Genomic DNA, 144,179 nt, shown 5'->3' on the forward strand with positions numbered 1-144,179 from the left:
GTTGTGTATTATTCACACGTTTAGCATAGTCAAGTACAAGAAAGTCAAATGGGTAGCAAAATTCCTCCACCTGAACCATTACATTAGTCACCATGCCCCGAGGGAGTGTATGAGTTTGATGCGCCAACACCAAGGTGGTGTTTACCCTTTTCTAAGGGGCCATATGCAATCGTGTATTATTCACACGTTTGGCATATTCAAGTACAAGAAAGTCAAATGGGTAGAAAAATTCCTCTACCTGATCGAACCATTACATTAGTCACCATGCCCCGAGGGAGTGTATGATTTTGATCCGCCAACACCACGGTGGTGTTTACCCTTTTCTAACAGGCCAAATTCATGCTGATCGTATAAATTGTTGGGCATGATACTAACACATGCTCCAAGATCCAGAAGTGCCCGATCAGTTTTAAATCCCCCAATTTGAATTGATAAAAGTAGCACTCCCGGGTCTTGGAGCTTATTTGAGGTGGTGTTATTCTCCACCACATCAAATTTTATGTTGGTCAATTTACCCATTAAAATTTATCACATGAACAATTTTCACAAAAAGATGTTTCATTTGATTTTAATTTTGAATAGCCGTATCGACTGAGTAGCCCCATTACCGTATCGAAAGTTCGGTTGATTCCTAAGACCGGGATGATAAGTGTTTAAATTAAATCCTTGGTCCTTGGAATCCTTGTAAGCATAATTAACTTCCTCGGGATCATCCTCATCAACGTCATCAAACTTGGTACAATTTTTTGCCTTGTACCCGAGCTCACCACATTCTTCACACACCGGAAATTTAACCCCGACTTTACGAACCTCTTTCTTTTTCCCTTTTCTATACCCAGCCGGTTCACGTTCCAACTCGGCTATCCGTTCAGACTCACTCATGACTGACTTTACTGACCTGGAAGTAGTCTGGTGTCTTCGTCTTTCTGCTGCTGCTTCCAACTTAGAGTCTTCACACATAAACTCCAGAAAATCCTAGTCATCTTCCACGGGTTGATTTTACAGTTGACCATTACATGAAGCTTTTTAAATGTTTTCTTCTTATTGCCAGTCCAACGCTTGAATAACATGCTTAGGCTCAATTCTCCACTTTGATTAGCTTCCATTTACTCCCCGATCATCCCAAGACTTCATCACATGCTCGTAGAAATCCCAATTTAGCATATTTAACGTTCAAAGACATGCAACATATAAACACGTATGAAGTATCATTGTTCATGTACTAAACTAACTAAAACTAATAAAATAATACAAATAATTACATGATTTACATCTGACCATCAATACCACTTGTAAGTCATCTTTGGGATGGATCTAACAACTTTACTCGGAAAAATCTGTGCTGTTAGCTAGCAGAAATCACTAACAACACTCGGATCTCGGATCTTAGTTTGTAAGTAACCAAAGAAATAAAGGTAGAAAAGTGAGAGTGTTTGGTGAGAGAAAACTATCTACATTTCCAAGTAGGTAATAGAGTTGTTAAGGGTTGTGGAGAGATGAGGTAAAGTGACCTTTTTTATGGCCCCCCATTTCTCCAAGTTTACATAACATGGATACAAAATAAACGTACTGAGGTACGTAATACACCGAATATAAGCAAAGATAGAGACATACACAATCTTAACACTAATATAGAATATTAGCCCTACAAAAACCACTCGTAAGCATGATTCTATTTGGTTTATAATCGATTGTCTCTCAAAATCTGCTCATTTCATTCCCGTTAGTGAAGCTTACAAGATGGAGAGGTTGTCTCAAATTTACATCAACAAAATCGTGACACGTCATGGTTTTCCATTATCCATAATCTCCGACCGGGACATCCATTTTACCTCCAACTTTTGACAATTCATTTGTTGGTGCATGATGCCAGTAGTTCATATGTCTTGTGTCTATTTGTGTCTGTAATCGTTACATTGTTTCTTATGTTTTGATGAACATGTTAGTTTGGCTATTTGGTTTAGCGAACTTGTAGTTTGGCGAAGTTAGGGATAACTTCGCCTAGGATGTTAGGCGAAGTTGTCGTAGTATATTTACATAACTTACGCCGTTCGCAACATAAGTTTTTGGGAGATTCGTTTGTAAGCAATAGCAAGGCTGTTAGTGTTTTGGTGTTTACATCTTATATCAAGTACCCTTAGTCAGTACGTGTTACGTGTTCTTTACATGTCTCTTGACTAACCACTCGTATCGTATACGTAGGGGATTCCGCACCCTCGTGTTACGAGATACTCCTGTGTAGATCTGGTTGAATAACCTACAATTGGTATCAGAGCATTTGCTCATGATTGTGTGGTTCGGGATTATCACACGAGTGTTAAAATTATTCCGCATGACTTTTGCGGAATCGTTTCACATAAAAACATCGTTCTTTTGTCCGTCGCTCTAAAATACCCCCCAAATCACACAACCTATTACTCTCAAACCCTTCGAAATCAAAGATTCAGCCTAACAATCATTGTAGATTATCCAACGAAGTTGCCGTCAGTTGTAACTAGGGTTTTGGCGAACATATAACGTCAGGCAAAGTTAAGGGACTGCGAAGTTATTTCATAGCGAAGTTAATTAGCGAACTTAAATCACATCGAAGTTAGCTAATACAATCTAACTTCGCCCTAAGTGAAGTTGTTTTGATAGCGAAGTTATCCTAACTTCGCTCTCTACTGTTCATAGAGTAAAGTTGGTATAGTTTCAGCTCTCTTTTCGGTTTAATATGACGTCAATAAACATCACTGAACTGGTAAAGATGGAGGTTGAAGCTGGGTCAGCGACTAAAGCTCCAAAGTTACTTAAAGGAACTGATTTTGTTGCGTGGAAAGACATATTTGAGTAGTAAGTGAAATATCAAGACGCAAAGATGTGGGTATGTATTCAGGACGGATATATTCCTCCAACAACTGAGTTCGAAGGTCATGAGCAACTAAAGAAGTATAATAAGATGGAGGATGATGAAAAGAAAATGTACGAGGTAGAAAGTAAAGCACTAGCTGCAATCACCATGGTACTACCTCAGAAAATTCTTCATACTTTTAGAAAGTACAAGTCTGCTAGAGAATTGTGGGATGCATTAGAGAACCGCTATGAAGGAAATGTCGGGATTCGTAACTCCAAGACAAAGTTGCTAAAAAATCAATTCTCAGTATTCAAGTACTTTAAAAATGAATCACTTGATGACATCATCACACGATACTATCTCTTAATGACTGAGTTGAATAACTACTCCATAGAGTACACTGAGCGTGAGATTGTGGAAAATCTTCTTGATGCTCTTCCACCATAATGGGAGATGTACAAAATTCTGATGAGATAAGATAAAGAATTTGATAGCTTTGAATTAGGGAAGGTGGTTAACAAGCTACGTAATTATGAGCTTAATATGTTACAAAAAGAGACACCTGCTGATCAGGTTCAGGATCCGGGAATGTATGGTGCAAAAGGTTCTCCAAACTCAAGTTCTAAAACAGAATCGACCGCCTATTACTCAGGCAGGGAACCAAATTCTACTCAAGATGGTCATGTGGTGATGAATATGGATGGAGACGTATGCTTTGTAGCAGGTGGAAGTATTTCTTCAAAACCTCAATCCTCAGTCGGTAACTCTTCCACTAGCTCTTCAAGTGTGAACTACTCAAAGATGCCTATGAGTGTAAAATCTGCTGAACAACAATTTGCTCTTTATGCCTCTTTTATTGTCTCTTATGAGAACTACATCAAAGGAAAGATAATTGACCCTGCAACAATGGATGAGGACTATGATCAGATAGATGATGATGACATGGAAGAAATGGATCTTCAGTGGCTGCTTTATTAGATGCTGATGACATGAAAAGCTTGATAAGGATATTATGAACGAATGCTTGTATGCCTGCTTTATTAGTTAGATTGAACCAAAGAACTATCAGATGGCACTGAAGGATAGCTCGAGAGTAGAAGCCATGCAGGAAGAATTGGCTCAATTTAACAAAATGGAAGTATGGCAGTTGGTTGAAAAGCCACGAGATGTGAATGCAATTGGTACGAAATGGGTATTCAAATGCAAGAGATATGAGAAAGGGGTAATCGTCCGTAACAAGGCAAGATTAGTAGTCAAAGGATTTAACCAACAAGAAGGGATCGACTACAATGAAGTGTTTTCTCCTGTGGCAAGACTGGAGGCAATTCGACTTTTCTTGACCTTTGCTGCACACAAAGATATGAAAATGTTTCAGCTTGATGTCAAGAGTGTCTTTCTAAATGGCAAGGTTGATGAAGTGGTTTATGTCGAGCAACCTCCGAGCTTTCCTGATCCAGACCTTCCAGATCATGTGTACAAGCTCAGCAAAGTATTATATAGCCTTCATCAGGCTCCACGAGCTTTGTACGCAACTTTATCTGATTATTTGCTGGAAAATGGGTTTGTGAGAGGAAAGATCGATAGTACGTTTTTTGTAAAGTGGAATGGGAAAGATTCTCTTCTTGTTCAGGTCTATGTGGACTATATCATCTTCGGAGCCTCAAAGATTTCTACGTGTCAGGAATTTGAAGCAGTCATGAAGAAAAGGTTTGAGATGAGCGCCATGGGTGAATTAACTTTCTTTTTGGGTTTACAGGTAGATCAGAAGAAGGATGACATGTTCATTTATCAAACTAAATATGTTCACGATGTGCTTAAACGTTTTAAGATGGATGAAAGCACCCCGTTTGACACTTCGATTTGTGTCAACCACAAACTAGGTGCTGAATCCGACAGTGCTGAAGATGTGGATCCCACTCAGTATCGGGCTATAATAGGTTCTTTGATGTATTTAACTGCTTCCAGACCTGACATTATGTTTGCAGTTTGTCTTTGTGCTCGTTATCAGGCTAACCCAAAGGAGTCGCACATGAAGGGAGTGAAGAGAATTTTGCGGTATCTTAAAAGAAAGACTAAATTGGGTCTCTGGTATCCAAAAGGAGGAGAACTAGATCTGGTTGCATACACAGATTCAGACTATGGAGGATGCAATCAGAACAGGAAGTCAACAACGGGTGGCTGTCAATTTCTAGGAGGAAGATTGGTGTCGTGGCAATGCAAGAAGCAGACCTCAGTGGCCATATCCACCTGTGAAGCAGAATACATGGCAGCATCAAACTCCTGCTCCCAGGTTTTATGGATACAACAACAAATGCGAGATTATGGTCTAAATTTCAATCAAACTCTGTTGGTGCATGATGCCAGTAGTTAATCTGTCCCGTGTCTATTTATGCCTGTAACCGTTACATTGTTTCTTATGTTTTGATGAACGTGTTAGTTTGGTTATTTGGTTTAGCGAACTTGTAGTGTGGCGAAGTTAGGGACAACTTCGCCCAGGATGTTAGGTGAAGTTGTCGTAGTATATTAACCTATCTTACGCTGTTCGCAACATAAGTTTTTGGGAGATTCGTTTGTAAGCAATAGCAAGGCTGTTAGTGTTTTGGTGTTTACATCTTATATCAAGTAACCTTAGTCAGTACGTGTTACGTGTTCTTTACGTGTCTCTCGACTAACCACTAGTATCGTATACGTAGGGGATTCCGCACCCTCGTGTTACGAGATACTCCTGTGTAGATCCGGCTGGGAACCTACACCATTTAAAAGGCTTTGGGGACTCGTTTGAATCTTAGTACAACCTATCATCCCTAAACGGATGGTCAAGTAGAATACAAAATCAAACTACCTTAGGAATTGCACGGTGTTCATGACAGTTTCCATGTTTCCAACCTCAAGAAAAGTTTAGCCAATGACACTCATCCTATTCCCCTTGAAGATATATTCCGCATTGACCATAAACTTCACTTTCTTGAGGAACCTATCGAAATCGTGGATCGTGATGTTAAGAAACTCTAGCGAAGTCGAATTCGTATAGTGAAAGTGAAGTGGAACTATAAGCAAAGACCCGAGTTTACATGGGAACTTGAAGATCAAATGAAACATAAATACCCTCATCTTCTTCAATCCAAAGTAGTCTCCAATGTTTAATTTCGGAACGAAATTCCCTTAAGTTGGGGAGACTGTAACATCTATGGATTTTTCTTGCAAAAACGTTAGTCTTTTGTTCTCATATTTAATAAAGTTCTCATATTCATTTGATCGTTTACATTTATTAGTGTTGAATTATGTGTTATTTATTTAGGGCATTAACTTTGTATTTGTAATTATATTATTCTATACTCATTTCATCATAAACATGTTTAATCGTTAATATGACACGTTGAACCGGAATGCCTAAATTAATATTTTATAACATGTAACAAAATATTTTTTATTATTATTTTATTCTAAGTATTTAATTTGATTATGTGGTTTAAAAATGGAACATTCTAGAACCTTCTACCTTAACCTTGTTCTACAAATAAGTTTATCAAGATAATATAATTTGAAAAAAAAAATATATAAAAAAATTATAAAGTGTCGTGCACTTGTATTGTCACACATATATTATTATATTTGTTTTATTATTATTATTATTATTATTATTATTATTATAACTAAGTTTTAAGTTGTCTCTTGATCCTTTATCTTTATCTCAATATTATTCAAACCTCCTACTTTTCACTATAAATAGAGGCTCTTATTCTTATTATTTTTCACACAAAATTTCATTATCTCTAGAATAAATAAGTCTTTATAATTGCTTTGCTTTTCATAGTTGTTCTTTATACATTCTTGCTTTCTATTATGAATTTCTTTGTTTGTTCTTATGTTTTTGAGTTTTCTTTTTGAATCTTCATAGCTGTTCATATACTACCACCATGATCATCATAAATTGCTAATGAACCCTTACCTTTTGCTTTAAAAGATTATGATGATCATGTTATTCCAAGAAATCACAATTATTTTCGCAAGATCTTGGATCAAAGTATAATTTTTCAATGAACAATTACGAATATTCTTATGATCTTCAAAAACTCATAAGATTATCATAACTAAAAATTATAATATTTACACTTTAGACCCTATATTTTCATGAATGTCAATAAACATCCTAAACTATAATAAACTATAATATTTACACTTTGAACCCTATACTTTCCTAAATGATAATAAACACCCAAACTATATGATATTACGCTTTTAGCCTCGTACTTTCTTATTTATCAAAACCATTCTCAAACATTTTGAGTTAGTATACAAATAGAGTATAAACCGGGTATGTATCAGACATGAAAACGCTTTTGTGTGTATCTAACTCACTAATCGTGTCAGAGGTTTGGTTGTAATCACAAAAGTATGCAAGTAACTTAACACGTATGGAATATTTTCAACATAAAACGTAATTTTCTATTATTATTTAAAGCAGATGTTCTCACAAACTATTTTTAGTTGACACCCTCGCATGTTTTTCAGGTAATGAAAACTAAGGAAGATTCTTGAAGTTTCATATAGGGGATGAGTCATACTTAGAAGTTTAATGAATAAATTGCTATGCCATGTTTTCTATTTTGGATTATGTTTGGTTTGAACAATGTGTTGGTTTGTTTCAATAAGAGTATTTATATTTAATACCATGTTCATGATTTCAATCTACGCACGCCCTAACCACCTTCGGCCGGGGGGGTTTGAATTTCATGATACTTACTGCACAACTTACATTGTATCTCTGTGAAATAAGGATATTGTTAGTGGGGCGTGTGTTTGTCTGATTTTGAATATATAGCGATGTAAGAGAAGGTACCAACCGTGTTCCATTCGCCGATTATTTGAATTGCAACAACAATTGGTAGTCGAGTGTCTTCAGGCGGTGGTTGCTGTAAGAGAAGATTTCCGCGTGTATCAGTATTAAGTTCGTTGAACCTGTCATAGAAACTTAAAATTTTGTTAGAAGTGTCTATCGTTTTTTTTATGTAAGAGCGGTAAACTTGTTAAGCAGTTGCAGGAGTTCGGTAACTGTTCAAGCTTCATTAAGCTCTGGTTTCGACCCCAAAAAAAAATCTTAATTTTTTCCAATGCCTCTTCATGCTTGCCACTCCTAAACATTTTGGAGCCTACACAAAAATATATTATTCCCTTATACGTAACGTGAGTTGTGCTTCAATGTAAAGAGTGAAAAATGGATACCTTAATATTGCTATATATTTTCATCTATTTACGTGTAGTTAATTGCCCGAATAGAGAGCACAAATGATACCATGGTATTGTTACCTCCATCATGATAAATCTGTATGCATACCCTGAGTCGCGAACATAAAAGTTCACTAATTATTTTGGAATTTATGAATACGAGATGAACCTGCAAAGTGTCTAAGCAAATACCTGCAAAATTAAAATTAAAACCTGCGCATGAAATTTAAATTCTGAAAAAAAATTTAAGCCTTGTGCATAAATGATCTCTATGACCTTATATGACCGAACAAGGGAAATAGTACCAAGTATCTGTATAACATATATAATATATGTCAAATTATATGAATAGCAAGTACATAAAGAAAACCACGCTTAAAACTTAGACCATACTTTAGGCATTGAATTTTTCTTAGATTTCTGGCTCCCATAGTCTCTACATTCACCTGCAATAAAATGTGGGTTTAGTAGGAACAACTATATTGATCGTCATTATGCAGCATGTGAAACAAAGGACTGCATAATCCATGAAAAAAAAGCCAACAAAACCTGAAAGGCATTCGTGACACGAGCACAGAACTTTAATAAAAAGGTAGAAGGATACCTTATATTGATTTTAGCTAGAAAAGGTGGATTAAAAGTGTTTCGGGATTGCTGATGGGATGTTATGATGCAGCCCGTTATCCTGAAGTAACATTTTAAAAAGGTAAAATTGTCATTTAAAAAGAGTTAACAGCCATGGGTTAAGTGTAACAGAGTTGAAACTGGGGATTGAAAGTTTGGATAGTTTGTAACGCGAGGACACTCCTAATGCTAAAAGGTTTTGGGACTCTGTTTGTTACTTAGACCTAGGCCTACAAACAAACCTAACGAACCCGAACGGAGACATGTTCGTGTTCGTTCATATAACTTTAACTCACGAACATGAACATGAACATACAATCAAACAACATTTTTGCTTCATGTTCGCTCATTTAAAACATAAACGAATAGTAACCAAGTGTGTGTGTTTGTGACATATATTTAAATATAACTACTTATGTTTTTATTAAAATTAAAAAGAAAAACATAAATGGACAAATATTAACGAAAGCACATAAACGAACGTTAATGATCATAAATGAACAAACAAAACATGCTCATGTTTTTTCATTTAACTAAATGAACAAAAAAAAACTTTGTTCATGTTCTTTTGTTTATTAAACAACCAAACATAAATGAACTTCTTGCCGAACAGTTCATGTGACAAATGACTCGGAATGTTATTTTTACTGTTGGAAATAGCATAGTTTTCTAATTAAAAGAATGATGTAGAAGGCTTTAAACAATTTGAAACAACTTGGGTAACTTTCGAGTTTTGACTGATTCGAACCGTTTTCATTTCATCTGACTTCTTAAATTTTTACACATTTGACCAATTTGATGATATAGTAGTGATAGAAGTATATCACCAAAATAACTGAAATCATTGCCTTATCATTGACCTTATCTCATATATATATATATATATATATATATATATATATATATATATATATATAAAAATCTCCTAAGAGATGGAATTCTAACTGTTAATACTAAAGGCAAATATATATGCCAAATAAAATACTCTATTACTCCCTAGTAGTCTTAGCCGGAGAGGAACGAAGACTAGGACTGGAGCGAAAATTTCAAACAGGATTCGCGGAAGACCTTTTGTGAAGATGTCGGCTATCTGATATGAAGAGGGACCGTGAAGAATCCGCACTTGATCCTGTTGGACCTGTTCACGAACGAAGTGAATGTCGAGTTCAACATGTTTTGTCCGCTGATGTTGTATTGGGTTGCCGGATATATAAATGGCACTGACGTTGTCACAATAAACAATAGTGGCCCGTGTGAGTGGTCGATGTAGCTCTAAAAGGAGATTGCGTAGCCAACAAATTTCAGCAACAACATTCGCAACTCCGCTATATTCTACCTCGGAACTAGAACGAGAAATGGTTGGTTGGCGTTTAGATGACCACGGAATTAAGTTCGACCCATAATACATACAATATCCTGACATGCTTCGACGGGTATCTGGACAACCAGCCTAGTTAGTGTCGGTGTAAGCGAGTAATGCTGGGTTCGCATGACTACCCAACATGAGATCAAGGCATATGGTCCCTTTAATATATCGAATGATTCGCTTAACAGCATCCCAATGATCCATCACAGAAGCATGCATGTACATACACACCTGTTGGACTGTATAACTTATGTTGGGCCTGGTTAATGTCAAGTATTGCAAGGCACCTGCCATGCTACAATAAAGAGTGGGAATCGCAAACGGGTGCCAAAACAACTACCGAGTTTCCCATTCGTGTCGACGAGGGTTGCCTTTGGTATACAAGAGTCCATACCAGCTATAAGGGAGGGCTGGGTGGTCGACGGACCCCGGCCCCGATTCCCCGATAGGCCCGAATTTCTTTCTTTTTTTAATATATATATATTTTTTTGAAAAGAATATGTATATATAATGGTTAAACTTAAATACACAACCACTAGTTTGATTTAGTGGTTTATAAAAAAAAATGTTTTTTTGCACAACCAAATCATAAGGCCCAAAAAATTAAGGCTCAATTATAAATTTAATTGTTTAAACCCAACAAAGATACCCCTTTTTATTAAGACCCAAAACCAAATTTTCTTCTGGCCCAAATTTTTTAACCGTTCTCGGTGCCGGGCCTATACTATCCCGATGAATTATATCCTGAGCATAGTTTTGTTGGGAAAGAAATAGACTATTACCGGTCTGAGTTACTGAAATACCAAGAAAATAACTTCGTGGTCCCAAATCTTTCATGGCGAATTCAGATGCTAAAAAAGATATGAGATGTTGGCGAAGAGCTTTAGATGATGTAGTGAGAAGAATGTCATCAACAAATATAAGTAAGTATGTGGAGTCTCGACCGTGATTTAAGATGAAGAGGGAGTTATCACACTGACTTCACTTGAACCCCAATTGTAAGACATAATCCGTGAATCGTTGGTACCAAGCACGAGGTGCTTGTTTGAGCCCATACAATGACTTTTTCAGTAAGCAAACATGATCCGGATAATCTTTGTTTCGAAGCCCCATGGGTTGGTACATATAGACGGTTTCATTTAACTTGCCATGCAAAAAAGCATTTGTTACATCCAATTGATGGACCGGCCAAGAGTGTGATAATGCTATAGATAAAACCATACGGATCGTTGCCGGTTTAACAACCGGGCTAAATGTTTCCCCACAATCATTACCAACTTATTGAGAACGTCCATCACAGACAAGGCGTACTTTATACCGCTCGAGAGAACCATATTTAGACAACCACATGCCACGAGTATGTTCAGGTGAGGGTGGCATGGGACAAGTTCCCAAGTCCCATTACTAATAAGGGCATTATATTCATCGGTCATGGCTTTGTGCCATTCCGGTATAGACAAGGCAAAAACGGGATTTTTGGGAATAGGTACAATGGTGTTGGCCGAGACATTGAATATTTTTTTGGGTTTTAAAATACCGTCCATACCCCTAGTTCGCATTCTACGAATTTGATGGTTGTATAGTTGGTTGTGGAGGTTGTTGAGGTGATAGAGTAGACATAGAGGCTGTTGGGGTTGTATCATTGGGAGATAATGGGAGCATGTTGTGGTGAGTGTTTGTTGGAGGGGAAAAATGGGTCAGAGGGGATGTGGAAGTTTGTGGGTGGGTCAGTGTGTTTCTTTGGGTCGTAGGTAGAAAGTTATGGTCATATTGTTGTGAATGTTCTATGGGAGATGTGTTCTGTTGTGGTTGGTCCGTGGGGGATTTGGAAGGAATGTGAGAATAAACAGTGGAGCAAAGGGTGGGGGTGTCTAGGAAGGTGTAGGGGTTGGAGAATTAGTGAAGGGAAAAACAGTTTTGTCAAAGATGACATGGCGAGAGATTGTTATTTGGTGTGTAATTAGGTCCAAGAATTTGTACCCATAATGGTGAGGGGTACCCAAGGAAAACACATGGGTTGGAGTGTTTGGCGAGTTTGTTGGTAAGAGTGGAGGGGTGAAGTGGATAACAGAGAGAGCCGAAAACTCAGAGATGATCATAGGTAGGGTAATGTTTGTAGAGGAGTTCGGCGGGAGTTTTGAAGTTATGGTTTTTACTAGATAAAATATTTATTAAATAGATGGCCATGTCTAGAGCATGATGCCAAAAGGTAGGAGGAAAAGATGCGTGAGCAAGAAGAGTTTGGATTATATTATTAATGGAGCGGATTTTGCGTTCCGCTTTTCCATTTGGTGATGAGGTGTGGGGGCATGATAAACGAAAAATCTTTCCATGTTGGCTGCAAAATTGTTTAAAGGGTTCATTTCTCGGTTCCGTTGTCACATTGGAAAGTTTTTATTTTTCTTTCGAATTGAGTTTCCATTTGTTTCGAGAAGGTAGAGAGATAGAGAATAGTTGAGATTTTTTAGCAAGGGGATAAGTCCATAATAAATTGGTTAGATCATCTAAGAATAATATGTAATAACGATGTTCCTCTGTACTTATGACGGGAGATGTCTAAATGTCGCTATGAATGATGTCAAATAGTAAAAAAAAAGTGCATGGATTAGATGGCATAAAAGGTAATTGAAATCGTTGCCTTCTCATTGACCTTATATATATATATATATATATATATATATATATATATATATATATATATATATATATATATATATATATATATATATATATATATAGGGTGGGGTTAATATAAACGGTGAAGTATGTCTAAAAAGTGTAAGAAGTAATCTGGTGTATTAGATATGTTGATCTGATGGTGGATATAAAAAATGTATTTATTATGCGGTGTGTTTTATTATATATAATGGTGAAAAAACACTTTCTACACTTTTTAGGAAAATTTTACGGAATAAAATCTCCTATTTTAGAAATGAAATTCTAACTATTAATAGTAATTACAAGGCAAATATATATGCCAAATATTAGGGTTGAGTTATAATAAAAAAATTAGTTTTCCTAACAAGGATAGAAAATAATCATGTCCATTCATTTTAAAATTCAATGGTTGAGTTTAGATTAGAGAGATCATAAAGTGTAAAACAAGGGTAAGGGCATAATAGGGATAACACATTTGTTGACTTTCTCTCTCCACATGCAAGACACATGTCAAATACCCCATCATTTTAAAACGACCATAACTTTTTTAAACGACATTTTTTTTCAAAACAATTTCACCATAATAACGAGTGTTTTTTTTTATCTTTTATATGAGTACGATATTGCTATATAAAATAAAAAAAATTCGTGGGTTTTATACAAAGTGTGTTTTACCAAAATTGTGTTTTACAAAATTGTGTTATACAAGTGTGTTTTATTTTTTCATAGTGTTTTTTGCATTGTGTTTTTTGCATTGTGTAATTTAATTGTGTATTTGTCATTGTGTTTTTATTTTCATAGTGTTTATTCCATTATGTTTTTTACATTGTGTCTTTTTCATTGTGTTTTTCATGGTGTTTTATTTTCCGACGAAATTTCCGGCAAGGTGGTGGCGGTGGGTGGCGGTGGTGGTTGTAGGAGATAAGTGAAAGTTTAAGTGGGTTTTTAAAATTAGATTAAGTGGATTTTTAATATTAAGGTATTAGACAAAAATACCCTCCTTCCTAGCCTTCTTAGAATAATCAAACTTCTTAGAATAAAATCTCCTATTTAAGAGATGAAATTCTAACTATTAATAGTAATTACAAGGCAAATATATATGCCAAATATAATACTCTATTAAGTAGGCACATAATAATTTATCATTTTAACAAAAGAAACACAGTTAACATTTCTCTAGCATATTTCTACTCCACCGTTCTTTCAACTTCTTTTTCTTAATTAATTTTGTTTTTTCTTATGAAATTTGTAGTAGTAGACGACACATCAGCCAAAATAACATAATAAAAAATGTCACTTGCATATTGTTTATAAACTACCTAATCAATAAATTGCGATCTACAAACATACGATTAAAATAATTAGATAAAACCAAGTGAGACACTTTCTTGTACAACAAAACGATTACCCGTGCAAGTTAAAACCAACTAGTTACCGATGATTGTTAGTTGGTTACCAATTAAAAAATTAGACACGTATGCAATGTAACTCAATAAAACCTCTGGCAAATTTAAAATCTAAAGTCTGTAAAGAAACCAACTAACAAACACAAAAAGTGCCGAACACATATCTTAAACAATGTAACTGCCAAAAACCTTGAAAGAAAAGCAACACGACATGAAATTAAAACAATATGATAGCTGTTACAGTAAAAAAAACACATGTTATCATCAACACATTCAACCAACAAATTTGAAAACTACATCATGAAAGTCTGCTATTAACTCACATTAGAACAACTTGTATAAAAATGTATTAAAATAGCTAATAAACACGGATTCGGCATTGTGATTAAATGACTATCCAACAATGCTCATATAACCTTAAAAAGCAGGTTCAATACTAGCAAACGGTTTCGAATCAAGGTTTACTAGTTGCACAAATCAGGTTCAATACTAGCAAGCGGTCTCGGGATCCGAGAGATCGCCTCGGATCTGAATCGTTTATAAGCATTATGGTTGGTATGCGGGTCTAATTGTTTTCCATTAATTGGGTCTGAGTTGATTTCAGCGGGTAAGACCCGTTTGATCACCCCTAGTGATTTGAATGAGTACTTTGAATATAATAAAAAGCATGACTTGACTCTTGATTTCTTTAACCTCTATACATTGGTTGTTTTGTAGATTGAAAATAAATTGGTTGTTTTGAAGTTCGAAAAGTAAACATGGTTATCAAGGAACTCGTCATGGAAAAGAAAGAATAGAAACAAAAATGTTAAAATATAATTATTGAGGAGTTTTCGATCGAAAAGGAAATAAGATAAGGCGGAGAAAGATGCTATGGATGTTTAACTATGGCAAAGATTGAAGTTATGTTAGTAACTATGGCTAAAAGATAGAATATAAACACTTAAATTTGAATGTATGGATGTTTAATATACTATTTTACATTTTAACTTGTAATTTTAAATGGAATGTTTTTATACAATTTTGGAACTTGAATAAATGCTTAATTATTAAACTATGAACATTGTTAGCAGATGAAACGGAAAAATGTATATATTGAAAAAACGTTTTGGCCACAAATTTGCGACTGATTTTATGGTAGCAAGCTTTGAAAACTGCTTTTAAAGTAGCAATTTTTTCCACCTCTTTTGTGGAAGCAATTTTTGCAACAGTTTTTACGGTGGCTATTTTGCGACCGCATTTCTAGTAGCAGCTTTTGCGACCGTTCTCATGGTAGTGATGCTAGACTGTCTTTATCTAGTCAAAAACAATTAATATCAGTTCCTAATCACCTAAGCAAGTTAGGGTAAGTAGTGTTTCGAACACAAGGAGTATGTTGTCAATGTAAATCGTGCAACACAAGTTTCAATACTATGAAGTAATAAGTTTTAGTGCTGATCACACAAGCATTTAAGTTGGTTTTAATAATGATTAATCAAATTCACGAATTCAAGAAATTAACAAAGATGACTCATCCTCGGGGTTCAAGAATGTGATTTAACAGTTTCTCATGCAACCTAATTGATTAATTATCACAGACTGACTAAAGACTGATTAACTAGTTAAACCTTAGGTACGAACAATCTCTAACACACAACACTAGTTATCAAACGATCTATGCCAGTGTGACTCGACTAAGGGCAATTGTGTGCTTTGTTGTATTCAATCTAATTAAACAACCCTATGAGCAATTACTATTGTAACCGACAAACTAATCGTTCTAATCAACGTAAACCTAAACCGATTGAATGCACAACAATACTAAATATCAATACTCATAGATCAATCAACGATAATTACAAATTGTATATTCTTGATTACATTAAAAACTGAATAAACTACACACTTTACATCCCGGGAATGAATCGGAGAGATTAGCCGAGCCTCGCCATCTTGGAATCTTCGTTTATGATGATTTGGAACATGAATATAGCCTCGGCATGATCTGAAATGGTAGAATAGCCGTCTTGTAGCTCTGAAAACTGCCTGGAATCAGTTGGTGAATGTTAGGGTCGACATAGGATGGAAACATAAAAAACCCTAACTTTCCCGTCTTCATCACCCATCGCGATACACGATGGGGTCTTCTACGGTCCATCGCGCATCGCGATGGACCATGGTCAACATTCTTTTTAAACCCATCACGATACGCGATGGGTCTTCAGGCCTGCCCATCGCGTATCACGATGGGCCTTCTCAGCAGACCTTTTGTATTATTATCTCGTTTCGCGTGCTGGACATACCGAGTCTTCATCTCGTGCATCAACAGGTCCAAATTAGCTGCTTTAACGTCTGTGATCTGAAATGCAATAGACACGTATGAAGTATCGAAGTTCCCACAATAAACTGTTAAAAATAGTAAATACACGATTGCTTGCCCTCAAGCAAACTCTAAAGTAAACATTAACCTCCATCATATGTATGTGAATTATCGCCATTAATACTAGTAAGGTTTAAGGTCATACCCAGTTTCCCAGACTGACACTTTCTAGATTGACATCCCACAAATAAGGTTAAATGATGCTATAACAATAATAGAGCCGCCCTGACGAGTGTACTTTGTTTGCGTTAAGGCATACATGTTCATACCCCTCACACTATCAACACTCCTCTCGGTTTAAATATCTAGACTAGCAAAAGATGAGCTAGTATATGTCTCTGCCCTCAAATACCATATATGAGTCACAACTTAATAAGCTTCCAGGCCAGTCTTATCTCCACCCATTATCTACCGGTTGCATAAAGAGTCGGACTAGGGTATTTCTGAGGCTTAGGTTTGGGTGAGGATTAGGTATATTTAGTGACTAAGGTGGATGAAACCCAGTTTAAAAAATACATACACAACTAATCAAAATCAAACAAACTGCTAATGACATAACTGAATATAAACAGACTTCATTTTGTTGGAATTACGTATACCCGAGACACATACTTATACTAATGTGGCTAACTGTGTTTGATCCAAGTCGGGTCATACCAAATAACAAGCTAGACAACACCAAATGTATTCTTTAATGATTTGATCATTTAAACGAATACCGAACACTACGTGTTTAGAAAATTGGTTTTCTAAACAAACACACTTGAGGATTTAAATAAATTATCTGGATAATTTGTTTATATAAATTAATTATTTAATTGGTTAAATAATTATATAAATGTATGTACATTTTATAATAATGAGTTTTATAAAATGAATGGAGATGTTTTAAATGGTTAAAACAAAATACAAAACAAAAAAAGAAAAAAAAAAAAAAAAACAAAACAAAACCGGCCACCCATGTGGGGGGTGGTGGTTTTACCCAATCAAAAACAAGATGCTCTTTGTAACTTGTCATGGGTTCCTTTTAATCCTCCATTCACCATACATGCATTAGTGTCTTGTTCTTTTGTTAATTTCAAGTGTGTAAAGAATTCAAAATATCTCTCTCTTCCTCTCCAAAACTCACGGCCATTTTGGGCAGTTTTGGGAGAGCTTTGTGAGCTTGTTCAAGTGTTCAAATCCTAGCAACAAGTTGGTGTGTTGTCACAAATAGCTTGGGGTATCACACTCTTGAGGTCTTCTTCTTTGGAGGCTTGTCATTCATCCACCATCCCTTCAACAACCCTCTTGTTCTTCTAAAGGTAGAAGAAGGTATAATTTACATTTTGTGAGCATCTTGTTCTTGTAATTTTGATCCTTGGCTTCGGGTTCTAGTTTTAACATAATGGTATGTTCATTAACAAGTTTTAAAATCTAAGCTTCCGTTGCGTTTTCATGTTAAAATGGTTAACTTGAAACTTTGATAACCTTGTATAAAACCCAACAATGGCATCAAGAGCCGGTTACAAGGACTTATGCTCCTTACATGTTCCTAAATTTCGTTTTTTTTTTTTCATGGGTGAAAAAGGGGTCCGAAAATTTGGTGGATTTTACCCCTCATGGTTTTGTAAGATCTTGACATGCATGGAAAGATCTTAGGAAACCATTTAACATTTGGATGTTGAAATATCAAAATTGTAAAATTTGGGGGGGGGGGGGGGGTGGCCGTAGCCTCTTGGGGGGGGGGGGGGGCACCTTTTGTCTTTGTGATATTTTGGGCATTGGTTGCTTAGGTTGCATGCTTAGAACATTTGGTATGTTTGGATGTGTCATAACCGAAACCTAGACCTTGGATGTGTTGATTGTTGTTTTGTGAATGTTGATTATGTTTATTATTCAATATGGTTGTAATAATTCATAATTTTAGGCTTGTGTAATTTATTTGTTCATAAATGGTATGTAATAAGTAGATTAGTTGCATTTTCTTCATTTTAGAAAAATATGTATTAGGATACATGTTGTAAAAAAATTGAAGATGCAAGAATTGGTGGATTTGGGCCTTGGACCGAAATTTTGGGCTTGTTGGGCCTCACCGGCCCATCATGGGATTCAAGCCCATTAGGCCCATAAATTTCACTCTTGGGCCCAAGAAGACTTTTGGAAGTTTGGAGCCCATTAACAAGCCCAACAAGAACACAACAACTTGGAAAGGATACTTGAAGCATTTGGATGCAAGATCAAGTGGGAGTCAACATTCCATCCTTGTGTCATGTTTTGTCCCTTAGGTGTGACTTATGACCTATACTTGTTTCGGCTAACAAGTATGGTCAAATTTAGCGGTTTTCGGTTATGACTATATTTTGCATGTGTATGCTTGGTTGTTTGTTTTACTTAATGTAATGTGTGGTTGATAGATATTAGGATATCCAAACCGTCACATAGGAACGACAACAAGCATAAAACGGGTTCTAATATATTTTTGGTAATATCGCGTCAATTAGTTTAATTAAATGGGTTTATTAAAACTAAGCGATCACTCACCTATAATAAAATTGGTTTTATTATAACTAGAACCTTGAAAATTGGTTTTCAAAATCGCCATATTTCTAAATGCATGTTAGGATATGGCATAATGTTTTTCAACTAGAATATTTGAAAATTTAAAATCCCTTTTTCATAATTACCAAAGAAACAAGTCTAACACCATCCTTTTGTATGACACTTAACGTATTAGGGAACTTTAAATGGGATAAAGGTCACCTAACCATTTTGAGCAAACTAATATACTTAGGGTAATATTAACATATTTGTGGGATAAAGGTCACCTAACCACTTGTATGTTAATCTTACATGTTTATACAAGTAGGACGACTTGAATTGGAAACCATGTGATAAAGGTCACCTAAGCATGGGATCCAATGGTATTGATGGGATAAACATGCCAACACGAAATAAGGATTTCGAATGGTCCCATACCTCTAGAAGTTGCAAAGGGTTGCAATTGTCAAGGTTGACTACCTTGTTAAATCAAATAACGGGATAAAGGTCACCTAACCGAAATTTGATTTATCGTTGGATTCTAGAATTTAATTATTATTTTAAAATCTGGAATAAAAGGGTATTAATAATTAAATTAATTATAATACTAAATAGAACTTTGTTAAATTTTGTAGATGGCCGCTAACAATGCAAACACCTCTACCCATAACACCCGTAACCTATCCTTAAGAACCATCCTTGAAAAGGATCGTCTAAACCATAATAACTTTATGGATTGGTATCGCAACTTGAGAATAGTTCTCAAGCAAGAAGAGATATCATATGTCTTAGACGATCCCATTCCCGACGAGCCTGACGTGGAAAATGAGGAGGCTTATAACGATTGGGTCAAGTACACCAAAGATTCGGTGCAAGCCTCTTGCCTCATGTTAGGGACTATGATTCCCGAAATCCAAAAGGATTTCGAGCATCATGGGGCATACGACATGATAACTCAATTGAAGGAAATGTTCCTTCAACAAGCTAGAGCGGAACGTTTCGAAACGGTTCGAGCGTTTCATGCATGTCGTATGGAGGAAACCCAAAGCGTCTCATCTTATGTCCTAAAGATGAAAAGCTACATCGAAAAGCTTCGTAGGTTGAATTGTCCCGTATCTAATGAGTTGGCTACGGATTTGATCCTCAACTCTTTGACCAAAAGGTTTGAAACCTTTGTCATGAATTATAACATGAATGGATGGGACAAAAGCATTGGTGAGCTTCACGCAATGCTAAGAACGGCCGAAGCGGGAATGGGTAAAAAGGTTTTACCCGTTCTAACAATCAATGAAGGAAAAAGGGGACATAACTCCAACCCCAAAGCAAGTGTTGCTAAGGGCAAGGGCCACGTCCAAGGAAAGGGAAAGAGGAAAGCCATCACGCCCACCAAACCGAAGGAAAAGAAGCAAAAGGTTGCGGCGCAAGATCCATGCTTTGAGTGTGGAGAGATAGGTCATTGGAAAAGGAATTGTCCGACCTATCTCAATGCGTTAAAAGATAAGAGGGATGCGGGGCATACCTCAGGTATTATCTTTACTATACATATTGAACTAAATGTTATTTCTTCAAATACATGGGTACTTGATACCGGATGTGGAACTCACATTTGCAATTTGTTGCAGGGGTTCAAAAGAAGTAAACAACTCAACAAAGGGGACATTAGTCTCTTTATGGGCAATGGAGCAAGAGTTGAAGTCCAAGCCCAAGGAGACTACTTGTTAAAGCTTCCAAGTGGTTTGGAAGTAATTTTGAAGAATGTTTTGTATGCTCCTAAGTTAAGGAGAAACATTATTTCCGTGTCCCTTTTAAAACAATGTGGCTTTGATCTTAAATTTATAGATTATGATATTCATGTTTTGATGAATGGCATGTTTTATTTTAAAGCTATACCCATGAATGGTATATATGAAATAGATCAAAGTGGTATGTCACATAGTAGTTCAATGTACAATGTCAGCACCAAGAAACTCAAGAAGGACTTGGGTGATTCCTATCTTTGGCATTGTCGCCTTGGACATATAAGCAAGAATCGCATGCAAACTCTTCGCAAGAGTGGTATTCTAGAAACAAATGAGTATGATTCATTTGATGTATGTGAATCTTGTTTACAAGGCAAAATGACAAAGCAACCCTTTAATAAAACTTTTGAAAGGTCAAAAGAATTATTGGGTATCATACATTCGGATGTATGTGGTCCTTTTAGACCAATGACTAGGAATGGTGAAAGATACTTCATTACCTTTATTGACGATTATAGTCGATATGGTTATGTGTACTTATTGAAACACAAAGATGAAGCTTTTGAAATGTTCAAAGACTTCAAAACTGAAGTAGAAAGACAACTCAAGACCACAATCAAAGTACTTCGTAGTGATAGAGGAGGTGAATACCTAAGTGGTGTTTTTCAAGATCATCTTAAGAATTGTGGAATTATTTCACAACTTACTCCACCTGGAACACCACAACATAATGGTGTGTCTGAAAGGAGAAATCGTACCCTATTAGATATGGTTCGATCGATGATGGCTAGAAGCACTTTACCTCTATCATTTTGGGGCTATGCTTTACTTTCCGCTGTTCGCATATTGAATATGGCTCCAACCAAGAAAGTGGAGAAGACACCTTTTGAAATATGGCATGGAAAGGCTCCATCGCTATCATTCTTAAGAGTTTGGGGTTGTGAAGCTTATGTAAAGCAATACACCCCAAACAAATTAGAAGTCCGATCCACTAAGTGTATCTTTATAGGTTATCCTAAAGATGATTTAGGATATTACTTTTACGATCCTAGTGAGCAAAATGTTATTATTGCTCGAAAGGGTAAGTTCTTGGAAACTAAGTTCCTTAAGGAAGGAACTAATAGTAGAACAGTGAAACTTGATGAGGATCAAGAACCACAAGATGATACACAATTGGTTGATACTAGCACTCAACAAGAGGTTGTTGAAAGTAATCAAGTGGTTGATCAAAACACACAAAACGTTCGCAGATCTGGTAGAGTTAGCAATCCACCTGAAAGATATGGATTTTTTGTAGAAGGTTGCTACGTGGTAGATTCGGATGAACCAACCACATACCGTGATGCAATGTCCAAGAATGATTGCGACAAGTGGCTTGAAGCCATGAACGTTGAGATGCAATCCATGTATGACAACCAAGTTTGGGAATTGGTTGAACGACCACTCAACTCCAAAGCTGTTGGAAGTAAGTGGGTTTTCAAAAGAAAAACTGATATGCATGGAAACTTGGATACTTATAAAGCAAGACTTGTAGCTAAGGGTTTCACTCAAACTCAAGGGGTTGATTATGATGAAACTTTTTCGCCTGTGGCAATGCTAAAGTCTATTAGGATATTATTTGCCATAGCTGCACATTATGATTATGAAATTTGGCAAATGGATGTCAAGACCGCTTTCTTAAATGGATATCTTGAGGAAGATGTCTATATGGTTCAGCCTGAAGGTTTTGTCGATCCAAAACATCCTAATAAAGTATGCAAGTTAAAGAAATCAATCTATGGATTGAAACAAGCATCTAGAACTTGGAATCATCGTTTTGATGAAGAAATCAAAAGTTTTGGGTTCATCAAAAACGCTGATGAGGCTTGTGTGTATAAGAAAGCTAGTGGGAGTATAATTACCTTCTTAGTATTGTATGTCGATGACATTCTACTATTTGGAAATGACATTCCAACCATGGAAAGCGTTAAGGCTTGGCTTGGAAGTAGATTTTCCATCAAGGATCTTGGTGAAGCTGCCTATATTTTGGGAATAAAGATCTATAGGGATAGGTCAAGGCGCTTGATAGGTTTGAACCAAAGTACATACATTGATAAGATCTTGAAAAGGTTCAAGATGGAAAACTCCAAGAAAGGTTTTGTACCTATTCAAAGAGGGACCATATTGAGTTCAGCTCAATGTCCAAGCTCAAAGGGTGAGCAAGAGATGATGAAACAAATCCCATATGCTTCTGCTATAGGATCCATCATGTATGCGATGATATGTACTAGACCGGATGTGTCATGCGCTTTGAGCATGACAAGCAGATACCAACAGAATCCAGGAAACAGTCATTGGATGGCTGTTAAGAACATATTGAAATACCTTAGGAGAACTAAGGATATGTTTCTGATATATGGATCTGGTGAGGAGGAACTCGCTATAAAAGGTTACACGGATGCGAGCTTCCAAACTGATCGAGATGATTCTCGATCACAATCTGGGTATGTGTTCACTCTTAATGGAGGAGCTGTCTCTTGGAAGAGCTCAAAACAGGAAGTGGTAGCATTGTCCACTACAGAATCAGAATACATCGCCGCTTCATTGGCAGCTCAGGAAGCTGCATGGTTGAAGAAATTCATTACTGATCTGGGGGTGGTCTCTACCATTCAAGACCCCCTAGAAATCTTTTGTGACAACGAGGGTGCGATTGCACAAATCAAGGAACCTCGTTCGCACCAAAAGACAAGGCACATAGAGCGGAGATTCAACTACATAAGGGATGAAGTTGAAAAAGGAAAGATATGTATTCGCAAAGTTGGAACTGATCAAAATCTTGCGGATCCATTCACAAAGCTCCTAGAAAGACCGAAACATGAGCGTCATGCGAGTGGCTTAGGACTTCGATATTCTAGTAATTGGATTTGATCTATTTTGTATTTACGTTTAAAAGACTTTTGTAATTTAACTCTTTTATATGATTATGGAATCTTGAGTTAAATTCTAATTTTGCATGTTTAATCCATGAATAAGTTATCTTATTCTAAAAGTCCGTAGTCGATCACATTTGTGGGAACAAATATGAAGCAAGACTATTATGAACTAGGATTGGTGGATATTCATAAGGAATGAATATGGAGCATAGGTTTGCTGCCAAGGTTCATAGATATTTGTGGGATACGAATATTGGACTGACCCGCTCTCAATATTACTACATGGAGTCAATGGACCTGATCATTAGTAATTTTGAGTAAAGGAGAATTTCATATTATCCTTAGACCTGAGATGTATACTGGGTCTTGATTTTCACCAAGTATTACACTTTGACTCTCCCCTTCGCTATTCGTAAAAGATGGTACATAAGGATGAGCTCAGGTGGAGTATAAAGTGATAGTGAGAGGCGTATACAGTCAAGATGGAATTTGTTCCTCTTATGTGTTGAGAGTTTAGATGTCTAAGGCCTGATAAAGTTGAATTGTAAAGAGAATGATCGCCTATGTCTCTTAGATCCAACATGACATCTAGTAACAAAGGGATATAATGATAGATTCACCTAAACCATATCAAGTAAGGGACTTGAAGGGATGATGTTATTGAATGGCACTTCGTCAAACACATTAGGGGTGGTGAACTGTTGTTAGGCGGTATTCACCACTTGCATTAATTTTCTATGTATCTCGTGCAAGTGGGAGATTGTTGGAATTACGTATACCCGAGACACATACTTATACTAATGTGGCTAACTGTGTTTGATCCAAGTCGGGTCATACCAAATAACAAGCTAGACAACACCAAATGTATTCTTTAATGATTTGATCATTTAAACGAATACCGAACACTACGTGTTTAGAAAATTGGTTTTCTAAACAAACACACTTGAGGATTTAAATAAATTATCTGGATAATTTGTTTATATAAATTAATTATTTAATTGGTTAAATAATTATATAAATGTATGTACATTTTATAATAATGAGTTTTATAAAATGAATGGAGATGTTTTAAATGGTTAAAACAAAATACAAAACAAAAAAAAAAAAAAAAAAAAAAAAAAAAAAAAAAACAAAACAAAACCGGCCACCCATGTGGGGGTGGTGGTTTTACCCAATCAAAAACAAGATGCTCTTTGTAACTTGTCATGGGTTCCTTTTAATCCTCCATTCACCATACATGCATTAGTGTCTTGTTCTTTTGTTAATTTCAAGTGTGTAAAGAATTCAAAATATCTCTCTCTTCCTCTCCAAAACTCACGGCCATTTTGGGCAGTTTTGGGAGAGCTTTGTGAGCTTGTTCAAGTGTTCAAATCCTAGCAACAAGTTGGTGTGTTGTCACAAATAGCTTGGGGTATCACACTCTTGAGGTCTTCTTCTTTGGAGGCTTGTCATTCATCCACCATCCCTTCAACAACCCTCTTGTTCTTCTAAAGGTAGAAGAAGGTATAATTTACATTTTGTGAGCATCTTGTTCTTGTAATTTTGATCCTTGGCTTCGGGTTCTAGTTTTAACATAATGGTATGTTCATTAACAAGTTTTAAAATCTAAGCTTCCGTTGCGTTTTCATGTTAAAATGGTTAACTTGAAACTTTGATAACCTTGTATAAAACCCAACAATAATGACCATAACGAGTTCGAAATGCCGTTTTAGACACATCTTCCTCCTGGATTTTAACTTGATGGTAACCGGATCGGAGGTCGATTTTTGAGAAATAGTTTGCCCCTTAAAGTTGGTCGAACAAGTCGTCTATTCGTGGTAGAGGGTATCAGTTTTTTATGGTAACTTTGTTTAATTCCCGGTAATCAATGCACATTCTAAAACTTCCATCTTTCTTCTTTACAAACAATACCGGTACTCCCCAAGGAGAATAACTAGGACGTATGAAACCCTTTTCTAACAACTCCTGTAACTGGTTGGATAATTCTTGCATTTCAGAGGGTGCCAGTCGATAAGGTGCCTTAGCAATAGAGGCTGATCCTGGGATTAAGTCAATACGGAATTCAACTTGTCGGTTCGGTGGTAATCTAGGTAGATCATCGGGAAAGACATCGGGGTTTTCACGTACAACGAGGATCTCTTCTATGCGTTTCTCATCAGGGTTCTTTATAGTCACGTTTGCCAAAAATGCCATACAACCTTGGCGTAAACATTTCAACACTTTGAGATGAGACACGAGAGGTAATATAGAAACGGACTTCTCTCCTTGTACCACAATCATCTCACCATTCGAAAAGGGGATTATAATTGTCTTGTCGTTACACACAATCTCTGCCTTATACTTGGTTCACCAGTCCATGCCGACAATAACATCAAAACTTCCTAACTCTACCAGGAGTAGGTCAATAAGGAATGGGTGGTCATTTAGAATAATGGAACAGTTTTGGACTATTTGATTGACAGTTATAGAGTTACCGTTAGCGAGTTCTATAGTATAGGTATTTGTTAGTTCACTAACTGGCATATTTCCCAAGGATACAAAACTAGTGGAAACAAAGCTTCTATCGGCACCCGTGTCAAATAACACAGAAGCATATTGATCAGAGACTATAAATGTACATGTCACCACATTCGGGTCTTGTCATGCTTCTCCTAACCCAATTACAAACGTGCGTCCTCTAGGCACATTTGAAGTTGATGCTTAGGTCGGTCTAGCAATTGCTCATGGATTCAACTTGGGACAATTTCTTCTATTATGGTCTGTACTGCCGCATTCATAACAGGCACGGCAGGTTGTTGCGGCTGAAGTCTGTTGGATAGGTTGTTGGCGGATTGGTTGAGGTCTAGGTAGTTGTGGACGACGAGGTTGAGTTGCTTGGGTTGGTCGGCTCACAACTTCTGCACCTGCTCTGCAATTAGGGGCATAATGTCCGGTTCTACCACATTTTTGACATACCGGTAGTCTGCATTCTCCCACATGATGGTAATTACATTTATCACACTTGGGAAAGGGTCCCTTATACCTGTCTTGTTTCGTATCTGAACCAGTTATAGCATAATTTCTTATTGTTGGACGTGCATGTTTGCTTGATTGTCCTCCTTGTGATCTCATCCCGTAGTCGGTTCGTTTCATACCCACTGATTCTCCAGCCTTTCTCAATACTCCACTCCTTACCAGGTCAAAAGTCACAATGCCGGCTTGAGTCACGGCATTCTCAAACGATGTGTGACCCACGGAGTTTACCAAACTCCTCACTTCCGGGGCTAAACCCCAAATATAACGTTCAACTTGTTTGTCCTCGGGAGTTACTAACCAGGGTACTAAGCTAGTCAATTCATTGAAGCGGTTGGTATACCCCAGATGATCCGCTCCTTTCATTTCTAAGCTCCAAAGTTGATGTTCTAACCTTTGTATTTCATTCTTTGGGTAAAAATGTTCTAGCATCAATGTTTTGAGTTCAGCCCATGTCATGCGATTAACCGTATCTTGTCCTTTTATTTGCACCGTACTATTCCACCACATTAATGCGTGATCTGTAAACGTAGAGGCAACATACTTGACAATGCTTTCCGGTGGACAATTGCTGATATTGAGGACAGATTCAGTCTTTTCGATCCATTTGATTAACCCGTTTGGCCCTTCAGTGCCCTTGAAATCAATCGGTTTACAGGCCATAAAGTTTTTAATCGAATATTTCATCTGTAGGGCTTACATGTGACGTGTTTCGTGTGGTCCGTTTCTTAATGGTAATGAGACGCGAGCACGGGGACCCTACATGACTAACAGCGTGGATGATCAAGTCAGTAGTGTAATTGTACTTTAAAAGCACGTAATGATCTTGTTTAATGACTTATAGTTGGCAGATAAACTACGGGTTTGCTCTTTGAGCTCTTTTAATATTCATGAATCCACTTAGGAGATGTGAATACCCAGATGATATACCGCATAAAGACCCCTGGTGTCCGAACCCTAAAGCATCCCATCAATACAGGATTTAAGGTTATAAAACCATACACCTATGAAGCGTTAACCACTTAAACTAGAAGTATTTTCATTATGTTTATACCACAAGCCACCTAGCATACTCTAACGTTAAGCCTATCCAAGCATCGTTCAGTAGTCTATTCATATTTTAAAATTTTCTTTTGGTGATCAAATCTTACAAAAAGGCTTGAGTATGGCCCGACCTTTCATCCCAGTCCTTACACAGGCTTAGCTAAACAAACAAAACCTGAAAAAAAAAAATTTTTTTTTTCAAGATCAAGCAATTAGAGGTTCAATTATGTCAACAACCAAACCGCCCTTTCATTCTTAATGCTGAGCCTACCGGCACATCCCAAGTTAAGTGTGTTACTATTCTATTATTATTATTATTATTATTATTGTTGTTGTTATTATTTTATTTTATTAATTTTTTTATTTATTTATTTTATATTATTTTTTTTATTTTTTATTTCTTATTTTTTTTTATTTTTTATTTTTTATTTTTTTTTTGACAGTTCCAGTTTTTCTATCATTTTTTATAAGTATAACAATTTCGGGACATTCTTCGCATTTTTCACTTTCAAACCAAGCCCGCATCCCCACACTTAAACATTACATTGCCCCCAATGTAAGCTACCATCAAAACATAAGTGAGGCATCCAGAAAATCCTACCCGATTACCCATAAAAACGACACTAAACATAAACGACCATCCACAAAAGATAACAAATTCAACACCACCTTCGACCACACATAGTTCACAAACAAACAAACAAACATGCCAACAATTTTCACGCCACCTCCCAACTGCCCAAACACATAAAACAAAAACAAATTGTTCAACATAAACATAGAGATAAGGAGAGACACATGGACCTTATCAGCCGATCAACGAGTGCTCAATAATACGGGGGTTGCGGGTCACCAAAGATCGACCGCATCGTCTCCATCACTCCAGAAAAGTTAAATGCGTCCGATGAGCTACCTGCTTGTGAATCTCGCGCCGCATCTGCATGTTGATCTACCCAGCGTGAGTGGTGAAGTTGCGGTGGTGGATAATGGACATTGTCGTTATAAGGTCCCAGGGTAGTCTAATCGATCATATGCGGGTTTTCCACCACCGGCTCCCCGTGATGCCATACCTCATGCATCCTGTGGTGGCGATCGTCCATGTGCCGGTCATTAATCTCCTGCTGAAAATTATAAGCATGGGTTTGGTTCCACAGCTCCATCTTGTCATACAATCGCTGAGTTTCCCGACGCTGTAATTCTGTGTTCTGATTCTGTTGGTCGTACATGTACTGAAACTCGTTACTCCAACCCCCATAAACATCAGGCCTCGAGTTATGAAGCCATTCGGTCATCCGTTCATCATCCTGAAACATCACGTGAGGTTCCTGAACTGGAATAAAATATGGCAGCTCGAACACACCACCCGCTTGACTACTCTCAAAATCACCTCGTGGTGCTGCCCCACTCCTGACCCCGCCAACCATCGGCTCATACACTTCTTCCACGACGTCATCACCATCACTATTCTTCGAAGCTCTCAACAGCATCTTGGTGTCCCAATGTTTCAAAATCAAATACTGCTCTGTTTGCTCAATCTCCCACCCTTCCTTCTCCATTTGGTCCATCGAAAAAGGAGTATGGATTTTTTTCAAAAGTCGATGTATCCTCCCCGATAGCACCTTTCATTTTTAGCAGAGCCGTTATCAGCCGGCAATGTGGGATAATCAATTTCTTCTTCGATTGACGAGCCTCCCAAATATTCATCATGACCAAGTAGTGGAACAAAATTTTCGGTGTCCCTTTCATTAACGCATACAAAATAGGGATCTCCCACTGCCGCACACTTGTTCGATCCCCCCTTCGCGGCATAACATTACTAATCACCAAACTCAACAATAATCGTACCTGTCCCCTTAGATTATTCCTCAACAACTTGTAACCCATCCCTGGTTTGAACAATTCCGCCTTCACCATTTCATATGTGGGGTGTTTGTCGGGGTGTCGGTAGAGATCGGCTTCCGACGGGTAGATGTATTCCCCTGATGGCGGCGAATCAAACTGAGCGATACGTCGAAGACTGTCCATTGACATCACAATGTAAGGCCCCATTCCCGGTAACCCTACTTTGGTGTTGGATTTACTCATAAACACAGTTCTTAAATCAGAGTAAATTAAAAACTTTGCGGAATAATTAAAAACTTCAAACATCACATTACAAAACATTCATTCTTATCTTAACATACAAATTGTCTTTTCATAAATAATTAATTAAAACGGTCATAACACTTCATCATGGATGCCAGTCTCTTCAGTCCATGCCCTGTGTCCCTCCTTAAGCCAACTGCCTCGACCTATTTGCCTGCGTGCATACTAAGTCAGCTACGCTGAGTGAGTTCTAGTTAATCATTTAACATACAATACATTCATATCCTTACTCATACGCATCCGAAGATACGTATTCATACCTTATTTACTCTTACTTCTTTCATACAAACCTTATATACATGCACACGCGCTTACATATTTTCTTTCATAAGGCCTTGTGATTTACCATAGGCTATTCTATCTCTACCATCACAGATATTATTAGGGTCTGGTCCCTTCTGTCTCAGATATTGTTAGGGTCTGGTCCCTCTGTCTCAGATATTATCAGGGTCTGGTCCCTTCTGTCTCAGATATTATTAGGGTCTGGTCCCTTTGTCTCCAATAACCATACCTGTCACGTCACTCGATCATACGTTCATTTTCATTCAATACTTTACATATCTTCTGGTCATGTACATACGTATATGTACATATTCATTCGTATAAACATTCAATAATAACATTCAATACTTAGTCATACATATAACATATACATATCATACACTTACCACTTAAGTTAAGTGTATTAACAACTATCACATAGGGGTATGCACACATCCCCAAAAACCTAACGGATAAAGGGGCTAGAAACTCACCTGAAGTGGGTTTCTCTCGCCGTTAATAGTAATGCCCTTCTTTAGCTGTGCACGGCTAACTGTATAACGCATTACGAGTGTCAAATATCCATTACTACTACTTCTTATATCCAAGTCAATGACACCCTCAACTAACGGGGGTCCGGGGGCAGCGCTTCTGGTAGCGGGGTCTAGGGGCGGTAGCCCCTAGCAGGGTCCAAGGGGCAGCGCCCCTGGCTGGGGTTGAGCCAGGGAAGAATTTTGTTTTCATTAACAGTCCTTTAACAAAAATGCATCAGAAGATAAATTTTATAAAATTTCGCATGGAAGAATTTCGCTTCGCATGAAACCGTTTCGCTTCACATGACTGTGCAATGCGAAATTACCTTTTTCGCTTCGCATGGTCATGCGATGCGAAATAGCCTTTTTCGCTTCGCATGGCTTATGCGATGCGAAATTCTTATTTCTCTTCGTTTTTACCATTTAATGGCCATTTTACTTCGCGACTCCACCTTAGGACCCGATTTTTACCCTTTTTAGGGGTTTTGGGTTGTACCAACTTTGCATACTTGCGTTTTATAAGGCCCGAACATCACATTTTTACCATATAACATTCTCGTGGGGTTATAACTTATCAAGTTCAAGTTTTTCTTCCATCATATACCCCGATCTATCCTTCCATCAGTTTGCATGTCGATTCTAACCATAAAACTTAACCATTTAAACCGAAACCTACCTTTTGCTTCGGGTTCGAGTTCAGATCCGGACAATACGTAGATCTGGACGTGATTCTTATTGTTTGATGATGTCCACACACGAGATTCTTCCTCCTTTTTACACGGATTTGGATCCGGAATGTATAGAGAAAGTGTGTGTGTGTAACAAAATGGTGAAAAGAATGGAGAGATTAGGCTTATATAGGGGGCCATGGGCTCCACAACCCACTCACAATTCCAAATTCAAATATTATCCAAACACTTAACACACGACTAACTTAACGACACACAGTTAAATAACAAAACTTTCCGTCATTTATTATTTAACAAAAAGTTGGATGTTACACACAACCTCTTTACGATTAACCGTTCCTATCAACCGCACCATTTTCGGTGGATTATTACCCCAATCCAATCTTGAAGTGGATACCCACTCCTGAATACTCTCCATATACAAAACCCTGGTTTAACCATCATAGCATTTCAACGCAGCTTCCTATCCTTGATTCTTAAACATTATGACAATCCCGAATGGTTTCATGTCACTAACATCAACTTTCTTCTCACAAATAAACCCAAATTCTTCGCATGCAACTTATTCATCTCATCATTAATTAAATCTGCCTGCCACCGGGGGTCAATTGCTGACAAAGGACCTTCTTTCCAGGTTGGCTTAAGGGGAGGTGCTATGCCATCATCTTCATACGGTTCCTCCATCGGATCATAGTCCTCATCATCATCCCTTAAAATTAGCCTCCGTTTCGGTAGTGGAGGCTCCGGTGCAGCCGAAGAAGCGCTTGCTCCCTTGTTCCGTGGTGGATTCTTACGGGTATCAGCTGTCTTTCCCATCCTACACACAACGTAACAAACAAAATGCATTAACCGAGGTTCTCCTTATGACTAACACCAACTCAAAATTTCCCCACACTTGTCGTTGGTCATGCCCATTTGTTAACCCCGTTACAAATTAAGTCCCAAAGATCTATGATTATGAACATATCCTTTTTGTTACCAAACTCTTGTTTACTCGTTAAATTTCACTTTCAAAAATATCAAACCATGATAACAATCATACCGATCAATGCCCCAAGAAAAAAGTGTACTAGCCCCCAACAATAACCAATATCCACAAGATGTAGGGTACAACCATAAACCAACCCAAAAGCCATATACACAACCAAGTACATTCACCAAAGAACTAATAACAACATACCTCAACCAATCATCAATAAAACAATAATCAACTTACCTTGAATGTTGTAACAAGTCCTTATACACTTCAATTACCAAAATAAACCAAGAAACACGAAAAGCCCCAACTTGGATTTCTAGGGTTCGCCACCCTTCACCACGAATCTGGCAAAAACGGAGAGGAATTGAAGGAAACTGACACCACAATTGAATTCCTCTCGAAAAACTAGTAAAATTAGAGCCCGGAATCTAAATATTTGGTGGAGGATTGAAGGAGTTAGGGTGTTAGAGAGGGTGGTTATGGTGGAAGAGGAAGGAGAAGAAGAAGTGGAAGATGGATGAAAGAAAGAAAGAAGTGAGTTTTAATCTTGGTTAATTGTGAGTTTGGTGAATTGTGTGGTTAGGAATAATTTAAAATAATTTTCGTTTTTTTTTTTGACCTGATGACCTGCCCGCCTACCTGAGTCCACCGTAAGCAACGGTCAAGAACCGTAGCCTACGGTCCATCGTCCACCGTAACACAGACTCCTTCACCGTAGCCTACGGTGCCACCGTAAGCGACGGTCTGGCCACCGTAAGCTACGGTGGTCACAGGTAAAATTTTTTTCTTTTTAATAATATATATACTTAACAAGAGAAAAAATGTGTAAAACAAACTCGGATTGCCTCCCGAGAAGCGTTGTGTTTATCGTCTACATCCCGACGTTACCTGGCCCTTAGCTTTCGGCTGAATATGTCGGTGCACTCGCTATAAAGCTCACCACCGACTCATGCATGCTCTTATTTAAATCTGTGTCTTCCAAGTACGGTTTTAATCGATGCCCGTTCACCACCTGTCTTAAATGATCATCGAAATCTTCAATTTCAACCTCACCGAACTTACCGACACGCTTAACCTGGTATGGTCCCAACCATTTGCTCTTCAACTTACCTGGAAAAAGCTTTGCTCTCGAATTGTATAACCAGACCCTTTGACCTTCTTCAAATTCCTTCCGCTTAATCTTCGCATCGTGTACTCGCTTCATCCTATCTTTGTATGCTGAAGCACACTCATACGCTTCATCTCTAAGCTCCTCCAACTCGCATATATTCAACTTACGTTCCTTACCTGCACACTCATAATCCAAATAACATTCTTCACGGCCCATAATGCCGGATAAGCAAGCTCTATGGGTAAATGGCAACCCTTTCCATAAACCAACCGATAGGGGGTGGTGCCAATAGGCGTTTTGAAAGCTGTTCGATAGGCCCATAAAGCATCATTTAACTTTGTAGACCAATCTTTTCGATCGGGCCTCACCGTCTTTTGTAAAATTTCTTTAATCTGCCTATTGGACACCTCCACCTGATCACTCATTTGAGGATGGTATGGTGTGGCTATTCGGTGGTTTACGCCATACCGTTTAAGTAGTTTCCAAAGTTAAAGTTTTTAAAATGTGATCCCCCCATCACTTATTATAATGCGGGGGACACCAAATCTAGAAAATATGTTCGTTTAGACAAACTTACAAACAACGGCATGGTCATTTGTTTTGGTGGCGATTGCTTCGACCCATTTTGAAACATAATCAACCGCCACCAAAATGTAATAATTCCCGAAGGAATTTGGAAACAGGCCCAAAAAATCAATCCCCCAAACATCAAAGGTGTCAACTACGAGGATTGGTTGCATGGGCATCTCGTTTCTCTTGGAAATGCTACCCAACTGTTGACATCTCACACAGTTTTTAGCATATTCCACCGAAACTTTAAAAATAGTTGGCCAATAAAAACCATATGCTAAAATCTTACGACCAGTTTTCTGCCCACTGAAATGGCCACCTCATGCAAGTGAATGCGTGTGTGACAAAACACTCCAGATCTCCTCATCTGGAATACATCTTCGAAACACTTGATCCGCCCCGATCTTGAACAAGTCTGGGTCCTCCCATACGTACTGCTTCACTTTGGCCATGAATTGGTGCTTCTTTTTCTTTGGCCAAAAATCTGGAATTGTACATGCAACAAGAAAATTAAGGATGTCAGAGTACCATGGTAAAGTTGACACGGAGAACAGTTGTTCATCCGGGAATGACTCGTTTATCTCTCGGACATCTTCCCCATCTTCTCTTTCTACCAATCTGGACAGATGGTCCGCAACAACATTCTCGCTCCCCTTCTTATCACAAATCTCCACGTCAAATTCTTGAAGGAGCAAAATCCACCTAATCAAGCGCGGCTTTGCATCTTTCTTCTCCATCAAGTATTTCACTGCGCTATGATCTGAAAACACAACAACTTTGCTTCACCACAGATAAGATCTAAATTTATCCAACGCATACACTACTGCGAGCAACTCCTTTTCCGTGGTGGTATAATTAATTTGAGCATCGGAAAGGGTTTTGCTCATTGCAACGGGTTTCTTGCCTACCCGTTGACCAAGAACAACCCCGACCGCATAATCACTCGCGTCACACATAATCTCAAAAGAGAGTGACTAGTCGGGCGACAGTAGGATCGGGGCCTCGACCAATTTGTTTTTAAGTACGTTAAAAGCATTTAAACAATCTTCAACAAAAACAAATGGTACATCTTTCAATAACAAATTACATAACGGCTTAGTTATGACACTGAAATTCTTAATAAACCGTCTGTAAATTCCCGCATGTCCCAAAAACGACCGAATTCCCTTCACATTTTTAGGGGGTGGTAAATTAGCTATGACATTGACTTTCGCCCGGTCAACCTCAATCCCCCTATTTGAGATGACATGACCCAAAACAGTTCCCTCTTGAACCATGAAATGGCTCTTTCCAAACTTAAGACCAGATTCGTTTCCACACATCTTTTCAAAACTTTCGTTAGTTCATTTAAGCATAATTCAAAAGATGAGCCTAAAATTGAAAAATCGTCCATAAAAATTTCTAGTGAATCCCCGACCATATCTGAGAAGATACTCATCATGCACCTTTGAAAGGTGGCCGGGGCATTACACAAACCAAAAGGCATTGCCTAAATGCGAATGTGCCGTATGGACACGTAAATGTGGTCTTATGTTGGTCATCGGGGTGAATGGCAATTTGATTGTACCCTGAATAACCGTCTAGAAAACAGTAAAACTTCTGACCTGATAATTTCTCGATGATTTGGTCAATGAATAGTAAGTGGAAATGATCCTTGGAGGTCGCCGCGTACAACATCCAATAATTGACACAAATCCGCCACTCGGTTACCGGTCGGGTAGCAATTTCCTCACCTTTCTCATCACGGGTTATCTGAATCACGCCTTCTTCGGGACCGTTTGTGTCGGACTCACCCAAGTATTATCCGAGATCGGGAAAATGATTCCCGCATCCAATCACTTCAACACCTCTTTCTTCACAACCTCCCGCATATTCGGATTCAACCGTCTTTGTGAATCATGCGGGTTTTACCTCGGGATCTATGATAATCTTGTGCATCACAACAGAAGGACTAATACCCCGTAAGTCCGCTATCGTCCATCCAATAGCCGCTCTATACTGCTTCAAAACTTCCATCAATGCTCGTTCTTGTTCGTCTGTTAAATTCGAGGCAATGATAGCCGGTAACGTCTCTCCCTCTCCCAAAAACTCATACTTGAGATGTTTTGGGAGTTCCTTCAACTCCACTACCGGTGGACTCTCAAGTGATGGTTTCAACTTTGAGTCGAAAGTGTCCGGTAGTCTCTCCACCTGCTGAGACCAAGGTGGCTTCCCAATACTCGCAGCGAACACCTCAACTGTCCTTTCCTCCTCTTTCAACTGCAACACATGCTCAACAGATTCCCTGCAACAAATAATTCACTCCTCTGTGGCATCTTCCTCACATTCGTGAGGATTCAACCCGTCAATGACGTCAGCCGCAAAGCATTCATCACTCACCAGAGGGTTAGATACATTTGAAAACACATTAAGCCGAAGATTTTTATCACCAAAAGCCATGTCGACCACCCCGCTTCTACAGTTTATTAAAGCATTTGCAGTTGCCAAAAAGGGCCGACCGAGAATCACGTTCGGTTGCCGTTTCGGGTCAACTGTTACGTAGTCTAGAACCAGAAAGTCAACCGGATAATAAAAATCTTCAATCATGACAATCACATCAGTCACGATTCCCCTAGGAAGCTTGAGTGTCAGATCGGCCAACACCACGGTGGTGTTTTCAAAGTGGACCAAAGTCATGTGGGTCATACAAGATTCCTGGGAGAATACTCACCCTGGCTCCAAGATCGAGTAACGCCCTTGTCATTTTAAAATCGCCCACTTGAATGGGTATTATTGGCGTTCCCGGATCTTGAAGTTTGGGTGGGAGGATTCCCGTCAAAACCGAACTCACATTAGCCGTTAAGTCAACTTGTTTAGGCATTTTATGAATTCGTTTTTGAGTGCACAAGTCCTTCAAATACTTAGCATATGCGGGGACTTGTTTTATAGCATCAATGAGAGGTAGATTAATTTTTACTTACTTGAAAATTTCCCACATTTCCTCCTGTTGTGGGCCCCTCTTTCTAAGTGATGATGATGTTTCAGGATTCACCAAAGCCTGAGGAAACGAAATGGTTTTACTCGTTGAATCCGCCTCCTTGGTAATGGATGCTCCCTTTTAAATTACCTATTCATTTAAATTTTTATTAATTGATTTTCTCGGTTGATTTCTGGGTTCGATTTCTACATCGTCATCACTTTTACCATCTTCTCCCAAGTCTTCCACCACACCCTCAATGAAGGGTGGTGGACTTACCCCATTATCATAAACTTTACCATTTCTAAAGGTACTTACCTGGTTAATGTGAGTGTTCTTCCCACTTGATGAGCTGCTACCTTGTTGATTCGGGTTCTTTAGTGTGTCGCTTGGTAGCTTCTTCAGGTTTTTCTTCAGGGTGGCCAACTCCTCGGCCAATTGACTCATCTGTTTGTCTCTAGCGGTGTTTGCCTTTTCTTGAATCTCCATTCTCCGACTCAAATCTTTCAAGAGTGTCAAGATTTCCGAATCGTGTGAAGAACTTTGACTTTGACTTTGACTTTGACTTTGACTTTGAGTTGCCCCCTGACTTTGCTGATAATTCTTCTGATAACTTTTGTTGTAACCACCCGACTCTCTCTGATTGTGCCCGCTTTTCCCATTACTTGAACCATTCCCATACTGCCTCTGATTCGATTGATAACTGGTTCTCTAATTAGTGCCCTGGAAATTTGGGTTTTGTTGGGTATTCGGGTTTCCATAGCTGAAATTAGGGTGGTTTCTGAGGCCCAGGTGATATGTGTTAGAGTTCATATTACCACTATTATTGTACCTTTTCTCCACTTGTACAAAATTCACCTTTTCTTCCTCTTCATCCTCCAACTCTTCCACAACTCCAGAACTCGCTACCTCGTGTCCCAACTTACCACATTGTTCACAAACTGGATATGCTTTTCCTGATTTCCCTTTTTCCTTCATACCAGCAACCATCAACTAATCTAGCTTCTTTTCTAATCGTGCCATCCGATCATCTGAACTTCCACTGTCTACTGCCTTCACCACTGCCCTCTTTATCATCCTGTTCGACTGGGCATGCCTCTTAGAATTCAAAGCATGTCTCTCTAGATGCCCCCAATCCACCTATTCATCATTCGTTAGAAAAGATCCATTAGTGATAGATTGGAGGTCTTGCACAACATCAGACGATAAACCATCATGGAATGCCTTTATCAACTCCCACAGAGCTATGCCATGGTGAGGGCAAGTCCTCAACAACAACTTGAACGGCTGGAAAGATTCATAGAAAGTTTCTCCTGTACGTTGTTGATAATTTCTTATGGATGTGCTTCTAAGGTTCTTTGCGACATATAATACTCATTTAAGAACTGTTGTGCCAAATCTTTCCACATATAAATAATGGATGACAGCAATGAGAGAAACCACTGCTTTGCTGTATCTTTCAGACTGAATTGGAAAACTACCATCTTTACCTCCTTTGCAGTGAATCCTTGACTGGAGATTGTTGCACAGATTGAGTTAAAATCGCTCAAGTGTAAATGCGGTTCTTCTGTGGCCTTTCCATGAAATGTTGGTATCCCGGTTAGACTGCTCTGTCTGACTGACTGAAAATGTTCTTCCATTTCTCACTGGAATAATGATTGGCAAATGATTTGTAGCCACCTGTGGAATAAAACGGCTCTGAACCCCTCGGACGGGTGGTGGAACAAAAGCTCTCGGGCCCGTCATCAAACTCATAGACGGGAACCTATGGTTCTCTGACAACTGGACGTCTCTGTGCTTGCCAATACCTCGGTTGCTGGTTCGGTTGACGGTTTCTGTTAGGTACCCGACCATCTTGAGGGAATTGTTGTTGATGCCTTTCGTAGTACCGATCCCCATTGTAATCCTCATATTCTTCTTCATTTTCCAACTCAGGATCCCACTCTTCCATCTCATCCTCATTTTCAGCCCTTTCGTCACCCAAATCGAATCCGATATCGTTTTCCACAAATTGAAACGGCCCTTGGCAGTTCCTTGGTGCCGAATGAATTGATTGATTATCGTCAAGGTTTTGCGGTCTTCGATTCTGGTTGCCACCCCCACGGTTCACTGGATGTCTGTTACGGTTCACATTCGGATTCTGGGCGAATACAGGCTCGTTTTGTGGGATTTTTTGATCTTGTTTCAATGGTTGGTTTTGAGGTTCGGGTGGGTGTACCAATGGTTCCTGGTTGTTTTGTGTACTCATGTTCTCCTCTTTCGGTTTTCTGTTGAGAGTTGTTTTCTGAGATGCTCGATTCCTCTTTGCTGTCTTTTCAATCTCAGGATCAAACTGATGTGGTTCCTTCTCACGAGAATATCTTGTTTGCATTAACCTGGAGAACTCTCTGCACACACTAAAACACCAAACCTCGCGTAAAATCAAACGAAGAAGAAGAAGAAATAAAAACTAAAATTAAAATTAAACTTAACTAGACTAACTAACTAAACCAGCACTTTGCGCGTTGATTCCCCAGCAGCGGCGCCATTTTGATCGATGTCGAAAGGTCAATCAAAAACATTTATAAAATACCTTCACTAGCTAGGCAAGTAAGGTGTCGAATCCACAGGGAATCAGTGGAAAGTGCTAATCAATTCTAATACTTAATTATTGATTGTACTAAGTGGACAAACGATGTCAAGCGGTTTAAAAGATTTTGATTTGTAAACAATGATTAAAAAAAGCAACCAAACTCTAGGGTTCAGGTTTTAAAGCCAATTGGATAAATGATTAAACCTATGGAATTATACTCTTTGTTTGAAGCAATAAACCAAAAGACTAAATGTTTGACTATGATGATCGTTAAAACTTAATCCAATTGATTGACACAGATAAACAATGATCTATTTGATTGTAATCTTAGGCAATGATGAAATATTAGTTCTATGGTTAAAGATAACTAGGCCAATGACACTAAGAACTCAATCCTAATTGTTGATGACCAAAATCAATAACTGATAAACTGCAAATCTCATTAATTACCCAAAAGTATGTTCAAGCACACAAATAAGATCCAAAAATAAGGTTTAGAGTACCAACAATCCAATGAACAACTCAACCCTACACCCGGAGATGGTCACAAGTGATTTAGCCTAGCATCGTGGTCTTGAATAGCTTCTTTGATTCTTGAGTAGATGATTCCATGGATGATTCGGGTGATTGAAAGGTGTTAAGATGGTGGAAGAAGCCTCCAAAAACGTCCAAGTAGGTTATGATATCAAAGATAGGCGGCCTAAGGTTGAACCGGCCTTAAATAGTTCCAAAAAACCTGAAAAATCGATTTTCTCCCGTCCAGAAGACCGTAGGCTACGGTCTCCCCACCGTAGGCTACGGTAGGGACCGTAGCTTACGGTGGCCCTTACTGCCTTACGGTGGCAGCCCCACCGTAGGCTACGGTGGGGCACCGTAGGCTATGGTGGCCTGTCACCCACCATTTTATTTCTCGCGTAACTTCTTCGTCCGAACTCCGATTTATGCCCCGTTTTCGGCCACGTCTTCGTCTTCACTTGCTCTATCATTCCATGCAATAAAATCTTCCTTTCCTTTCCATATCATGTGCTCCCATTTAGCTCCTTTAAGCTCCGCACACCTGTAATTGCAAACACACACAAAGTAAACGTGTTTCCAGCATATAAACTCACAAAACAAGTGGTATAACTCATTTATTACACAATATTTCACCAACACATCAGTATTGAGGTTGCAAGACCCAAACATAGGTCAGAGGATGAAGGATGCAAGGAGCAAGTTTAATTAAAATACTGATTGGGATGTTCTCCCTTGGTTGCTAGATCCTGCATTGGGTGCTATTGATGTACCTCACACCCCAGGACATAGTGAAGAAGATGATGATAAGGGTGAAGATAATGAGGATGTCGGAGGAAATAATGGTCCAAATGATGATGACAATCCAAATGATGGAGGTGATGGTGCTGGTAATGAGCCTGTCAATCACCCAATCGCCCATAAGGCTGAACATGTAGAGGATGTGGATCATAATGCTGCGATGAATGAATCTATTGATGATCCTGTTGGGGATGAGATGGTCCAATTTACGGGTGCTGGATCTGATATTCACATGGAGGATCCAATTGAAGTTACTAAACCTGTTGATGAACTTGGTGTTGGTCCTAGTGACATGGCAACTGAGCATATAGATGATGATGATTTTATAGCCAATGTGGTATCAAATGTCGCTGAAACTATTCAAAAAATCACTCCACCAGATTCACCAAACCCTGTTGATAACAATGATGACACTGGCTCTATTGATTCTAATCCTGTTAATGATGATATTCTCTCATCACCTGCCACAACAGAACCACTCAACTCAGAACCAGAACCAATTCAAGAGACACACTTTCCTTCACCACCTACCTCTCCTATTCAAGAACAAATCATCTCATACGCACCTGCCAAAACTGCTCAAGACACACATATCTCAATACCACCAACCTCTCCTTTCCAAGAAACACTACCTACTGCAACCATTCAAACTTCCCAACCCTTAACTACAGAACCTGAACCCTATAAACTACCCTCACCAGAAACCTCCTCACCCGAACCATTCGCAGAACCAGACTTTAAACTCATTCAGGAAACACCACCATCTAACCTAAACATTTATGACATCATTTCTGAAAATGCAGCATTAGAATTTGAGAACATTATGTTAAAAGAGAAAAATGCAGTACTGGAAATCAGAAATAAGGCACTTGAGACTGCACTGCAACAAGCTTTATTGAAAATTCAAACCCTGGAGCACTCTGAGGTTGAGAAGACCTTAGATGCACCAAAACAGGGGGAGAATATTGAAGATGCAAATGGCTTGATATTGATTGAAGATTCATATGCCAGTTCAAATGATGAGGGTGCAGATGCTGGAACATTAAATGCCCTTGATATGATCAATAAAGAATATGTTGAAGGGGCACAGGAAGAGGGGGAGTCTGATAAAGAAGAAGAAAGCCCAGAACAGATGGAGAAAATGAAGCAGAAAGGAAAAGGGATCGCTTTAACTGATGAAGATTTACATCCCAAGTCTACACAAATTTTGAAATCTGGAGATGAGATACTACAGAAAGATAATGTAATTGATCCAGATATTGCTGAAGTTGAATCAGTTCAAACTGTAATAAAAATGATAAATCAAGAGAGAGAAAGGGTGTTGGTTGAAGAGGAAGAGGAGGATATTGATCAAAAAGTGCTTGAAGCACTCATTGAGATAAAGAAGAAACAAGAGGAAGAAGAGAGAATGAGAAAGGAAGCTGATGAGGCTATAAGGGCTGCATTGGAGGCTTTAAAAGGAAAACAAACTGAAAAACAAACTCCTATTGCACAAACAGATGATGAGCCCAGCCTACACAGCCTGAGCCAGTGCCTGAAAAGTATGAACCTGAACCACCAAAAGGGCAAGAGCTCAGTATTGTACAAATAAATCAGGAAGAAGAAACAATAGAACTATTTTATAGTTCAGTGGTAAAGTTGGTAATAATGAAAACTCTTACAGACATCCTGAATCAACCTGAAGACATGCTCCTGATAATGTATCAGCTGCAAGAAAGGCTCAGAAGGATTTTATTAAGCTTAGCAGTGGTTTACAAACTGAGAATATACCAGAGCCTCGAGTAGAAGTAGTTGAGACAACATAACCAATAATCAAGGAGGTTGTTGATGATGAACAAGCATATAAGACTCGTGAACATATGGCAACTAAACCAATTATTAGTGAGCAAGAAACTGAGGCTGATGGGGGCTGAAAAGAAAGGAAACATCAGAATTAGAAACCCCCAAAGCCAAAAGACAAAAGTCAGTCTATAAATGAAGACAGAGCTCCAAGTTTGTGTTTAAAACACTCAGTACTCAATCTGAAGAACCAATGATTGAGGCTTACACAACTTGGATGAACATTTGGAAGATGAAGAGGATGAGGTAAGGACAGAGAAAAATGATGATAAAGAAAAGGAAGACAGAGCCTACCTCTTAAGCCTCAAGTATGATAAAAAAAAAATATCTTCAAAGATTGTCAAAGGAAAATGTGATGCAAGAGGCTGAATGATGGAGGAAAAGAGAATCAAAAAGAGAATTATTGATAAAGGTTGGACACAAGCCTGCCTTTTTGAACCTACAATCATTTGACTCAATTGAAAAATTATACAAGAATGCTCTAGTAGATGATGTTGCAAATTTTGTAGAGAAGGTAAGCAAGAAGAAGGAGAAAGGAGAGAAGTTATTGAAAGAATCAGATAGCAGCAAAAAGAGAACATAAAAGAAAGTCAGAGATGAGACAGAGTATGAAGTTTTGAAAAGCAAACACAAGGAAATAAAGTTTCTTCAACTCCATGGTTACAACTACAATTCTTTGGTCAATCTATCTCTTGATGAACTGGAAAAGAAAGTCTAGATGGTCAAAGATTCGTACAAGGAAAAGAAATGCTTTGAGGATTGCTTGAGAGAAAAGGAATTGAGAATGAGACTGGAGAAGGAGAGGGAAGATGCAGAAAAGAAGAAGGAAGAGGTCATACAATGGTTCCAAGATACACAAAGAGTACAAGCATTGAAGGACCTTGTGATGAACAAAGGAATGACTGAAGATCAATTCAACAGCATGCCTCAGAATCAACTGCTTGACATATACCATAGAGAGCAGAGACTATACATGGAAACACAAAGAAAGATCATGGAAGATAGAAGAAGAATGGAAGAAGAAGTACGAGCTGAAATGATGAGTGTCTTACACAAAAGGGGTGCTAATATGGGAAGATTGATGGTGCAGTCTGATAAGACCATCAAGAAATGGTTTGAAGAATCTGAGATTGAGGAAGCAAGGAAAAATCCCCAAGTTAGCACAAGCAGAACATTAATAAGGTCTGAGATTGTGAGGCCTGAGCCGTCAAGGAACTTGAACCTGCCCACACATCTCTACTTTGACAAAAGATCCAAGACATTAAGAGTGGTGACTGAAGATAATGAAGAAAGCTTGATAATCTTCAGAGATGATCTAAGAAGCTTTTCAAAGGAACAACTAAAGAAAATGGCTCAGTTAGATTTGTATGACAATCAAGATAGAAGCCAACCTGCAGGACAGCAGAGAAATGACCTCTCAAAATTCATAAAAGAACAATCTGAGAAGGGGTTCCCATTTCTCAAACAAAAGAGGAGAGAAGTACACAGCCAAGCTAAGAGAGAGAGAGAGAGAGATGAGACAAAAAAGGATCAATGAAGTTCACACCCTAGAACTCTCTCTGTTTTATTCAAAGAAAAGGAAGACTCATCAGGCAAGCAGCTCTAGTGGAAAAAGGAAAACTTTAAGAGAGTGCCTAGCCATGAGAAGAGAAATGATGGAGCCAAATTCGGTTGTGCAACAAAATGGAAGGATAGCCCATATCACATACAACCGAAACACAGACTCCATCTCACTAAGAAATGCATCAGGATGAACGATTGTTGTAGTTTAGTATGATGAAGATCTTAACTTCATTCACATCCAAGACTTACAAGACATAATCAATGCAAATTTTCCTTTTGATTCTCTTGATACAGTGGAGCTTGACATGTTCAAGCAAAAGGCTGCCTTTGTGAAACTGAAAAAGGAAAAAGCTATTGAAAGGAGCCAAAGAAGAAGATAATCGGATGGAGCTTAATGATGATCATCTTATTTTTGTTTTATCTTTGTATTTTGTTTTATGATTTGTAATTTGACATGTAAAAATTTGATATGTAATGCCCAAGTGGCAGAATTCCCTTATGTAATGAAATGACACTTTATGCTTAAATTGATTATCTTTAGAAGTTTGATACATGTGTAACTGTTTGCAGGTATGTTTTGGTGCATCTGAGCTTGTTCCAATCTAGGGGGAGATTGTTGAGTCGGATATTTGATAAGGAAGATTGGAATCTTCTCAACCTCCTTCAGAAATAAGGCTAAGTATGGACTTCGAGCAATCTTGGACTATCGAGCATGGTTTACTACCTCGAGCATGGTCTTCAGAACCATTTCTGGTGAATTCTTCTAAGTGTTGAAGGCTTCGAGCAAGCTACACTTCAACAAGCAAGAGTGTTCTTCTATCGAGTATGGATTGCCAATCGAGCAAACAACTTGATCGTTCAAGTTTTAACCAAGTGATCCGAGCACATGGTGACAAGCATGGATGCAATAAGAAAACGTCATATGTTCCAAGCATGGACTTCGAGCATGGTTCAGTCCCCCGAGCAAGATTTACATCCGAGCATGCTAAAGATTGTTCAATAAGTCTCAAGACAGGATTGAAGGCATCAAGAAGAATGGGGTTGCTCGATGGACTAGTTCGAGCAAAGCATGGATTGGTCAAGAAGACTGAAGCTTGTTGGAGGAGAATATTTTCTCTGAAAATATTCTAAGTAAAGTATGCTCGAAGACACTCATCGAGCATACCTTGTATACTGAGTCTGCTCGAGCAAGATACACATCATGCTCGAAGACTCTTACACTTGTATTTGTATTTGTCTTTCATTATGTAATGATTAGGGATTCTAGAAGGAATGTCAGGGTCTATAAATAGCGTCCTAGGTTTCCATTTTAGGAGGATGCTGGCAAGGCACGTATTACGAGAAAACATTCAAAACGAATATTCTCTTTGTTTCCTCGTACCGCCGCCGCCGTCACGAAACCCTAGACATTCCATTTACTGTTTCATTGAATGATACATTTGATACAGTGAATCTTTGTCTTTGAATGTGTTCTTACTGAATATTATTTTATTGTTTAGTTTGTCATTATATCACACCTTCGTTCCCATCCATTGAATATCCTGATTCCGCCGGGATATTCTATAGGTCTTTGGGTTATTAGATCTGTATGTTTTGTCAACCTTCTTAGGTTTACACCAGATTAACGGTCCCCCAATACAAACTCGGGTAAATGTGTTGGTTGATAAAGTGATTAAATTTATAAAGAAAAATCATAGATTAGATGTCTGGATTCGCTACGGGGCTCATTTCCGTTTATTCAGTCTGGTTCAGAGAAAAACGCACACAATTCATCCAAATTGTCCGGATTTCTCACAAAAAGTTTGGTTTTACTTAATTAATCCAAAAATATGATTTTTGATCACTGTTGATGTTCTAATATTTCAACATGTTCGTTAATCCCAAACTCGTCGGTTTTTATCATAATTGAATTTGTTTAATCTTCCATTATGCACAATTAATTATTCGTTTATCATTAAACTGTGAAAATTAATAAACTTATCAATTAAAATATCTAGATTTTTATAAAAATATTTCTGGAATATTTACTGATTTATTAATTTAAAAACAAATCATTTTATATGTTATATTTAACCCGAAAATCATCCGTTTATTCCAAACTATTTCTGAAAAATCCAAAAATATTTCTGAGTGATCCAAATATCTCCCAAAACACCCTGTAAAATTTCTAGAACCTAACACTTTTTTCAAGTTACCTTTTTAAGCCAAAAACGACTATAAAAATTCGAATAAACGCGAATCCAGAAAGCATAGCTAGTTTATCCAAATGACCCCAAATTTTTTATGTGATCATATTATGCCATACCTGAGTTCTCCACAAAATTTCATATATTTTCAAGTATTTTAAGTATTTTTCCCAAATAAACATCCCCAATCAGTAATAAATTCGTCAAATATTCTCGGATGGTCAAACAATTACCAAATTTGGACAAGGACTCATTCATATGATCCCTCATGTCCCTGCAAATTTTAATAGGCTAACAACAAGCATGTCACAATCGAATCCTAAACAGCCCCTAAACGAGCAATTCGACATTACCTTTGCGGTTTTCGTTCGTTTCCGCTCTCTTACTCAATTTTCCAGGTCCTTGGTCTTATAAGTAATGTAACTACAGGTCCTATATAACAAAACCAAGCATGTATCATCAAGAGATCAGCCTTGAAACCTAGGGGTTCGGCTAGAGCTTTAAACCAAACTTTTGAACCGTAAAAACGCGATTTAAACCCCTTAATCCGTATTTATGGCCAAAAAACTTATCAAACCAGGTTCCTAACCATGTATATGATCAAATATGTTTTTAGTGGAAATTTTAGGGTTTTTGCATGGTTAGAAGTGATTTTTGGTAATCAAACTATGTTTATATGTAATTAAACATGATTAAACAAGTCCAAAGTTGATTAAAATGATGAAATTACCTTAAGGTTTGTAAGCTTTAGAGAGAATTCAGTTGCTAGAAGTCCAGAAAATGATGATAGCTCTTGTTAAAATATCTTAAGTATTATTAATATTATTAGAAAACTTAAGGTGGGGGATTTACTTTATTTGCGGCCGGAATAGGGTAGGCCCCCTTTTGGGCCTTATTTTGGCCCAATTTTCTCAATTTGCTTGCCCGAACGTGAAATGCCGAGTCAAAATTTATTTCGGGTTCGGTTTTTGGCGAGAAAATTATATCTGGTACGACAAATAGCGTAAAACGAGTGTTTTTCGGCCAATTTCATGTAAATTTAGAAAAACATACTTTTTGTTTGTAAGAATTGAGATTGCTTAGAACATCCTAAGTAAGTGTTTTGTAAGTCTTTTTCGGCTTAACGGATGATACAATGCTTGTTTCGTAACTATCTTTCGCGTTTAAGATGATAGCGGGTAGTTAAATGACCATGTTTTCGTTTAACTGGTTTCCTATTACACTAAGGCCATAATACTAATATGTTAGCATATAAGAAACGTATATCACTCATAGATGGCCACCCGAGATATCTGGGTCATAAACAAACCCGTTTAGTTATTCGTTTGCTCAATACGTAATACGCGGTTAATCGCTTATTCAGCATGTGAATACTGAAGTGTATCCGGTTTTATAAAACTTTGTTCTTTTCATGTAATTTTGCAGTTTAGATTTGCTAACCATCAATCTTCTTAATAAATTGAATGCTATCCAAAAAGAAAAAAAAAATTGTTTTCGCAATAAGTATTGAAAAATAACATATCTTTATGAATTTTATATCCAAATATAACGGTTGGTTGTAACGATCTCTTATGTTTTTTCACATATGTTTTGTGTTGGTCATCTAGAATTATTAAGCTTGAAGATAATTTTGCTGGATGACTTGCTTATGGATGAATAGGCTGAAGTCTGACAGGCTAGATGAAAGCTTATGAAGGTCAAGGCCCAAGGCCCACACCGATGACATAAAAGGAGTATTAAATGCACGGGTTATTTTGATCCTAGAATCTTGATCATCTCGCTCTCACTCTCTCAAAACTAGGGTTCACTTAAGTTATGAGATTATAGCCAATTAGTAGTGTTCTTGATTGACAGATCGTTTCGTTGATTTATATTTGATTAGTAGTCTTGATTCGTGTGTTACATTTTTTATTGGATTGTTGATTGAAGTGTGACTAATAAAGGTTGATATGTGTTTCTGACAACAAGAATCAATGGTAAATTCATATACAAACAATAGTGTTTTGTCGGATGTTTGTCGAAAACTAGAGTACGTTTTTACCGATCATACTTGATTGGATGCAACTCGAGTCGGCCATTATGTCGATTATCAGAAACTTATGGGTTACTATAATTTAACATAAAATGTTTTGTATATGTTGAAAATCATTTATAGGATACGATGTATGGACGATAATATGAACTTGAGAATTGAGATGGTGGAAAATGTAGATAACAATGCACGTGATTGGTATTCTAATTCGTCAAGCAAAAGCAAAAGCAAAAGCCACTACATCTTCTTTCTCGATTTACTTACTTACTTTTTTATTAATCTTTTATTTTACTGCATATGTATGATCCGAATAATAATTCAATAAAAGTGATGTTATTCATTATTTACGAGTTGTGGAAAGTTAAAGCATTTAGTCTCAACGGACCTGACATATGAAACTTATTTTTATTAACGTGACATTTTGAGCATTAGCTAATAGAAGCAGCTTTTAGCTCGAATTGAAAAAATTACGTGGCATAAGTTGGTTAATATGGTTTTAGGTTGAACACTACAAAACAAAGGAGTGTCACCCAGCAGTTGTATCGGTTGGGGCTACTAACCAAAATTTGTTAGAAATATGATCATTGGTAATCATCAGATATGTATCATTGAGGGATCACGAAGCTTGTTGTTAGCGATAGATCGCCGTTGTTCGTAGACGGATATTTTCCCATATATTACCGACCATGCATTTAATTTTTAAGAATTATGTAGATACTTACAGAAACCATCTACTCGTGATACTTATTTATTTAGTAATGTAAATTTCTCAGCAACCGTGTTTGTATTCTATTAGCAATTACCAGTTCATATAGTTTTTATGGGTTGAATCTAGTACAAATGAAATTAACCTACTAAACATATAAATAACTTGAGTAATTATTATTACTCTACAATTATGAACTTGAATAATTACACTATAAAAAAATGAAGTAAAGGAAAATATCTACTCTATTTCAAAATAAATTTAGCCTATCAATTTAACCCCAATTCAACCATTTTTAACACAAAATTTCGCTCTTTCGTCTAATTCTCTTTTCAACAATCGCTTAAAATAATCAAGTCTACAAATGGCGTTGAATGAACGCCCGAATTCCTAGACCGACAATGGTGAGATTGCTTTGGCAATGGCTTGGATGCAAACATGCACGTGACGTGCGGATCACAACAACGCACAACAGCAAAACAACATTTGAACAGTAGTTCATGGGGTTTTTCAAAATCATTTTGGTCGTTCTGGTCATACAAATCATCTAAGTTTGGTCAAACTTTAGGGATCTGAAAACCAAGGTTATGATATTCACCAATGTACATAGCCGTACATGCCGAGTGGCTCTGATGCCGATGCAAATTTTGAGGGACATCGTAAGTTCCAAAACCAGGTGATGAATAGAGGTTTCACTCACGTCGTAGTGTGGGATGTTATTAAACATCATTCCATATTTCATGCTCCAGTCGTGGCTCGATCCGGTTTCTGACTCCGACAACGAATCCAATGTGGCTGAATAATTTTATATTTAAGGAATTTAGTATTTTAATTTATGTTTTATTTATTTTTATCATTGATCTAGTTTTTCTAATTCTGAATTTTATGTTATCTTAGTTTTAATTAATTATTTTATATTATGCTTTTTATTAGAAAATAAGTCTATTACTATAATTAAATAAAAAATGGTTGAAAGATAGATCGGGTAAAAAATGGATTGGGGTGACCATTGCAAGTGTTTATGGGCGGTTATGGGCAGATGACGTTGCATCAACGTTGAAGAGAGAGAACGTTAAGGGTGGAGTGAGGTTGGATGACCAAACCTGCCACTCTAATAAGGACTCTAATGTTAACCTAATTACTTAGTTATTTGTACGTGACTCATGTTAAAAGTTCTTTTTATTCGACCTGTTTGTATACGCTGTCATACGGACCATGTGACAGCATGTTTATATTTATGGAGAAAATTGAGACGAAGAATTCAAAATTCTTCCATTTCTTTTGGTATAAGCATATTGAGTAGCGATGCAGCAAGGTGTGGGGACTATTGCTAGCTAGCTGGTTATGAACGGATGGAATCAATTATTTAAACGTAATATAATATATTATATGTGTTTGTGTATAAAAGGGTGGTGGTGTGGTTGGAGTTGATCATATTTGGCCAACAAGATTCAGCCATGGGGGTTGGACCATTGTTGACCCTTGTTGTTTTGAGCCTATGTTTGGTTGATGGACTCGACCATGAGAATGCTCATAATGTTAAAGTTTCGAACGAATTAAATGTGGACGGGAAAAACACAACTTCATTGGAGATTGCTTTGTCCGGAAGCAAAATGGCAAACAACAATGGTGATGGTGGTGGTGATAAGAAAACGCATGATGGTGGTAGTGGGAGAGGTGGCGGTGGAGGTGGCGGCGGTGGAAGCGGAGGTGGTGGTGGTGGGGGCGGTGGCGGTGGTGGAGGGAATGGAAAAGGTAGCAGAAATCAGAAAAAGCATGACGGAGGTCGTGGGAGGGGTAGGGGTGGTGGTGGCGGCGACATTGGTAAAGGAGGTGATGGTGGTGGTGGTGGCGGGGGCGGGAATGGAAGAAGTGGCGGAAATCCGAAAAATCATGGAGGTAGTGGGAGTGGTGGTGGTGGTGGCGGTGGCGGTGGCAGTGGGGGGAGGAATGGAAGAAGTGGAAATAATAGAAAGCATAATGGTGGAAATGGAATGGGTGGTGGCGGTGGTGGCGGTGGCGGCGGAGGTGGTGGCGGCAGTGGCGGAGGTGGCGGAGGTGACAGAAATGGAAAAGGCGAAGGTTATGGATAGGGAGGTGGCGGTGGCGGTGGCGGTGGCGGTGGAGGTGGAGGTGGAGGTAGAGGATGGGGTTGGGGCAGTGGTGGTGGAGGCGGCCATAGTTGTTGGATTTGGGGATGTGGTGGAGCACATTGACCGGCTAAAATATAAAAATGAAGTGTGTTGATCTTTGGATAGAAAGCTTACTTTGGGCTAATAATTTTTTAGTTCTTATATACTGGTGTGTGCCTTATAGCAATAACGGTTTTGCAACAAGTTTTAAGAATCTTCTGGTGATACTTTGATTCCTACTATGATTTTACGTTATATATGTTTGTGTTGTGAGAGTATTTCTATTCTATTTCCTATCATTTTTAATTAAATAATAATTTTTATATTTTTTTTATTGTCTTCTTTTTTCTTTACTTACAACCAGTTTTAACAAATATTAAAAAATTATACAAAGATATAAACAATGAAAACTCAAATTTAACTTTCTCGTATATATTTTCTTAATTCTCTACTTATAACCACTCCAATATTTTATAATTTGCAAAACCCTCACATATTTGAAGAGCATAGATTGTGAATGCTTTAACGTCCAACCCATATAGCACTTCAAACTTAAAAACATTAATGTCTAATATTGAGTTGTTTATGAGATTTTGAAGGCACAATAATTGTACAACTAGTAAAAATAAAAAACAAAATTACTAATAGAACTATAATTGTTAAAAATATAAACAAAACAAAACGAAATTACTATAATCTAACTAATATATTAATTACCATATACAAAAAAATAGACCGTCAAAATTCTGATATCTCTGACTCACATAAGTGTCAACTGTCAAGTGTCATTGCGTTACAATGTTACATCTATATTTTCTGCTTCCTTATCCAATTTCAAGCCCGTTTTTGATAGAAAAGTAGAGATGCGTGGTTATGAGTTACATCGGGTCGGAAACTTTGAATATCATTAAACCCGAATAATAAAATCTACAAAACAAAACTTTCTTTCCACCTCGTGTAAGCTTCTTCTTAGGTGGTGGCCCACACAAGGACCAATAATTACAATTTACAAATAATGCCCTATTTATAGCATCTTAAGCCTTATTCCCGAAGCAAGCCGCCCCTTAGACAAAGAACCATAGAGTCTCCACTACTGTCGCCTAAGCATGTAAGAAAACTTTTAGTTTCACTGTGCTCTGCGCCGATAATAAGAAATGTCGTCCGAGAGCATGACGACACTGCCAATGCCGCTATATATCTAGATCGTTTAATGAATGTTATTATTCTCATATTAGACCCAACAAATTTTTATAGATAACTACATAAGTGTATGCTTTATACAAGTAAACAATAACAAAATAAACCATTGAGTTATGATAAAAACTAAATCCAGTCAAACTACATAAAAAGGCCCATCTCAATATCACCTTACAAAGAAGCAGCAGCTCCTTGTTGTGCAACATTATAAAACGAACTCATGGTCGTGATACCAAGCGCAACACCATATAATGATGCTCGTGATGACTTCAAAATCTTAACTTCAACATAGTCACCGACTTTTGGAACCCGGTCACCATCATGACCCACCATATCAGTAACCGGTAAACTACTAAAAATGACCCTGTGACCCCTGTCACTCTTTCCAATGAGCTCGGTTTCAGGTGCTCTCTTATTCGGGCCTTCAACTAGCACCAGATGAACTGACCCAATTTGGGAGTCAAAGCATTGACCCGTTGACTCACGAAACGCTTCAATAAGTTCGGTCAACCGTCTTTGTTTTACCTCCTCGGGAACGTTATCGGTATAGTTTCTGTGAGCGTGTGTTTTCTCCCTCATGCAATATGCAAACATGTATGCCATGTCATAACCGACCGCTTTTACAAGAGTCAATGTGTCTTTGTGTTCCTCCTCAGTTTCGTCGCAAAAACCTGTCGAATAGAATCAGGCCGGTTACAAAATAATATTATAGAAAATATTTGACATGGGGTGTTCACGGTCTAGTTCAGCCGGTTTTAATGGAAAGTTTATGCTAAACTGCTATATACGGTTTTGAAAATCAGATATCCAAACCGGCTGTGTCATTAGACGAGCCAAACTGGCCATAATGATCCGGTTTGGTGGTTTGGACTGGTTTTTTATTTTCTAAAAGTTAAAATAATAAAAACTAGATGTCCCCCCCCCCCCCCCGAGCGTTGCGTGGGAACTCAGAAGCAGACTCAAATATTAATGCGCGTATATAGAAACACATTGTGACGACTATCACTTCGACCCAACTAAAGAAAGTTTATCTTAAGGTATCAATGCGGTATTGGCACTCATTATATAGCTTACGATACAAAAAAAATACCCTATGGCGAATACAACTTCGTTTTCAACGAAACTTATATACTTTATTATGAATAAAAAACTCCGTTTTTTAACGGTGTGACATAATAAAAAATAAACATGTTGTAATGTCATACTAAAAAATTTTAGAAATATCGTATGTTAAACGTTATAAAATAATTAATTATTTAAACATATAAATAATGACAAAAAACTATGCATGTGAGAAGAAAAACAAATATTATAGTACGAGTTAAAACTATGAAAACTTTTGAGAGGCTTAAGTGCAAAGTAAAGAAAGATTAGCAAAAAAACAAAGAATGCTAGGGCTCAAATTAAAATAGCTTAAAGCTTGAATAAATGGGCTAAGTTGAAAAACTTTATAACTCAATGGACTAAAGTTAAAAGCTCTATAGTTAACTGTAGCAAATAGATTTGCTTTTATATATAGTATAATGGTCAATGAATATAAAACATATACAAAACTGTATATTAGAAAGAAAAAAAAAGACGATAAAGGTTTAATGGCCGATTTAATTCACACGGTATGTTCCAAGTTCCAAACTGTGGACAAAACCATTAAACCCAGTTTTTCAAACCATAAACCGTGGACGAAACCACATAAATCTCAAGCTAGCTCAAACCAAACCAAAAAACTAGTCAATTTTTAAAACTATTGGATATTTGAAAACGGCTCAGTTTAAATTTTTGAGAAAACATATAACCAAACCTTCGGTTTGGGTTCTGTTATGCCTGTTACTTCGATTACAGGTCAGTTTGAGTCGGCTTTTAGCTCAAACCAAATCTAAAACCAATAATTCGGTTTTGGGTTCTAAAAACTGTTGAATATTTGAAAACCGTTCAGTGTCAATTTCTAAAGAAACATAAAGAAGCCAGCCCGCCGGTTTGGTGTTCGTTTCGGTTATACCGGCTTTGTTATGTCGGATGTTCGAGTACGGGTCAATTTTTGCTCAAACCGATAATTCAGTTTTTGGGTTAAAAAAAAAAACTTCTTTTTTTGTGTTGGGTTTGATTATTTTGGTTATTTAAGTTAACAATTATGCACACCTCAAATTTCAACAGTTTATGAATACCCTAATTTGACCTATAACTAAAATAACCAGATTCAGAATCACTTTAACCAAACACTACAAACTCATCATATAATGCTAATGCTAATGCAAATGCAAAACAAAATCTTACCGCATATGAAATCACTGGTTAACCCAACATCTGGAATAATACTCCGAATCTTGTTCACAAGTTCCAAATACGCCTCTCGCGTATACCCCCGTCTCATTCTTTCAAGCATATTACTATTCCCGGATTGTGCAGGCAAATGAATATTCTTACAAACATTATATCTATCTCTCATTACATACAACAACTCATCTGGAAAATCTTTTGGGTGCGGTGACGTGTACCTAAATCTTATTTCAGGGAACTCAACCGAAAGCCTATCTAACAAATCAGCAAACCGCAACCCAACTGTTTTCACTTTACATTTACTCGAAAACCCGTCACTTAATTTCCAATTAACGTTCGGTTCAAGTTCACGTTCATGTTCATCGTCATATGTATTGTTGTAACTGTTGACATTTTGACCAAGAAGCGTGACCTCTTTGACTCCTTCCTTTTCAAGCTCTTTGACTTCTTTGACTATCGACTCAACGGGTCGAGACCGCTCTCGTCCTCGAGTAAATGGGACGATGCAAAACGAACACATATTATTACACCCACGCATCACCGACACAAAAGCCGAAATCGAATTTTTAGATATCCGAACCGGGCTGATGTCAGCATACGTTTCTTCTAGTGAGAGAAGTGTGTTAATCCCCTTTTGACCATTGTCGACTTCTTGTAACAGACGTGGTAAATCACGATATGCGTCAGGTCCACAAACAACATCGACCATTTTGTCTGAATCTAGGATCTTGTCTTTTAACCGCTCAGCCATACAACCTAGTACAACTACCTTTGGAGGGTGTAACGAGTGGGCCCGCCCCGTGGCGACATTGCTTTTCCAGTGTCGTTTCAAGAACCAAAAGTAGTTAAGTCGTTGCCAAACACGTTGTTCGGCATTATCGCGAATAGCGCATGTGTTGATGAATATTATCTCAGCGTTCTCGGGGTCGGTTACAATTTCATCGTATCCGGCTTGTTTCATAACCGATAAGACGATTTCCATGTCATTAACATTCATTTGGCATCCGTAGGTTTCTTGATATATACGACCTTTTGGAAGGACCTCAAAAGATGAGAAATCACTAGAAAGTAATAACTTTAGTTAATTAACTAAAAATCTTGTATAAGAAAGCTAGTTATTGAGATAAATGTAAGTTCACTAAACAATCAAGATTATCTTATTTTGGTCATATAAATCAAAATAACCATTTTGTTCATACAAATATTCATCCAAAAAAATCACATATAACAAGACTCTACACATACACGCACATATAAAAAATTTTTTGAAAGGCACATACAAACACATATACATATAGCTATCTTGAGTAAAGTGAATATGGTATTGTAAAGCACCTAATTTTAGATGCGAAACCCTTCAAAACTACATCGCTTTGACTTTAAAAATTAAACCCTAAAAAAACAAAACCAAAACCCACAATTTATTTTCATTGCTTTTTTTAGTGAATCACGCCTCTTAGGTTTTTTCCAATTTCTTTCCCCAACTTCAACAGTCCATGATGCGATGGCAAGCAGCTTTAGAAAGGAAAGGTTTAAGGATTAGTCGCTCTAAGACCGAGTATCTCTATTGTGATTTTGACAGGGTAAACGATGTTGAGGATATCCAGATCACCATCGAAGATCAAGTGGTTCCGCAGGTAACGAAGTTCAAGTATCTAGGATCGTTTGTCCAGAGTGATGGGGAAATAGATAGTGGCGTGGCCCACCGTGTCCAAATGGAGGGTAGCTATAGAAGTTTTGTGCGACAGGAGATTCCCAACTAGTCTAAAGGGTAAATTTTATAGGGTTGCAGTTAGACCTACGATGTTATATGGAACAGATTGTTGGACTATTAAGAAGTCACATGCGCATAAGCTAGAGGTAGCAAAGATGAGAATGCTAAGGTGGATGTTTGGGCACACAAGATTTGGACCGAATAAGAAATGATGTTTTTCGAGAGAGATTAGCGCTGTGTTCCAGAGTTACACTTAAGGAAGGAAAGGAAAAGAAATGGATGGAAAGATGTAGGTGGGTGTGTTCCCAAGATTTTTTTTTGGATAGAAAGGAATGGAAAGTTAAAAACTTAGTGTTCCCAAGTTTCATTTAAGGGGAGAAAGGAAAGGAAAGTAGGGGAAAATGTGAGGTTTTTGTGTTGAACTTGGTGTTTATTTTACTTGGTCCCATGCATATGGGTTTTAGAGTCGGGGGGGTCCCTCTGGAAGCAACCTCTCTATTCCTTGGGATGGAGGTACGGTTTGCCTACATCCCACCCTCCCCAGACCCTGTTAACAGCTTCGCTATTGATGGGATTTTTACTGGTACGGTTGTTTGTTGGTTTGTTTGTTTCAACGAGCTTGTTCTCACCGGGTTCACGTTTTTACTTTTTGGTTGTTCAAATTCCTTACATTTTTTTAACTCTTATTGTCATGACAGGCCAAAATTTATGATGTACCATAACATGAAACGGGCTAAGAAGACATAAATAAATATATAAAACAAAAGAAGTGATGTTGAAGAAAAGCAAGAAACATAGTTTCAAAACTAGGTTGTTTTAAGGGAGGGTTTCACATCTATGCTTAGATGTGGTACAGCACCAGATGCACTCTCCCTGTATATATGAATACATTTTACACTAACTAAGAAATCATGAATTCTAATGTCAAATGTTTCAATAAAGAAATAAATGTTGGGAGATTGGAGCGACTTACTGAGTATGAGTATCAGAAGAAGAAGCGGTGAGGGTGTTAGGTTGAGCTTGAGCTTGAGCTTGGTGAATCCTGGTCCTGATATGTGAGAACTTTCGGGAGAAATGGAGGGGGCGTTTCGGCGGGAGGAGGAGGAGGCGGTGGTAACTGATGCGGATTGCAGAGTGAGTGGCCGCCATGACAACAAGGAGGAGGTTTGGAATTGGATAATGAGAGACGATGATAATGGATGAAAGCCCTCCTGCTGCAGCCTTGGATATGTGTTGATTAGGGACAGAAAATGCAGATGCCCAAATTTACCCTTTGGTACCCATCTCTAATGTGGATGGCCCCAACACGGTAATTTTCATTAAATTAAGTTTTAAAACTGTTTTTAATTAGCTCGTGTATTTTTGTTTTTTTTTTTTTTTTTTCAAATTAAATCTTTAGTCCTTTAAAGGTACGTTTGGTGTGTAGAGTTTCAGGCTTTTAATAAAAATATCTTACTCAACAAGAAGCTTTTTTGGTTAAAAAAGCTTGAATCTTTTAAGTTAAGAGAAAGAGTTCTCTATTTGAACGCTCCTACCATTACGTTTGAAAAAAAAACAAAGGCTTTTAGCAAAGTTTTACAAGTTTGTTACTTGAATTTCCATTAGTTTTTATTTCCATCAGTTTTTATTAATATATATAATAATTAAACGTTCAATACATATTCAAAACCAACTACTCCACAACTTTTTAAGATATCATAACTTTTTTACATGTTAATATTTTTTCAAAAATAATTGCATTATAAAAACAAAAATAAGGGCAATATAGTCTAACAAGTTTGACTTATCAATTTCTCATACTTCTGGTCAGAACCGATGTTCGGTCCAGAAGACTTTATTTTCGTAACGAGATTTTAAGGCTACTGACCAAAACCCGACTTCTGATTCTCTGTTCGGATTCTGGTCAGTACCGACTCGCTTAAATGTTTAATTTAACATAACCGGAGTTCTAGACGTCCGTTTGGATTGATTCCAGCGGCAAGGAGCTTGGTTTTTCTCATATTTTCTTATCTCAAAGTTTCAGGTTCATTTGGTTTATTTCATTCGATGCATTAGAAGACGATCTATTTAATTCTTAACTCGTTTATCATTATTATTATTCATTTGGCTTCGACTTAAGGTGAGTTTGATCATTTCACTTTTATTTACTGTTTTCAAACGTTTTGGGGACATATGCGTACCTATTCATATTTTCTATCATATATACACACACACACACACACAAACTCGCAAACATAATTATTGTGTGTATATCAATTAAATGCTATTTGTTATTTGCTTATATGTTTACATTCTATCATGTTTCGGAGAGGTCCATTTGAAGTCTAGCATGTCAGTATGATCATACGCCGTCTTAGTAACATGAGCCCGATTCGCTTGGCAATGGTAAACCAACAATCTCAGTCAGTCATGTAGCCAATGCCCATTCGCATGGCAACGGTTAAATGGCACACTAGCATGTCTATGGTTTTTTTTGTGGTTTGATTGATTATTACTCACATATGTCTGTTTGCTCATTTAGCATTTATCATATATTATATATATACACTATTATTATTTTCATGAAAATTGGTGATCATCTCACTCAACATATGTTGTTGACAACGGTTAAATGGCACACTAGCATGTCTATGGTTTTTTTTGTGGTTTAATTGATTATTACTCACATATGTCTGTTTGCGCATCTAGTATTTATCATATATTATATATACATACACTATTATTATTTTCATGAAAATTGGTGATCATCTCACTCAACATGTGTTGTTGACAAACTCTATTTCAGTTCTTACAAATATGCAGGTTTCCATTTGAATTGAAGTTTGAAGTGATGGACATCTAGAAAAGACCGTAGGTGTATCATTTCGAATTTTCCAAACCCGTATTCGTTTATATTTAACCCGACCCGGAAATAATTTGGATCTTTATTATTAATCAAAAATCAAATAATTATAACTATTTAAGTTCCTTCATGTTCACTTTAGGCCCTTACACTTTAGAGAATGTTTAAATACTTATTTATATCATAACAAGTTCAAAAATTGATCAATACATAAACTTTAAGGGCCAAAATCATCAAAAATCAAACTTCCACCCATGGTGGCCGGAGCACCACGTGATGGGAGGCACCTAGGCTGCCGCGCGGCACCATGGAAGTGCTGCACAGGTTTGTTAATCAATATCGTTTTCCTAACTCGTTTTTGGTATAAAATCATTATTTTAAGCATAATCGAGAGAATTAAGGACCAAGTAAACATATTATAACTAAGATACAAGTCCAAGTTCGTTTCCTCCTGCCCAAGATCAAATCTTTATGAATATTTCGATGATTCTTTCATTTAAATCATATATTCTTACTTAATCGAGTAAAAGCCCATAATTAGTTCGTTTTTGCTTTTCCTATATAAACAACACCTAAACCTCTGTCATAAACCTTTACTTAAATTTTCTTAGTTAATTAGTTTATATCGATTGTTTGTTAAATCATTTGTTCACACAAGAAAATCAAATTCAATCAAAATTATTATGTTTAATTAATACTTGCCAATTCTTTTTAGCTCAAACTGAAACACCTTTTGTGTATTTATTTTAAGTTTATGAGAAGCTCACATGGTAAAACATGATTGCAACATCCATTTGTGTATTTATTATAAGTTTATAAGAAGCTAACATGGTATAACATGATTACAACATCCTTGATATTTTAACACTAGAGATGGTTGAAGGTTGGGTTGGCCAGGTTGTGCTACAATATATATATATGAAAGGTAAATGCTTCATATTTTGTGTTTATTTATTCGCCTGACACCTCTGATTGCACAAGAGCTTAACTATTAAAATAATAACCATGTTTTTTGGTCACCAATAATTTCGTTGGAGAATATGATTCAATTAAGTTTGCATAAATACAAACGAGTCATTTTTATACAAAAGTTTGCATAGGTTTAAAGATCCCTAACACTTTAGTATCCATTGGCATTCAGGCCAGTTATACTTGTGGATCTTTACATATGTGGATAAAGGGTAGGCATACCCCACCACACTTAGCATCATGCCCCCGTCTAATTGAGCCAATCCATATGGCTGTGTGGGATTGACTATGTGTACATAATTAGTATGCCGGCCTATAGGGCCGCTAATTGTTTTGAGTACGAGCTAAAAGTTTACATAAAATGTTTTGGTGTCAAGGTATTCACCGGCATGTGTTGCTGACGTATTTTTTTAAACTATTTTACATGTAGTAAGAAATAGAGGATAAAAGGTGGTGGCTTAGTCATTAGATGATCTGATAGCTCGGATGTTTTAATATTGTAAGCAGATGTGAATTAATGCTTAAGTTTTTGTATCCATGCCGGGTATTTAAATCCTGGGTTTAAATATAAAATACTTTATTAAACCAAGACTTCAGCTCCGCATACAACAATGATATATTGACAAAATAGGTACCAATGTCAGTCACACGCGAGGCCTAGGGAGTCGGGTATGACATTATGTTTATTTTTAAAAACATTTTTTGAAACCTCTTTGTTTTAATAAAACCCATTTTAGTTTAGTATTTTTTTTTTGTTTATTTCTGGACAAAATTTTTAAAAGTTGGGATTACTTTGACATCCGTCAATTTCTGAACCCGAATACCCAAATCGTTTAAATTTTTGGATTTTCAATTATTGAGAAAAGATTGCTATTCACGTTAATTTTATCGAATCATGTTCGTTTATATTATTGGAATTATTCGCATACCTAATTTCACGTATATTATGTCATTATCACATTTAATCAAAGTAAAGTGACCATTTATCTCAGCAATCAAAGTCTTCAAATTATTCCTAACATATTCCATTGTAAGCACGGGGTAGGGAACAAGTTTTTCTATATATTTTCATTAATTTATTAATTTGATGAGTTAACTTTTTCTACAAGCTCATCTAATCTATTTAAAAGACACTTGTCTTATGCTCAATCATTATCATCTTTCAATTTACTCCCAATACACGGTTTCTTCTTTAATTCAAAAGTTCTTGGCTCGTTGACTTCAAAGTTAACTGATTGTGTTCAAAATATTTCTGAACTATTTTCGGGTAAGTTTGTTATTTTCCGGTTGTTAAACGTCATCGGATCGTAACCTCATCCAATTTCAATGAATTGGGGGATTTTCATATTCAATTGGATTAAAGTTTGTTCTAGGGTTTATGGTATGTTAATTTGGGGGTTTTGTATTTATCGAACCAAACTCGCTTAAGCTTCTGATCTTTTTCTTACCTTTAATATTATTTTATGGTCATGATGGATCCGAATCCAATTCAATATCGACATTTTGACCGAACACGAACCAAACACTCGCTTAATTTGTTTTTCTCTTTTTAATCACTTTATTTATTTTGGCTCGCTTAATTTTGACCAAACGGAATGCATTAACTAAGTTTGCTAATAAAATTATTAAACTTAGATTTTAGGATTTTGTATCAAATAGTTTAACATCAAAACTTTAAAAATAGTTAATTATAGAGAAATATATGTTTTCTAAACCATGACTTTAAAAATCCAAACACGACTAAAACTCTCGACATGATTTGGTATAATTGTTTTCATTCAATATTTATTAAGATTAGTTTTTTTTATATATTGAAGAAACGTGGATCTACTCACTGGTAGCAGATCTACTTTCCTCGGGTATGATTAAACTGTTTCACCGATGGTTCCTTTGAATCCGTGTTCTTCCACCTACAAAATGAACAGCGCCGTTACTTACCCCTCAGAAAGGGACAGAGGGGTCCTCTTTGGGGTAACCCTCCGGCGTGAGAATCAGTATCTTTGTGGAGAAGATAATAAAGTGTGAGTCAGTGAAATCTCAAGAGTATTGCTGAATCGCTGAATACTCTTGATAGTGTGACTGTGTGTTTCTCTGTAACTGACTGTGAGTGAATATAATTCAATATGATTGAATGTGATATCACTGCTTGTAACTGTCAATGATTGAGTGTGAATGAATGTGTCATCAAAGTGGAGTTGATGCTGTATTTATAGTGCTAGGGTTTCCACTGGCTGGGCTCAGCCTCGTTGGCCTCCTCCAATCGCACTGCGCCACGTGTCCTCTGGGACACCTGGCGCTTTCTCGTTGGTTGAAATCATGTGGTAGCACATGTGTCATGCTGAGTTGTCGACCTTTCATTTGGCAGCTGTCAACATCAGCATATTCTTACTCCTTAAAAAGATGCCTTCTAGAAGAGTGTCTGACGTGCACAATCAAGGTTGCCCTGATCCTGATTTGGATAAGGACGAGGTTGATTATGTGCACGTGTGATATGCGCCCATCCTGAGGATGCGCGAAGTCTTCTTTTTATTCTCACGCGCAGATATTTCATGCGCAGGTGTGATATGCACGAGCGTGTGATATGCGCCGCGCGCTGGTGCGCCACGCGCATATGTGACACGCGAGCATATGTGATGTGCAAGAGCATGCGATATGCGCCGCGCGCATATGTTATGCGCGAGCATATGATGCCTGAGCATGTTTTGTATGCGCGATGCGCCTGGGTTTTGGCTTTGTGCCTTCATAATGTCTTTATCTTGTGGGTTGACCCGCCTTGCTTGGTGTTGAGGCGGGTACATACCTCTTCAAGCCCCCCCAGTCTAATGTGTGTCTTATCTTGCGCGAGCGTGGTAAGATAGATATTAGACTCACTGAATTGTCCTTTTATAGGGGGTTTTGTCGTTTTCTTTGTTGTTTCCATCGTCGCGCGAAGTTCTATCCATTTGGTTGAAAACGAAAGGTCCAAACACGTGGTTGGTTGGTGATGACGTGCGCCGTAAACGTGTCAGACGTTTCGTGTGCTCGAGGTGCTACAGTTGCCTTTCACGTCCCCTCACACAGCTGTCTTGAACACGTGTCGCACTCGCATTGGTTAGTACCTGCGAGTGGGGGCGCGTCTCTGTTCCGTGGCAGGTCGGTTACATCTTTTTGTCCCCTCACACAGCTGTTAGGGACACGTGTCGCGCCGTCGTTGGGTTGCCCCTGCGAGTGGGGGCGCGTGAAACCCGATAAGCTGCCACATTTCTCTCTCCTGGGCCTATAAAAGCAGGCCCTTAGGAAATTTTTATCTTCATCTTCATTGTTGCTAAAATTCAAATTTCTGCTTTCACATTCTGTTTTGAGTGTTTACATCGATTCGAATCCTCGATTATCGGCTATTACAGTTGTATGTCTGATAGTTCATACTCGTCTAGCCCTTCAATCACCTCCGTTGCCTCTCGAAGACGCCGTGTGAAATCTGTGGTGATGTCGACATTGAAGCAAAAGGGGAAGGGGAAGAAAGTTGTTGAGACCACATCGGAGGAAGTAGGGAGGACCAAGGCCACCAAAAGGTGGAATGAAATCCCCTGCAAATTGAAGCAGGCAGATCTCGACAACCTGATCACCTCTCAGGGCTTTCCCACCCTGTTTGGCTGCATGTTGCCTAGGTCCGGGCAAACGGCGGCGGACCCGCCTGCCGGCTATATATCCCTATATAGCCACTTTTTCTCCCACTGCAACCTTCGTCTCCCGATGACAAGGTTTGTGGGTGCACTGTTGAAGTTCTATGGGATTCACATATCCCAAGTCCATCCGTTTGGACTCGTGCGCGTGACTCACTTTGAGTTCATGTGCAAATCCCAGCGCGAGGAACCCACTCCTCGGCGCTTTCAATATTTTTATAAGGCCAAGATCCAAGACAATTGGATCTCTTTTATTCCTCGCAGTCAGAAAGTGAAGTGCTCCACTGTTTCATTCAAGAGCCTTCATGACTGGTCTGAGAGGTTTTTTTACATTAAGGCCGGTGTGATCCCCATCCGTATGACCATGCGCTCTATTACTTCTGCGCCTGCGGATGAGGGTGTCCTCAGGAACCCAACTGGCGCATGGGTTAAGAAACTGACCGCCGAACCATCCCCCGCGAAGAAAATTTGCGAGGAGGCGCTGGTTGGGGTCGGCATGAGCAGGCTCTGGGCCGACAGCGCGCTTGAGCCCGTTATCCAAGTCGACGGGTTGTGTAAGTTTATTTCATTGCTTTATTTATTTTTTCTGCGCGAACATAATTCTTTTGCTGATATCATTTAACTTGGCTTTGCGCAGTCACCAAGGATTACATCCTTGCCGCTTATGATGAACATGTGGAGGGCGGCTCCGTCGAACTTGGCGCTGGGGAGGTTGGTTTCCCGGATCGCTTCGATGACCTGTTCATCCCAGTAGATCTGGATTTTGACTTTGACGGTGACGCACCTGGTAAGTCTTCGCACTGCTGCTCATTCCTTTAGAATACCCAAGTTTATTAACATTTCTGTCGCTTGCTTTTGTAGATGCGCTTGAAAACTACGAGCTAGAGCTCGCGGAAGAGGAGGAGGAGGAGGAAGAGGAGGCGCCTTTACTAAAGCGCAAAGCTAAGGGGAAATCTGGCGCAGGGGCCAGTAAGAAACAGAAGAAAGAGGACACCCCTGTCGCTCATCCCCATGCTCAAACGAAAGGACCTAAGGAAACCCAGGTGTTTACCACAAAGGTTTCTTTAGCTTCTCTGCCTGTGAGAGTGGGCAGACCTCCTGTCCACTTGAGGTATGGTGGCGTCGCCTCCTCCTTTCGCGCGGCTGAAGAGAGAAGCAGTGCCGCGCCTGCAACAGGTATACTTTATTTATCTTCATCTGCCTGAATTGTTATTAAACCTTTGCTCCTTTAAATGTTTGCAGAGGCAGCGACGGTAACAGATCAGCCGCAGGCGCCACAAGGTGCCACGGCTGCGCCGGGGACTCCATCGAAGTCCCCTGTTCTACCCTCTGAAAAGGGTAGAATGGATTTTATGGCGATGTTCGATGCGCGAACAGAATTGCGCCAAGGTAAGTTTTGCACATATGTCTTTTAAATTTTTCCCTTTGGAGTCAGTCATAAACAATTTTTCCTTGTTTATTTGTTGATAGGAGTTGTAGCTGGCGCAACAGTTGCTGGTGATACTCCCGGCGGCACTTCCGGCGCCGCTGGTTCTGGTCCTGCTCCTGCTAGTGCTGAATCTCCCCTTATTGGGATTACCAAGGAGCAGGAAACCGTATTGCGCGCCGAACTGTCGGCGTCGAGACCTCCCTCGCCTCCTCCTGCACGCAGCCCTCCCCGCGAGGCTGGTTTGGAGCCTTCCAGGTCGCAGGAGAAGAGGCCTGTTGAAGAAGACGAGGAGGACGAGGGGGTTCAAGTTGAAGACTCCTTGGGAGACCGCGCCAGCCCTGCGATGCCGCAAGTGTTCGCAGCGCAGACCTCTGGTGGGGCTGGCGCTGACTTTCCTGCTTCTTCCCCGCAGGTATGTATTGATTTGTTGGTCCGCTGCGCGTACCTCCATATAAGTATGTTTTATGACTTAGAACTTTTCTTGTGTTTTGCAGGAAGGTGTCCCCGTTTACCGCCCGAGATGGAATATTAATGAAGAGAGTTCCTTTCAATCCATGGGCGTATGCGAGGACTTCTGGGCTCATGCCGTGCCTCCTACTGAAAGGAGGTATCAGGAGGAGCGCACCCGCGCGGACTTGCTGAACGACCATGTTTTCGCTGGGTCGGCTTTCTTCGCTGCTTCCCAAGAGCTTCGTCGTGATTATGTTAAAGTACGCGACGCTCTTGTGGAAGCCCAGCGAGAGGCTAAGGTGGCCGCCTGGAACCTGTCTGATGCTCGCGCGCGAGCTGAGAAACTCCAGGCGGAACTCAGTGAAAACAGAGCAAGTGCCAACACCGCATACATCAAGCGCGGGCATGAGCTCCAAGCTGCGCGGGAGAAGCAGCAGTTGGCGGAGGCCGAAGTTGCCAAGTACGCGCGCAGAGTGCGTGTCTTGGAACAGCAGGCCGAGGCGCGTGACCAAGCTATCGTCCAGAGTATCACTGAGAAATCATCACTGGAGAGCGAGGTTGCGCGCCTGAAAAGGGATTTGGCGGCCGCGCAGGCCGATAGAGATGAGGCCTTAGCGACGGCGGCGTCTAGCCAGGAAGCACTTGGTGCTGCGCAGGCGGAGAAAGAAAAAATTTTGGCGGCAGCAGCGTCTGATAAGGAGGAACTAAAAAAGACTAAGGAAACTGTTGAGTTATTAAACTCTCAGGTTCCTGCCCTCGAGACGTCTGTTGCTGGCCTCGCGCAGGATCGCCAATGGCTGGTGTCACAGGGCATGGCTCGCTGCGCTTTGGCGATGAAATATTCCGCCGAGTTTCAAGCCCTCGTGATGGACTGCAATGCCGCCGCGCGTTTGGTTGGCCGAGCTGAAGGGTTTACGGATGGGTATGAATATGGCATGTTGAGGAAGAACCCATCCGAGTACCCTTACAAGAGCGATGCGGCCTGCGCGGACATGGCCGCGGTGGGGGAAAAGTATATGAATACTCCCATCCCCATCCTTATGCAGGTACCTTGATCATAATGAGTTTTTCTTGACTAACTTTTCTAAGTGTTTTGTACTCATTACTTTTCTAATGATTTACAGATAGCTGCGCTTGCTGACCAGCCCGACCTCGGCGCGCTAAAGAAGTTGCTTGATGATTGCGAGAGGGCTGGTGGCGATGATGGTGGCGCGGGGGATGTTGCCCCTGCCAGCGGCTCTAGTGGGGCGAAAGAATCTGCTCGTGACACCGTTGTGATCGAAGACTCCAATGAGGAGGAAGAACTTGACTATGGTCAGTTCGGGGATGAGGAGCAGACCGCGCCAGATGCTGCGGGAGATGATGAGGATGATGAAGCGGCTGACGTCGACGTGGAGACTTGAGAAGCCGTTCATCAAATTTTGTATATTTATTTTTTATACTTGTAATTTGTAACTCATCATACTTGTAAATTTCGATCCAATGGAATGAAACTTGTTCTCTCATTTTCATATCTTGCGCATTTCCATTCATCTCTTCATGTTTGGTTTTATAGATATAAGATATGCTTGCACGTTAAAATAAGAACAAGGTTGTATGGAAATTATTCACTTAACCTCTGTTCTATTTTGTTTGTGGTTCTCGCAGTATCTTGTTCATGCTGACATGCGCGCTAATTTGTCGTTATTTTCCTTTTCGCGCGTCGTTGTCGCGCGGGCTGGAAGTATGAGTTTAGCCATTACATGTCAGCTTGTGTTACTCAGATATCCACTATGATTCCGCGCGCGGCCTCGACCTGAGACCTTAACATGATATGGCATGTACTTTGCCTTAGTTATGTTTAAGGATTCTTATGATCAGGCTGCGCGGGATGTAAGATGGATGTTTGTGAGTGTTTTGAGCTAAGGCTCTTTGTTTTGGGCTAAGGCCCTGACGTTTTTAGAGTTAAGACTCATTAACGTGTTTGAGCTAAGGCTCGTAATTTTGGGCTAAGGCCCTGACGTTTTAGAGTTAAGACTCGTTAACGCGTTTGAGCTAAGGCTCGCGCATGTATGTTTTACTTCACTTTATTTTGTTTTGAAGTCAATATAGTGTTGTCATATTGTTCCAATTTAATAAAGGAAGTGTGAAACATGTATGCAAAGGTAATAGAACAAATATTGAAAGATAGCGCGAATCATCATTCATGATGGCTTAAAAGCCTTCATTACAAATTTGAACTTTTACATGAAGCATTTTCTAAGTTGTGCCGCGTTCCACGAGCGCGGTATCTTTTTTCCATTCAAATCTTTTAAAGCGTACGCGCCTTTCCCCAAATCTTCTGAAATTTGATAAGGTCCCTCCCAATTGGGGGACATTTTTCCTGGGGGTATTGCGCGACTAGCTTCATTGTTTCGAAGGACAAAATCATTTTTCTTGAAGTGGCATTCTTTAACGCGCTGATTATAATATTTTTCCAGCTTTTTCTTGTATCTGGCTTCATTAATGATAGCCGCTTCTCTGCGCCCTTCAAGCAAGTTAAGGTCCAACCTTCTTTCGCGCTCGTTATCAGTTTTGCTCATCATGAGTACCCTATGGGATGGGCATCCAATTTCTGCTGGGATCATAGCCTCTGTCCCATAGGTTAGGCTGAACGGGGATTCGCCATTGCTAGTTTTGCTTAATGTCCTGTGCGCCCACAGGACATTAGGTAACTCTTCGACCCAAGAATGGGATTCTCCCTCCAACCTTTTCTTCAGCCCATTTAGCAAACTTTGATTCGCGCGCTCCACTTGACCATTCCCCTGAGGGTGGTATACGGATGTGAAGATTTGGTTGATGTGCAATTCTCTGAGCCAGCTTGATATCTTCCTGTCAGTGAATTGTTTGCCATTGTCGCTCACAATTTCCATGGGAAGGCCAAAACGGCAAATGATGTGGCTCCAGATAAATTGCTTCATCGCCTCAGCTGTGATTTTTGCTAGTGGCTTGGCCTCAACCCATTTTGTAAAATAGTCTATCGCCACTACCAAAAATTTCACTCGCCCTTGCGCTTGCGGCAGGGGCCCTACAATATCAATGGCCCATTTGTGGAAAGGCCATGCGGAGGTGACTGGAATCAAGTTGTTCTTTGGACGCATGGTGTTTGGCGCGTAGCTCTGACATGCCTTGCATTTTTGGATTTCTTTTAGCGCATCCAAGTACATGCCTGGCCAATAGTAGCCTGAGCTCATCGCCTTGGCAACCACCATGCGCGGGCCAGCGTGAATTCCACAGATTCCTTCATGAATCTCCCTAATCACATAGGTTGCTTCTTCAGCATCCAGGCACTTCATGAGCGGTCCAAGATAAGAGCGCCGATATAATGTACCATCAAGTAATTCATAGTTCTGTGCCTTGTGTCTTATCTTTCTCGCCTGTGCGCGATCGTCCGGTAACTTCCCCTTCATCAGGAATTCTGTTATTGGAGTTATCCAGGATGAAGGGGTTGTATGAATTACAAGGACCGATTGCGTTTGCACTGACGGGCTGCTCATTACCTCCACCCTGACATCTTTGCCAAAGTGATCAAAATTAGTTGATGCCATTTTACTCAACGCGTCAGCGGACTTGTTTTCGCTGCGCGAGATGTGTATTATTCTGAAGAAGTCAAACTGCTCAACGAGCTTTTTTGCCTGCTCTAGATACAGAGGCATTGTGTTCTCCTTGGCGTCATATAGGCCGTTGACCTGAGCAGCTACCAAGTAAGAATCAACATGCGCCTCTAGTCTTTTAACCCCAAACTTGCGCGCGATGCGCAGACCAGCCAGCAGGGCTTCATACTCAGCCTCATTGTTGGTACTCTTGAAGTCCAACCTGATAGCATAAGTATATTCACGATTATCAGGGTCCATCAGTTTGAGGCCTGCGCCGGACCCTTCGCTGTTGGAGGCTCCATCAGTGAATAGCCTCCAAACATCTTCTTCATCATTTGCTCGCGGAGGATCTACCTCGCGCTGAGCTTCTTCAATCTTTCCGTCTGGGATTTCCGTGATGAAATCCGCCAAAACTTGACCCTTTATCGCTGGACGGGGCTTATAAGTGATCGTGTGTTCACCTAATTCCAGCGCCCACTTTGTCAGCCTTCCGGAGAGCGCGGGGCGTCGCAAAACTTGCTGGATGTTGTAACCAGTCAGAACTTCAATAGGATGACCATTGAAGTATCTATGGAGCTTGCGCGACGCGTGTGTTAGTGACAAAACTAACTTTTCCATTATGGAATAGCGCGTCTCAGGGTCTGTGAGCACCCGACTCACATAATATATCGGCGTTTGTATCCCCTTGCGATCCACCAATAATACCGCGCCGATCGCGCGGTCTCCAGCTGACAGGTACAATGTAAGGGTCTCGCCAGGAAGTGGAGCTGTGAGCGCTGGCAATTTAATGAGACATTCTTTTATCTCAGTGAAAGCTTGCTCAGCCTCAGGCGTCCACTTGAATTGGCTCTTCTTCAAACAGTTCCTCAAGGTGTTAACGAATGGAGTAGATTTGCTGGCGTGGTTCGCTAGGAACCTGTTGATTGACACCAATCTACCATTCAGCTTCTGAACCTCTTTCATGGTGGATGGTGAAGGCATGTCAAGGATGGCTTCCACCTTTTCAGGGTTCACCTTGAAACCATCCTTAGTGACCATTACACCAAGAAATTTCCCCTCTTCTGCGCCGAAAGTACATTTGCTCGGGTTGAGCTTCATGTTAACCTCCGTTAGGCGCTGAAGGGTTTCCTCGATGTCTTTGAGCATTTGTCTCTCCTCCCTGCTCTTGATCACCAAATCATCGACGTAGACTTCTAGATTTCTTCCGATTTGTTCACTGAAAACCGAATCCATAAGTCTCTGATAGGTTGCGCCCGCATTCTTTAAACCAAAGGGCATTTTTGTGTAACAAAAAACACCCTTGTCGGTTCTGAAGGCCGTCTTGTCTTCATCCTGTGGTGCCATTTGAATCTGGTGATAGCCTTTATAGGCATCCAGGAAACATTTGAGCTTGAATGGTGCCACGGAGTCCACCTTTGCGTCGATGTTTGGGAGGGGGTAACAATCTTTCGGACATGCTTTGTTGAGGTCCTTGAAGTCAATACACATTCTCCATGACCCGTTGCTTTTCTTTACCATCACAGGATTGGCTACCCATGTCTGGTATCGAATTGGGCGGATGATGTTTGCGCGCAACAGGTCCTCCACTTGCTCATTCATGGCCTTCGCCTTTTCATCCCCCATGATTCTCTTTTTCTGTGCAATTGGCTCCACCGACTTAAACGTGTTAAGAGAATGTTGCGCCAAGTCTCGCGGGACCCCCGTCATATCGGAGTGTTGCCACGCGAAAACCGACGTGTATTTTGTAAGCAACTTTTTCATTCTCAATCTCGTTTCGTCTGAAATGGTAGCGCCAATTGTGACCGTTTGCTCTGGGAATTTTGGGTTTAAAATCCACTTCTCTGGCGCATTGTCAGCCATTGTAAGTTTCATTCTCCCTTCCCGCGGCGTGCTTGTCACTGCGCACAAATGATCGCGGTAAACAAATGCTACGCCTGTTGGTGTAGGGATCCCCAATGCGCCGTGCGCTGGCGACGGTACAGCATTAAATTGGGCAATCGTTCCCCTACCCAGGATCATATTGTGGCATGACGTGGTGGGCAAGACCAAGAAGTTGACAACTTCGGCTCGCTTGTGCTCATCATCCCCCATAGTTAGTTCAAACTGAATCTGGCCTAGGGGATGTATGATTTCATTTGAGACACCACAGATCGGTGCGTTCACAATTTCGAGCCGCGCTTGGTCTGCCGGGTCTAACTTTCTGAAACACTGCTCATACATAATGTCAGATTCGCTTCCAGTGTCCACCAGGACCTTTGACACTTCGTAATGAGCAATGTGTGTGGTAATGACTAGAGGACTGCTTATTGAAGGGCCTCCCCTGATTCTTGGGAAGATGACTTGCTGCTCGCGCCAATCTCCGTGAATTTGCGCGCTTCTCTTTCTTGACGTCTGCCCTTGTCGTCCCCCCTCAGCCACACAGATTCTTTTGTACTTCTTGCTGGCAGAGGCTCCCTCCGGTTGCTCATCTTCTATTCTTTGGTTTTTTACCAAGTGAGCCAGCCTGCCCGACTTTACATCCTTCTCGATCGCATCCTTTAAATGATGGCATGCGTCGGTGTTGTGGCCCGGGGACCTGTGAAATTCACAATATTTGCCACTGTTTTGCGGTCCCTTGTAGTGTAGTTGTTTGGGAGGCTTGAATTGGACATTCTCAGTACTTAACACCTGTGAAGGTGTTTTAGTGAGAGGAGTCCATATTCTTGGCAGAGGTCTGCTGGGATCTCTGCCGCCCTCCCTCTTGTCACCCTCCCCGTGTTTACGAGCATCCTTTTGGGGCTGGGGTGAGCTTGGTTGCGCTTGTTTTTCCGCGGAAGAAAAACTTGTTGGCTGCAACCTGGACCATACAGAGTTCTGTTTGGCCCTCTTCTCTTTGCTGCGCGGTGATTCAGCCTGATGCGCTCTTTCTCTTGCCCTATCTTGGGCAATCTGTTTCTCATTTCTCGCGAAAACTCGCGATGCCTCCATTAACTTGGCCCACGTGGTGGGCATACCATCTTTGCTTACGAGAGCTCGTCGTAACTGATCACTGCGCGCGCCTTGTATAAAGGCCACGCGCAGGAGCTGCTCAGTTATGCCCCCGATTGCCAGGGACTCCTGATTGAAACGAGTGATGTAATCTTCAATCGTTTCATCATTCCTGCGTATGCAGTGCATGATGTCATCAGGATCGCGCGTGTGCCTGCGCTGCTGTACGAAGTGGGCTTGGAACTTTTCTAATAGTTCCTCGAACCCATCAATTTGCCCTGTCGGCAAGCTTTCGAACCATACCCGCGCAGCGCCCGTGAGGCAGCGAGCAAACATATGACACCATGTTGGCATCGTCCAGCTCTCTAGGTTTCCCGTGTTATAGAAACCCTGCAAAAAGTCATCTGGATCTGTTGTGCCATCATATTTGCCCAGACCACTTGGCATCTTGGTCTTGTGCTGGATGGGAGCCTGCGCGATGCGCGCAGTAAACTTTGAGTGTTTTACCAGGATGGCTGGTCTGTAGGGTGTGGTTACGTCAACTTGCCCTCTGACCGGTGGGCTGTATGGCATGTGCAGATCCAGATCTGCTCTGGCCCCAGGCGCCATGTTCACAGGCGCGCGGAGCTGCGAGCCTCCTGCATGAGTATCCCTTGTCTTCCTCATGCTATGCACTTCTTCATCACTGAACTCAGTGTGTGCAGTGTGAACAGAATGCCCTTCTTCCGGCGCGCGCGGCCTTTTTGTAGGCTGCTTATCAATCGCTTGCCTTTGTGTTTGGTCGGCTAGCTTCTTCTGTTTGATCATTTCAGTGTACTTTTCCATCAGACGCCGCTGCTCATTTATGAGCCATTCATTCGGATCGTTTGCTTCATCTTCTGGACCCATTGGTCCTTTCAGCTTCGCGCCGGCCATATTTTGTAACGTATGATCGTCTGGAGGAGTTTCAGTCTGGCCGTGAGGGGTTGTGACGAAGGGACGGTTGCTGGTGGTACGCGTAGAATCACGCGGAACCCTCAGAACCTGCTGTCCGTCGTTAACACCCTCACGTTCAATATCCTCCAGAGCTTGATCAACGTTACGAACTCCAGAAACCATGGTGATTGATTTTTTTTTCGTAGATCTGGATGAGATCTGATTGCCGTTTGTAACAGTGGATGGCGCCAATGAAGAAACGTGGATCTACTCACTGGTAGCAGATCTACTTTCCTCGGGTATGATTAAACTGTTTCACCGATGGTTCCTTTGAATCCGTGTTCTTCCACCTACAAAATGAACAGCGCCGTTACTTACCCCTCAGAAAGGGACAGAGGGGTCCTCTTTGGGGTAACCCTCCGGCGTGAGAATCAGTATCTTTGTGGAGAAGATAATAAAGTGTGAGTCAGTGAAATCTCAAGAGTATTGCTGAATCGCTGAATACTCTTGATAGTGTGACTGTGTGTTTCTCTGTAACTGACTGTGAGTGAATATAATTCAATATGATTGAATGTGATATCACTGCTTGTAACTGTCAATGATTGAGTGTGAATGAATGTGTCATCAAAGTGGAGTTGATGCTGTATTTATAGTGCTAGGGTTTCCACTGGCTGGGCTCAGCCTCGTTGGCCTCCTCCAATCGCACTGCGCCACGTGTCCTCTGGGACACCTGGCGCTTTCTCGTTGGTTGAAATCATGTGGTAGCACATGTGTCATGCTGAGTTGTCGACCTTTCATTTGGCAGCTGTCAACATCAGCATATTCTTACTCCTTAAAAAGATGCCTTCTAGAAGAGTGTCTGACGTGCACAATCAAGGTTGCCCTGATCCTGATTTGGATAAGGACGAGGTTGATTATGTGCAAGTGTGATATGCGCCCATCCTGAGGATGCGCGAAGTCTTCTTTTTATTCTCACGCGCAGATATTTCATGCGCAGGTGTGATATGCACGAGCGTGTGATATGCGCCGTGCGCTGGTGCGCCACGCGCATATGTGACACGCGAGCATATGTGATGTGCAAGAGCATGCGATATGCGCCGCGCGCATATGTTATGCGCGAGCATATGATGCCTGAGCATGTTTTGTATGCGCGATGCGCCTGGGTTTTGGCTTTGTGCCTTCATAATGTCTTTATCTTGTGGGTTGACCCGCCTTGCTTGGTGTTGAGGCGGGTACATACCTCTTCATATATTATTTAGGGTTGTTTGGTTGATTCGGTTGTGTCGGCTCTCTTACTCACTTAAATTCAACATCATTTTTTATTTAGTATCTTTACTTGTTCCTTATCGATGTGAGTTTACATACCCCCATTTCTGCATTTACATATTTTGAGGGTAGCATGTATAACATTACTAAATTACTCATTTTTTTACTGTCTTTATTCAAATACAATTCAATTCTATGTTCATGCACGACTATTTGTATTCTATATGTTTATGCCTCATGATTATATGCTTATGTGTTTATGTGTTTAATTTGGTTGGAGCCTCATCCTCATAAAAGCGTTGAGTCACGACTTTAGTAATTTATTAATTTGGCTTTGTGCCAAATGAAAAAGTGTCGAAGTTTGTTATTCAATTGATACAAGTTAGTCAATTTACATATTTATGCATGCTTGCAAACAGAGGCAGATCCATGAATTTTTGTTATGGTGGGCACAAACGGACCGGGTGAAAAAATCGGCCAGGTCAAAGAGTACTGGGCGGGACAATCATTATGGAGGCCCAAAGTGGAATGAACTTTCGACGCACATGAGTGGCTAAATTTATCCTTTTAGACACCACCTTTTAAATGTTAAAATATATATTAATAAAAATGTTTTTTCATTCATTAATATACATCAAATACATGACGCAAGTTAATAGATCCATTCGTTAATTGTTATCTCCTTACGCCTTTCCAATATAAAAAAGTAAAATTGTTGTCTTCTTAGGTGGTGTTTGTTTTTTGCTAGAAGATCTTCCTGGCCTCTTATGTTTGCTCCGCGCAGACCTTTAGTCTTGAAGACTGTTTGTTTTTCTGAAGACATTTCATTAAAAAACGTCTTCGCGCCCTCTTATTCTAGAAGACATGGACCAACCTCTTTTCACATCTTCTGCATCTTCTATCTTATTCCAAACACTAACCCCCTTTCTTTTTACCTTCTCCTTCCCTTCATATCCTCCCCTACCATCTCCCTTCATCTCCTCCCCGACCTCCACCACCGCGACCTCCACCACTGCGAACTCCACTGTCGCGGCGCACCGCCGCTGCTCCACTGCCGCACCGACAACCCCCATACCTCTGCCGTCCTTCGCCTATCGTATGTCCGCCGCCTCCGCCGCCCACTGCCACACATCCACAACTCCGGTCCGTGTATTATTATTTTGTTGATTTGTGTACTTTACCTATATTTGTATGATTTGTGACGTAATTGGTTTGAATTTGTGTATTGGATTATACTATTGAAAGTTTATAATATCGAAATTTGTTGAAATCAGGTTTAATTGATGTTTGTAGACTGATTATTGATGTCGTGTTTATCAATTTAGTTTTATTTTGTCTAAACGAGCTTGAGTTTGGCTTGTTTTGACTTACGAGATCTTGAGAGTTGTTTTTCAATTATTGTTGAATGTTTATTAGTTTTTTTTTTTTTTGAAGAAATTGATTTGTTGAATTATCATTAGTTTTTGTTCAATTAATTAGTTTGCATAATTGTCCAATTATCATTAGTTTTTTGTTGAAAAAAGTTTGTAGAAAGTTTAGGTTTAACGAAGATCTTGTTCCATTAGGTTTGCATAAAGTTTAAGTTTGAAGACCTTTTTTGTGTTTAAAAATTCGGTTTATTTAAATTTCTGTTTATTTTAACAGTTTGCAGACGTGTTAAAAAACAAACAGTCTTCTTCTTGCATGCAGAGGTATGGTCCACCTTTTTTGCTATGGATGTCTGCAGATGTGGTCCGCAGACTGCATACATTTTACCTCTGAAAAAACAAACAGCACCTTACACACTCTCGAAAATTTAATCAAGTACATTATTATCAATATTTTGTTTTAAAAAATTCAGCTGCTTCATATTTCTATTACTAATTTGATTAGTATTTAAAATTAAAATGACACATAATTAAAATTAAAATGAAACATAATTAATTAAAATAATAAATTCTGTAAATAAATTTAGTGATAGTAAGTTAAACTTAATGAAATGATTCCATATTATGTAAAATATAAAATTCATGTCCACTTTTAAGTTTCTGCTTCACTTGTAGTTCGGTTCATTTATTTTTGTTGAAAATGTAGTTCGGTTCGTTTATTTTTGTTAAAAAAGTAGTCTGTCTCGTTTATTTTTGTTAAATAGTAGTTCGATTCGTTTATTTTTGTTAAAAAATAATTTGGTTTGTATATTTTGTTAAAAAAAGTTTCGTTCGTTTACTTATGTTAAAAAAATTATTTTTGGTTCGTTATTTTTGTTAAAAAAAGCTCGGTTCATTTATTTTTTGTTAAAAAAAAAGTTCGGCTCATTCATTTTTAGTTGATTATGGCTTAATTGGTAATAGTTTGGTGATTAATTCTTTAATTTAGAGGAAATTTTTAAAAGGGGACTAAAACTAAGCAATCACTTAACCACAAGGACTCATAAGGATCATAAATTTAACATTTCGGATTTTCCAAACCCGTATTAATTTACAAATGAAACATTTTTAGATCTTTAATATTAATCAAAATCAAATATTTGTAAGTAATTAAGTTTCTAATAATCATTTTTACCCTTTAAGTTCTTAAAGTTATTTATTCTATGTTTACACTTTAAAATAATAAAAAAATGGACATTATAGGAAGTATAGGGACTAAACTTGTAAAAAAATGAAATTCCCTCTTAGGAAGGCCGGAGCGCTGCGCCTGGGCATCACCCTCACCGTCGCACGGCGCTATGGAGACCCTGCACAGATCATTTAACTTTATTTCGTTTTCTAGCTCGTTTAAGGTATAAAATGGTTTATTTTAGGCATGTTTGAGAGAAGTAAGGACCAAGTAATCATAATATAACCAAAATACAAGTTCTAATTCGTTTTCCCCTGCCCAAGATCAGATCTTTATGAATAAGTCGATGATTCTTTCTTTTAAATCGCATATACTTGCGTAAACGAGTAAAAAGCCCATATTTAGTTCGTTATTGCTTTTCCTATATATACAACTCATAATCTCTGTCACAAGCCTTCACCCCAAACCCCAGAGGAGCTTATTCAGCTGTCCTACCTTTTGCCTCTCTTCATATGCTTCGGTTTTTGCTATTTTGTTAAAGACACGTTAATAACTGTTTGACTTTTCTTACGTGTGGAACTTTGACTTCCGTTTCTCATTAATCCTTTCACTTTCTGGGTAAGTTGTAAACATAGAAATCATTCATATACTTTCCCTAGTAAATAAACTTCAATCAATTTTGGTGGTTGAAGGGTGTTGACTGGTCAAATCGTTTAAAACTCGATAAAGAGCAAAATAGTCAATAACTTTGACTATCCGTTTTCTCATACTTCTGTTCGAATTCAACGTTCGGTCCAGAAGAATTTTATTCTCGTAATGAAATTTTAAGGCTACTAACAAAAACCCGACTTCCGACTCACTGTTCAGATTCTGGTCAGTACCAGCTCGCTTAAACGTTTAATTCAACATAACTAGAGTTCTACTCATCCGTTTGGATTGATTCAAGTGGCATTAAGTTCGTTTTTATTTATAGTTTCATATCACAAAGTTTTAGGTTCTGATTATTAATCTCGTTTGACACGTATTGGACGACTCGCTTATCCGTTAACTCGTTTATTCTTAATTCTATTCACTTGCCTTCCATCTAAGGTGAGTTTTATCATTCCCCTATTTTACTCAGTTTTCTAAAATGTGTTGGGGACATATGCGTATATCATACTATATATATATATATATCAAAAATAGTAAACGTGTAATTATGTGTGATTAATCAAATCTACTTGTTATGTGCTTATTTGTCTTTGTATGCAATTGTTTGACATATCCCCTTGAAGAGGGTTCACATATTGACCACCGTCTGATTTGCTTGGCAACGGTCTTACTCTATTTATTTGCTCATAGTTGATTTACCAGCGCCCGATTCGCTTGGCAATGGTTTAGTCGACAACTTATTTGCTTATGGTTTGATTTCATTGCCGCATTTATTACGTTTTGCTTATTTATTATATTAACATTATTTTTTGTGTCAAAGATTGGTGATAAACTCACTCAACATGTTTGTTGACAAAACTCCATTTTCTATGCATATGCAGGTTGCTTGTATTGAAGACTGAAGTTTGGACATTTAGAAAGACCTTAGGGTTATAATGAAGACAAACATGGATTTAAACTTGTTATATTTATTTATTTGAATTGTTTTGTTATATTTGGATATTGTGTGTATATTTGAACAAAATAATTAATTAGATATTGTCATTTATATTTATGATTGTATCTTCGAGCTGTGAGCAATCGGATCGCGCCCCGGCATTTCCGCCTTAGGTTGGGTTGTGACAGATTGGTATCATAGCTGAAGGTTCTAAGATAGGTCGTTAGAAGTGGTCCTAGACATATGTTAGGAACTCTATACGTGCTTATCTGAACTGCCTTATGTGCTATTTAATAAATTGTTTACAGCTTGCTTAGATTAATTATTTTTTTTTGTATTTATCTTATTTATTTATTGCACACACACACGAATTCCGAGGTTACGCCTCACTTTCAAAAAAATTTTAAATCCTCTTATTTTTGGTAGATTGTCTTTTATTGTGGGAAATTCCTTAATAATTCTCGTGTTTTGTTTTGGTCTTTCACCTTGAAGCATGGGGGTATGACAAATGTCGTACAACCATAACTTTAATTGGTACCCGTAATCGAATAAACGGTTGCGTGGTAAACATAACCAGCTAAATGGTTATACTTCCAAATTGTGTTTTTAAATTATTTTAAATGCTTGGTTGGGTGAAAAATCCATGGGCACTCCAACTATCCATTTCTTAAAACCATTTTCGATTTGATTTTTGGGTTGGAACGTATAATCCTGGGTGGTTCCCGAGATACACCAACTACTTGTATTTGATTCGTTGATTCGATATTTAGTTGAGTCGATTAAATGCCATGTAACGCTCATGGTCCGAATAACTCCATTGATTCAATAATTCGTTAATTAATTGGGTCAGTTAAATGCCATGTACACGGCCCATAATTTGTTGGTTTTGATCACCAACCAATTCAGCCCCATTTTATTAATTTAATTAACGAATTATTGAATTGTGAGTTTTGATCTTGGTTAATTGTGAGTTTGGTGAATTGTGTGGTTAGGAATAATTTAAAATAATTTTCTTTTTTTTTTGACCTGATGACCTGCCCGCCGACCTGAGTCCACCGTAAGCAACGGTCAAGAACCGTAGCCGTCCATCGTCCACCGTAACACAGACTCCTTCACCGTAGCCTACGGTGCCACCGTAAGCGACGGTCTGGCCACCGTAAGCTACGGTGGTCACAGGTAAAATTTGTTTCTTTTTAATAATATATATACTTAACAAGAGAAAAAATGTGTAAAACAAACTCGGATTGCCTCCCGAGAAGCGTTGTGTTTATCGTCTACATCCCGACATTACCTGGCCCTTAGCTTTCGGCTGAATATGTCGGTGCACTCGCTATAAAGCTCACCACCGACTCATGTATGCTCTTATTTAAATCTGTGTCTTCCAAGTACGGTTTTAATCGATGCCCGTTCACCACCTGTCTTAAATGATCGTCGAAATCTTCAATTTTAACCTCACCGAACTTACCGACACGCTTAACCTGGTATGGTCCCAACCATTTGCTCTTCAACTTACCTGGAAAAAGCTTTGCTCTCGAATTGTATAACCAGACCCTTTGACCTTCTTCAAATTCCTTCCGCTTAATCTTCGCATCGTGTACTCGCTTCATCCTATCTTTGTATGCTGAAGCACACTCATACGCTTCATCTCTAAGCTCCTCCAACTCGCATATATTCAACTTACGTTCCTTACCTACACACTCATAATCCAAATTAACATTCTTCACGGCCCATAATGCCTGATGAGCAAGCTCTATGGTTAAATGGCAACCCTTTCCATAAACCAACCGACAGGGGGTGGTGCCGATAGGCGTTTTGAAAGCTGTTCGATAGGCCCATAAAGCATCATTTAACTTTGTAGACCAATCTTTTCGATCGGGCCTCACCGTCTTTTGTAAAATTTCTTTAATCTGCCTATTGGACACCTCCACCTGATCACTCATTTGAGGATGGTATGGTGTGGCTATTCGGTGGTTTACGCCATACCGTTTAAGTAGTTTCCAAAGTTAAAGTTTTTAAAATGTGATCCCCCGTCACTTATTATAATGCGGGGGACACCATATCTATAAAATATGTTCGTTTAGACAAACTTACAAACAACGGCATGGTCATTTGTTTTGGTGGCGATTGCTTCGACCCATTTTGAAACATAATCAACCGCCACCAAAATGTAATAATTCCCGAAGGAATTTGGAAACAGGCCCAAAAAATCAATCCCCCAAACATCAAAGGTGTCAACTACGAGGATTGGTTGCATGGGCATCTCGTTTCTCTTGGAAATGCTACCCAACTGTTGACATCTCACACAGTTTTTAGCATATTCCACCGAAACTTTAAAAATAGTTGGCCAATAAAAACCATATGCTAAAATCTTATGACCAGTTTTCTGCCCACTGAAATGGCCACCTCATGCAAGTGAATGCGTGTGTGACAAAACACTCCAGATCTCCTCATCTGGAATACATCTTCGAAACACTTGATCCGCCCCGATCTTGAACAAGTCTGGGTCCTCCCATACGTACTGCTTCACTTTGGCCATGAATTGGTGCTTCTTTTTCTTTGGCCAAAAATCTGGAATTGTACATGCAACAAGAAAATTAAGGATGTCAGAGTACCATGGTAAAGTTGACACGGAGAACAGTTGTTCATCCAGGAATGACTCGTTTATCTCTCGGACATCTTCCCCCTCTTCTCTTTCTACCAATCTGGACAGATGGTCCGCAACAACATTCTCGCTCCCCTTCTTATCACAAATCTCCACGTCAAATTCTTGAAGGAGCAAAATCCACCTAATCAAGCGCAGCTTTGCATCTTTCTTCTCCATCAAGTATTTCACTGCGCTATGATCTGAAAACACAACAACTTTGCTTCACCACAGATAAGATCTAAATTTATCCAACGCATACACTACTGCGAGCAACTCCTTTTCCGTGGTGGTATAATTAATTTGAGCATCGGAAAGGGTTTTGCTCATTGCAACGGGTTTCTTGCCTACCCGTTGACCAAGAACAACCCCGACCGCATAATCACTCGCGTCACACATAATCTCAAAAGAGAGTGACTAGTCGGGCGACAGTAGGATCGGGGCCTCGACCAATTTGTTTTTAAGTACGTTAAAAGCATTTAAACAATCTTCAACAAAAACAAATGGTACATCTTTCAATAACAAATTACATAACGGCTTAGTTATGACACTGAAATTCTTAATAAACCGTCTGTAAATTCCCGCATGTCCCAAAAACGACCGAATTCCCTTCACATTTTTAGGGGGTGGTAAATTAGCTATGACATTGACTTTCGCCCGGTCAACCTCAATCCCCCTATTTGAGATGACATGACCCAAAACAGTTCCCTCTTGAACCATGAAATGGCTCTTTCCAAACTTAAGACCAGATTCGTTTCCACACATCTTTTCAAAACTTTCGTTAGTTCATTTAAGCATAATTCAAAAGATGAGCCTAAAATTGAAAAATCGTCCATAAAAATTTCTAGTGAATCCCCGACCATATCTGAGAAGATACTCATCATGCACCTTTGAAAGGTGGCCGGGGCATTACACAAACCAAAAGGCATTGCCTAAATGCGAATGTGCCGTATGGACACGTAAATGTGGTCTTATTTTGGTCATCGGGGTGAATGGCAATTTGATTGTACCCTGAATAACCGTCTAGAAAACAGTAAAACTTCTGACCTGATAATTTCTCGATGATTTGGTCAATGAATAGTAAGGGGAAATGATCCTTGGAGGTCGCCGCGTAAAACATCCAATAATCGACACAAATCCGCCACTCGGTTACCGGTCGGGTAGCAATTTCCTCACCTTTCTCATCACGGGTTATCTGAATCACGCCTTCTTCGGGACCGTTTGTGTCGGACTCACCCAAGTATTATCCGAGATCGGGAAAATGATTCCCGCATCCAATCACTTCAACACCTCTTTCTTCACAACCTCCCGCATATTCGGATTCAACCGTCTTTGTGAATCATGGGCGGGTTTTACCTCGGGATCTATGATAATCTTGTGCATCACAACAGAAGGACTAATACCCCGTAAGTCCGCTATCGTCCATCCAATAGCCGCTCTATACTGCTTCAAAACTTCCATCAATGCTCGTTCTTGTTCGTCTGTTAAATTCGAGGCAATGATAGCCGGTAACGTCTCTCCCTCTCCCAAAAACTCATACTTGAGATGTTTTGGGAGTTCCTTCAACTCCACTACCGGTGGACTCTCAAGTGATGGTTTCAACTTTGAGTCGAAAGTGTCCGGTAGTCTCTCCACCTGCTGAGACCAAGGTGGCTTCCCAATACTCGCAGCGAACACCTCAACTGTCCTTTCCTCCTCTTTCAACTGCAACACATGCTCAACAGATTCCCTGCAACAAATAATTCACTCCTCTGTGGCATCTTCCTCACATTCGTGAGGATTCAACCCGTCAATGACGTCAGCCGCAAAGCATTCATCACTCACCAGAGGGTTAGATACATTTGAAAACACATTAAGCCGAAGATTTTTATCACCAAAAGCCATGTCGACCACCCCGCTTCTACAGTTTATTAAAGCATTTGCAGTTGCCAAAAAGGGCCGACCGAGAATCACGTTCGGTTGCCGTTTCGGGTCAACTGTTACGTAGTCTAGAACCAGAAAGTCAACCGGATAATAAAAATCTTCAATCATGACAATCACATCAGTCACGATTCCCCTAGGAAGCTTGAGTGTCAGATCGGCCAACACCACGGTGGTGTTTTCAAAGTGGACCAAAGTCATGTGGGTCATACAAGATTCCTGGGAGAATACTCACCCTGGCTCCAAGATCGAGTAACGCCCTTGTCATTTTAAAATCGCCCACTTGAATGGGTATTATTGGCGTTCGCGGATCTTGAAGTTTGGGTGGGAGGATTCCCGTCAAAACCGAACTCACATTAGCCGTTAAGTCAACTTGTTTAGGCATTTTATGTATTCGTTTTTGAGTGCACAAGTCCTTCAAATACTTAGCATATGCGGGGACTTGTTTTATAGCATCGATGAGAGGTAAATTAATTTTTACTTACTTGAAAATTTCCCACATTTCCTCCTGTTGTGGGCCCCTCTTTCTAAGTGATGATGATGTTTTAGGATTCACCAAAGCCTGAGGAAACGAAATGGTTTTACTCGTTGAATCCGCCTCCTTGGTAATGGATGCTCCCGTTTAAATTACCGATTCATTTAAATTTTTATTAATTGATTTTCTCGGTTGATTTCTGGGTTCGATTTCTACATCGTCATCACTTTTACCATCTTCTCCCAAGTCTTCCACCACACCCTCAATGAAGGGTTGTGGACTTACCCCATTATCATAAACTTTACCATTTCTAAAGGTACTTACCTGGTTAATGTGAGTGTTCTTCCCACTCGATGAGCTGCTACCTTGTTGATTCGGGTTCTTTAGTGTGTCGCTTGGTAGCTTCTTCAGGTTTTTCTTCAGGGTGGCCAACTCCTCGGCCAATTGACTCATCTGTTTGTCTCTAGCGGTGTTTGCCTTTTCTTGAATCTCCATTCTCCGACTCAAATCTTTCAAGAGTGTCAAGATTTCCGAATCGTGCGAAGAACTTTGACTTTGACTTTGAGTTGCCCCCTGACTTTGCTGATAATTCTTCTGATAACTTTTGTTGTAACCACCCGACTCTCTCTGATTGTGCCCGCTTTTCCCATTACTTGAACCATTCCCATACTGCCTCTGATTCGATTGATAACTGGTTCTCTAATTAGTGCCCTGGAAATTTGGGTTTTGTTGGGTATTCGGGTTTCCATAGCTGAAATTAGGGTGGTTTCTGAGGCCCAGGTGATATGTGTTAGAGTTCATATTACCACTATTATTGTACCTTTTCTCCACTTGTACAAAATTCACCTTTTCTTCCTCTTCATCCTCCAACTCTTCCACAACTCCAGAACTCGCTACCTCGTGTCCCAACTTACCACATTGTTCACAAACTGGATATGCTTTTCCTGATTTCCCCTTTTCCTTCATACCAGCAACCATCAACTAATCTAGCTTCTTTTCTAATCGTGCCATCCAATCATCTGAACTTCCACTGTCTACTGCCTTCACCACTGCCCTCTTTATCATCCTGTTTGACTGGGCATGCCTCTTAGAATTCAAAGCATGTCTCTCTAGATGCCCCCAATCCACCTGTTCATCATTCGTTAGAAAAGATCCATTAGTGATAGATTGGAGGTCTTGCACAACATCAGTCGATAAACCATCATGGAATGCCTTTATCAACTCCCACAGAGCTATGCCATGGTGAAGGCAAGTCCTCAACAACAACTTGAACCGCTGGAAAGATTCATAGAAAGTTTCTCCTGTACGTTGTTGATAATTTCTTATGGATGTGCTTCTAAGGTTCTTTGCGACATATAATACTCATTTAAGAACTGTTGTGCCAAATCTTTCCACATATAAATAATGGATGACAGCAATGAGAGAAACCACTGCTTTGCTGTATCTTTCAGACTGAATTGGAAAACTACCATCTTTACCTCCTTTGCAGTGAATCCTTGACTGGAGATTGTTGCACAGATTGAGTTAAAATCGCTCAAGTGTAAATGCGGTTCTTCTGTGGCCTTTCCATGAAATGTTGGTATCCCGGTTAGACTGCTATGTCTGACTGACTGAAAATGTTCTTCCATTTCTCACTGGAATAATGATTGGCAAAGGATTTGTAGCCACCTGTGGAATAAAACGGCTCTGAACCCCTCGGACGGGTGGTGGAACAAAAGCTCTCGGGCCCGTCATCAAACTCATAGACGGGAACCTATGGTTCTCTGACAACTGGACGTCTCTGTGCTTGCCAATACCTCGGTTGCTGGTTCGGTTGACGGTTTCTGTTAGGTACCCGACCATCTTGAGGGAATTGTTGTTGATGCCTTTCGTAGTACCGATCCCCATTGTAATCCTCATATTCTTCTTCATCTTCCAACTCAGGATCCCACTCTTCCATCTCATCCTCATTTTCAGCCCTTTCGTCACCCAAATCGAATCCGATATCATTTTCCACAAATTGAAACGGCCCTTGGCAGTTCCTTGGTGCCGAATGAATTGATTGATTATCGTCAAGGTTTTGCGGTCTTCGATTCTGGTTGCCACCCCCACGGTTCACTGGATGTCTGTTACGGTTCACATTCGGATTCTGGGCGAATACAGGCTCGTTTTGTGGGATTTTTTGATCTTGTTTCAATGGTTGGTTTTGAGGTTCGGGTGGGTGTACCAATGGTTCCTGGTTGTTTTGTGTACTCATGTTCTCCTCTTTCGGTTTTCTGTTGAGAGTTGTTTTCTGAGATGCTCGGTTCCTCTTTGCTGTCTTTTCAATCTCAGGATCAAACTGATGTGGTTCCTTCTCACGAGAATATCTTGTTTGCATTAACCTGGAGAACTCTCTGCACACACTAAAACACCAAACCTCGCATAAAATCAAACGAAGAAGAAGAAATAAAAACTAAAATTAAAATTAAACTTAGCTAGACTAACTAACTAAACCAGCACTTTGCGCGTTGATTCCCCGGCAGCGGCGCCATTTTGATCGATGTCGAAAGGTCAATCAAAAACATTTATAAAATACCTTCACTAGCTAGGCAAGTAAGGTGTCGAATCCACAGGGAATCAGTGGAAAGTGCTAATCAATTCTAATACTTAATTATTGATTGTACTAAGTGGACAAACGATGTCAAGCAGTTTAAAAGATTTTGATTTGTAAACAATGATTAAAAAAAAGCAACCAAACTCTAGGGTTCAGGTTTTAAAGCCAATTGGATAAATGATTAAACCTATGGAATTATACTCTTTGTTTGAAGCAATAAACCAAAAGACTAAATGTTTGACTATGATAATCGTTAAAACTTAATCCAATTGATTGACACAGATAAACAATGATCTATTTGATTGTAATCTTAGGCAATGATGAAATATTAGTTCTATGGTTAAAGATAACTAGGCCAATGACACTAAGAACTCAATCCTAATTGTTGATGACCAAAATCAATAACTGATAAACTGCAAATCTCATTAATTATCCAAAAGTATGTTCAAGCACACAAATAAGATCCAAAAATAAGGTTTAGAGTACCAACAATCCAATGAACAACTCAACCCTACACCCGGAGATGGTCACAAGTGATTTAGCCTTGCATCGTGGTCTTGAATAGCTTCTTTGATTCTTGAGTAGATGATACCATGGATGATTCGGGTGATTGAAAGGTGTTAAGATGGTGGAAGAAGCCTCCAAAAACGTCCAAGTATGTTATGATATCAACAATAGGCGGCCTAAGGTTGAACCGGCCTTAAATAGTTCCAAAAAACCTGAAAAATCGATTTTCTCCCGTCCAGAAGACCGTAGGCTACGGTCTCCCCACCGTAGGCTACGGTGGGGACCGTAGCTTACGGTGGCCCTTACTGCCTTACGGTGGCAGCCCCACCGTAGGCTACGGTGGGGCACCGTAGGCTATGGTGGCCTGTCACCCACCATTTTATTTCTCGCGTAACTTCTTCGTCCGAACTCCGATTTATGCCCCGTTTTCGTCCACGTCTTCGTCTTCACTTGCTCTATCATTCCATGCAATAAAATCTTCCTTTCCTTTCCATATCATGTGCTCCCATTTAGATCCTTTAAGCTCCGCACACCTGTAATTGCAAACACACACAAAGTAAACGTGTTTCCAGCATATAAACTCACAAAACAAGTGGTATAACTCATTTATTACACAATATTTCACCAACACATCAGTATTGAGGTTGCAAGACCCAAACATAGGTCAGAGGATGAAGGATGCAAGGAGCAAGTTTAATTAAAATACTGATTGGGATGTTCTCCCTTGGTTGCTAGATCCTGCATTGGGTGCTATTGATGTACCTCACACCCCAGGACATAGTGAAGAAGATGTTGATAAGGGTGAAGATAATGAGGATGTCGGAGGAAATAATGGTCCAAATGATGATGACAATCCAAATGATGGAGGTGATGGTGCTGGTAATGAGCCTGTCAATCACCCAATCGCCCATAAGGCTGAACATGTAGAGGATGTGGATCATAATGCTGCGATGAATGAATCTATTGATGATCCTGTTGGGGATGAGATGGTCCAATTTACGGGTGCTGGATCTGATATTCACATGGAGGATCCAATTGAAGTTACTAAACCTGTTGATGAACTTGGTGTTGGTCCTAGTGACATGGCAACTGAGCATATAGATGATGATGATTTTATAGCCAATGTGGTATCAAATGTCGCTGAAACTATTCAAAAAATCACTCCACCAGATTCACCAAACCCTGTTGATAACAATGATGACACTGGCTCTATTGATTCTGATCCTGTTAATGATGATATTCTCTCATCACCTGCCACAACAGAACCACTCAACTCAGAACCAGAACCAATTCAAGAGACACACTTTCCTTCACCACCTACCTCTCCTATTCAAGAACAAATCATCTCATACGCACCTGCCAAAACTGCTCAAGACACACATATCTCAATACCACCAACCTCTCCTTTCCAAGAAACACTACCTACTGCAACCATTCAAACTTCCCAACCCTTAACTACAGAACCTGAACCCTATAAACTACCCTCACCAGAAACCTCCTCACCCGAACCATTCGCAGAACCAGACTTTAAACTCATTCAGGAAACACCACCATCTAACCTAAACATTTATGACATCATTTCTGAAAATGCAGCATTAGAATTTGAGAACATTATGTTAAAAGAGAAAAATGCAGTACTGGAAATCAGAAATAAGGCACTTGAGACTGCACTGCAACAAGCTTTATTGAAAATTCAAACCCTGGAGCACTCTGAGGTTGAGAAGACCTTAGATGCACCAAAACAGGGGGAGAATATTGAAGATGCAAATGGCTTGATATTGATTGAAGATTCATATGCCAGTTCAAGTGATGAGGGTGCAGATGCTGGAACATTAAATGCCCTTGATATGATCAATAAAGAATATGTTGAAGGGGCACAGGAAGAGGGGGAGTCTGATAAAGAAGAAGAAAGCCCATAACAGATGGAGAAAATGAAGCAGAAAGGAAAAGGGATCGCTTTAACTGATGAAGATTTACATCCCAAGTCTACACAAATTTTGAAATCTGGAGATGAGATACTACAGAAAGATATTGTAATTGATCCAGATATTGCTGAAGTTGAATCAGTTCAAACTGTAATAAAAATGATAAATCAAGAGAGAGAAAGGGTGTTGGTTGAAGAGGAAGAGGAGGATATTGATCAAAAAGTGCTTGAAGCACTCATTGAGATAAAGAAGAAACAAGAGGAAGAAGAGAGAATGAGAAAGGAAGCTGATGAGGCTATAAGGGCTGCATTGGAGGCTTTAAAAGGAAAACAAACTGAAAAACAAACTCCTATTGCACAAACAGATGATGAGCCCAGCCTACACAGCCTGAGCCAGTGCCTGAAAAGTATGAACCTGAACCACCAAAAGGGCAAGAGCTCAGTATGGTACAAATAAATCAGGAAGAAGAAACAATAGAACTATTTTACAGTTCAGTGGTAAAGTTGGTAATAATGAAAACTCTTACAGACATCCTGAATCAACCTGAAGACATGCTCCTGATAATGTATCAGCTGCAAGAAAGGCTCAGAAGGATTTTATTAAGCTTAGCAGTGGTTTACAAACTGAGAATATACCAGAGCCTCGAGTAGAAGTAGTTGAGACAACATAACCAATAATCAAGGAGGTTGTTGATGATGAACAAGCATATAAGATTCGTGAACATATGGCAACTAAACCAATTATTAGTGAGCAAGAAACTGAGGCTGATGGGGGCTGAAAAGAAAGGAAACATCAGAATTAGAAACCCCCAAAGCCAAAAGACAAAAGTCAGTCTATAAATGAAGACAGAGCTCCAAGTTTGTGTTTAAAACACTCAGTACTCAATCTGAAGAACCAATGATTGAGGCTTACACAACTTGGATGAACATTTGGAAGATGAAGAGGATGAGGTAAGGACAGAGAAAAATGATGATAAAGAAAAGGAAGACAGAGCCTACCTCTTAAGCCTCAAGTATGATAAAAAAAATATCTTCAAAGATTGTCAAAGGAAAATGTGATGCAAGAGGCTGAATGATGGAGGAAAAGAGAATCAAAAAGAGAATTCTTGATAAAGGTTGGACACAAGCCTGCCTTTTTGAACCTACAATCATTTGACTCAATTGAAAAAATATACAAGAATGCTCTAGTAGATGATGTTGCAAATTTTGTAGAGAAGGTAAGCAAGAAGAAGGAGAAAGGAGAGAAGTTATTGAAAGAATCAGATAGCAGCAAAAAGAGAACAGAAAAGAAAGTCAGAGATGAGACAGAGTATGAAGTTTTGAAAAGCAAACACAAGGAAATAAAGTTTCTTCAACTCCATGGTTACAACTACAATTCTTTGGTCAATCTATCTCTTGATGAACTGGAAAAGAAAGTCTAGATGGTCAAAGATTCGTACAAGGAAAAGAAATGCTCTGAGGATTGCTTGAGAGAAAAGGAATTGAGAATGAGACTGGAGAAGGAGGGGGAAGATGAGGAAAAGAAGAAGGAAGAGGTCATACAATGGTTCCAAGATACACAAAGAGTACAAGCATTGAAGGACCTTGTGATGAACAAAGGAATGACTGAAGATCAATTCAACAGCATGCCTCAGAATCAACTGCTTGACATATACCATAGAGAGCAGAGACTATACATGGAAACACAAAGAAAGATCATGGAAGATAGAAGAAGAATGGAAGAAGAAGTACGAGCTGAAATGATGAGTGTCTTACACAAAAGGGGTGCTAATATGGGAAGATTGATGGTGCAGTCTGATAAGACCATCAAGAAATGGTTTGAAGAATCTGAGATTGAGGAAGCAAGGAAAAATCCCCAAGTTAGCACAAGCAGAACATTAATAAGGTCTGAGATTGTGAGGCCTGAGCCGTCAAGGAACTTGAACCTGCCCACACATCTCTACTTTGACAAAAGATCCAAGACATTAAGAGTGGTGACTGAAGATAATGAAGAAAGCTTGATAATCTTCAGAGATGATCTAAGAAGCTTTTCAAAGGAACAACTAAAGAAAATGGCTCAGTTAGATTTGTATGACAATCAAGATAGAAGCCAACCTGCAGGACAGCAGAGAAATGACCTCTCAAAATTCATAAAAGAACAATCTGAGAAGGGGTTCCCATTTCTCAAACAAAAGAGGAGAGAAGTACACAGCCAAGCTAAGAGAGAGAGAGAGAGAGATGAGACAAAAAAGGATCAATGAAGTTCACACCCTAGAACTCTCTCTGTTTTATTCAAAGAAAAGGAAGACTCATCAGGCAAGCAGCTCTAGTGGAAAAAGGAAAACTTTAAGAGAGTGCCTAGCCATGAGAAGAGAAATGATGGAGCCAAATTCGGTTGTGCAACAAAATGGAAGGATAGCCCATATCACATACAACCGAAACACAGACTCCATCTCACTAAGAAATGCATCAGGAGGAACGATTGTTGTAGTTTAGTATGATGAAGATCTTAACCTCATTCACATCCAAGACTTACAAGACATAATCAATGCAAATTTTCCTTTTGATTCCCTTGATACAGTGGAGCTTGACATGTTCAAGCAAAAGGCTGCCTTTGTGAAACTGAAAAAGGAAAAAGCTATTGAAAGGAGCCAAAGAAGAAGATAATCGGATGGAGCTTAGTGATGATCATCTTATTTTTGTTTTATCTTTGTATTTTGTTTTATGATTTGTAATTTGACATGTAAAAATTTGATATGTAATGCCCAAGTGGCAGAATTCCCTTATGTAATGAAATGACACTTTATGCTTAAATTGATTATCTTTAGAAGTTTGATACATGTGTAACTGTTTGCAGGTATGTTTTGGTGCATCTGAGCTTGTTCCAATCTAGGGGGAGATTGTTGAGTCGGATATTTGATAAGGAAGATTGGAATCTTCTCAACCTCCTTCAGAAATAAGGCTAAGTATGGACTTCGAGCAATCTTGGACTATCGAGCATGGTTTACTACCTCGAGCATGGTCTTCAGAACCATTTCTGGTGAATTCTTCTAAGTGTTGAAGGCTTCGAGCAAGCTACACTTCAACAAGCAAGAGTGTTCTTCTATCGAGTATGGATTGCCAATCGAACAAACAACTTGATCGTTCAAGTTTTAACCAAGTGATCCGAGCACATGGTGACAAGCATGGATGCAATAAGAAGATGTCATATGTTCCAAGCATGGACTTCGAGCATGGTTCAGTCCCCCGAGCAAGATTTACATCCGAGCATGCTAAAGATTGTTCAATAAGTCTCAAGACAGGATTGAAGGCATCAAGAAGAATGGGGTTGCTCGATGGACTAGTTCGAGCAAAGCATGGATTGGTCAAGAAGACTGAAGCTTGTTGGAGGAGAATATTTTCTCTGAAAATATTCTAAGTAAAGTATGCTCGAAGACACTCATCGAGCATACCTTGTATACTGAGTCTGCTCGAGCAAGATACACATCATGCTCGAAGACTCTTACACTTGTATTTGTATTTGTCTTTCATTATGTAATGATTAGGGATTCTAGAAGGAATGTCAGGGTCTATAAATAGCGTCCTAGGTTTCCATTTTAGGAGGATGCTGGCAAGGCACGTATTACGAGAAAACATTCAAAACGAATATTCTCTTTGTTTCCTCGTACCGCCGCCGCCGTCACGAAACCCTAGACATTCCATTTACTGTTTCATTGAATGATACATTTGATACAGTGAATCTTTGTCTTTGAATGTGTTCTTACTGAATATTATTTTATTGTTTAGTTTGTCATTATATCACACCTTCGTTCCCATCCATTGAATATCCTGATTCCGCCGGGATATTCGATAGGTCTTTGGGTTATTAGATCTGTATGTTTTGTCAACCTTCTTAGGTTTACACCAGATTAACGGTCCCCCAATACAAACTCGGGTAAATGTGTTGGTTGATAAAGTGATTAAATTTATAAAGAAAAATCATAGATTAGATGTCTGGATTCGCTACGGGGCTCATTTCCGTTTATTCAGTCTGGTTCAGAGAAAAACGCACACAATTCATCCAAATTGTCCGGATTTCTCACAAAAAGTTTGGTTTTACTTAATTAATCCAAAAATATGATTTTTGATCACTGTTGATGTTCTAATATTTCAACATGTTCGTTAATCCCAAACTCGTCGGTTTTTATCATAATTGAATTTGTTTAATCTTCCATTATGCACAATTAATTATTCGTTTATCATTAAACTGTGAAAATTAATAAACTTATCAATTAAAATATCTAGATTTTTATAAAAATATTTCTGGAATATTTACTGATTTATTAATTTAAAAACAAATCATTTTATATGTTATATTTAACCCGAAAATCATCCGTTTATTCCAAACTATTTCTGAAAAATCCAAAAATATTTCTGAGTGATCCAAATATCTCCCAAAACACCCTGTAAAATTTCTAGAACCTAACACTTTTTTCAAGTTACCTTTTTAAGCCAAAAACGACTATAAAAATTCGAATAAACGCGAATCCAGAAAGCATAGCTAGTTTATCCAAATGACCCCAAATTTTTTATGTGATCATATTATGCCATACCTGAGTTCTCCACAAAATTTCATATATTTTCAAGTATTTTAAGTATTTTTCCCAAATAAACATCCCCAATCAGTAATAAATTCGTCAAATATTCTCGGATGGTCAAACAATTACCAAATTTGGACAAGGACTCATTCATATGATCCCTCATGTCCCTGCAAATTTTAATAGGCTAACAACAAGCATGTCACAATCGAATCCTAAACAGCCCCTAAACGAGCAATTCGACATTACCTTTGCGGTTTTCGTTCGTTTCCGCTCTCTTACTCAATTTTCCAGGTCCTTGGTCTTATAAGTAATGTAACTACAGGTCCTATATAACAAAACCAAGCATGTATCATCAAGAGATCAGCCTTGAAACCTAGGGGTTCGGCTAGAGCTTTAAACCAAACTTTTGAACCGTAAAAACGCGATTTAAACCCCTTAATCCGTATTTATGGCCAAAAAACTTATCAAACCAGGTTCCTAACCATGTATATGATCAAATATGTTTTTGGTGGAAATTTTAGGGTTTTTGCATGGTTAGAAGTGATTTTTGGTAATCAAACTATGTTTATATGTAATTAAACATGATTAAACAAGTCCAAAGTTGATTAAAATGATGAAATTACCTTAAGGTTTGTAAGCTTTAGAGAGAATTCAGTTGCTAGAAGTCCAGAAAATGATGATAGCTCTTGTTAAAATATCTTAAGTATTATTAATATTATTAGAAAACTTAAGGTGGGGGATTTACTTTATTTGAGGCCGGAATAGGGTAGGCCCCCTTTTGGGCCTTATTTTGGCCCAATTTTCTCAATTTGCTTGCCCGAACGTGAAATGCCGAGTCAAAATTTATTTCGGGTTCGGTTTTTGGCGAGAAAATTATATCTGGTACGACAAATAGCGTAAAACGAGTGTTTTTCGGCCAATTTCATGTAAATTTAGAAAAACATACTTTTTGTTTGTAAGAATTGAGATTGCTTAGAACATCCTAAGTAAGTGTTTTGTAAGTCTTTTTCGGCTTAACGGATGATACAATGCTTGTTTCGTAACTATCTTTCGCGTTTAAGATGATAGCGGGTAGTTAAATGACCATGTTTTCGTTTAACTGGTTTCCTATTACACTAAGGCCATAATACTAATATGTTAGCATATAAGAAACGTATATCACTCATAGATGGCCACCCGAGATATCTGGGTCATAAACAAACCCGTTTAGTTATTCGTTTGCTCAATACGTAATACGCGGTTAATCGCTTATTCAGCATGTGAATACTGAAGTGTATCCGGTTTTATAAAACTTTGTTCTTTTCATGTAATTTTGCAGTTTAGATTTGCTAACCATCAATCTTCTTAATAAATTGAATGCTATCCAAAAAGAAAAAAAAAATTGTTTTCGCAATAAGTATTGAAAAATAACATATCTTTATGAATTTTATATCCAAATATAACGGTTGGTTGTAACGATCTCTTATGTTTTTTCACATATGTTTTGTGTTGGTCATCTAGAATTATTAAGCTTGAAGATAATTTTGCTGGATGACTTGCTTATGGATGAATAGGCTGAAGTCTGACAGGCTAGATGAAAGCTTATGAAGGTCAAGGCCCAAGGCCCACACCGATGACATAAAAGGAGTATTAAATGCACGGGTTATTTTGATCCTAGAATCTTGATCATCTCGCTCTCACTCTCTCAAAACTAGGGTTCACTTAAGTTATGAGATTATAGCCAATTAGTAGTGTTCTTGATTGACAGATCGTTTCGTTGATTTATATTTGATTAGTAGTCTTGATTCGTGTGTTACATATTTTATTGGATTGTTGATTGAAGTGTGACTAATAAAGGTTGATATGTGTTTCTGACAACAAGAATCAATGGTAAATTCATATACAAACAATAGTGTTTTGTCGGATGTTTGTCGAAAACTAGAGTACGTTTTTACCGATCATACTTGATTGGATGCAACTCGAGTCGGCCATTATGTCGATTATCAGAAACTTATGGGTTACTATAATTTAACATAAAATGTTTTGTATATGTTGAAAATCATTTATAGGATACGATGTATGGACGATAATATGAACTTGAGAATTGAGATGGTGGAAAATGTAGATAACAATGCACGTGATTGGTATTCTAATTCGTCAAGCAAAAGCAAAAGCAAAAGCCACTACATCTTCTTTCTCGATTTACTTACTTACTTTTTTATTAATCTTTTATTTTACTGCATATGTATGATCCGAATAATAATTCAATAAAAGTGATGTTATTCATTATTTACGAGTTGTGGAAAGTTAAAGCATTTAGTCTCAACGGACCTGACATATGAAACTTATTTTTATTAACGTGACATTTTGAGCATTAGCTAATAGAAGCAGCTTTTAGCTCGAATTGAAAAAATTACGTGGCATAAGTTGGTTAATATGGTTTTAGGTTGAACACTACAAAACAAAGGAGTGTCACCCAGCAGTTGTATCGGTTGGGGCTACTAACCAAAATTTGTTAGAAATATGATCATTGGTAATCATCAGATATGTATCATTGAGGGATCACGAAGCTTGTTGTTAGCGATAGATCGCCGTTGTTCGTAGACGGATATTTTCCCATATATTACCGACCATGCATTTAATTTTTAAGAATTATGTAGATACTTACAGAAACCATCTACTCGTGATACTTATTTATTTAGTAATGTAAATTTCTCAGCAACCGTGTTTGTATTCTATTAGCAATTACCAGTTCATATAGTTTTTATGGGTTGAATCTAGTACAAATGAAATTAACCTACTAAACATATAAATAACTTGAGTAATTATTATTACTCTACAATTATGAACTTGAATAATTACACTATAAAAAAATGAAGTAAAGGAAAATATCTACTCTATTTCAAAATAAATTTAGCCTATCAATTTAACCCCAATTCAACCATTTTTAACACAAAATTTCGCTCTTTCGTCTAATTCTCTTTTCAACAATCGCTTAAAATAATCAAGTCTACAAATGGCGTTGAATGAACGCCCGAATTCCTAGACCGACAATGGTGAGATTGCTTTGGCAATGGCTTGGATGCAAACATGCACGTGACGTGCGGATCACAACAACGCACAACAGCAAAACAACATTTGAACAGTAGTTCATGGGGTTTTTCAAAATCATTTTGGTCGTTCTGGTCATACAAATCATCTAAGTTTGGTCAAACTTTAGGGATCTGAAAACCAAGGTTATGATATTCACCAATGTACATAGCCGTACATGCCGAGTGGCTCTGATGCCGATGCAAATTTTGAGGGACATCGTAAGTTCCAAAACCAGGTGATGAATAGAGGTTTCACTCACGTCGTAGTGTGGGATGTTATTAAACATCATTCCATATTTCATGCTCCAGTCGTGGCTCGATCCGGTTTCTGACTCCGACAACGAATCCAATGTGGCTGAATAATTTTATATTTAAGGAATTTAGTATTTTAATTTATGTTTTATTTATTTTTATCATTGATCTAGTTTTTCTAATTCTGAATTTTATGTTATCTTAGTTTTAATTAATTATTTTATATTATGCTTTTTATTAGAAAATAAGTCTATTACTATAATTAAATAAAAAATGGTTGAAAGATAGATCGGGTAAAAAATGGATTGGGGTGACCATTGCAAGTGTTTATGGGCGGTTATGGGCAGATGACGTTGCATCAACGTTGAAGAGAGAGAACGTTAAGGGTGGAGTGAGGTTGGATGACCAAACCTGCCACTCTAATAAGGACTCTAATGTTAACCTAATTACTTAGTTATTTGTACGTGACTCATGTTAAAAGTTCTTTTTATTCGACCTGTTTGTATACGCTGTCATACGGACCATGTGACAGCATGTTTATATTTATGGAGAAAATTGAGACGAAGAATTCAAAATTCTTCCATTTCTTTTGGTATAAGCATATTGAGTAGCGATGCAGCAAGGTGTGGGGACTATTGCTAGCTAGCTGGTTATGAACGGATGGAATCAATTATTTAAACGTAATATAATATATTATATGTGTTTGTGTATAAAAGGGTGGTGGTGTGGTTGGAGTTGATCATATTTGGCCAACAAGATTCAGCCATGGGGGTTGGACCATTGTTGACCCTTGTTGTTTTGAGCCTATGTTTGGTTGATGGACTCGACCATGAGAATGCTCATAATGTTAAAGTTTCGAACGAATTAAATGTGGACGGGAAAAACACAACTTCATTGGAGATTGCTTTGTCCGGAAGCAAAATGGCAAACAACAATGGTGATGGTGGTGGTGATAAGAAAACGCATGATGGTGGTAGTGGGAGAGGTGGCGGTGGAGGTGGCGGCGGTGGAAGCGGAGGTGGTGGTGGTGGGGGCGGTGGCGGTGGTGGAGGGAATGGAAAAGGTAGCAGAAATCAGAAAAAGCATGACGGAGGTCGTGGGAGGGGTAGGGGTGGTGGTGGCGGCGACATTGGTAAAGGAGGTGATGGTGGTGGTGGTGGCGGGGGCGGGAATGGAAGAAGTGGCGGAAATCCGAAAAATCATGGAGGTAGTGGGAGTGGTGGTGGTGGTGGCGGTGGCGGTGGCAGTGGGGGGAGGAATGGAAGAAGTGGAAATAATAGAAAGCATAATGGTGGAAATGGAATGGGTGGTGGCGGTGGTGGCGGTGGCGGCGGAGGTGGTGGCGGCAGTGGCGGAGGTGGCGGAGGTGACAGAAATGGAAAAGGCGAAGGTTATGGATAGGGAGGTGGCGGTGGCGGTGGCGGTGGCGGTGGAGGTGGAGGTGGAGGTAGAGGATGGGGTTGGGGCAGTGGTGGTGGAGGCGGCCATAGTTGTTGGATTTGGGGATGTGGTGGAGCACATTGACCGGCTAAAATATAAAAATGAAGTGTGTTGATCTTTGGATAGAAAGCTTACTTTGGGCTAATAATTTTTTAGTTCTTATATACTGGTGTGTGCCTTATAGCAATAACGGTTTTGCAACAAGTTTTAAGAATCTTCTGGTGATACTTTGATTCCTACTATGATTTTACGTTATATATGTTTGTGTTGTGAGAGTATTTCTATTCTATTTCCTATCATTTTTAATTAAATAATAATTTTTATATTTTTTTTATTGTCTTCTTTTTTCTTTACTTACAACCAGTTTTAACAAATATTAAAAAATTATACAAAGATATAAACAATGAAAACTCAAATTTAACTTTCTCGTATATATTTTCTTAATTCTCTACTTATAACCACTCCAATATTTTATAATTTGCAAAACCCTCACATATTTGAAGAGCATAGATTGTGAATGCTTTAACGTCCAACCCATATAGCACTTCAAACTTAAAAACATTAATGTCTAATATTGAGTTGTTTATGAGATTTTGAAGGCACAATAATTGTACAACTAGTAAAAATAAAAAACAAAATTACTAATAGAACTATAATTGTTAAAAATATAAACAAAACAAAACGAAATTACTATAATCTAACTAATATATTAATTACCATATACAAAAAAATAGACCGTCAAAATTCTGATATCTCTGACTCACATAAGTGTCAACTGTCAAGTGTCATTGCGTTACAATGTTACATCTATATTTTCTGCTTCCTTATCCAATTTCAAGCCCGTTTTTGATAGAAAAGTAGAGATGCGTGGTTATGAGTTACATCGGGTCGGAAACTTTGAATATCATTAAACCCGAATAATAAAATCTACAAAACAAAACTTTCTTTCCACCTCGTGTAAGCTTCTTCTTAGGTGGTGGCCCACACAAGGACCAATAATTACAATTTACAAATAATGCCCTATTTATAGCATCTTAAGCCTTATTCCCGAAGCAAGCCGCCCCTTAGACAAAGAACCATAGAGTCTCCACTACTGTCGCCTAAGCATGTAAGAAAACTTTTAGTTTCACTGTGCTCTGCGCCGATAATAAGAAATGTCGTCCGAGAGCATGACGACACTGCCAATGCCGCTATATATCTAGATCGTTTAATGAATGTTATTATTCTCATATTAGACCCAACAAATTTTTATAGATAACTACATAAGTGTATGCTTTATACAAGTAAACAATAACAAAATAAACCATTGAGTTATGATAAAAACTAAATCCAGTCAAACTACATAAAAAGGCCCATCTTAATATCACCTTACAAAGAAGCAGCAGCTCCTTGTTGTGCAACATTATAAAACGAACTCATGGTCGTGATACCAAGCGCAACACCATATAATGATGCTCGTGATGACTTCAAAATCTTAACTTCAACATAGTCACCGACTTTTGGAACCCGGTCACCATCATGACCCACCATATCAGTAACCGGTAAACTACTAAAAATGACCCTGTGACCCCTGTCACTCTTTCCAATGAGCTCGGTTTCAGGTGCTCTCTTATTCGGGCCTTCAACTAGCACCAGATGAACTGACCCAATTTGGGAGTCAAAGCATTGACCCGTTGACTCACGAAACGCTTCAATAAGTTCGGTCAACCGTCTTTGTTTTACCTCCTCGGGAACGTTATCGGTATAGTTTCTGTGAGCGTGTGTTTTCTCCCTCATGCTATATGCAAACATGTATGCCATGTCATAACCGACCGCTTTTACAAGAGTCAATGTGTCTTTGTGTTCCTCCTCAGTTTCGTCGCAAAAACCTGTCGAATAGAATCAGGCCGGTTACAAAATAATATTATAGAAAATATTTGACATGGGGTGTTCACGGTCTAGTTCAGCCGGTTTTAATGGAAAGTTTATGCTAAACCGCTATATATGGTTTTGAAAATCAGATATCCAAACCGGCTGTGTCATTAGACGAGCCAAACTGGCCATAATGATCCGGTTTGGTGGTTTGGACTGGTTTTTTATTTTCTAAAAGTTAAAATAATAAAAACTAGATGTCCCCCCCCCCCCCGAGCGTTGCGTGGGAACTCAGAAGCAGACTCAAATATTAATGCGCGTATATAGAAACACATTGTGACGACTATCACTTCGACCCAACTAAAGAAAGTTTATCTTAAGGTATCAATGCGGTATTGGCACTCATTATATAGCTTACGATACAAAAAAAATACCCTATGGCGAATACAACTTCGTTTTCAACGAAACTTATATACTTTATTATGAATAAAAAACTCCGTTTTTTAACGGTGTGACATAATAAAAAATAAACATGTTGTAATGTCATACTAAAAAATTTTAGAAATATCGTATGTTAAACGTTATAAAATAATTAATTATTTAAACATATAAATAATGACAAAAAACTATGCATGTGAGAAGAAAAACAAATATTATCGTACGAGTTAAAACTATGAAAACTTTTGAGAGGCTTAAGTGCAAAGTAAAGAAAGCTTAGCAAAAAAACAAAGAATGCTAGGGCTCAAATTAAAATAGCTTAAAGCTTGAATAAATGGGCTAAGTTGAAAAACTTTATAACTCAATGGACTAAAGTTAAAAGCTCTATAGTTAACTGTAGCAAATAGATTTGCTTTTATATATAGTATAATGGTCAATGAATATAAAACATATACAAAACTGTATATTAGAAAGAAAAAAAAAGACGATAAAGGTTTAATGGCCTATTTAATTCACACGGTATGTTCCAAGTTCCAAACTGTGGACAAAACCATTAAACCCAGTTTTTCAAACCATAAACCGTGGACGAAACCACATAAATCTCAAGCTAGCTCAAACCAAACCAAAAAACTAGTCAATTTTTAAAACTATTGGATATTTGAAAACGGCTCAGTTTAAATTTTTGAGAAAACATATAACCAAACCTTCGGTTTGGGTTCTGTTATGCCTGTTACTTCGATTACAGGTCAGTTTGAGTCGGCTTTTAGCTCAAACCAAATCTAAAACCAATAATTCGGTTTTGGGTTCTAAAAACTGTTGAATATTTGAAAACCGTTCAGTGTCAATTTCTAAAGAAACATAAAGAAGCCAGCCCGCCGGTTTGGTGTTCGTTTCGGTTATACCGGCTTTGTTATGTCGGATGTTCGAGTACGGGTCAATTTTTGCTCAAACCGATAATTCAGTTTTTGGGTTAAAAAAAAAAACTTCTTTTTTTGTGTTGGGTTTGATTATTTTGGTTATTTAAGTTAACAATTATGCACACCTCAAATTTCAACAGTTTATGAATACCCTAATTTGACCTATAACTAAAATAACCAGATTCAGAATCACTTTAACCAAACACTACAAACTCATCATATAATGCTAATGCTAATGCAAATGCAAAACAAAATCTTACCGCATATGAAATCACTGGTTAACCCAACATCTGGAATAATACTCCGAATCTTGTTCACAAGTTCCAAATACGCCTCTCGCGTATACCCCCGTCTCATTCTTTCAAGCATATTACTATTCCCGGATTGTGCAGGCAAATGAATATTCTTACAAACATTATATCTATCTCTCATTACATACAACAACTCATCTGGAAAATCTTTTGGGTGCGGTGACGTGTACCTAAATCTTATTTCAGGGAACTCAACCGAAAGCCTATCTAACAAATCAGCAAACCGCAACCCAACTGTTTTCACTTTACATTTACTCGAAAACCCGTCACTTAATTTCCAATTAACGTTCGGTTCAAGTTCACGTTCATGTTCATCGTCATATGTATTGTTGTAACTGTTGACATTTTGACCAAGAAGCGTGACCTCTTTGACTCCTTCCTTTTCAAGCTCTTTGACTTCTTTGACTATCGACTCAACGGGTCGAGACCGCTCTCGTCCTCGAGTAAATGGGACGATGCAAAACGAACACATATTATTACACCCACGCATCACCGACACAAAAGCCGAAATCGAATTTTTAGATATCCGAACCGGGCTGATGTCAGCATACGTTTCTTCTAGTGAGAGAAGTGTGTTAATCCCCTTTTGACCATTGTCGACTTCTTGTAACAGACGTGGTAAATCACGATATGCGTCAGGTCCACAAACAACATCGACCATTTTGTCTGAATCTAGGATCTTGTCTTTTAACCGCTCAGCCATACAACCTAGTACAACTACCTTTGGAGGGTGTAACGAGTGGGCCCGCCCCGTGGCGACATTGCTTTTCCAGTGTCGTTTCAAGAACCAAAAGTAGTTAAGTCGTTGCCAAACACGTTGTTCGGCATTATCGCGAATAGCGCATGTGTTGATGAATATTATCTCAGCGTTCTCGGGGTCGGTTACAATTTCATCGTATCCGGCTTGTTTCATAACCGATAAGACGATTTCCATGTCATTAACATTCATTTGGCATCCGTAGGTTTCTTGATATATACGACCTTTTGGAAGGACCTCAAAAGATGAGAAATCACTAGAAAGTAATAACTTTAGTTAATTAACTAAAAATCTTGTATAAGAAAGCTAGTTATTGAGATAAATGTAAGTTCACTAAACAATCAAGATTATCTTATTTTGGTCATATAAATCAAAATAACCATTTTGTTCATACAAATATTCATCCAAAAAAATCACATATAACAAGACTCTACACATACACGCACATATAAAAAATTTTTTGAAAGGCACATACAAACACATATACATATAGCTATCTTGAGTAAAGTGAATATGGTATTGTAAAGCACCTAATTTTAGATGCGAAACCCTTCAAAACTACATCGCTTTGACTTTAAAAATTAAACCCTAAAAAAACAAAACCAAAACCCACAATTTATTTTCATTGCTTTTTTTAGTGAATCACGCCTCTTAGGTTTTTTCCAATTTCTTTCCCCAACTTCAACAGTCCATGATGCGATGGCAAGCAGCTTTAGAAAGGAAAGGTTTAAGGATTAGTCGCTCTAAGACCGAGTATCTCTATTGTGATTTTGACAGGGTAAACGATGTTGAGGATATCCAGATCACCATCGAAGATCAAGTGGTTCCGCAGGTAACGAAGTTCAAGTATCTAGGATCGTTTGTCCAGAGTGATGGGGAAATAGATAGTGGCGTGGCCCACCGTGTCCAAATGGAGGGTAGCTATAGAAGTTTTGTGCGACAGGAGATTCCCAACTAGTCTAAAGGGTAAATTTTATAGGGTTGCAGTTAGACCTACGATGTTATATGGAACAGATTGTTGGACTATTAAGAAGTCACATGCGCATAAGCTAGAGGTAGCAAAGATGAGAATGCTAAGGTGGATGTTTGGGCACACAAGATTTGGACCGAATAAGAAATGATGTTTTTCGAGAGAGATTAGCGCTGTGTTCCAGAGTTACACTTAAGGAAGGAAAGGAAAAGAAATGGATGGAAAGATGTAGGTGGGTGTGTTCCCAAGATTTTTTTTTGGATAGAAAGGAATGGAAAGTTAAAAACTTAGTGTTCCCAAGTTTCATTTAAGGGGAGAAAGGAAAGGAAAGTAGGGGAAAATGTGAGGTTTTTGTGTTGAACTTGGTGTTTATTTTACTTGGTCCCATGCATATGGGTTTTAGAGTCGGGGGGGTCCCTCTGGAAGCAACCTCTCTATTCCTTGGGATGGAGGTACGGTTTGCCTACATCCCACCCTCCCCAGACCCTGTTAACAGCTTCGCTATTGATGGGATTTTTACTGGTACGGTTGTTTGTTGGTTTGTTTGTTTCAACGAGCTTGTTCTCACCGGGTTCACGTTTTTACTTTTTGGTTGTTCAAATTCCTTACATTTTTTTAACTCTTATTGTCATGACAGGCCAAAATTTATGATGTACCATAACATGAAACGGGCTAAGAAGACATAAATAAATATATAAAACAAAAGAAGTGATGTTGAAGAAAAGCAAGAAACATAGTTTCAAAACTAGGTTGTTTTAAGGGAGGGTTTCACATCTATGCTTAGATGTGGTACAGCACCAGATGCACTCTCCCTGTATATATGAATACATTTTACACTAACTAAGAAATCATGAATTCTAATGTCAAATGTTTCAATAAAGAAATAAATGTTGGGAGATTGGAGCGACTTACTGAGTATGAGTATCAGAAGAAGAAGCGGTGAGGGTGTTAGGTTGAGCTTGAGCTTGAGCTTGGTGAATCCTGGTCCTGATATGTGAGAACTTTCGGGAGAAATGGAGGGGGCGTTTCGGCGGGAGGAGGAGGAGGCGGTGGTAACTGATGCGGATTGCAGAGTGAGTGGCCGCCATGACAACAAGGAGGAGGTTTGGAATTGGATAATGAGAGACGATGATAATGGATGAAAGCCCTCCTGCTGCAGCCTTGGATATGTGTTGATTAGGGACAGAAAATGCAGATGCCCAAATTTACCCTTTGGTACCCATCTCTAATGTGGATGGCCCCAACACGGTAATTTTCATTAAATTAAGTTTTAAAACTGTTTTTAATTAGCTCGTGTATTTTTGTTTTTTTTTTTTTTTTTCAAATTAAATCTTTAGTCCTTTAAAGGTACGTTTGGTGTGTAGAGTTTCAGGCTTTTAATAAAAATATCTTACTCAACAAGAAGCTTTTTTGGTTAAAAAAGCTTGAATCTTTTAAGTTAAGAGAAAGAGTTCTCTATTTGAACGCTCCTACCATTACGTTTGAAAAAAAAACAAAGGCTTTTAGCAAAGTTTTACAAGTTTGTTACTTGAATTTCCATTAGTTTTTATTTCCATCAGTTTTTATTAATATATATAATAATTAAACGTTCAATACATATTCAAAACCAACTACTCCACAACTTTTTAAGATATCATAACTTTTTTACATGTTAATATTTTTTCAAAAATAATTGCATTATAAAAACAAAAATAAGGGCAATATAGTCTAACAAGTTTGACTTATCAATTTCTCATACTTCTGGTCAGAACCGATGTTCGGTCCAGAAGACTTTATTTTCGTAACGAGATTTTAAGGCTACTGACCAAAACCCGACTTCTGATTCTCTGTTCGGATTCTGGTCAGTACCGACTCGCTTAAATGTTTAATTTAACATAACCGGAGTTCTAGACGTCCGTTTGGATTGATTCCAGCGGCAAGGAGCTTGGTTTTTCTCATATTTTCTTATCTCAAAGTTTCAGGTTCATTTGGTTTATTTCATTCGATGCATTAGAAGACGATCTATTTAATTCTTAACTCGTTTATCATTATTATTATTCATTTGGCTTCGACTTAAGGTGAGTTTGATCATTCCACTTTTATTTACTGTTTTCAAACGTTTTGGGGACATATGCGTACCTATTCATATTTTCTATCATATATACACACACACACACACACAAACTCGCAAACATAATTATTGTGTGTATATCAATTAAATGCTATTTGTTATTTGCTTATATGTTTACATTCTATCATGTTTCGGAGAGGTCCATTTGAAGTCTAGCATGTCAGTATGATCATACGCCGTCTTAGTAACATGAGCCCGATTCGCTTGGCAATGGTAAACCAACAATCTCAGTCAGTCATGTAGCCAATGCCCATTCGCATGGCAACGGTTAAATGGCACACTAGCATGTCTATGGTTTTTTTTTGTGGTTTGATTGATTATTACTCACATATGTCTGTTTGCGCATTTAGCATTTATCATATATTATATATATACACTATTATTATTTTCATGAAAATTGGTGATCATCTCACTCAACATATGTTGTTGACAACGGTTAAATGGCACACTAGCATGTCTATGGTTTTTTTTGTGGTTTGATTGATTATTACTCACATATGTCTGTTTGCGCATCTAGTATTTATCATATATTATATATACATACACTATTATTATTTTCATGAAAATTGGTGATCATCTCACTCAACATGTGTTGTTGACAAACTCTATTTCAGTTCTTACAAATATGCAGGTTTCCATTTGAATTGAAGTTTGAAGTGATGGACATCTAGAAAAGACCGTAGGTGTATCATTTCGAATTTTCCAAACCCGTATTCGTTTATATTTAACCCGACCCGGAAATAATTTGGATCTTTATTATTAATCAAAAATCAAATAATTATAACTATTTAAGTTCCTTCATGTTCACTTTAGGCCCTTACACTTTAGAGAATGTTTAAATACTTATTTATATCATAACAAGTTCAAAAATTGATCAATACATAAACTTTAAGGGCCAAAATCATCAAAAATCAAACTTCCACCCATGGTGGCCGGAGCACCACGTGATGGGAGGCACCTAGGCTGCCGCGCGGCACCATGGAAGTGCTGCACAGGTTTGTTAATCAATATCGTTTTCCTAACTCGTTTTTGGTATAAAATCATTATTTTAAGCATAATCGAGAGAATTAAGGACCAAGTAAACATATTATAACTAAGATACAAGTCCAAGTTCGTTTCCTCCTGCCCAAGATCAAATCTTTATGAATATTTCGATGATTCTTTCATTTAAATCATATATTCTTACTTAATCGAGTAAAAGCCCATAATTAGTTCGTTTTTGCTTTTCCTATATAAACAACACCTAAACCTCTGTCATAAACCTTTACTTAAATTTTCTTAGTTAATTAGTTTATATCGATTGTTTGTTAAATCATTTGTTCACACAAGAAAATCAAATTCAATCAAAATTATTATGTTTAATTAATACTTGCCAATTCTTTTTAGCTCAAACTGAAACACCTTTTGTGTATTTATTTTAAGTTTATGAGAAGCTCACATGGTAAAACATGATTGCAACATCCATTTGTGTATTTATTATAAGTTTATAAGAAGCTAACATGGTATAACATGATTACAACATCCTTGATATTTTAACACTAGAGATGGTTGAAGGTTGGGTTGGCCAGGTTGTGCTACAATATATATATATGAAAGGTAAATGCTTCATATTTTGTGTTTATTTATTCGCCTGACACCTCTGATTGCACAAGAGCTTAACTATTAAAATAATAACCATGTTTTTTGGTCACCAATAATTTCGTTGGAGAATATGATTCAATTAAGTTTGCATAAATACAAACGAGTCATTTTTATACAAAAGTTTGCATAGGTTTAAAGATCCCTAACACTTTAGTATCCATTGGCATTCAGGCCAGTTATACTTGTGGATCTTTACATATGTGGATAAAGGGTAGGCATACCCCACCACACTTAGCATCATGCCCCCGTCTAATTGAGCCAATCCATATGGCTGTGTGGGATTGACTATGTGTACATAATTAGTATGCCGGCCTATAGGGCCGCTAATTGTTTTGAGTACGAGCTAAAAGTTTACATAAAATGTTTTGGTGTCAAGGTATTCACCGGCATGTGTTGCTGACGTATTTTTTTAAACTATTTTACATGTAGTAAGAAATAGAGGATAAAAGGTGGTGGCTTAGTCATTAGATGATCTGATAGCTCGGATGTTTTAATATTGTAAGCAGATGTGAATTAATGCTTAAGTTTTTGTATCCATGCCGGGTATTTAAATCCTGGGTTTAAATATAAAATACTTTATTAAACCAAGACTTCAGCTCCGCATACAACAATGATATATTGACAAAATAGGTACCAATGTCAGTCACACGCGAGGCCTAGGGAGTCGGGTATGACATTATGTTTATTTTTAAAAACATTTTTTGAAACCTCTTTGTTTTAATAAAACCCATTTTAGTTTAGTATTTTTTTTTTGTTTATTTCTGGACAAAATTTTTAAAAGTTGGGATTACTTTGACATCCGTCAATTTCTGAACCCGAATACCCAAATCGTTTAAATTTTTGGATTTTCAATTATTGAGAAAAGATTGCTATTCACGTTAATTTTATCGAATCATGTTCGTTTATATTATTGGAATTATTCGCATACCTAATTTCACGTATATTATGTCATTATCACATTTAATCAAAGTAAAGTGACCATTTATCTCAGCAATCAAAGTCTTCAAATTATTCCTAACATATTCCATTGTAAGCACGGGGTAGGGAACAAGTTTTTCTATATATTTTCATTAATTTATTAATTTGATGAGTTAACTTTTTCTACAAGCTCATCTAATCTATTTAAAAGACACTTGTCTTATGCTCAATCATTATCATCTTTCAATTTACTCCCAATACACGGTTTCTTCTTTAATTCAAAAGTTCTTGGCTCGTTGACTTCAAAGTTAACTGATTGTGTTCAAAATATTTCTGAACTATTTTCGGGTAAGTTTGTTATTTTCCGGTTGTTAAATGTCATCGGATCGTAACCTCATCCAATTTCAATGAATTGGGGGATTTTCATATTCAATTGGATTAAAGTTTGTTCTAGGGTTTATGGTATGTTAATTTGGGGGTTTTGTATTTATCGAACCAAACTCGCTTAAGCTTCTGATCTTTTTCTTACCTTTAATATTATTTTATGGTCATGATGGATCCGAATCCAATTCAATATCGACATTTTGACCGAACACGAACCAAACACTCGCTTAATTTGTTTTTCTCTTTTTAATCACTTTATTTATTTTGGCTCGCTTAATTTTGACCAAACGGAATGCATTAACTAAGTTTGCTAATAAAATTATTAAACTTAGATTTTAGGATTTTGTATCAAATAGTTTAACATCAAAACTTTAAAAATAGTTAATTATAGAGAAATATATGTTTTCTAAACCATGACTTTAAAAATCCAAACACGACTAAAACTCTCGACATGATTTGGTATAATTGTTTTCATTCAATATTTGTTAAGATTAGTTTTTTTTATATATTATTTAGGGTTGTTTGGTTGATTCGGTTGTGTCGGCTCTCTTACTCACTTAAATTCAACATCATCTTTTATTTAGTATCTTTACTTGTTCCTTATCGATGTGAGTTTACATACCCCCATTTCTGCATTTACATATTTTGAGGGTAGCATGTATAACATTACTAAATTACTCATTTTTTTACTGTCTTTATTCAAATACAATTCAATTCTATGTTCATGCACGACTATTTGTATTCTATATGTTTATGCCTCATGATTATATACTTATGTGTTTATGTGTTTAATTTGGTTGGAGCCTCATCCTCATAAAAGCGTTGAGTCACGACTTTAGTAATTTATTAATTTGGCTTTGTGCCAAATGAAAAAGTGTCGAAGTTTGTTATTCAATTGATACAAGTTAGTCAATTTACATATTTATGCATGCTTGCAAACAGAGGCAGATCCATGAATTTTTGTTATGGTGGGCACAAACGGACCGGGTGAAAAAATCGGCCAGGTCAAAGAGTACTGGGCGGGACAATCATTATGGAGGCCCAAAGTGGAATGAACTTTCGACGCACATGAGTGGCTAAATTTATCCTTTTAGACACCACCTTTTAAATGTTAAAATATATATTAATAAAAATGTTTTTTCATTCATTAATATACATCAAATACATGACGCAGGTTAATAGATCCATTCGTTAATTGTTATCTCCTTACGCCTTTCCAATATAAAAAAGTAAAATTGTTGTCTTCTTAGGTGGTGTTTGTTTTTTGCTAGAAGATCTTCCTGGCCTCTTATGTTTGCTCCGCGCAGACCTTTAGTCTTGAAGACTGTTTGTTTTTCTGAAGACATTTCATTAAAAAACGTCTTCGCGCCCTCTTATTCTAGAAGACATGGACCAACCTCTTTTCACATCTTCTGCATCTTCTATCTTATTCCAAACACTAACCCCCTTTCTTTTTACCTTCTCCTTCCCTTCATATCCTCCCCTACCATCTCCCTTCATCTCCTCCCCGACCTCCACCACCGCGACCTCCACCACTGCGAACTCCACTGTCGCGGCGCACCGCCGCTGCTCCACTGCCGCACCGACAACCCCCATACCTCTGCCGTCCTTCGCCTATCGTATGTCCGCCGCCTCCGCCGCCCACTGCCACACATCCACAACTCCGGTCCGTGTATTATTATTTTGTTGATTTGTGTACTTTACCTATATTTGTATGATTTGTGACGTAATTGGTTTGAATTTGTGTATTGGATTATACTATTGAAAGTTTATAATATCGAAATTTGTTGAAATCAGGTTTAATTGATGTTTGTAGACTGATTATTGATGTCGTGTTTATCAATTTAGTTTTATTTTGTCTAAACGAGCTTGAGTTTGGCTTGTTTTGACTTACGAGATCTTGAGAGTTGTTTTTCAATTATTGTTGAATGTTTATTAGTTTTTTTTTTTTTGAAGAAATTGATTTGTTGAATTATCATTAGTTTTTGTTCAATTAATTAGTTTGCATAATTGTCCAATTATCATTAGTTTTTTGTTGAAAAAAGTTTGTAGAAAGTTTAGGTTTAACGAAGATCTTGTTCCATTAGGTTTGCATAAAGTTTAAGTTTGAAGACCTTTTTTGTGTTTAAAAATTCGGTTTATTTAAATTTCTGTTTATTTTAACAGTTTGCAGACGTGTTAAAAAACAAACAGTCTTCTTCTTGCATGCAGAGGTATGGTCCACCTTTTTTGCTATGGATGTCTGCAGATGTGGTCCGCAGACTGCATACATTTTACCTCTGAAAAAACAAACAGCACCTTACACACTCTCGAAAATTTAATCAAGTACATTATTATCAATATTTTGTTTTAAAAAATTCAGCTGCTTCATATTTCTATTACTAATTTGATTAGTATTTAAAATTAAAATGACACATAATTAAAATTAAAATGAAACATAATTAATTAAAATAATAAATTCTGTAAATAAATTTAGTGATAGTAAGTTAAACTTAATGAAATGATTCCATATTATGTAAAATATAAAATTCATGTCCACTTTTAAGTTTCTGCTTCACTTGTAGTTCGGTTCATTTATTTTTGTTGAAAATGTAGTTCGGTTCGTTTATTTTTGTTAAAAAAGTAGTCTGTCTCGTTTATTTTTGTTAAATAGTAGTTCGATTCGTTTATTTTTGTTAAAAAATAATTTGGTTTGTATATTTTGTTAAAAAAAGTTTCGTTCGTTTACTTATGTTAAAAAAATTATTTTTGGTTCGTTATTTTTGTTAAAAAAAGCTCGGTTCATTTATTTTTTGTTAAAAAAAAAGTTCGGCTCATTCATTTTTAGTTGATTATGGCTTAATTGGTAATAGTTTGGTGATTAATTCTTTAATTTAGAGGAAATTTTTAAAAGGGGACTAAAACTAAGCAATCACTTAACCACAAGGACTCATAAGGATCATAAATTTAACATTTCGGATTTTCCAAACCCGTATTAATTTACGAATGAAACATTTTTAGATCTTTAATATTAATCAAAATCAAATATTTGTAAGTAATTAAGTTTCTAATAATCATTTTTACCCTTTAAGTTCTTAAAGTTATTTATTCTATGTTTACACTTTAAAATAATAAAAAAATGGACATTATAGGAAGTATAGGGACTAAACTTGTAAAAAAATGAAATTCCCTCTTAGGAAGGCCGGAGCGCTGCGCCTGGGCATCACCCTCACCGTCGCACGGCGCTATGGAGACCCTGCACAGATCGTTTAACTTTATTTCGTTTTCTAGCTCGTTTAAGGTATAAAATGGTTTATTTTAGGCATGTTTGAGAGAAGTAAGGACCAAGTAATCATAATATAACCAAAATACAAGTTCTAATTCGTTTTCCCCTGCCCAAGATCAGATCTTTATGAATAAGTCGATGATTCTTTCTTTTAAATCGCATATACTTGCGTAAACGAGTAAAAAGCCCATATTTAGTTCGTTATTGCTTTTCCTATATATACAACTCATAATCTCTGTCACAAGCCTTCACCCCAAACCCCAGAGGAGCTTATTCAGCTGTCCTACCTTTTGCCTCTCTTCATATGCTTCGGTTTTTGCTATTTTGTTAAAGACACGTTAATAACTGTTTGACTTTTCTTACGTGTGGAACTTTGACTTCCGTTTCTCATCAATCCTTTCACTTTCTGGGTAAGTTGTAAACATAGAAATCATTCATATACTTTCCCTAGTAAATAAACTTCAATCAATTTTGGTGGTTGAAGGGTGTTGACTGGTCAAATCGTTTAAAACTCGATAAAGAGCAAAATAGTCAATAACTTTGACTATCCGTTTTCTCATACTTCTGTTCGAATTCAACGTTCGGTCCAGAAGAATTTTATTCTCGCAATGAAATTTTAAGGCTACTAACAAAAACCCGACTTCCGACTCACTGTTCAGATTCTGGTCAGTACCAGCTCGCTTAAACGTTTAATTCAACATAACTAGAGTTCTACTCATCCGTTTGGATTGATTCAAGTGGCATTAAGTTCGTTTTTATTTATAGTTTCATATCACAAAGTTTTAGGTTCTGATTATTAATCTCGTTTGACACGTATTGGACGACTCGCTTATCCGTTAACTCGTTTATTCTTAATTCTATTCACTTGCCTTCCATCTAAGGTGAGTTTTATCATTCCCCTATTTTACTCAGTTTTCTAAAATGTGTTGGGGACATATGCGTATATCATACTATATATATATATATATATATATCAAAAATAGTAAACGTGTAATTATGTGTGATTAATCAAATCTACTTGTTATGTGCTTATTTGTCTTTGTATGCAATTGTTTGACATATCCCCTTGAAGAGGGTTCACATATTGACCACCGTCTGATTTGCTTGGCAACGGTCTTACTCTATTTATTTGCTCATAGTTGATTTACCAGCGCCCGATTCGCTTGGCAATGGTTTAGTCGACAACTTATTTGCTTATGGTTTGATTTCATTGCCGCATTTATTACGTTTTGCTTATTTATTATATTAACATTATTTTTTGTGTCAAAGATTGGTGATAAACTCACTCAACATGTTTGTTGACAAAACTCCATTTTCTATGCATATGCAGGTTGCTTGTATTGAAGACTGAAGTTTGGACATTTAGAAAGACCTTAGGGTTATAATGAAGACAAACATGGATTTAAACTTGTTATATTTATTTATTTGAATTGTTTTGTTATATTTGGATATTGTGTGTATATTTGAACAAAATAATTAATTAGATATTGTCATTTATATTTATGATTGTATCTTCGAGCTGTGAGCAATCGGATCACGCCCCGGCATTTCCGCCTTAGGTTGGGTTGTGACAGATTGGTATCATAGCTGAAGGTTCTAAGATAGGTCGTTAGAAGTGGTCCTAGACATATGTTAGGAACTCTATACGTGCTTATCTGAACTGCCTTATGTGCTATTTAATAAATTGTTTACAGCTTGCTTAGATTAATTATTTTTTTTTGTATTTATCTTATTTATTTATTGCACACACACACGAATTCCAAGGTTACGCCTCACTTTCAAAAAAATTTTAAATCCTCTTATTTTTGGTAGATTGTCTTTTATTGTGGGAAATTCCTTAATAATTCTCGTGTTTTGTTTTGGTCTTTCACCTTGAAGCATGGGGGTATGACAAATGTCGTACAACCATAACTTTAATTGGTACCCGTAATCGAATAAACGGTTGCGTGGTAAACATAACCAGCTAAATGGTTATACTTCCAAATTGTGTTTTTAAATTATTTTAAATGCTTGGTTGGGTGAAAAATCCATGGGCACTCCAACTATCCATTTCTTAAAACCATTTTCGATTTGATTTTTGGGTTGGAACGTATAATCCTGGGTGGTTCCCGAGATACACCAACTACTTGTATTTGATTCGTTGATTCGATATTTAGTTGAGTCGATTAAATGCCATGTAACGCTCATGGTCCGAATAACTCCATTGATTCAATAATTCGTTAATTAATTGGGTCAGTTAAATGCCATGTACACGGCCCATAATTTGTTGGTTTTGATCACCAACCAATTCAGCCCCATTTTATTAATTTAGTTAACGAATTATTGAATTGTGAGTTTTGATCTTGGTTAATTGTGAGTTTGGTGAATTGTGTGGTTAGGAATAATTTAAAATAATTTTCTTTTTTTTTTGACCTGATGACCTGCCCGCCGACCTGAGTCCACCGTAAGCAACGGTCAAGAACCGTAGCCGTCCATCGTCCACCGTAACACAGACTCCTTCACCGTAGCCTACGGTGCCACCGTAAGCGACGGTCTGGCCACCGTAAGCTACGGTGGTCACAGGTAAAATTTGTTTCTTTTTAATAATATATATACTTAACAAGAGAAAAAATGTGTAAAACAAACTCGGATTGCCTCCCGAGAAGCGTTGTGTTTATCGTCTACATCCCGACATTACCTGGCCCTTAGCTTTCGGCTGAATATGTCGGTGCACTCGCTATAAAGCTCACCACCGACTCATGTATGCTCTTATTTAAATCTGTGTCTTCCAAGTACGGTTTTAATCGATGCCCGTTCACCACCTGTCTTAAATGATCGTCGAAATCTTCAATTTTAACCTCACCGAACTTACCGACACGCTTAACCTGGTATGGTCCCAACCATTTGCTCTTCAACTTACCTGGAAAAAGCTTTGCTCTCGAATTGTATAACCAGACCCTTTGACCTTCTTCAAATTCCTTCCGCTTAATCTTCGCATCGTGTACTCGCTTCATCCTATCTTTGTATGCTGAAGCACACTCATACGCTTCATCTCTAAGCTCCTCCAACTCGCATATATTCAACTTACGTTCCTTACCTGCACACTCATAATCCAAATTAACATTCTTCACGGCCCATAATGCCTGATGAGCAAGCTCTATGGTTAAATGGCAACCCTTTCCATAAACCAACCGACAGGGGGTGGTGCCGATAGGCGTTTTGAAAGCTGTTCGATAGGCCCATAAAGCATCATTTAACTTTGTAGACCAATCTTTTCGATCGGGCCTCACCGTCTTTTGTAAAATTTCTTTAATCTGCCTATTGGACACCTCCACCTGATCACTCATTTGAGGATGGTATGGTGTGGCTATTCGGTGGTTTACGCCATACCGTTTAAGTAGTTTCCAAAGTTAAAGTTTTTAAAATGTGATCCCCCGTCACTTATTATAATGCGGGGGACACCATATCTATAAAATATGTTCGTTTAGACAAACTTACAAACAACGGCATGGTCATTTGTTTTGGTGGCGATTGCTTCGACCCATTTTGAAACATAATCAACCGCCACCAAAATGTAATAATTCCCGAAGGAATTTGGAAACAGGCCCAAAAAATCAATCCCCCAAACATCAAAGGTGTCAACTACGAGGATTGGTTGCATGGGCATCTCGTTTCTCTTGGAAATGCTACCCAACTGTTGACATCTCACACAGTTTTTAGCATATTCCACCGAAACTTTAAAAATAGTTGGCCAATAAAAACCATATGCTAAAATCTTATGACCAGTTTTCTGCCCACTGAAATGGCCACCTCATGCAAGTGAATGCGTGTGTGACAAAACACTCCAGATCTCCTCATCTGGAATACATCTTCGAAACACTTGATCCGCCCCGATCTTGAACAAGTCTGGGTCCTCCCATACGTACTGCTTCACTTTGGCCATGAATTGGTGCTTCTTTTTCTTTGGCCAAAAATCTGGAATTGTACATGCAACAAGAAAATTAAGGATGTCAGAGTACCATGGTAAAGTTGACACGGAGAACAGTTGTTCATCCAGGAATGACTCGTTTATCTCTCGGACATCTTCCCCCTCTTCTCTTTCTACCAATCTGGACAGATGGTCCGCAACAACATTCTCGCTCCCCTTCTTATCACAAATCTCCACGTCAAATTCTTGAAGGAGCAAAATCCACCTAATCAAGCGCAGCTTTGCATCTTTCTTCTCCATCAAGTATTTCACTGCGCTATGATCTGAAAACACAACAACTTTGCTTCACCACAGATAAGATCTAAATTTATCCAACGCATACACTACTGCGAGCAACTCCTTTTCCGTGGTGGTATAATTAATTTGAGCATCGGAAAGGGTTTTGCTCATTGCAACGGGTTTCTTGCCTACCCGTTGACCAAGAACAACCCCGACCGCATAATCACTCGCGTCACACATAATCTCAAAAGAGAGTGACTAGTCGGGCGACAGTAGGATCGGGGCCTCGACCAATTTGTTTTTAAGTACGTTAAAAGCATTTAAACAATCTTCAACAAAAACAAATGGTACATCTTTCAATAACAAATTACATAACGGCTTAGTTATGACACTGAAATTCTTAATAAACCGTCTGTAAATTCCCGCATGTCCCAAAAACGACCGAATTCCCTTCACATTTTTAGGGGGTGGTAAATTAGCTATGACATTGACTTTCGCCCGGTCAACCTCAATCCCCCTATTTGAGATGACATGACCCAAAACAGTTCCCTCTTGAACCATGAAATGGCTCTTTCCAAACTTAAGACCAGATTCGTTTCCACACATCTTTTCAAAACTTTCGTTAGTTCATTTAAGCATAATTCAAAAGATGAGCCTAAAATTGAAAAATCGTCCATAAAAATTTCTAGTGAATCCCCGACCATATCTGAGAAGATACTCATCATGCACCTTTGAAAGGTGGCCGGGGCATTACACAAACCAAAAGGCATTGCCTAAATGCGAATGTGCCGTATGGACACGTAAATGTGGTCTTATTTTGGTCATCGGGGTGAATGGCAATTTGATTGTACCCTGAATAACCGTCTAGAAAACAGTAAAACTTCTGACCTGATAATTTCTCGATGATTTGGTCAATGAATAGTAAGGGGAAATGATCCTTGGAGGTCGCCGCGTAAAACATCCAATAATCGACACAAATCCGCCACTCGGTTACCGGTCGGGTAGCAATTTCCTCACCTTTCTCATCACGGGTTATCTGAATCACGCCTTCTTCGGGACCGTTTGTGTCGGACTCACCCAAGTATTATCCGAGATCGGGAAAATGATTCCCGCATCCAATCACTTCAACACCTCTTTCTTCACAACCTCCCGCATATTCGGATTCAACCGTCTTTGTGAATCATGGGCGGGTTTTACCTCGGGATCTATGATAATCTTGTGCATCACAACAGAAGGACTAATACCCCGTAAGTCCGCTATCGTCCATCCAATAGCCGCTCTATACTGCTTCAAAACTTCCATCAATGCTCGTTCTTGTTCGTCTGTTAAATTCGAGGCAATGATAGCCGGTAACGTCTCTCCCTCTCCCAAAAACTCATACTTGAGATGTTTTGGGAGTTCCTTCAACTCCACTACCGGTGGACTCTCAAGTGATGGTTTCAACTTTGAGTCGAAAGTGTCCGGTAGTCTCTCCACCTGCTGAGACCAAGGTGGCTTCCCAATACTCGCAGCGAACACCTCAACTGTCCTTTCCTCCTCTTTCAACTGCAACACATGCTCAACAGATTCCCTGCAACAAATAATTCACTCCTCTGTGGCATCTTCCTCACATTCGTGAGGATTCAACCCGTCAATGACGTCAGCCGCAAAGCATTCATCACTCACCAGAGGGTTAGATACATTTGAAAACACATTAAGCCGAAGATTTTTATCACCAAAAGCCATGTCGACCACCCCGCTTCTACAGTTTATTAAAGCATTTGCAGTTGCCAAAAAGGGCCGACCGAGAATCACGTTCGGTTGCCGTTTCGGGTCAACTGTTACGTAGTCTAGAACCAGAAAGTCAACCGGATAATAAAAATCTTCAATCATGACAATCACATCAGTCACGATTCCCCTAGGAAGCTTGAGTGTCAGATCGGCCAACACCACGGTGGTGTTTTCAAAGTGGACCAAAGTCATGTGGGTCATACAAGATTCCTGGGAGAATACTCACCCTGGCTCCAAGATCGAGTAACGCCCTTGTCATTTTAAAATCGCCCACTTGAATGGGTATTATTGGCGTTCGCGGATCTTGAAGTTTGGGTGGGAGGATTCCCGTCAAAACCGAACTCACATTAGCCGTTAAGTCAACTTGTTTAGGCATTTTATGAATTCGTTTTTGAGTGCACAAGTCCTTCAAATACTTAGCATATGCGGGGACTTGTTTTATAGCATCGATGAGAGGTAAATTAATTTTTACTTACTTGAAAATTTCCCACATTTCCTCCTGTTGTGGGCCCCTCTTTCTAAGTGATGATGATGTTTTAGGATTCACCAAAGCCTGAGGAAACGAAATGGTTTTACTCGTTGAATCCGCCTCCTTGGTAATGGATGCTCCCGTTTAAATTACCGATTCATTTAAATTTTTATTAATTGATTTTCTCGGTTGATTTCTGGGTTCGATTTCTACATCGTCATCACTTTTACCATCTTCTCCCAAGTCTTCCACCACACCCTCAATGAAGGGTGGTGGACTTACCCCATTATCATAAACTTTACCATTTCTAAAGGTACTTACCTGGTTAATGTGAGTGTTCTACCCACTCGATGAGCTGCTACCTTGTTGATTCGGGTTCTTTAGTGTGTCGCTTGGTAGCTTCTTCAGGTTTTTCTTCAGGGTGGCCAACTCCTCGGCCAATTGACTCATCTGTTTGTCTCTAGCGGTGTTTGCCTTTTCTTGAATCTCCATTCTCCGACTCAAATCTTTCAAGAGTGTCAAGATTTCCGAATCGTGCGAAGAACTTTGACTTTGACTTTGAGTTGCCCCCTGACTTTGCTGATAATTCTTCTGATAACTTTTGTTGTAACCACCCGACTCTCTCTGATTGTGCCCGCTTTTCCCATTACTTGAACCATTCCCATACTGCCTCTGATTCGATTGATAACTGGTTCTCTAATTAGTGCCCTGGAAATTTGGGTTTTGTTGGGTATTCGGGTTTCCATAGCTGAAATTAGGGTGGTTTCTGAGGCCCAGGTGATATGTGTTAGAGTTCATATTACCACTATTATTGTACCTTTTCTCCACTTGTACAAAATTCACCTTTTCTTCCTCTTCATCCTCCAACTCTTCCACAACTCCAGAACTCGCTACCTCGTGTCCCAACTTACCACATTGTTCACAAACTGGATATGCTTTTCCTGATTTCCCTTTTTCCTTCATACCAGCAACCATCAACTAATCTAGCTTCTTTTCTAATCGTGCCATCCGATCATCTGAACTTCCACTGTCTACTGCCTTCACCACTGCCCTCTTTATCATCCTGTTCGACTGGGCATGCCTCTTAGAATTCAAAGCATGTCTCTCTAGATGCCCCCAATCCACCTGTTCATCATTCGTTAGAAAAGATCCATTAGTGATAGATTGGAGGTCTTGCACAACATCAGTCGATAAACCATCATGGAATGCCTTTATCAACTCCCACAGAGCTATGCCATGGTGAAGGCAAGTCCTCAACAACAACTTGAACCGCTGGAAAGATTCATAGAAAGTTTCTCCTGTACGTTGTTGATAATTTCTTATGGATGTGCTTCTAAGGTTCTTTGCGACATATAATACTCATTTAAGAACTGTTGTGCCAAATCTTTCCACATATAAATAATGGATGACAGCAATGAGAGAAACCACTGCTTTGCTGTATCTTTCAGACTGAATTGGAAAACTACCATCTTTACCTCCTTTGCAGTGAATCCTTGACTGGAGATTGTTTCACAGATTGAGTTAAAATCGCTCAAGTGTAAATGCGGTTCTTCTGTGGCCTTTCCATGAAATGTTGGTATCCCGGTTAGACTGCTATGTCTGACTGACTGAAAATGTTCTTCCATTTCTCACTGGAATAATGATTGGCAAAGGATTTGTAGCCACCTGTGGAATAAAACGGCTCTGAACCCCTCGGACGGGTGGTGGAACAAAAGCTCTCGGGCCCGTCATCAAACTCATAGACGGGAACCTATGGTTCTCTGACAACTGGACGTCTCTGTGCTTGCCAATACCTCGGTTGCTGGTTCGGTTGACGGTTTCTGTTAGGTACCCGACCATCTTGAGGGAATTGTTGTTGATGCCTTTCGTAGTACCGATCCCCATTGTAATCCTCATATTCTTCTTCATCTTCCAACTCAGGATCCCACTCTTCCATCTCATCCTCATTTTCAGCCCTTTCGTCACCCAAATCGAATCCGATATCATTTTCCACAAATTGAAACGGCCCTTGGCAGTTCCTTGGTGCCGAATGAATTGATTGATTATCGTCAAGGTTTTGCGGTCTTCGATTCTGGTTGCCACCCCCACGGTTCACTGGATGTCTGTTACGGTTCACATTCGGATTCTGGGCGAATACAGGCTCGTTTTGTGGGATTTTTTGATCTTGTTTCAATGGTTGGTTTTGAGGTTCGGGTGGGTGTACCAATGGTTCCTGGTTGTTTTGTGTACTCATGTTCTCCTCTTTCGGTTTTCTGTTGAGAGTTGTTTTCTGAGATGCTCGATTCCTCTTTGCTGTCTTTTCAATCTCAGGATCAAACTGATGTGGTTCCTTCTCACGAGAATATCTTGTTTGCATTAACCTGGAGAACTCTCTACACACACTAAAACACCAAACCTCGCGTAAAATCAAACGAAGAAGAAGAAATAAAAACTAAAATTAAAATTAAACTTAACTAGACTAACTAACTAAACCAGCACTTTGCGCGTTGATTCCCCGGCAGCGGCGCCATTTTGATCGATGTCGAAAGGTCAATCAAAAACATTTATAAAATACCTTCACTAGCTAGGCAAGTAAGGTGTCGAATCCACAGGGAATCAGTGGAAAGTGCTAATCAATTCTAATACTTAATTATTGATTGTACTAAGTGGACAAACGATGTCAAGCAGTTTAAAAGATTTTGATTTGTAAACAATGATTAAAAAAAAGCAACCAAACTCTAGGGTTCAGGTTTTAAAGCCAATTGGATAAATGATTAAACCTATGGAATTATACTCTTTGTTTGAAGCAATAAACCAAAAGACTAAATGTTTGACTATGATGATCGTTAAAACTTAATCCAATTGATTGACACAGATAAACAATGATCTATTTGATTGTAATCTTAGGCAATGATGAAATATTAGTTCTATGGTTAAAGATAACTAGGCCAATGACACTAAGAACTCAATCCTAATTGTTGATGACCAAAATCAATAACTGATAAACTGCAAATCTCATTAATTATCCAAAAGTATGTTCAAGCACACAAATAAGATCCAAAAATAAGGTTTAGAGTACCAACAATCCAATGAACAACTCAACCCTACACCCGGAGATGGTCACAAGTGATTTAGCCTTGCATCGTGGTCTTGAATAGCTTCTTTGATTCTTGAGTAGATGATACCATGGATGATTCGGGTGATTGAAAGGTGTTAAGATGGTGGAAGAAGCCTCCAAAAACGTCCAAGTATGTTATGATATCAACAATAGGCGGCCTAAGGTTGAACCGGCCTTAAATAGTTCCAAAAAACCTGAAAAATCGATTTTCTCCCGTCCAGAAGACCGTAGGCTACGGTCTCCCCACCGTAGGCTACGGTGGGGACCGTAGCTTACGGTGGCCCTTACTGCCTTACGGTGGCAGCCCCACCGTAGGCTACGGTGGGGCACCGTAAGCTATGGTGGCCTGTCACCCACCATTTTATTTCTCGCGTAACTTCTTCGTCCGAACTCCGATTTATGCCCCGTTTTCGGCCACGTCTTCGTCTTCACTTGCTCTATCATTCCATGCAATAAAATCTTCCTTTCCTTTCCATATCATGTGCTCCCATTTAGATCCTTTAAGCTCCGCACACCTGTAATTGCAAACACACACAAAGTAAACGTGTTTCCAGCATATAAACTCACAAAACAAGTGGTATAACTCATTTATTACACAATATTTCACCAACACATCAGTATTGAGGTTGCAAGACCCAAACATAGGTCAGAGGATGAAGGATGCAAGGAGCAAGTTTAATTAAAATACTGATTGGGATGTTCTCCCTTGGTTGCTAGATCCTGCATTGGGTGCTATTGATGTACCTCACACCCCAGGACATAGTGAAGAAGATGATGATAAGGGTGAAGATAATGAGGATGTCGGAGGAAATAATGGTCCAAATGATGATGACAATCCAAATGATGGAGGTGATGGTGCTGGTAATGAGCCTGTCAATCACCCAATCGCCCATAAGGCTGAACATGTAGAGGATGTGGATCATAATGCTGCGATGAATGAATCTATTGATGATCCTGTTGGGGATGAGATGGTCCAATTTACGGGTGCTGGATCTGATATTCACATGGAGGATCCAATTGAAGTTACTAAACCTGTTGATGAACTTGGTGTTGGTCCTAGTGACATGGCAACTGAGCATATAGATGATGATGATTTTATAGCCAATGTGGTATCAAATGTCGCTGAAACTATTCAAAAAATCACTCCACCAGATTCACCAAACCCTGTTGATAACAATGATGACACTGGCTTTATTGATTCTGATCCTGTTAATGATGATATTCTCTCATCACCTGCCACAACAGAACCACTCAACTCAGAACCAGAACCAATTCAAGAGACACACTTTCCTTCACCACCTACCTCTCCTATTCAAGAACAAATCATCTCATACGCACCTGCCAAAACTGCTCAAGACACACATATCTCAATACCACCAACCTCTCCTTTCCAAGAAACACTACCTACTGCAACCATTCAAACTTCCCAACCCTTAACTACAGAACCTGAACCCTATAAACTACCCTCACCAGAAACCTCCTCACCCGAACCATTCGCAGAACCAGACTTTAAACTCATTCAGGAAACACCACCATCTAACCTAAACATTTATGACATCATTTCTGAAAATGCAGCATTAGAATTTGAGAACATTATGTTAAAAGAGAAAAATGCAGTACTGGAAATCAGAAATAAGGCACTTGAGACTGCACTGCAACAAGCTTTATTGAAAATTCAAACCCTGGAGCACTCTGAGGTTGAGAAGACCTTAGATGCACCAAAACAGGGGGAGAATATTGAAGATGCAAATGGCTTGATATTGATTGAAGATTCATATGCCAGTTCAAGTGATGAGGGTGCAGATGCTGGAACATTAAATGCCCTTGATATGATCAATAAAGAATATGTTGAAGGGGCACAGGAAGAGGGGGAGTCTGATAAAGAAGAAGAAAGCCCATAACAGATGGAGAAAATGAAGCAGAAAGGAAAAGGGATCGCTTTAACTGATGAAGATTTACATCCCAAGTCTACACAAATTTTGAAATCTGGAGATGAGATACTACAGAAAGATATTGTAATTGATCCAGATATTGCTGAAGTTGAATCAGTTCAAACTGTAATAAAAATGATAAATCAAGAGAGAGAAAGGGTGTTGGTTGAAGAGGAAGAGGAGGATATTGATCAAAAAGTGCTTGAAGCACTCATTGAGATAAAGAAGAAACAAGAGGAAGAAGAGAGAATGAGAAAGGAAGCTGATGAGGCTATAAGGGCTGCATTGGAGGCTTTAAAAGGAAAACAAACTGAAAAACAAACTCCTATTGCACAAACAGATGATGAGCCCAGCCTACACAGCCTGAGCCAGTGCCTGAAAAGTATGAACCTGAACCACCAAAAGGGCAAGAGCTCAGTATGGTACAAATAAATCAGGAAGAAGAAACAATAGAACTATTTTACAGTTCAGTGGTAAAGTTGGTAATAATGAAAACTCTTACAGACATCCTGAATCAACCTGAAGACATGCTCCTGATAATGTATCAGCTGCAAGAAAGGCTCAGAAGGATTTTATTAAGCTTAGCAGTGGTTTACAAACTGAGAATATACCAGAGCCTCGAGTAGAAGTAGTTGAGACAACATAACCAATAATCAAGGAGGTTGTTGATGATGAACAAGCATATAAGATTCGTGAACATATGGCAACTAAACCAATTATTAGTGAGCAAGAAACTGAGGCTGATGGGGGCTGAAAAGAAAGGAAACATCAGAATTAGAAACCCCCAAAGCCAAAAGACAAAAGTCAGTCTATAAATGAAGACAGAGCTCCAAGTTTGTGTTTAAAACACTCAGTACTCAATCTGAAGAACCAATGATTGAGGCTTACACAACTTGGATGAACATTTGGAAGATGAAGAGGATGAGGTAAGGACAGAGAAAAATGATGATAAAGAAAAGGAAGACAGAGCCTACCTCTTAAGCCTCAAGTATGATAAAAAAAATATCTTCAAAGATTGTCAAAGGAAAATGTGATGCAAGAGGCTGAATGATGGAGGAAAAGAGAATCAAAAAGAGAATTCTTGATAAAGGTTGGACACAAGCCTGCCTTTTTGAACCTACAATCATTTGACTCAATTGAAAAAATATACAAGAATGCTCTAGTAGATGATGTTGCAAATTTTGTAGAGAAGGTAAGCAAGAAGAAGGAGAAAGGAGAGAAGTTATTGAAAGAATCAGATAGCAGCAAAAAGAGAACAGAAAAGAAAGTCAGAGATGAGACAGAGTATGAAGTTTTGAAAAGCAAACACAAGGAAATAAAGTTTCTTCAACTCCATGGTTACAACTACAATTCTTTGGTCAATCTATCTCTTGATGAACTGGAAAAGAAAGTCTAGATGGTCAAAGATTCGTACAAGGAAAAGAAATGCTCTGAGGATTGCTTGAGAGAAAAGGAATTGAGAATGAGACTGGAGAAGGAGAGGGAAGATGAGGAAAAGAAGAAGGAAGAGGTCATACAATGGTTCCAAGATACACAAAGAGTACAAGCATTGAAGGACCTTGTGATGAACAAAGGAATGACTGAAGATCAATTCAACAGCATGCCTCAGAATCAACTGCTTGACATATACCATAGAGAGCAGAGACTATACATGGAAACACAAAGAAAGATCATGGAAGATAGAAGAAGAATGGAAGAAGAAGTACGAGCTGAAATGATGAGTGTCTTACACAAAAGGGGTGCTAATATGGGAAGATTGATGGTGCAGTCTGATAAGACCATCAAGAAATGGTTTGAAGAATCTGAGATTGAGGAAGCAAGGAAAAATCCCCAAGTTAGCACAAGCAGAACATTAATAAGGTCTGAGATTGTGAGGCCTGAGCCGTCAAGGAACTTGAACCTGCCCACACATCTCTACTTTGACAAAAGATCCAAGACATTAAGAGTGGTGACTGAAGATAATGAAGAAAGCTTGATAATCTTCAGAGATGATCTAAGAAGCTTTTCAAAGGAACAACTAAAGAAAATGGCTCAGTTAGATTTGTATGACAATCAAGATAGAAGCCAACCTGCAGGACAGCAGAGAAATGACCTCTCAAAATTCATAAAAGAACAATCTGAGAAGGGGTTCCCATTTCTCAAACAAAAGAGGAGAGAAGTACACAGCCAAGCTAAGAGAGAGAGAGAGAGAGATGAGACAAAAAAGGATCAATGAAGTTCACACCCTAGAACTCTCTCTGTTTTATTCAAAGAAAAGGAAGACTCATCAGGCAAGCAGCTCTAGTGGAAAAAGGAAAACTTTAAGAGAGTGCCTAGCCATGAGAAGAGAAATGATGGAGCCAAATTCGGTTGTGCAACAAAATGGAAGGATAGCCCATATCACATACAACCGAAACACAGACTCCATCTCACTAAGAAATGCATCAGGAGGAACGATTGTTGTAGTTTAGTATGATGAAGATCTTAACCTCATTCACATCCAAGACTTACAAGACATAATCAATGCAAATTTTCCTTTTGATTCCCTTGATACAGTGGAGCTTGACATGTTCAAGCAAAAGGCTGCCTTTGTGAAACTGAAAAAGGAAAAAGCTATTGAAAGGAGCCAAAGAAGAAGATAATCGGATGGAGCTTAGTGATGATCATCTTATTTTTGTTTTATCTTTGTATTTTGTTTTATGATTTGTAATTTGACATGTAAAAATTTGATATGTAATGCCCAAGTGGCAGAATTCCCTTATGTAATGAAATGACACTTTATGCTTAAATTGATTATCTTTAGAAGTTTGATACATGTGTAACTGTTTGCAGGTATGTTTTGGTGCATCTGAGCTTGTTCCAATCTAGGGGGAGATTGTTGAGTCGGATATTTGATAAGGAAGATTGGAATCTTCTCAACCTCCTTCAGAAATAAGGCTAAGTATGGACTTCGAGCAATCTTGGACTATCGAGCATGGTTTACTACCTCGAGCATGGTCTTCAGAACCATTTCTGGTGAATTCTTCTAAGTGTTGAAGGCTTCGAGCAAGCTACACTTCAACAAGCAAGAGTGTTCTTCTATCGAGTATGGATTGCCAATCGAACAAACAACTTGATCGTTCAAGTTTTAACCAAGTGATCCGAGCACATGGTGACAAGCATGGATGCAATAAGAAGATGTCATATGTTCCAAGCATGGACTTCGAGCATGGTTCAGTCCCCCGAGCAAGATTTACATCCGAGCATGCTAAAGATTGTTCAATAAGTCTCAAGACAGGATTGAAGGCATCAAGAAGAATGGGGTTGCTCGATGGACTAGTTCGAGCAAAGCATGGATTGGTCAAGAAGACTGAAGCTTGTTGGAGGAGAATATTTTCTCTGAAAATATTCTAAGTAAAGTATGCTCGAAGACACTCATCGAGCATACCTTGTATACTGAGTCTGCTCGAGCAAGATACACATCATGCTCGAAGACTCTTACACTTGTATTTGTATTTGTCTTTCATTATGTAATGATTAGGGATTCTAGAAGGAATGTCAGGGTCTATAAATAGCGTCCTAGGTTTCCATTTTAGGAGGATGCTGGCAAGGCACGTATTACGAGAAAACATTCAAAACGAATATTCTCTTTGTTTCCTCGTACCGCCGCCGCCGTCACGAAACCCTAGACATTCCATTTACTGTTTCATTGAATGATACATTTGATACAGTGAATCTTTGTCTTTGAATGTGTTCTTACTGAATATTATTTTATTGTTTAGTTTGTCATTATATCACACCTTCGTTCCCATCCATTGAATATCCTGATTCCGCCGGGATATTCGATAGGTCTTTGGGTTATTAGATCTGTATGTTTTGTCAACCTTCTTAGGTTTACACCAGATTAACGGTCCCCCAATACAAACTCGGGTAAATGTGTTGGTTGATAAAGTGATTAAATTTATAAAGAAAAATCATAGATTAGATGTCTGGATTCGCTACGGGGCTCATTTCCGTTTATTCAGTCTGGTTCAGAGAAAAACGCACACAATTCATCCAAATTGTCCGGATTTCTCACAAAAAGTTTGGTTTTACTTAATTAATCCAAAAATATGATTTTTGATCACTGTTGATGTTCTAATATTTCAACATGTTCGTTAATCCCAAACTCGTCGGTTTTTATCATAATTGAATTTGTTTAATCTTCCATTATGCACAATTAATTATTCGTTTATCATTAAACTGTGAAAATTAATAAACTTATCAATTAAAATATCTAGATTTTTATAAAAATATTTCTGGAATATTTACTGATTTATTAATTTAAAAACAAATCATTTTATATGTTATATTTAACCCGAAAATCATCCGTTTATTCCAAACTATTTCTGAAAAATCCAAAAATATTTCTGAGTGATCCAAATATCTCCCAAAACACCCTGTAAAATTTCTAGAACCTAACACTTTTTTCAAGTTACCTTTTTAAGCCAAAAACGACTATAAAAATTCGAATAAACGCGAATCTAGAAAGCATAGCTAGTTTATCCAAATGACCCCAAATTTTTTATGTGATCATATTATGCCATACCTGAGTTCTCCACAAAATTTCATATATTTTCAAGTATTTTAAGTATTTTTCCCAAATAAACATCCCCAATCAGTAATAAATTCGTCAAATATTCTCGGATGGTCAAACAATTACCAAATTTGGACAAGGACTCATTCATATGATCCCTCATGTCCCTGCAAATTTTAATAGGCTAACAACAAGCATGTCACAATCGAATCCTAAACAGCCCCTAAACGAGCAATTCGACATTACCTTTGCGGTTTTCGTTCGTTTCCGCTCTCTTACTCAATTTTCCAGGTCCTTGGTCTTATAAGTAATGTAACTACAGGTCCTATATAACAAAACCAAGCATGTATCATCAAGAGATCAGCCTTGAAACCTAGGGGTTCGGCTAGAGCTTTAAACCAAACTTTTGAACCGTAAAAACGCGATTTAAACCCCTTAATCCGTATTTATGGCCAAAAAACTTATCAAACCAGGTTCCTAACCATGTATATGATCAAATATGTTTTTGGTGGAAATTTTAGGGTTTTTGCATGGTTAGAAGTGATTTTTGGTAATCAAACTATGTTTATATGTAATTAAACATGATTAAACAAGTCCAAAGTTGATTAAAATGATGAAATTACCTTAAGGTTTGTAAGCTTTAGAGAGAATTCAGTTGCTAGAAGTCCAGAAAATGATGATAGCTCTTGTTAAAATATCTTAAGTATTATTAATATTATTAGAAAACTTAAGGTGGGGGATTTACTTTATTTGCGGCCGGAATAGGGTAGGCCCCCTTTTGGGCCTTATTTTGGCCCAATTTTCTCAATTTGCTTGCCCGAACGTGAAATGCCGAGTCAAAATTTATTTCGGGTTCGGTTTTTGGCGAGAAAATTATATCTGGTACGACAAATAGCGTAAAACGAGTGTTTTTCGGCCAATTTCATGTAAATTTAGAAAAACATACTTTTTGTTTGTAAGAATTGAGATTGCTTAGAACATCCTAAGTAAGTGTTTTGTAAGTCTTTTTCGGCTTAACGGATGATACAATGCTTGTTTCGTAACTATCTTTCGCGTTTAAGATGATAGCGGGTAGTTAAATGACCATGTTTTCGTTTAACTGGTTTCCTATTACACTAAGGCCATAATACTAATATGTTAGCATATAAGAAACGTATATCACTCATAGATGGCCACCCGAGATATCTGGGTCATAAACAAACCCGTTTAGTTATTCGTTTGCTCAATACGTAATACGCGGTTAATCGCTTATTCAGCATGTGAATACTGAAGTGTATCCGGTTTTATAAAACTTTGTTCTTTTCATGTAATTTTGCAGTTTAGATTTGCTAACCATCAATCTTCTTAATAAATTGAATGCTATCCAAAAAGAAAAAAAAAATTGTTTTCGCAATAAGTATTGAAAAATAACATATCTTTATGAATTTTATATCCAAATATAACGGTTGGTTGTAACGATCTCTTATGTTTTTTCACATATGTTTTGTGTTGGTCATCTAGAATTATTAAGCTTGAAGATAATTTTGCTGGATGACTTGCTTATGGATGAATAGGCTGAAGTCTGACAGGCTAGATGAAAGCTTATGAAGGTCAAGGCCCAAGGCCCACACCGATGACATAAAAGGAGTATTAAATGCACGGGTTATTTTGATCCTAGAATCTTGATCATCTCGCTCTCACTCTCTCAAAACTAGGGTTCACTTAAGTTATGAGATTATAGCCAATTAGTAGTGTTCTTGATTGACAGATCGTTTCGTTGATTTATATTTGATTAGTAGTCTTGATTCGTGTGTTACATTTTTTATTGGATTGTTGATTGAAGTGTGACTAATAAAGGTTGATATGTGTTTCTGACAACAAGAATCAATGGTAAATTCATATACAAACAATAGTGTTTTGTCGGATGTTTGTCGAAAACTAGAGTACGTTTTTACCGATCATACTTGATTGGATGCAACTCGAGTCGGCCATTATGTCGATTATCAGAAACTTATGGGTTACTATAATTTAACATAAAATGTTTTGTATATGTTGAAAATCATTTATAGGATACGATGTATGGACGATAATATGAACTTGAGAATTGAGATGGTGGAAAATGTAGATAACAATGCACGTGATTGGTATTCTAATTCGTCAAGCAAAAGCAAAAGCAAAAGCCACTACATCTTCTTTCTCGATTTACTTACTTACTTTTTTATTAATCTTTTATTTTACTGCATATGTATGATCCGAATAATAATTCAATAAAAGTGATGTTATTCATTATTTACGAGTTGTGGAAAGTTAAAGCATTTAGTCTCAACGGACCTGACATATGAAACTTATTTTTATTAACGTGACATTTTGAGCATTAGCTAATAGAAGCAGCTTTTAGCTCGAATTGAAAAAATTACGTGGCATAAGTTGGTTAATATGGTTTTAGGTTGAACACTACAAAACAAAGGAGTGTCACCCAGCAGTTGTATCGGTTGGGGCTACTAACCAAAATTTGTTAGAAATATGATCATTGGTAATCATCAGATATGTATCATTGAGGGATCACGAAGCTTGTTGTTAGCGATAGATCGCCGTTGTTCGTAGACGGATATTTTCCCATATATTACCGACCATGCATTTAATTTTTAAGAATTATGTAGATACTTACAGAAACCATCTACTCGTGATACTTATTTATTTAGTAATGTAAATTTCTCAGCAACCGTGTTTGTATTCTATTAGCAATTACCAGTTCATATAGTTTTTATGGGTTGAATCTAGTACAAATGAAATTAACCTACTAAACATATAAATAACTTGAGTAATTATTATTACTCTACAATTATGAACTTGAATAATTACACTATAAAAAAATGAAGTAAAGGAAAATATCTACTCTATTTCAAAATAAATTTAGCCTATCAATTTAACCCCAATTCAACCATTTTTAACACAAAATTTCGCTCTTTCGTCTAATTCTCTTTTCAACAATCGCTTAAAATAATCAAGTCTACAAATGGCGTTGAATGAACGCCCGAATTCCTAGACCGACAATGGTGAGATTGCTTTGGCAATGGCTTGGATGCAAACATGCACGTGACGTGCGGATCACAACAACGCACAACAGCAAAACAACATTTGAACAGTAGTTCATGGGGTTTTTCAAAATCATTTTGGTCGTTCTGGTCATACAAATCATCTAAGTTTGGTCAAACTTTAGGGATCTGAAAACCAAGGTTATGATATTCACCAATGTACATAGCCGTACATGCCGAGTGGCTCTGATGCCGATGCAAATTTTGAGGGACATCGTAAGTTCCAAAACCAGGTGATGAATAGAGGTTTCACTCACGTCGTAGTGTGGGATGTTATTAAACATCATTCCATATTTCATGCTCCAGTCGTGGCTCGATCCGGTTTCTGACTCCGACAACGAATCCAATGTGGCTGAATAATTTTATATTTAAGGAATTTAGTATTTTAATTTATGTTTTATTTATTTTTATCATTGATCTAGTTTTTCTAATTCTGAATTTTATGTTATCTTAGTTTTAATTAATTATTTTATATTATGCTTTTTATTAGAAAATAAGTCTATTACTATAATTAAATAAAAAATGGTTGAAAGATAGATCGGGTAAAAAATGGATTGGGGTGACCATTGCAAGTGTTTATGGGCGGTTATGGGCAGATGACGTTGCATCAACGTTGAAGAGAGAGAACGTTAAGGGTGGAGTGAGGTTGGATGACCAAACCTGCCACTCTAATAAGGACTCTAATGTTAACCTAATTACTTAGTTATTTGTACGTGACTCATGTTAAAAGTTCTTTTTATTCGACCTGTTTGTATACGCTGTCATACGGACCATGTGACAGCATGTTTATATTTATGGAGAAAATTGAGACGAAGAATTCAAAATTCTTCCATTTCTTTTGGTATAAGCATATTGAGTAGCGATGCAGCAAGGTGTGGGGACTATTGCTAGCTAGCTGGTTATGAACGGATGGAATCAATTATTTAAACGTAATATAATATATTATATGTGTTTGTGTATAAAAGGGTGGTGGTGTGGTTGGAGTTGATCATATTTGGCCAACAAGATTCAGCCATGGGGGTTGGACCATTGTTGACCCTTGTTGTTTTGAGCCTATGTTTGGTTGATGGACTCGACCATGAGAATGCTCATAATGTTAAAGTTTCGAACGAATTAAATGTGGACGGGAAAAACACAACTTCATTGGAGATTGCTTTGTCCGGAAGCAAAATGGCAAACAACAATGGTGATGGTGGTGGTGATAAGAAAACGCATGATGGTGGTAGTGGGAGAGGTGGCGGTGGAGGTGGCGGCGGTGGAAGCGGAGGTGGTGGTGGTGGGGGCGGTGGCGGTGGTGGAGGGAATGGAAAAGGTAGCAGAAATCAGAAAAAGCATGACGGAGGTCGTGGGAGGGGTAGGGGTGGTGGTGGCGGCGACATTGGTAAAGGAGGTGATGGTGGTGGTGGTGGCGGGGGCGGGAATGGAAGAAGTGGCGGAAATCCGAAAAATCATGGAGGTAGTGGGAGTGGTGGTGGTGGTGGCGGTGGCGGTGGCAGTGGGGGGAGGAATGGAAGAAGTGGAAATAATAGAAAGCATAATGGTGGAAATGGAATGGGTGGTGGCGGTGGTGGCGGTGGCGGCGGAGGTGGTGGCGGCAGTGGCGGAGGTGGCGGAGGTGACAGAAATGGAAAAGGCGAAGGTTATGGATAGGGAGGTGGCGGTGGCGGTGGCGGTGGCGGTGGAGGTGGAGGTGGAGGTAGAGGATGGGGTTGGGGCAGTGGTGGTGGAGGCGGCCATAGTTGTTGGATTTGGGGATGTGGTGGAGCACATTGACCGGCTAAAATATAAAAATGAAGTGTGTTGATCTTTGGATAGAAAGCTTACTTTGGGCTAATAATTTTTTAGTTCTTATATACTGGTGTGTGCCTTATAGCAATAACGGTTTTGCAACAAGTTTTAAGAATCTTCTGGTGATACTTTGATTCCTACTATGATTTTACGTTATATATGTTTGTGTTGTGAGAGTATTTCTATTCTATTTCCTATCATTTTTAATTAAATAATAATTTTTATATTTTTTTTATTGTCTTCTTTTTTCTTTACTTACAACCAGTTTTAACAAATATTAAAAAATTATACAAAGATATAAACAATGAAAACTCAAATTTAACTTTCTCGTATATATTTTCTTAATTCTCTACTTATAACCACTCCAATATTTTATAATTTGCAAAACCCTCACATATTTGAAGAGCATAGATTGTGAATGCTTTAACGTCCAACCCATATAGCACTTCAAACTTAAAAACATTAATGTCTAATATTGAGTTGTTTATGAGATTTTGAAGGCACAATAATTGTACAACTAGTAAAAATAAAAAACAAAATTACTAATAGAACTATAATTGTTAAAAATATAAACAAAACAAAACGAAATTACTATAATCTAACTAATATATTAATTACCATATACAAAAAAATAGACCGTCAAAATTCTGATATCTCTGACTCACATAAGTGTCAACTGTCAAGTGTCATTGCGTTACAATGTTACATCTATATTTTCTGCTTCCTTATCCAATTTCAAGCCCGTTTTTGATAGAAAAGTAGAGATGCGTGGTTATGAGTTACATCGGGTCGGAAACTTTGAATATCATTAAACCCGAATAATAAAATCTACAAAACAAAACTTTCTTTCCACCTCGTGTAAGCTTCTTCTTAGGTGGTGGCCCACACAAGGACCAATAATTACAATTTACAAATAATGCCCTATTTATAGCATCTTAAGCCTTATTCCCGAAGCAAGCCGCCCCTTAGACAAAGAACCATAGAGTCTCCACTACTGTCGCCTAAGCATGTAAGAAAACTTTTAGTTTCACTGTGCTCTGCGCCGATAATAAGAAATGTCGTCCGAGAGCATGACGACACTGCCAATGCCGCTATATATCTAGATCGTTTAATGAATGTTATTATTCTCATATTAGACCCAACAAATTTTTATAGATAACTACATAAGTGTATGCTTTATACAAGTAAACAATAACAAAATAAACCATTGAGTTATGATAAAAACTAAATCCAGTCAAACTACATAAAAAGGCCCATCTCAATATCACCTTACAAAGAAGCAGCAGCTCCTTGTTGTGCAACATTATAAAACGAACTCATGGTCGTGATACCAAGCGCAACACCATATAATGATGCTCGTGATGACTTCAAAATCTTAACTTCAACATAGTCACCGACTTTTGGAACCCGGTCACCATCATGACCCACCATATCAGTAACCGGTAAACTACTAAAAATGACCCTGTGACCCCTGTCACTCTTTCCAATGAGCTCGGTTTCAGGTGCTCTCTTATTCGGGCCTTCAACTAGCACCAGATGAACTGACCCAATTTGGGAGTCAAAGCATTGACCCGTTGACTCACGAAACGCTTCAATAAGTTCGGTCAACCGTCTTTGTTTTACCTCCTCGGGAACGTTATCGGTATAGTTTCTGTGAGCGTGTGTTTTCTCCCTCATGCTATATGCAAACATGTATGCCATGTCATAACCGACCGCTTTTACAAGAGTCAATGTGTCTTTGTGTTCCTCCTCAGTTTCGTCGCAAAAACCTGTCGAATAGAATCAGGCCGGTTACAAAATAATATTATAGAAAATATTTGACATGGGGTGTTCACGGTCTAGTTCAGCCGGTTTTAATGGAAAGTTTATGCTAAACCGCTATATACGGTTTTGAAAATCAGATATCCAAACCGGCTGTGTCATTAGACGAGCCAAACTGGCCATAATGATCCGGTTTGGTGGTTTGGACTGGTTTTTTATTTTCTAAAAGTTAAAATAATAAAAACTAGATGTCCCCCCCCCCCCCGAGCGTTGCGTGGGAACTCAGAAGCAGACTCAAATATTAATGCGCGTATATAGAAACACATTGTGACGACTATCACTTCGACCCAACTAAAGAAAGTTTATCTTAAGGTATCAATGCGGTATTGGCACTCATTATATAGCTTACGATACAAAAAAAATACCCTATGGCGAATACAACTTCGTTTTCAACGAAACTTATATACTTTATTATGAATAAAAAACTCCGTTTTTTAACGGTGTGACATAATAAAAAATAAACATGTTGTAATGTCATACTAAAAAATTTTAGAAATATCGTATGTTAAACGTTATAAAATAATTAATTATTTAAACATATAAATAATGACAAAAAACTATGCATGTGAGAAGAAAAACAAATATTATCGTACGAGTTAAAACTATGAAAACTTTTGAGAGGCTTAAGTGCAAAGTAAAGAAAGCTTAGCAAAAAAACCAAGAATGCTAGGGCTCAAATTAAAATAGCTTAAAGCTTGAATAAATGGGCTAAGTTGAAAAACTTTATAACTCAATGGACTAAAGTTAAAAGCTCTATAGTTAACTGTAGCAAATAGATTTGCTTTTATATATAGTATAATGGTCAATGAATATAAAACATATACAAAACTGTATATTAGAAAGAAAAAAAAAGACGATAAAGGTTTAATGGCCTATTTAATTCACACGGTATGTTCCAAGTTCCAAACTGTGGACAAAACCATTAAACCCAGTTTTTCAAACCATAAACCGTGGACGAAACCACATAAATCTCAAGCTAGCTCAAACCAAACCAAAAAACTAGTCAATTTTTAAAACTATTGGATATTTGAAAACGGCTCAGTTTAAATTTTTGAGAAAACATATAACCAAACCTTCGGTTTGGGTTCTGTTATGCCTGTTACTTCGATTACAGGTCAGTTTGAGTCGGCTTTTAGCTCAAACCAAATCTAAAACCAATAATTCGGTTTTGGGTTCTAAAAACTGTTGAATATTTGAAAACCGTTCAGTGTCAATTTCTAAAGAAACATAAAGAAGCCAGCCCGCCGGTTTGGTGCTCGTTTCGGTTATACCGGCTTTGTTATGTCGGATGTTCGAGTACGGGTCAATTTTTGCTCAAACCGATAATTCAGTTTTTGGGTTAAAAAAAAAAACTTCTTTTTTTGTGTTGGGTTTGATTATTTTGGTTATTTAAGTTAACAATTATGCACACCTCAAATTTCAACAGTTTATGAATACCCTAATTTGACCTATAACTAAAATAACCAGATTCAGAATCACTTTAACCAAACACTACAAACTCATCATATAATGCTAATGCTAATGCAAATGCAAAACAAAATCTTACCGCATATGAAATCACTGGTTAACCCAACATCTGGAATAATACTCCGAATCTTGTTCACAAGTTCCAAATACGCCTCTCGCGTATACCCCCGTCTCATTCTTTCAAGCATATTACTATTCCCGGATTGTGCAGGCAAATGAATATTCTTACAAACATTATATCTATCTCTCATTACATACAACAACTCATCTGGAAAATCTTTTGGGTGCGGTGACGTGTACCTAAATCTTATTTCAGGGAACTCAACCGAAAGCCTATCTAACAAATCAGCAAACCGCAACCCAACTGTTTTCACTTTACATTTACTCGAAAACCCGTCACTTAATTTCCAATTAACGTTCGGTTCAAGTTCACGTTCATGTTCATCGTCATATGTATTGTTGTAACTGTTGACATTTTGACCAAGAAGCGTGACCTCTTTGACTCCTTCCTTTTCAAGCTCTTTGACTTCTTTGACTATCGACTCAACGGGTCGAGACCGCTCTCGTCCTCGAGTAAATGGGACGATGCAAAACGAACACATATTATTACACCCACGCATCACCGACACAAAAGCCGAAATCGAATTTTTAGATATCCGAACCGGGCTGATGTCAGCATACGTTTCTTCTAGTGAGAGAAGTGTGTTAATCCCCTTTTGACCATTGTCGACTTCTTGTAACAGACGTGGTAAATCACGATATGCGTCAGGTCCACAAACAACATCGACCATTTTGTCTGAATCTAGGATCTTGTCTTTTAACCGCTCAGCCATACAACCTAGTACAACTACCTTTGGAGGGTGTAACGAGTGGGCCCGCCCCGTGGCGACATTGCTTTTCCAGTGTCGTTTCAAGAACCAAAAGTAGTTAAGTCGTTGCCAAACACGTTGTTCGGCATTATCGCGAATAGCGCATGTGTTGATGAATATTATCTCAGCGTTCTCGGGGTCGGTTACAATTTCATCGTATCCGGCTTGTTTCATAACCGATAAGACGATTTCCATGTCATTAACATTCATTTGGCATCCGTAGGTTTCTTGATATATACGACCTTTTGGAAGGACCTCAAAAGATGAGAAATCACTAGAAAGTAATAACTTTAGTTAATTAACTAAAAATCTTGTATAAGAAAGCTAGTTATTGAGATAAATGTAAGTTCACTAAACAATCAAGATTATCTTATTTTGGTCATATAAATCAAAATAACCATTTTGTTCATACAAATATTCATCCAAAAAAATCACATATAACAAGACTCTACACATACACGCACATATAAAAAATTTTTTGAAAGGCACATACAAACACATATACATATAGCTATCTTGAGTAAAGTGAATATGGTATTGTAAAGCACCTAATTTTAGATGCGAAACCCTTCAAAACTACATCGCTTTGACTTTAAAAATTAAACCCTAAAAAAACAAAACCAAAACCCACAATTTATTTTCATTGCTTTTTTTAGTGAATCACGCCTCTTAGGTTTTTTCCAATTTCTTTCCCCAACTTCAACAGTCCATGATGCGATGGCAAGCAGCTTTAGAAAGGAAAGGTTTAAGGATTAGTCGCTCTAAGACCGAGTATCTCTATTGTGATTTTGACAGGGTAAACGATGTTGAGGATATCCAGATCACCATCGAAGATCAAGTGGTTCCGCAGGTAACGAAGTTCAAGTATCTAGGATCGTTTGTCCAGAGTGATGGGGAAATAGATAGTGGCGTGGCCCACCGTGTCCAAATGGAGGGTAGCTATAGAAGTTTTGTGCGACAGGAGATTCCCAACTAGTCTAAAGGGTAAATTTTATAGGGTTGCAGTTAGACCTACGATGTTATATGGAACAGATTGTTGGACTATTAAGAAGTCACATGCGCATAAGCTAGAGGTAGCAAAGATGAGAATGCTAAGGTGGATGTTTGGGCACACAAGATTTGGACCGAATAAGAAATGATGTTTTTCGAGAGAGATTAGCGCTGTGTTCCAGAGTTACACTTAAGGAAGGAAAGGAAAAGAAATGGATGGAAAGATGTAGGTGGGTGTGTTCCCAAGATTTTTTTTTGGATAGAAAGGAATGGAAAGTTAAAAACTTAGTGTTCCCAAGTTTCATTTAAGGGGAGAAAGGAAAGGAAAGTAGGGGAAAATGTGAGGTTTTTGTGTTGAACTTGGTGTTTATTTTACTTGGTCCCATGCATATGGGTTTTAGAGTCGGGGGGGTCCCTCTGGAAGCAACCTCTCTATTCCTTGGGATGGAGGTACGGTTTGCCTACATCCCACCCTCCCCAGACCCTGTTAACAGCTTCGCTATTGATGGGATTTTTACTGGTACGGTTGTTTGTTGGTTTGTTTGTTTCAACGAGCTTGTTCTCACCGGGTTCACGTTTTTACTTTTTGGTTGTTCAAATTCCTTACATTTTTTTAACTCTTATTGTCATGACAGGCCAAAATTTATGATGTACCATAACATGAAACGGGCTAAGAAGACATAAATAAATATATAAAACAAAAGAAGTGATGTTGAAGAAAAGCAAGAAACATAGTTTCAAAACTAGGTTGTTTTAAGGGAGGGTTTCACATCTATGCTTAGATGTGGTACAGCACCAGATGCACTCTCCCTGTATATATGAATACATTTTACACTAACTAAGAAATCATGAATTCTAATGTCAAATGTTTCAATAAAGAAATAAATGTTGGGAGATTGGAGCGACTTACTGAGTATGAGTATCAGAAGAAGAAGCGGTGAGGGTGTTAGGTTGAGCTTGAGCTTGAGCTTGGTGAATCCTGGTCCTGATATGTGAGAACTTTCGGGAGAAATGGAGGGGGCGTTTCGGCGGGAGGAGGAGGAGGAGGCGGTGGTAATTGATGCGGATTGCAGAGTGAGTGGCCGCCATGACAACAAGGAGGAGGTTTGGAATTGGATAATGAGAGACGATGAAAGCCCTCCTGCTGCAGCCTTGGATATGTGTTGATTAGGGACAGAAAATGCAGATGCCCAAATTTACCCTTTGGTACCCATCTCTAATGTGGATGGCCCCAACACGGTAATTTTCATTAAATTAAGTTTTAAAACTGTTTTTAATTAGCTCGTGTATTTTTGTTTTTTTTTTTTTTTTTTCAAATTAAATCTTTAGTCCTTTAAAGGTACGTTTGGTGTGTAGAGTTTCAGGCTTTTAATAAAAATATCTTACTCAACAAGAAGCTTTTTTGGTTAAAAAAGCTTGAATCTTTTAAGTTAAGAGAAAGAGTTCTCTATTTGAACGCTCCTACCATTACGTTTGAAAAAAAAACAAAGGCTTTTAGCAAAGTTTTACAAGTTTGTTACTTGAATTTCCATTAGTTTTTATTTCCATCAGTTTTTATTAATATATATAATAATTAAACGTTCAATACATATTCAAAACCAACTACTCCACAACTTTTTAAGATATCATAACTTTTTTACATGTTAATATTTTTTCAAAAATAATTGCATTATAAAAACAAAAATAAGGGCAATATAGTCTAACAAGTTTGACTTATCAATTTCTCATACTTCTGGTCAGAACCGATGTTCGGTCCAGAAGACTTTATTTTCGTAACGAGATTTTAAGGCTACTGACCAAAACCCGACTTCTGATTCTCTGTTCGGATTCTGGTCAGTACCGACTCGCTTAAATGTTTAATTTAACATAACCGGAGTTCTAGACGTCCGTTTGGATTGATTCCAGCGGCAAGGAGCTTGGTTTTTCTCATATTTTCTTATCTCAAAGTTTCAGGTTCATTTGGTTTATTTCATTCGATGCATTAGAAGACGATCTATTTAATTCTTAACTCGTTTATCATTATTATTATTCATTTGGCTTCGACTTAAGGTGAGTTTGATCATTCCACTTTTATTTACTGTTTTCAAACGTTTTGGGGACATATGCGTACCTATTCATATTTTCTATCATATATACACACACACACACACACAAACTCGCAAACATAATTATTGTGTGTATATCAATTAAATGCTATTTGTTATTTGCTTATATGTTTACATTCTATCATGTTTCGGAGAGGTCCATTTGAAGTCTAGCATGTCAGTATGATCATACGCCGTCTTAGTAACATGAGCCCGATTCGCTTGGCAATGGTAAACCAACAATCTCAGTCAGTCATGTAGCCAATGCCCATTCGCATGGCAACGGTTAAATGGCACACTAGCATGTCTATGGTTTTTTTTTGTGGTTTGATTGATTATTACTCACATATGTCTGTTTGCGCATTTAGCATTTATCATATATTATATATATACACTATTATTATTTTCATGAAAATTGGTGATCATCTCACTCAACATATGTTGTTGACAACGGTTAAATGGCACACTAGCATGTCTATGGTTTTTTTTGTGGTTTGATTGATTATTACTCACATATGTCTGTTTGCGCATTTAGCATTTATCATATATTATATATACATACACTATTATTATTTTCATGAAAATTGGTGATCATCTCACTCAACATGTGTTGTTGACAAACTCTATTTCAGTTCTTACAAATATGCAGGTTTCCATTTGAATTGAAGTTTGAAGTGATGGACATCTAGAAAAGACCGTAGGTGTATCATTTCGAATTTTCCAAACCCGTATTCGTTTATATTTAACCCGACCCGGAAATAATTTGGATCTTTATTATTAATCAAAAATCAAATAATTATAACTATTTAAGTTCCTTCATGTTCACTTTAGGCCCTTACACTTTAGAGAATGTTTAAATACTTATTTATATCATAACAAGTTCAAAAATTGATCAATACATAAACTTTAAGGGCCAAAATCATCAAAAATCAAACTTCCACCCATGGTGGCCGGAGCACCACGTGATGGGAGGCACCTAGGCTGCCGCGCGGCACCATGGAAGTGCTGCACAGGTTTGTTAATCGATATCGTTTTCCTAACTCGTTTTTGGTATAAAATCATTATTTTAAGCATAATCGAGAGAATTAAGGACCAAGTAAACATATTATAACTAAGATACAAGTCCAAGTTCGTTTCCTCCTGCCCAAGATCAAATCTTTATGAATATTTCGATGATTCTTTCATTTAAATCATATATTCTTACTTAATCGAGTAAAAGCCCATAATTAGTTCGTTTTTGCTTTTCCTATATAAACAACACCTAAACCTCTGTCATAAACCTTTACTTGAACCCTAAGAAGCTTTCCACAGCCATCATACCCTCTGGCCATCTTATTTTCTCTAGGTTTTTGCTTATTTGTTGAAGATACAAGATTGTTCGTTTGACTATGCATGCGCGTGGACCGTTGACTCATTATATCTCCTTATTCTCACTTTCCAGGTAAATTTTAAACTGTAAAATCATTCATATACATTACCTAGTCAATAACGTTCAATCAATTTCGGTGGTTGAAGGGGGTTGACTGGTCAAATCGTTCAAAACTCGTGAAAGGGCAAAATAGTCAACTAGTTTGACTTAACGTTTTCTCATTCTTCTGGTCGGATTCAACGTTCGGTCCAGAAGAATTTTATTCTCGTAACAAATTTTTAAGGCTACTGACCAAAACCCGATTTCCGACTCGCTGTTTGGATTCTGGTCAGTACCAGCTCGCTTAAATCTTAAAACAAACATAACTTGAATTCTAAACGTCCGTTTGGATTGATTCCAACGGCAACGAGTTCCTTTTATTTATATTATCATATCCTAAAGTCTCAGATTCTGAATTGTTTATATCGTTTGACATGTAGTGGACAACTCGCTTATTCGTTAGCTTGCTTATTCATATTTATATTCGTTTACCATCAATCTAAGGTGAGTTTATCATTCCCCTATTTTACCAACTTTTCTAAACGTTTTGGGAACATATGTATACCTATTTGTATTTCATACTATATATATATATATATATATATATAATAAACAATAGCATACGTGTAATTGCGTGTGACTTAATCAAATATACATGTTACATGGTTACTTGTACTAATTATTCATTCATTCGTATATTCGGAGGGGTCCAACATATTCCCATGTATTGGGTGCTCATGCTATTGACCAACGCCCGATTCGCTTAGCAACGGTCTACATACTTGTTTATGGTTTGATTACATTTACCGCATTTATCACGTTATGCTTATTTATATTGACTCGCAAAACTGGTGATATTCTCACTCAACTTTATGTTGACAAACTCTGTTTTCTACGCATATGCAGGTTGCTTGAATTGAAGTTTGGATAATTAGTCAAGACCATAGGTTTTAATGAAGACAATCGTTAAATGACGTTTATAATCATTTATTTGAATTGTTTTGTAATGTTTGTAAATTTGTGTGTACATTTGAAATAAAATAATTAAATAGATATTGTCATTGTTATATTATGATAGTATCTTCGAGCTATGAGCAATCGGATCACGCCCCGACATTTCCGCCTTAGGTTGGGGTGTGACAATAGGGAACTTAATGAATGCTATCTTTATTTAATTCTTGATTGGATTATTTGTTTTACATTATTTGTTTGTGTTGTGAATATTTGTGCACTGTAATTTAAAAAAATTAATTTTATAGATATTGTCTTTTTAATTATGATAGTACCTTTGAGTTGTGAACAATCGGCTCACGCCCCGGCATTTCCGCCTTAGGTTGGGGTGTGACACTAAACATGATATAAAAACAATCGGTTTTGGTTTTTTTTTCGGGTCCGTGTAAGGCCCCGAACCCGGTAGCCCTACTTTAGCGTCGGATTTACTCATAAACACAGTTCTTCAAATCAGAGTTTATTAAAACTTTTCGCGGAATATAAAACATCAATCATTTGTTACAAAACGTTAAACCTTTTCTTTGATACCATAACACAAAACTTTATATTTAAACATCTTTACTTCTTTCTTCAGATGCCAGCCGTTCAATCCATGCCGTGTGTCATCCTCATGCTAACTCTGAAATCAGCTCACCTGCGTGCATACTAAAAGTCAGCTACGCTGAGTGAGTTCTAGTTAATCGAACGCCATACAATACATACACATACATACATATCCGTAGATACATATCCATACTTCACTAGTTACCCTTCTGTTCTACTTACATACTTGCTACCATACATACATACATATCTACAATCACTAACCTCAGTCTACCGAGAGTACGTTCATAGTTCACCGTCTATACCTGTACTCAAGGTCGTGAACACGTACAAAGGTCCGCAGTCCTTACCTATGTTCATCCTTTATGGTATGTGCAAGGTCCGCAGTCCTTCCCTATACCATCCTACATCCACAACACGTACAAGGTCCACAGTCCTCCCCTATGTTGCAACCTAAACCATAGCACGTACGAGGTCCACAGTCCTCCCCTATGCTTCCACAATACAACTACAGCACGTATAAGGTCCACAGTCCTTTCCGATGCTGATGCCTATCTATAATACGTATAAGGTCCGCAGTCCTTAACTACGTTGTCGTCTATTATCTGTAACACGTATAAGGCCCACCGTCCCTATCTATGTTTACATCTATCATCTACTTTACGTATAAGGCCCGCAGTCCTTAACTACATTTACATCTATCATCTACTTTACGTATAAGGCCCGCAGTCCTTAACTACGCCATCACCAGCCGAGTCTATGTCCGACAAAAGCTAGAAGGATTTGCCATCCTAACTTACTATGTCGAACGTAGAACTCACATACCATTCGTGTACCTGTATACACCTACTTCACATATACAATAATTACATCATAGCATAAGAACACCCTAGGCGTTCTTTACATCATTCATTTAACAACCATACCTCTTGTCGATACGTGCAATATCCGAAGATCGTTCACGCCCCGACAAGTATTCATTTGTAATGTTCATACATCTTCGATGTATAATATTCGTACCTTTATTTTTGACCTGACAGTACGCGCAATATCCGAAGATCGTTCGCGTACCGACAAGCAACCATTCATATCCATCACATATATCACATATGGCATACACTTATCACTTAGGATAAATGTATTAACAACACATCGAGTATGCACACAGCCCCGAAAACATAACACATAAATGGGGCTAGAAACTCACCTGAATACTGTTACGCTCTCCGTTAATAGTTATTCCCCTCTTGAGCTGTGCACGGCTAACTGTATAATATTTACACGCATCAATTAGCTACTACTACTTATGTTGCGTTTCTATCTTTATATGACCCACAACGAACGGGGGTCCGGGGGCAGCGCCCCTGGTAGCGGGGTTCTAGGGGCGGCAGCCCCTAGCGGGGTCCAAGGGGCAGAGCCCCTGGCTGGGGTTAAGCTGCCAGGTCAGCTTGGAAAAATTTTATTTTCGATAACTGCCTTAACACATTTTCCATTAGGTTTTT

The 144,179-nt window shown here is 38.3% G+C and overlaps 2 protein-coding genes and 1 pseudogene across 2 annotated transcripts; all 3 read right to left on the bottom strand.

Moving 5' to 3' along the window:
- Positions 1-34,307: 34,307 nt before the first annotated feature.
- Positions 34,308-116,427, bottom strand: LOC143608736 (uncharacterized; annotated as a pseudogene).
- Positions 52,569-55,813, bottom strand: LOC143608741 (CDK5RAP1-like protein). The gene is made up of 2 exons (XM_077083693.1): positions 54,756-55,813; positions 52,569-53,155 (listed from the first exon to the last, which is right to left on the bottom strand). Exons 1-2 carry the CDS (start codon positions 55,753-55,755, stop codon positions 52,656-52,658), a joined length of 1,500 nt encoding a protein of 499 aa, XP_076939808.1. The 5' UTR covers positions 55,756-55,813; the 3' UTR covers positions 52,569-52,655.
- Positions 99,442-102,597, bottom strand: LOC143608740 (CDK5RAP1-like protein). Its single transcript, XM_077083692.1, has 2 exons — positions 101,540-102,597; positions 99,442-99,941 (listed from the first exon to the last, which is right to left on the bottom strand). The coding sequence occupies exons 1-2, from the start codon at positions 102,537-102,539 to the stop codon at positions 99,442-99,444; spliced, it is 1,500 nt and encodes a 499-aa protein (XP_076939807.1). The 5' UTR covers positions 102,540-102,597.
- Positions 116,428-144,179: the final 27,752 nt, after the last annotated feature.

This window comes from Bidens hawaiensis, unplaced genomic scaffold (genome assembly GCF_021521415.1).
Source record: "Bidens hawaiensis isolate Kalapana, Puna unplaced genomic scaffold, B.hawaiensis_p1.1 tig00419426_1, whole genome shotgun sequence".
In the NCBI taxonomy this organism is placed as follows: domain Eukaryota; kingdom Viridiplantae; phylum Streptophyta; class Magnoliopsida; order Asterales; family Asteraceae; genus Bidens; species Bidens hawaiensis.

Bases quoted from the DNA above. Each gene is read 5' to 3' on its own strand.
- LOC143608741 (XM_077083693.1), bottom strand. From the start codon at position 55,755: ATGAATGTTAATGACATGGAAATCGTCTTATCGGTTATGAAACAAGCC. The intron at 53,156-54,755 runs GTAAGATTTTGT...TCTATTCGACAG, and splicing joins AACCAGTGATTTCATATGCG to GTTTTTGCGACGAAACTGAG.
- LOC143608740 (XM_077083692.1), bottom strand. From the start codon at position 102,539: ATGAATGTTAATGACATGGAAATCGTCTTATCGGTTATGAAACAAGCC. The intron at 99,942-101,539 runs GTAAGATTTTGT...TCTATTCGACAG, and splicing joins AACCAGTGATTTCATATGCG to GTTTTTGCGACGAAACTGAG.